The sequence below is a fragment of the Schistocerca nitens genome, chromosome 1, assembly GCF_023898315.1.
Source record: "Schistocerca nitens isolate TAMUIC-IGC-003100 chromosome 1, iqSchNite1.1, whole genome shotgun sequence".
Taxonomy (NCBI): Eukaryota; Metazoa; Arthropoda; class Insecta; order Orthoptera; family Acrididae; genus Schistocerca; species Schistocerca nitens.
Window position 1 is genome coordinate 1,201,330,941 of NC_064614.1, and position 144,179 is coordinate 1,201,475,119.

General features: G+C 39.9%; 1 protein-coding gene across 1 annotated transcript; it reads left to right on the forward strand.

Moving 5' to 3' along the window:
- Positions 1 to 19,785: 19,785 nt before the first annotated feature.
- On the forward strand, positions 19,786 to 88,523 carry LOC126233443 (uncharacterized). Its single transcript, XM_049942865.1, has 4 exons — positions 19,786 to 19,927; positions 43,754 to 43,889; positions 79,567 to 79,754; positions 88,420 to 88,523. Exons 1-4 carry the CDS (start codon positions 19,786 to 19,788, stop codon positions 88,521 to 88,523), a joined length of 570 nt encoding a protein of 189 aa, XP_049798822.1.
- The last annotated feature ends 55,656 nt before the right edge of the window (positions 88,524 to 144,179 follow it).

A 144,179-nucleotide genomic window follows, 5' to 3' on the forward strand; every position in this document is an offset into this window, starting at 1 on the left:
AAAAAAAAAAAAAAAATCCATTCTGCAGTTACTCCATGATCTTGCTTGTGATGGCACAAATTTAAAAAGTTCTTAAAGTTTTTACATTGTGCAGAACTGCCATCACTAAAGTACATAACATGCTGGATGTGTGGTAATTTTTCCAATACATAAGTGAGAGCAGTTTTCTGGAAAACATAGAATGTGTTTGTATCATGCTGTAAATAGTCACTTATCAACACAATGACATTGACTTAATGCAATCATCTGTTTTAAAGTACACCACAAAAGGATGAAGGGTGACTTGAATATTCTGCCAGTGAAATTCTTGTGCAGTATCCTGAAGCAAACAGGTATAGTTCTCTGCAAAATCCACTATGATGATGCATGTAGTATCAGAGAGGGTTTCTATGCTTGATTTGAAGTAGTGACTCTGAGATTTTGATACATAATGATGCTGTGTTAAGTTTTGAAGTTTTTGCGAGATACTCAACACATTCATTGGTCATCTTCATTAATATCTCCAGTGTGGGTCGATCAGTTTGCATCCATTGTTTGAATACAACATTTTCACAATCTTGTAAGGACTACAGCTCCATTTAAAATTGCACAGTTCAAGTTTGTCAGGACACCGAGAACAGCGATGCAGCATGCACTCCTCATTTTCCAGAATGCAAACAAGTTTCTGTAGAAGTTCAGTGTACAGTTCTTTCACATGTGCAGCATGCATTAACAGTTTTATGTTTTGGTCAAATATGCATGCACATATGCTATGCAGTCCATGTTTACAGTAACACATTATTTTGGCCTACATTCACAAAATTTAGAAAAACCAATTTTATCTTCAGGGAATTTTTTCTGAAAGCTAAGTATACATCTTTCAGATTATGTAGAATTAGTCTTTTTGTCTTATACGCTCTTTTGCCATTTTCTGAAGGGACAGACAGACAGTCTTTTCTATTAGCAGAAATGCGGCTTATATCATCTTCACAGTAAAAATTCTGGACACGTTTTTCCACATCCTTACCTATTCTGTTTCCCACTTTCTAACTCCCTTTTGACAAAATACCCTCTTCTTTTAGCAATACCCTCAATTTCTTTACTGTGTATTCGGTATGTTAAAAAACATTTGGATTTTTTTCTTTACTTCATGAAGCTGGTGCTAAGGTAAGCATTTGCAGTTTTTCTTTAACAGAACATCTGCTGAATTTCTCTTTAAGTTTTTGTACTAAAATATTACAGCACTGCCAGTTTCTTCAGACACATTTTTCACTGGAACATGTAGCACTTCTGATGCTGTTTGCTGGAATTTTAAAGCTAAGCAACGAGACTTAGATCAAATGTATTCTGGACGCCTGTCTTGTGCTCTCTTGGTAACCTTTGATGGTGAAGTTTCAAGTAGTTCACAACTTTCATTAAGTTTTTCAAGAGCTGTAGATGGATCTGGTATATATTCTTGATTTTCAACTTCACATTCATCCATCCCTGGAAGGGATCCCCCATAGGAGATAAAATGTCCTTACAGCATGTTATGCACAGCTTGGTACCTGGGATAAGTCCAAGGGTTTTATATTTCCTTGCCATTGTTAAAGAAATAGGTTTCAAAGACTTCTTAGCAGTCTTCTTACCATGCTTCTTAAAAGGATCACAGAAAATTCTTTGTCTGTCTTCAAATGTTCCCAAATAGAGCCTTTTGTGAGAAGAACAAACATGCTCAGTATTTTCACAGGTGCTTCTTAGCTTCAATAATTCAATATCAGCTTGATTCAGGCTTGACATATCTATTAAATCAAGCTCTTCACTCCTACTACTTTTCTTCTGACACACAACTGCTGACACAAAACCTAAAGAACATTTGTTTTTCATTGTGAGATTTAGTCAACTGTGTATGTTGCAGAAAAGAACTGGATGGTTTGAAACTTATTCTTGTTCTCTAATTACCAGGCAGAATGGCTGCTTATGTCAGAAGAACAAAATCAAGACAAAAAAGTTCTTCAGATATATAAAGTGCGCAGACATACAAAAACCTAACACACAGCCTGTGTTGCATGTGAGTGTTGCTGCTAGACTGAATTTATCATTGTTGTTTCATGTATTGTTAATTAGCTATTTGAAGCAATTAATTATTACAGCATTATTCAAAAAGTATAAGATCTAACAGTAGAGGACAAACACCCTTCTGATTTTTTTATGTTGAAAAGTATGGCAGTAGGAATTATTTGAAACAAAAATTCAGATGGTGATACTCGTGATTATGCTGAAAAAAATTCCTGAAATTTGCAAAAAAAAAAAAAAAGGTGAGAAATTAAATTAATTACAAATTTTCAAACATTTATTGCTTAGACATAGCATTTTAATAATTTTTTATTATAGCTCTATTCTTTTACTTTCCAATGACACCAAATTGAATAAAATTGATTCATAAATAATAAAGTTATAGTGGTTACAAATTTACAAGGCACTTCATTTCTCAATGCCAGTTGGTAGAAGGGTCCCACATTTCAAAATGGTCTCCTAATTACAATTTTGGTCAAAACATTCCAGAAAAATATTTTAACCCTAAATCATAATGTAAATTCTTACACCAAATTTTTAGAAAAATCTGTGACATAAGGGCAATGGCCACTGGGTGATTTCACATGAAATTACCCATCTCTGAAATCCAGGAACATTGCGTCTTCACTGTGTGGATACCAGAAAGATATCACACTGATGTTATATGTGCCCAAAAGAAACAACTGTGTTGTTCTGCTTAGCACCATGAGAGTGAAGGCACTGTTGATGAGAATACCAATAAACCACACATTATGACAAAAGGAGGGGTTGACATAGTCGACCAAATATGAAGTAAATATTCTGTTGCACGAGTAACAAGGAGGTAGACGATTGCTGTATGGTTTGCTTTACTAAACATCTCTGGTATCATTGCCCAAATACTGTTTCACTGCAATGCAGAAAACCCAAAAAAACTGAGGATGCTATATTTGAAACAGTTGTCCCAACAACTTCTGAAAGATCATTTATTTACAATATCCCACATTTTGTTGCTTCCAAATGATCTCAAAATATTTTTGGCGCCTTATAAATTGCAAGAACCTCAAGAACCAGAAGAACCTCTAAACAAAAAGAAGAGTTGCTGTTTTATGTGTGGCAGAAAAAACATTATTGTGTCCACAATCCATTATAGTCAGTGAAAGATGTTTGTATGCAAGAAGTATTCCGCAGTTGTGTGTGAAAAGTGTACATGTAGCACTGTGGATGAGGTAGAGGAATGGGATGAGCAAACTCTGTGTTTATGTAGAAACAATATAGCCATGTTCAATAAAGAGAGTATAATGCAATAAATGCTGTATGAGTAACACGTACTGAGAAATAAATGCAGGTCAATTGTGATTTAACTTTATCCTTTGTGTTAGGAATGTATTGTTAAATGAAAAACTCAGATTCTTTAACTAGATTTTGTAACTGTATCTTTAGAAATAAGAAAGGTCAAATATTAAAATTTGTATTTCTATAAATTAAAAAACCAAAATAATTTTTGTTCAGTAGAAAGCATATCTTTAATGAAAACGGTGTCTGGTTGACAGAGTGAACCACGTGACCACTGGTGTTACAAAAACTGATGCGACCGTTCGAGGGTTAAATATTGATAATGGTTATGTGTTTACAATGTCCATATGTTTTCATGTTTGATAAACTTTTAATTGTTTTGATTGATTGGTTGAAACTACTTATCATGGCTTGTTATACAATGAGGCAACAAAAAACATAGAATAGTGATATCCATATATGCTCATGGTGGTAGTATCATGCACAAAAGGTATAAAAGGCCAGTGCATAGGCAGAACTATCACTTGTACTCTGATGATTCTTATGAAAAGCATTCCAATGTGTTTACGTCTACATGACAGAAATTAACAGACTTTGAATGCAGAGTGGTAACTGGAGCCAGATGCATAGGGCATTCCATTTCAGAAACCTTTAGGGAATTCAATATTCCAAGATCCACAGAGTCAAGAGTGTGCTGAGAATACCACATTTCAGGCATTACCTGTCACAATGGACACAAGTGCCTTTGCTAACAGCATAACATTGCTTGCAGACCTCTCCTGGGCTAGTGACGATATTGATTGGACCCTAGATGACTGCAGTACTGTAGCCTGGTCAGATGAGTCCCAGTTTCAGTTGGAAAGAGCTGATGGTAGAGTTCGAGTATGATGCATACTTCATGAAGCCATGGACCAAAGTTATCAACAAGGCACTGTGCAAGCTGGTGGTGGCTCCATAATGGTGTAGGCTGTGTTTACATGGAATGGACTGTGTCTTCTGGTCCAACTGAACTGACCATAGATTGGAGACCATTTGCAGCCATTCGTGTGTGTCATGTTCCCAAACACCAATGGAATTTTTATGGATGACAGTGCACCATGTCACTGGGCCACAACTGTCCGCAATTGCTTTGAAGAACATTCTGGACAATTTGAATAATTTGGCCACTTAGATTGCCCAACAAGAATCTCCTCAAACATTTATAGGAATAATCAAGAGGTCAGTTTGAGCACAAAATCCTGCACCGGCAACACTTTTACAATTATGGATGGCTATAGAGGCAGCATGGCTCAACTTTTTTGCAGGGGACCTCCATGGATTTGTTGAGTCCATGTCATGTCATGTTGCTGCACTATGCCAGGCAAAAGGAGATGTGACATGATATTAGGAGGCATCCCATGAGTTTGCCACCTCAGTGTATTTATATAATAAAACCTGGATTGCTGCTGTAGTAGTCTGATGATGTATTTATTGTGATGGGTCCATTTGGGCTACACTGCCATCTGAAGACCATCTGCAAAAGTTACATAATATTTTTCATTTTAGTATAGTACCGGTTAATCACATTTTTCAGTATACAGATTTGCTAGATTTGTTGCTTTCATCCATATATCATCAGTGCTCACTTAAATCTGTCTTGTATCACAACATGGTGTAGATTTAGGACTCTTATGCTATAAACTGTTTTGCAGTTTGCCCCAGTTGTTAATCACTCCGCACCATATTGTAATACAATGCAATGCAGAATGTCAGTGATCACTGATGATGTACGGATGTAAATACTAAATTTGTATATCCAAAAATATGATTAGCCAACATTATAATAAAATAGAAATTATTGTTTAATTTTTGAGATGGTTTGAAGATGGCAATTCCAGCTGAAATGGATCGATCACAATATATACATCGTCTATATAATATACAATAAATGCTTCATCTATAAGGGAGATCTTCAATGCTATGGGCCCCTTGGATCATAAATGAGTTATATTTGTTAGGAAGTCTTCTCTTCAATACAGTAGCAAATTGGACTCATATAAGCTAACATTTTCCCAGACTGACAGAGCAAAATCATACTGAATGCCTTCTATAAGTCAAAGAACGCCATATCAGCCTCAGAGCTGCTGTATAACAGATCTCATGGGTGAGGAATTGGGTCTTGTAATATTCATACTCATTATCAAAGAAGAGATTTACTGTCCCCAAAAATGTCATAATACCTGAACATAAAACATATCACATAATATAGCAACACATTATTATCAACTATATAGGTCAATAGGTATGTGAATTTCTCCAACTACCCTATTTGAAAATGGAAATGAGTTGCACCTTCTGCTGTTGCTTGAAATACTTCTTCACACCAGCAGCCTACCATAAACTGTCTCAAGAAGGTGAGCAAGTTCTTTCATGTAAGCTGCCTGAGTAAACAGATGTCCTGTCAAGTGCAGGGACCTTTCCTCTCATGATTTATTATTTTTAGTTCTATAATAGGTGACCCCTCTATCTGTCATTTCATCATCTATGTGATGACCAAAAGTATTGCAGTTAGTAGGATGATGTAGATATTGTCACCGTGAAACAAGATTATGAGAGGATTTACCACCAATAAGGTAAACCTCTGAGGTTATATGCTGTGTAATAAATGTTGAAGCATAACCAAAGTTAAGTGTAGCAATATGTTTGCACAATAATTGTCAGTAATAACTTAATTCAGTATGTTTTACATGTTCAAGTATAGTGCTGGTTTCCACAAATAATGGCATATAATGTCCAAGCAGCAATGGATCAACATACACTGAGGCAACAAAAGCCATGGGACAGTGGTATGTGGACATACAGATGGCAGTAGTACTATGTACACACAGTATAAAAGGGCAATGCATTGATGAAACTGTCATTAGTATTCAGGTGATGCAGGTCAGAAAGTTTTCTATGTGATTATGGCTTTACGATGGGCATCAACAGACTGAATGCAGAATGGTAATGGGAGCTAGACACATTGGATTTTCCACTCTGGAAACCATTAGGCAATTCAGTATTCCAAGATCCACAGTCTTACAAAAAGGGCTGATAACATAAACTTTCAGGCATTACATCTCACCATGGGCAATGCAGTGGCCAATGGCTTTCACTTAATGACTGAGTAAAGCAACATATGAGTAAAGTTGTCAATTCTAATAGACAAGCAGTAATGCATGAAATAACAAACAAAATCAATATGGGATGTGCAGTGAATGGATCCATTAGGACAGTGTGCAGAATTTGGCATTAATGGGCTATGGCCACAGACGACTGACATGAGTGCCTTTGCTAACAGCACAACATCGCCTGCAGTGCCTCTCCATGCAGTTGCCATACCGGTTGGATCCTTGATGACACGAAAATTTTGGCCTGGTCAGATGGATCCCAATTTCTACTGTTTGGGTTCAAGTGTGTTGCTGACCCCACAAAGCATTGGACCTAAGTTGTCAACAAGGCACTGTGCAAGCTGGTAATGGCTCAATAATGATGTAGGTTGTGTTTGCAAGGAATGGACTGGAGCATCTGGTCAGACTGAACTAATCATTGACTTGAAATGATTATGTGTAGCTACTTGGAGACAATTTGCAACTGTTCATTGACTTCAAGTTCCCAAACAAGAATGGAATATTTATGGATGACAATGTGCCATGGCACTGGGCAACAATTGTTGCAATTGGTTTGGTGAACATTCTGGACAGTTAGAGCAAATGATGTGATCACTCAAATCACCTGACATGAATCTCATTAAACATTTATAGGAAATAATCAAGAGGTCAATTCATGCACAAAATCCTCCACCAGCAACACTTTCACAATTATCGATGGCTGTAGAGGTAGTATGTCTCAATATTTCTGCAAGGGACTTCCAAAGAGTTCTTGAGTCCATGCCACATTGAGTTGCTGCACTACACCAGGCTAAAGGAGGTCCAATACAATATTAGGAAATATTTCATTACTTTTGTCATCTCAGAGTAATCTTGTCAATAAAGTAAATAAGAGTCCAGCTAACATTCAGATAATTGTGGCTGGGCTAATAATAAACAAGTGAGCTCATCCTAAATATCACTTTATTGTAAGAATGATGCTGATATGAGTTAAATCTGGTGACTATGATTTTTAGCATTTATCCTTCATAGCATGGCAGAGATTGCCCTAGGCTCTCCATTGCTGATCTGCAAACATTACCTTGCCCCTAGTGTTCAAAAACTTATTGACATATTAATTTTGTTGTAATATTTACACAAAAATATGTGTCATAGAAACTTCATTTATTGTAAAACAACATACAGTTCTATAACACATAATTAGTCATTAATTTTAAAAATAACATTAATATTTACAGAAAATGTTCTTTCTTAACTCAAGTGCTTGCAAAATCTTTGGCCGTGTTACTAATTTCAATTTGGATATTGTGTTCAGTAATAATCAAAGATTACTGTTTGATAATGTTTACCAGAGGTAATTTTTTTTATTATTTTTAATTTAGGTACTTTCACTGTGATCTACTGTGACTAGTAATGTTAGTGCTCACAATAAATTCAGAAATATTGAAATTTAATTGTTTGAAAATAAATAATTCAGTAAGTCTAATGTGGTTTTTAAAGGTTCTGTGTTATTTAAGGTATCATTTTGATCAACATGTCTGCCTCCATAGCTGAGTGGTGGCATGGTTGACTGCCATGTGGGAAAGCTGGATTGATTCCTGACACTACCAGGGATTTTTCCTTAGTGGAAGGACTGGAAGGGGGTCTACTCAGCATTGTCATTTCATCCTAAAACAAATGACACATTTCAATGATTACCTTAACTCATGTATTAAACACGAGTGAATTCTAGTGTCTATATAAACACTTGGGTATCAAATGTTAACAATACACTTGTTATATTTACTATTTACAGAAGATTCATATCATATAAAGTATTCCTAACAATTAACAGACTTTTACACATTAGTGTAATTAAGATTCCGTAATTATTTTCTTGATAACATTTTCACAAATACATATTTCCATACACCTCTATGTCAGAAATGACTGTTTATCATTAAAATTTACATGTTTAAATAGGTGTCAATTAGACTGTTATGTTTCAACAACCCCAAAAAGGATTTGTGAAACTGAAAGTTGAACAAAACCTTTTCTGACTGATCTATGTAACAGTATACATTTTGCAATAAACTGAAGGAACAAGCATTTTACTTATGGTATGAGATAAATCCTATGTTTGATTAAAAATTTAAATTAATTATGAAGCATTATGCAAAAATTACAAGGGAAGAACAAGTTATTTCTTAACTATGCACTAATTTCTGTACTTTACATAAATGTAAATAGTCTTGATGTTTGCAGTACGCAGACTGCTCCATAGTGAATCTTGAAGTGTGCAGTACACAGACTGACTGCTTTATAGACAACCTTGAAGTTTGCAGAACACAGACTGCTTCATTGGATGAAATGTCTGACCAATGGCCAATCTTACTATTTTTCATTTGTCAAGACACTTCCTTTACAATCATTCACACATTAATTAACAGAATGATACATAAGAGTGCAGTTACATATAACTCTAAGTGACAATATAAGTGACTAATACATCATATTGGTTGTGTTTTATAAGTAACTGAAACAGCACCAACAGCTATGTGGTTGGGCCTTATATACAGGTACGTGTTCACCACTTGGGTGTGAATACACAATAAATGAATCAGAAATAATTGGTGCATCATGACAAAACATGGTTAGGTATTATACATTGGTAAGTGTTCACCTCTTTGGTGTGAATACACGATAAATGAATCATAATGGTACATCATGACAATTATATGGTTGAATATTATACATTGGTAATTGGTTCATAAGTGATAGATACATCATGAGAATTATGGCTGAGCATTATACATTGGTAAATTGGTAAATAAGTGACACATACATCATGACAATTATATGGTTGAGCATTACACATTGCTAATTGGCTCATAAATGACACATACATCATGACAATAATATGAATAGGTTTTATACATTGGTAAGTTGGTTTGAGCGACTTACCAAACGAGAAAGCCATGGTAGATAGACACAATAAAAAACACACCCACAAATTTCAATCTTTTGCAACCTAAGGTTGCTTCGTCAGGAAAGAGGGGAGGAGAGGGAAAGACGAAAGGATGTGGGTTTTAGGGGAGAGGGTAAGGAGTCTGTAAATGTGCAGATGGATATGTGTCTGTGTGCGAGTGTATACCTGTCCTTTTTCCCCCCTAAGGTAAGTCTTTCCACTCCCGGGATTGGAATGACTCCTTACCCTCTCCCTTAAAACCCACATCCTTTCGTCTTTCCCTCTCCTTCCCTCTTTCCTGACGAGGCAACCTTGGATTGCGAAAGCTTGAAATTTGTGTGTGTGTTTTTTATTGTCTCTCTCAACATAACAATGCTTTCAATTGGTAAGTTACAGCATCTTTGTTTTTATATATATTTTTCCCACGTGGAATGTTTCCCTCTATATATATATATATATATATATATATATATATATATATATATATATATATATATATATATATATATATATATATATATATATATATATATATATAACAAAGATGATGTGACACCAAATGAAAGTGCTGGCAGGTCGACAGAGACACAAACAAACACAAACATACACACAAAATTCAAGCTTTCGCAACAAACTGTTGCCTCATCAGGAAAGAGGGAAGGAGAGGGAAAGACAAAAGGATGTGGGTTTTAAGGGAGAGGGTAAGGAGTCATTCCAATCCCGGGAGCGGAAAGACTTACCTTAGGGGGAAAAAAGGACAGGTATACACTCGCACACACACACATATCCATCCACACATATACAGACACAAGCAGACATATTTAAAGACAAAGAGTTTGGGCAGAGATGTCAGTCGAGGCAGAAGTGCAGAGGCAAAGATGTTGTCGAATGACAGGTATGAGTGGCGGCAACTTGAAATTAGCGGAGATTGAGGCCTGGTGGGTAACGGGAAGAGAGGATATATTGAAGAGCAATTTCCCATCTCCGGAGTTTGGATAGGTTGGTGTTGGTGGGAAGTATCCAGATAACCCGGACGGTGTAACACTGTGCCAAGATGTGCTGGCCGTGCACCAAGGCATGTTTAGCCACAGGGTGATCCTCATTACCAACAAACACTGTCTGCCTGTGTCCATTCATGTGAATGGACAGTTTGTTGCTGGTCATTCCCACATAGAATGCATCACAGTGTAGGCAGGTCAGTTGGTAAATCACGTGGGTGCTTTCACACGTGGCTCTGCCTTAGATCGTGTACACCTTCCGGGTTACAGGACTGGAGTAGGTGGTGGTGGGAGGGTGCATGGGACAGGTTTTACACCGGGGGCAGTTACAAGGATAGGAGCCAGAGGGTAGGGAAGGTGGTTTGGGGATTTCATAGGGATGAACTAACAGGTTACGAAGGTTAGGTGGACGGCGGAAAGACACTCTTGGTGGAGTGGGGAGGATTTCATGAAGGATGGATCTAATTTCAGGGCAGCATTTGAGGAAGTCATATCCCTGCTGGAGAGCCACATTCAGAGTCTGGTCCAGTCCTGGAAAGTATCCTGTCACAAGTGGGGCACTTTTGTGGTTCTTCTGTGGGAGGTTCTGGGTTTGAGGGGATGAGGAAGTGGCTCTGGTTATTTGCTTCTGTACCAGGTCGGGAGGGTAGTTAAGGGATGCAAAAGCTGTTGTCAGGTTGTTGGTGTAATGGTTCAAGGATTCCGTACTGGAGCAGATTCGTTTGCCATGAAGACCTAGGCTGTAGGGAAGGGACCGTTTGATGTGGAATGGGTGGCAGCTGTCATAATGCAGGTACTGTTGCTTGTTGGTGGGTTTGATGTGGACGGATGTGTGAAGCTGGCCATTGGACAGATGGAGGTCAACGTCAAGGAAAGTGGCATGGGATTTGGAGAAGAACCAGGTGAATCTGATGGAACCAAAGGAGTTGAGGTTGGAGAGGAAATTCTGGAGTTCTTCTTCATTGTGAGTCCAGATCATGAAGATGTAATCAATAAATCTGTACCAAACTTTGGTTTGGCAGGCCTGGGTAACCAAGAAGGCTTCCTCTAGGCGACCCATGAATAGGTTGGCATACGAGGGGGCCATCCTGGTACCCATGGCTGTTCCCTTTAATTGTTGGTATGTCTGGCCTTCAAAAGTGAAGAAGTTGTGAGTCAGGATGAAGCTGGCTAAGGTAATGAGGAAAGAGGTTTTAGGTAGGGTGGCAGGTGATCGGCGTGAAAGGAAGTGCTCCATTGCAGCGAGGCCCTGGATGTGCAGAATATTTGTGTATAAGGAAGTGGCATCAATGGTTACAAGGATGGTTTCCGGGGGTAACAGACTGGGTAAGGATTCCAGGTGTTCGAGAAAGTGGTTGGTGTCTTTGATGAAGGATGGGAGACTGCATGTAATGGGTTGAAGGTGTTGATCTACGTAGGCAGAGATACACTCTGTGGGGGCTTGGGAACCAGCTCCAATGGGGCGGCTGGAATGGTTGGGTTTATGAATTTTGGGAAGAAGGTAGAAGGTAGGTGTGTGGGGTGTCGGTGGGGTCAGGAGGTTGATGGAGTCAGGTGAAAGGTTTTGTAGGGGGCCTAAGGTTCTGAGGATTCCTTGAAGCTCCGCCTGGACATCAGGAATGGGATTACCTTGGTAAACATTGTATGTGGTGTTGTCTGAAAGCTGACGCAGTCCCTCAGCCACATACTCCCGACGATCAAGTACCACGGTCGTGGAACCCTTGTCTGCCGGATGAATGACAATGGATCGGTCAGCCTTCATATCACGGATAGCTTGGGCTTCAGCAGTGGTCATTCCTACGTGGAATGTTTCCCTCTCTCTCTCTCTCTCTCTCTCTCTCTCTCTCTATATATATATATATATATATATATATATATATATATATATATATATATATATATATATATATATTCTCCTGGAAATTGAAATAAGAACACCGTGAATTCATTGTCCCAGGAAGGGGAAACTTTATTGACACATTCCTGGGGTCAGATACATCACATGATCACACTGACAGAACCACAGGCACATAGACACAGGCAACAGAGCATGCACAATGTCGGCACTAGTACAGTGTATATCCACCTTTCGCAGCAATGCAGGCTGCTATTCTCCCATGGAGACGATCGTAGAGATGCTGGATGTAGTCCTGTGGAATGGCTTGCCATGCCATTTCCACCTGGCGCCTCAGTTGGACCAGCGTTCGTGCTGGACATGCAGACCGCGTGAGACGACGCTTCATCCAGTCCCAAACATGCTCAATGGGGGACAGATCTGGAGAAGATCTGGCCAGGGTAGTTGACTTACACCTTCTAGAGCACGTTGGGTGGCATGGGATACATGCGAACGTGCATTGTCCTGTTGGAACAGCAAGTTCCCTTGCCGGTCTAGGAATGGTAGAACGATGGGTTCGATGACGGTTTGGATGTACCGTGCACTATTCAGTGTCCCCTCGACGATCACCAGTGGTGTACGGCCAGTGTCGGAGATCGCTCCCCACACCATGATGCCGGGTGTTGGCCCTGTGTGCCTTGGTCGTATGCAGTCCTGATTGTGGCGCTCACCTGCACGGCGCCAAACACGCATACGACCATCATTGGCACCAAGGCAGAAGCGACTCTCATCGCTGAAGATGACACATCTCCATTCGTCCCTCCATTCACGCCTGTCGCGACACCACTGGAGGCGGGCTGCACGATGTTGGGGCGTGAGCGGAAGACGGCCTAACGGTGTGCGGGACCGTAGCCCAGCTTCATGGAGACGGTTGCGAATGGTCCTCGCCGATACCCCAGGAGCAACAGTGTCCCTAATTTGCTGGGAAGTGGCGGTGCGGTCCCCTACGGCACTGCGTAGGACCCTACGGTCTTGGCGTGCATCCGTGCGTTGCTGCGGTCCGGTCCCAGGTCGACGGGCACGTGCACCTTCCGCCGACCACTGGCGACAACATCGATGTACTGTGGAGACCTCACGCCCCACGTGTTGAGCAATTCGGCGGTACGTCCACCCGGCCTCCCGCATGCCCACTATACGCCCTCGCTCAAAGTCCGTCAACTGCACATACGGTTCACGTCCACGCTGTCGCGGCATGCTACCAGTGTTAAAGACTGCGATGGAGCTCCGTATGCCACGGCAAACTGGCTGACACTGACGGCGGCGGTGCACAAATGCTGCGCAGCTAGCGCCATTCGACGGCCAACACCGCGGTTCCTGGTGTGTCCGCTGTGCCGTGCGTGTGATCATTGCTTGTACAGCCCTCTCGCAGTGTCCGGAGCAAGTATGGTGGGTCTGACACACCGGTGTCAATGTGTTCTTTTTTCCATTTCCAGGAGTGTGTGTGTGTATATATATATATATATATATATATATATATATATATATATATATATATATATACACACACAAAGATGATGTGACTTACCAAATGAAAGTGCTGGCAGGTCGACAGACACACAAACAAACACAAACATACACACAGAATTCAAGCTTTCGCAACAAACTGTTGCCTCATCAGGAAAGAGGGAAGGAGAGGGAAAGACGAAAGGATGTGGGTTTTAAGGGAGAGGGTAAGGAGTCATTCCAATTCCGGGAGCGGAAAGACTTACCTTAGGGGGAAAAAAGGACGGGTATACACCGCACACACACACATATCCATCCACACATATACAGACACCAGCCAGCACTTTCATTTGGTAAGTCACATCACCTTTGTTTTTAGATATATTTTTCCTACGCGGAATGTTTCCCTCTATTATAACCATATATATATATATATATATATATATATATATATATATATATATATATATGTTTGCTTGTGTCTGTATATGTGTGGAGTGATATGTGTGAGTGTGCGAGTGTATACCCGCCCTGTTTTCCCCTAAGGTAAGTCTTTCCGCTCCCGGGATTGGAATGACTCCTTACCCTCTCCCTTAAAACCCACATCCTTTTGTCTTTCCCTCTCCTTCCCTCTTTCCTGATGGGGCAACAGTTTGTTGCGAAAGCTTGAATTTTGTGTGTATGTTTGTGTTTGTTTGTGTGTCTATCGACGTGCCAGCGCTTTCGTTTGGTAAGTCACATCATCTCTGTTTTTAGAAACATAGATGATGTGACTTACCAAATGAAAGTGCTGGCAGGTCGACAGACACACAAACAAACACAAACATACACACAGAATTCAAGCTTTCGCAACAAACTGTTGCCTCGTCAGGAAAAATCTTTGACCAGGGCTGTTTGGTTGAATCTGGGAGTGGGGCTGAAGGTGAGGCCTTTGGATAGGACAGAGGTTTCGGATTGGGAGAGAGGTTTGGAGGAAAGGTTAACTACTGAATATATAGACACACACACACTAAAGAAAAATATTTTAAAGGGATAATACAATTGTGTTATTAGAAATGTTCTGTGCTTGTACGAATTTTAGCCTATCAGACTTCTTCTCTTTTTCAATTGTAGTTGCAGTCAGCAGACTTGAAGTACACCAATGCATGCCATAAGTAAGAAAAGCCTCCTTCCGTGATTTCACTTCACTTAAATAAAAAATTCTTAATACTGGTAGCAAATTTTTCCTTATTTCGAAACATGTATGATACAAAACACTTGTAGCCCATTATATTCTGAATGGCACTTCTTAACAGAACTTCTACGTACTAGAGAGTGAGAAACAAAACCATGTATAAAGAAAAATAAATGATGATTCCCCCCCCCCCCCTCCGTTTGTCCATGCCTTACTGCGCATTCATGGTTGTCTTTGCCAATGCTTATGGGTAGCTGATGGTAGTCTTTGATAGTTCACTGAAAACATCTGGCAGGTGTGCAGATAAAATGTCATGCATGAAAACAATAACCAGCTGCAAATTCAAAATATAAAAATGAATGTACTGTCTTGGCTGTACTGTACATGCATTGAAGAAGTTTCTCACTTTTATGCAAGAAAATGAAATTTAAAAATCAGATCATTACAAGAATGCTCATGCAGTTGTTACATTGTTTGAAGTGTATGGCACTGTTAGGTTTTGTAAGAGAGTATTCTCATACCGTCTGTTGTATATAAGGAGGCTATTATTGAAGATTTCACTGACAGGCCTCAATATCTACATTGAAGGATATGCTCCACTAGTTGTAGCAATATTGACCTGGCTCTTGTAATCTCTCCTTGATAGCATCTACTGGTCTCAGTTCAGTGACAAAGTTAATTATTTAAATGTGACACACAACACAGTTCACATTTACATAAGAATGTCACAGTTACAATCAATATTATTTTGAAATAATTTATCAAAGACAAATACAATGCAGTTGTTCCACTAATTCACTCCATAATGTAAATCACCATGACCAAAAATAAGTAATTTTGATGACAATGGCATTCAGAGCTTCCTATCATTCATGACACAGTTCAGTTAAGTTGTTCATTAATTTGAGGTACTGAAATCAATCAAAAGTTTTTGGACATTAATATTAATGTGTCTCATTGTTGTTGGTGAGCATATTTTCATGTACAAAAAGTGTATGCCTGTAACATGAGCCTACAACAAGAGTGTACCTACCCTAGGTCTTGCTCATGGGTTTTTGAGCCACAAACTGCCAATTATGGGTGACATCTGACTGTTTCTACATGAGCTTAAGAAGAGACTGTTTTTTTGTAAACTACACTGGATTTCAAAAAATGGCTAGTCCAGATTTTACTGTTTTTATGAACTACAAGGACTAATGGGATTGTGGTTTATAGAAAATGTTGCTGTTTAGAAATGTAGAAAAATACATGGATACTACTTTTCTTTTGTGATATGAATCCCCTTGTATATGTGCATGGGCACCACACTGCAAATTATAGTAAATTGTATGAAATTATTAAATAGTGAATTATTAATTACTGCTATACATCATTTTATACAAAAAATGGAAGTAACAAAAATATATAGTTAAAAATTGGAATCTGACAATGACTGTAATGAAATCTGCAATGGGAAATGGAACTGCTTATGAACTTGAATGCTAATTATCTCTTCAGTTAATTAGTTCCTGATAATTCAAAGAACTTTACAGGAAAGTCAGGGTGCTAAACATTCTGTTGGAAGGGGTCACCTTTCTCAAATGTGCTAATTAGATCACAGGGTTTTGCATGTTGCAACATAAATTAACTGAGGTGCTGAGAACCACAAGGGCCTAAAGCACACCATCATCAATTTTGAGGTTGTAGCATGTATGCATACTCCTGACATCTGTTGATTTTATGGTGAACCAGTTTTGTCTGTATTGGTAGGCCTACATTGATTAAATGAACATTCAATGATTTCTTGGATATTCATTTCCATAAGGATTGTCACTAGCCTGTATATGGAAATTTTGGGAGTTAACATTAATAATAAATGTAATCCCAAATGTTAATTAATATTTCATAACATAAAGTAGGTAAATTATTTTTTATAGGGAACATAGGATGTTGAGCCTTGGTTAAAAACCAATTCAGACCTATGAGACTCGTGGTATGTCTTCAAGTTTGATTATCACAAACGTCTATTTTTATCAAAACTTTGGTGTCTCAGCTTTGGGCCCTTATATTTCTCGGTGCCTCGATTGTATTTTCTAATTTTGAGTGCCTTACTGAAAGTTAATACACCAGTTAAACAGAACAATCAAAATGATTATCTGGACAATAATTTCAAATGAAATTAAGTCTAAATAAGATCTTGGATAACAGAAGAAATATTGAATTTACTTGAAGAAAGGAGAAAAAATAAAAATGCAGTAAATGAAGCAGGCAAAAAGGAATACAAATGTCTCAAAAATGAGATCTACAGGAAGTGCAAAATGGCTAAGCAGGGATGGCTAGAGGACAAATGTAAGGATGTAGAGGGTTATCTCACTAGGGGTAAGATAGATACTGCCTACAGGAAAATTAAAGAGACCTTTGGAGAAAAGAGAACAACTTGCATGAATATCAAGAGCTCAGATGGAAACCCAGTTCTAAGCAAAGAAGGGAAAGCAGAAAGGTGGAAGGAGTATATAGAGGGTCTATACAAGGGCGATGTACTTGAGAACAATATTATGGAAATGGAAGAGGAAGTAGATGAAGATGAAATGGGAGATATGATACTTCGTGAAGAGTTTGACAGTGCACTGAAAGATCTGAGTCGAAACAAGGCTCAGGGAGTAGACAATATTCGATTAGAACTATTGACAGCCTTGGGAGAACCAATCCTGACAAAACTCTACCATCTGGTGTGCAAGGTGTATGAGACAGGCGAAATACCCTCAGACTTCAAAAAGAATATAATAATTCCAATGCCAAACAAAGCAGGTGTTGACAGATGTGAAAATTACCGAACTATCAGTTTAATAAGTCACGGCTGCAAAATACTAACGTGAATTCGTTACATGAATGGAAAAACTAGTAGAAGCTGACCTCGGGGAAGATCAGTTTGGATTCCATAAAAATATTGGAACACGTGAGGCAATACTGACCCTACTACTTATCTTAGAAGCTAGATTAAGGAAACCTATGTTTCTGGTATCTGTAGACTTAGAGAAAGCTTTTGACGATGTTGACTGGAATACTCTCTTTCAAATTCTAAAGGTGGCAGGGGTAAAATACAGGGAGCAAAAGGCTATTTACAATTTGAACAGAAACCAGATGGCAGTTATAAGAGTCGAGGGATATGAAGGTGAAGCAGTGGTTGGGAAGGGAGTGAGCCAGGGTTGTAGCCTCTCCCCGATGTTATTCAATCTGTACATTGAGCAAGCAGGGAAGGTAACAAAAGCAAAATTTGGAGCAGGTATTAAAATCCATGGAGAAGAAATAAAAACTTTGAGGTTTGCTGATGACATAGTAATTCTGTCAGAGACAGCAAAGGACTTGAAAGAGCAGCTGAACAGAATGGATAGTGTCTTGAAAGGAGGATATAAGATGAACATCAACAAAACCAAAACGAAGATAATGGAATGTTGTTGAATTAAGTCGGGTGATGCTGAGGGAATTAGATTAGGTAATGAGACACTTAAAGTAGTAAACGAGTTGCTATTTGGGGAGAAAAATAACTGATGATATTTGAAGTAGAGAGGATAAAAAAGGTAGACTGGCAATGGCAAGGAAAGCGTTTCTGAAGAAGAGAAATTTATTAACATCGAGTATAGATGTAAGTGTCAGGAAGTCATTTCTGAAAGTATTTGTATGGAGTGTAGCCATGTATGGAAGAGCAACATGGATGATAAATAGTTTGGACAAGAAGAGAATAGAAGCTTTCGAAATGTGGTGCTACTGAAGAATGCTGAAGATTAGATAGGTAGATCACATAACTAATGAGGAGGTATTGAACAGGATTGGGGAGAAGAGGAGTTTGTGGCACAACTTGACAAGAAGAAGGGATTGGTTGGTAGGACACATTCTGAGGCATCAAGGGATCACCAATTTAGTATTGGAGGGCAGCGTGGAGGGTAAAAATTGTAGAGGGAGACCAAGAGATGAATACACTAAGCAGATTCAGAAGGATGTAGCTTGCAGTAAGTACTGGGAGATGAACAAGCTTGCACAGGATAGAGTAGCATGGAGAGCTGCATCAAACCAGTTTTAGGACTGAAGACCACAACAACAACAAGATCTTGAGATTTTAATGTATGTGTTACATGCCAATAGATAAATATATTTAAAAATAGTTATTTTTTGGAGTAGAAAATACATAACAGATGGGAAGAATGCACCTGGTGTGTCGGAAAGTCACCACACAGTGAATGATGGAGAATGTTTTGTACCAGTATGAATTATTATTCTCATTATGTTTATGTACGAAATAGGGAAAAGTAAATGACTGGCACCTCCATTTGGCCATTAATCGCTTATATCTTATTCAGATGCTTTAATCAGCTTTATCATATTTTCATGATCACAGCATGAGGTAAACAATGGAGACAGTAGCCCACCTGCGCAGTGCATCTTAAATACACATACAGCCTGGCATCACGTGTCTGAATTCCTTTGATTTCTGTTGTGGAGAATACTGAATAAGGAAGCAGCCCTTTGATGATGAAGGCAGATGGTAGCACAGTGGGATAGTGTGGAAAACTACCATGGAGGATGAAAGTGTCAACTGTGTAGTGTAGTGGTTGTCATGTCTGAGCAGATACTAAATATAGAATAGGTTGCACTAGACTCTCTTATGATCTGAATGATGCACTACACTTTCCTAGAACCCTCTCTTTGTACTGTAAGCCTACAATATGCCATACCTGCTGTTGATTTCATGAATTCGTTCCATTACACCCTGATCCATATTATGTAATTCATAGTGTGACAGGCTCCAGACATTTATTGTCAGTGTTACAGTTGGCTACCATCAGGTTATTCATGGGTGGTACAAAAATTAATGTTTCTGTGGTGAATAAAATAGGAGACTACCTGTCTCTAGAGTAATGTACAAATTGTTCATAAAATGTGTTGATAATATCAAATTGCACTCTTTATTGCAGATTTATGCAAGTGATGAAAATATGTTTGGATATCACACATACTGGCATGCAGAAATGAGTAGAGAGGTGATGTTGATTGCTCATGGTATGTGTTAATCATTTGTTTTATTTGTAGCATGTATGTTTTAATACCACTTGCAACTGCCTAGTGAGTCACATGAGAATGTGCTATACAAGTTTTAAATTTTAATGCCAGATAAAATATATTTAGTTAACAAGCAATCTATACATATCACCATCACCAATTGTAAGCTGAAGAAGAGGTAACTGAATTAATAAAGATTGAGAATATCCACTTTTTGTACTTTTCATTTATAAATGTTTCTTCTTCTACTGTCATTGGGATTTTGTATTACCAACATTTTGTTAAATAGATCATCTCACAATTACAGAAGAAAAAAGAGAATTTTTTTTCTAGTCCACATTTTCCTGGAATGAAAAATGTCTTTCTGTTGTTTTCCATACTTTTTGCTAGGTAGTTTAACATTTAAATATTAATGCTAATTCTGATCTTCTTAGTTACTTGTGATATAGTAGACAGCAATTTTATAATTTCTCAATTGGATTTCACAATAACTACGTAAGTTATGAACAGTTTTTTTTATCTTCAGACTTTGTTACTATCTTTTGTATGTTCCTTTGTTTGTTTAGCAGTGAAATAAATCCCTCTGTTCTTCTCTCATGTCTAAAACCACATCTGTGAACTGTGTTCTTTGTTACACGTCCCTCTTTCATTTCCTCTATTCATTTTCCATTCATAAATGGTGATTCAGAAAATGTCTCTCAGTAACCCAACATATGAGCTCAAGTTTCTCTGATTTTTGCTAACACAGTTGTTCAACAGGATTTATGTGGGAGGAAATAATGATTCATTTGCAGGGGTGTAGCTATGAAGCTATGATCATCATGACCCCAGGGCAAGTACCCAAAGTGGGGCCCCTACCCCCTCCTCCACACCTTCTCCCTTCATCTCACCCAACTCAGAAAATTGGGCACCATTCTTTGTCTCTCACAACCAGAATGCTCCCCCGTCTCCACACTCAGGTACTGTTTTCTCACCTAAAGAACTCTCCTTGTGTTTTGGTCAAAAATTAGAACAAGAAACATTTTCAAAAGACAATCTTTAATCTTTCATACTTATGTGAAAACAAATAAAACATTGACCATATTTTCTGTCTTACATCAATACTTAACAGCTGTTTGTTCCTAAATTGTTACACATTACAAGCATTGCATAGTACTCAAGGTAAAATTTAGTGAAATGTGGTACAGAAACAAAACGTGTTTAGGAAAATATGTATTTGGCTGATTAAATAACCTTCTCTAGTACAGTGTAAAACTGTAAAAATTAATTAATTTGAACACTGAGTAACAACATGAAAATAAAACAACCCCTGAGAAAGAACTGCAATGAAAAAAAATTAATTTTAAAAAAGTACAAAAATGTGAATATCTAAATTAAAATATAAACTGCTGTTGAAATCTATATGGTTAGTAACATTTTTTCTTTCTTACTTAAATGATTTTTTTCACTGTAAGTGCAAAATGTTCTATTAGCCCAGAAAAATCAATATTTCATGTTATTTCATTTTATATCAATAATATTGCCAATCCAGACAACTGTTCCTGGCTCATTTGAACATAAGGAATATTTTATTATTTGTAGCTTGTAAAAGTAGCACTCAGCATTTCAGCAGCCAAAGACACACATCATTATGGCTGTGTATCTCAGTGCTAGTAGATGACGGGAGAGTACACATATAAAGGTGCAGAAATCTACAAGCTTTCAGAGTCACTGGCTCCAAAAACTTGTAAGTTTCTATATCTTTATATGTGTGTTCTCATGCCACAACTTGATGAGTAGATTTTTTTGTCCATCCAGTACAAGGGCTGTTCAATAAGTAGCAAAATACTTTTTTCCTGGCACAACACTTTTTTTCCTGGCAAGTTTGTTGTGAGACACTGCAATATCTTTGCTTCAGCCCCTAGTGTTTCAAGAAGTTCTGGTAGGTGGCAGAGCTATATGTAGCCCTCAAAATGGTGTCTACACTTTTTTTCCTGGCAAGTTTGTTGTGAGACACTGCTATATCCTTGCTTCAGCCCCTAGTGTTTCAAGAAGTTCTGGTAGGTTGCAGAGCTATATGTAGCCCTCAAAATGGTGTCTATAATGGAGGTGCATTCCATGCAAAGAGCTGTCTTTAAGCTTCTGTAGGTGTAAAACCAGAGCATCTCAGATATTCATAGATGCTTGTAAAATGTCTAGAGAGACCTGGTAGTGCATCCTTGCGAGAAGCTCACGTAAACCTGTCTGATCTCCCACGTGCCAGCCAGTTGCACACAGCTGTGACTCCTGCAGCGTTGGAACTCTCATTCAAGCTGATTGATGGATCACAATCAAACTCCTCAGTGCACAAATAAGACACCTCTGTTGGTAGCAGTTACAAACTTGTCGATCAATTGGGCTACTCAAAGGCATACGCTCATTGGGCTCCTTGCTGCCTAACAAAAGACCATAAAGAACAATAAATGATCTATCTTCATTAGCAGAAAGCAGTATTTGGATACTGGGTATGTTATTGATGCAGCAAGGTGTTGGTTCTGACATTGACCAGTAGAGTGATATTGTATGGGCATAGAGCTCCCCCCCCCCCCCCCCCCAATAATGTTGATTATGTTGGTTTGGTTTTGTAGTCAAAAGGGTGGGGAATAATATGACATATGACATATTGGAATCCTGAATAAAACCAACCTGCTTTCAGAAAAAAAAAAGTAGTAGGTTATATTTTACTAATAATAACCAAACTATGTCTTGTACTTTTGACATTTGTACTTGTCATTGGAAATGTAAATACTTAATTTTTAAGGTTTTCATCAAAAGCAATAGATTCAAACAAAGATCATATTACTCTATATGTGTTTTTCTTCAGTCTGAAACTTTGTCAGTCACTAAGTAAAAAAGAGCAACTCTGAATCTAATTACTAATTCTGTAAGTCTCTCATGCTTGCAAAGGTGTTACTTTTTTCTAAACACTGTTTCACAAACATGGAAAGCTTTGTCAGCAATTAATTGAATAATGCTTGACGCTTATGATTTCAGACAGTGCTGTTCCTAAGAGTTCATATGCAGTCATGAAGTCTGTACTCTGATTCAAGTTTCTTAGATACTACACATATTTTTTCCTGTACTTTGCAGTGATTTCTTGGAAGGGTAAAAATGCACTAAGATTTAATTTTCATTTTAAGACCTGTTGTTGAAGTTCATAATATAAATTTATTACTTGTAACAGTTACATTCGTCAAATCCTTAAGAACATCAATGAATCTTTCTTTAAGTGCATAGATTACTTTTAGCTCAAAACACTGCATTTATTGATTTAAATTTATCGAAGAAGTGCATTCAGAATAAGTTTTTAAATCATGCTACCATGGTGTACTGTGGAAAAAATGGAAAGAAAAAATATAAATGTTCTCATCTATTTTGAACAACCAGTTTGTTTTTTAATTAGCATCTGCAGCAGTTTTAAGGACTAAATTCAAATTGTGACTTGGACAATGAATGAAATAGGCATGAGGTGCTAATCTCCTGATTCCTTTTTCACACACATTGTATATGCCATTTATGACAAATCCTCTGTCATAGACTCTCAACATTTGCTCATACTTAGTGCCTTTCGTTCTTTACATTCGGTTGTATGGTGTTTGAGTTATTATGAAAGCTAACCTTAAACTTAGCTGAAGAAACTAAATGATCAGCACAGCTTTATCCCTGCATTGCACATTGTTTTGATTAAAAGCTGCTTCCAAAAATATGATGAACACATGGTCAGAAAGGTTTCCACATTGGACATTCTGATATAATTTTTCAATCATAATTCATATGTTGCTGTTGTTACTTGCCTCATTGGAAAGGAAGAGAGAGAGAGAGAGAGAGAGAGAGAGAGAGAGAGAGAGAGAGAGAGACAGAGAGAGAGGGAGAGAGAGAGAGAGAGAGAGAGAGAGAGAGAGAATGTGTGTGTGATTCTCTTATTGTCTAAGTGGCATGTTCAATTATGCCCCATCATGTGTGTGTGTGTGTGTGTGTGTGTGTGTGTGTGTGTGTGTGTGTGTGTGTGTGTTTGTGTGTGTCTGTGTTTCTTTTTCATCTAAGTGGCATTTTCAATTATGTCACATCATCATTCACTTACTAAAAGTAAGTGTGTTCTGTAGAAGTGAGATATTGAATCAGATAATTCATTATCAGATTCAGAAAGGAAGCTTCTTCCAGAGGTAACTGATGATGAATATAGGATGTGTTACCATCAGTAGATGGTGCCACATCACAATTTTTTCCACACAAGTTTTAGGAGTCAACTGGTGCAACAGTGAAGATGACAGCAAGAGATGGAACAGAACTGAAGGACAGTAATATGCTGTCACGTCAAAGAAGGACTACTTTGAACATCACCAAGGTGACAGGAGGATCCACTGCATTTGCCTGCCACTGAGTGGGTGACTCTGTCATTAGTTCCTTCCAATTTCTTTTTTGATAAATGGTTGATACAGATAATACAAAACTTATGCAATAAAATTCTTGAAATGAAATAAAAAACACCACTTCGACTATATCATTGGAGGAATTGGAGGCAGTGATTAGTATCATACACACCAGAGGTGCATTTTGTGCTAAACATATTTCCTTAGGTGACACTTTCTCATGTTCTTTGGGGCTTAATTTTATCAAGGATAAAATGATAACCGACAGATTATGTGAATTCATCAGGTTCCTCTGCTTTGATGAGAAGTCATCCTGAACTCAATGAGTTCCTGCTGACAACTTCACTCGTGTTGCTGAAATAGGAGACACGTCCTTTTTTCTGCCCTGGTAAAAATATTAACAGCTGGTTAGCAGTTACTCCCAAACAAGACAATGTGCAGGTTCACTCAGTTTATGTCAAACAAACCTGACAAATACAGGCTCAAATTTGTGATAGCCACAGATGTGGAATTCAATTACATTTGCTGTGACTTCCTGCACCTTGGCAAGGAAAAAGTCTGATCAGACAATCAGCCATTGAGTGAGTATGTCATTCTTTGCCTCATGGAGCAGCTTTTAAACTAAGGAACTAATGTGACAACAGACAACAACCCCTTCACATTCCTTCAGCTTTCCAAAAAGCTTCAAGAAAAGGAAATGCTGTTAGTGGCAACAATAAACAAAATTTTGTTGAAAACTGTCCAACTGTGTGAAGAACAGGAATTCTGACATATATTCCCCATCATTTTGAGGCTGACTGATAAGCCTGACTGCACTATTACAGTGTTCCAAAGGAAGAATGATAAGATTGTCATTATTCTCAGCACACAACATTCTAAACCAGCAGTGAGTGAAGAAGGAAAGAAGACACCAGAAATGCTACAAAGCATGGCATGGACATCATTAATGAAATGATTCATAAATGTTCAACTAACTTTGCTTAGAGGAGATGGCCAATACGTGTCTTTTAGACAATGTCCTAGACATTGGAGCAATAAATGTGTGAATCATCTACAATCACATAACTAAAAATAATCTGAAGGGAAGTAAATTTTTCAGCTAGTAAACGAACTTGTGATTGGAAAACAACAAAGAGTGTGACAGAAGCAGGAAAGCTAATGAAAAGAAGAAGAAATTGTAGTATTGGACAAATCAGTAGAGCAAAATAAGTGTCAACCTGGAATGCACCAATTGAACAATACCAGTGACATCTGTGTGCAGTTTAAAACAGCTGCCTGCAGTAAGCATATATGGACAGTACCAATGCTCAAATTTTAATTTAAATGTTTCAAAACAAACAGGTGAAATATGTGGAGAAATGTTAGGAATTTTGGAAACAAGTCACATTTTTTGAGTGGGTGAATGGAAGAAATTTAGGTCAATCTTTAATTGTGTTGTAGATTTTTAATTCGTATCATCAGTGATCAAGTGACCCATTCCCACTTTTCTAGAGGTACCCATTTTTCGCAGTTGTAATGTTAATATGACAAAGGACTTAACTTAATTCATTGATTTAGTAATTTCTTGCATTGTGTCACATTTGACAGGTAAAAAACTGTGCACTCTCAATGTCTTGAATTATTTCGTGAGGACTTCTCTTTGTAGTAAAGAAATAGTTTACAGAGCCATGTTGCTTCTGCAGTATTTTTTTCAGCAGTGAATCATAACTGACAAGTAGCAGAATGACAGATAAAATTACATTTATTTGAATCTTTAATATTAATTCCTTTCTCACAAAGAAATGACTGCATGTCACTGATGTTGAAGAGACATCAATTACTTTTAAAAATATTATACCAAAAAATTTACACTGTTAATTTGTTTCTTGAGTTAGTTTTTTACACAATTTATCTATTGCTACATATTTTTATTGATGTTAGTTAATGCAGGAATTTGCATGTTAGAGCATTTGAGTCACTGTCCAACAGAGGTGACCATATCTTGGTGCTCCACATATACCAACCCATTGTGTTATATATCTGTGAGCTATTGGTACTGAAATCCATTTAACTCTCATGCAAAGGACTGCTTCCACAATTCAACAAAACATTTTTAAAATGCTATCAACATATCCCAAGTGACATCAATGCCTGTTTTATTTTCTATTTAACCAATTTTACCAGTCCCCCCCCCCTCCCTTTATTGTGCCAACATGGCTGTGGGTCATTTCCTACATCCTTGATAAGTTGACTGACTCTTGGTATATTGACAGAAAATCTCTTCCCATTATGCTCTTATAGTATCTACCATTGGAATTGGGTGAGCATTTCCTTGATGCTTCTGAGCGTAGTAACTGACCTCTGATGAAACACACATTTCCTCTTTAGATCATCTTGATCTCCTCTATTATTTCTACCCATTATTTCTATGCTGGGCAGACAGATGCTGAACAGTATATACACCTACCAGCAGTTGAGAGAGGAGGTGTAGCTGGAGGCTGGAGCTCATAGAACCAGTTGAAGTAACTGGCAAATTGCTCAGTGTTTATATAGGAGCAATGCAATTATTCAACATTGTTGGCAGGAATCATGAACCATGGTTGATCACTGATCACAGCATCAACAAGGGAGTGATTGAACTAGGGATCCACCAGAACATGAGTACCTAGCAACCATCAGAGAGGAACCCAGAGCTCCAGATTCATCTTTATCATTAGTCTCATGTGCTTCTAAAGCTTCAGTGACCACAAAGACCATTGATAGTCAGCTCACAGAAAGGAGGCTGTGCTCACAGTGTCCCTTGTGCTGACTAATATTGACAACTGTCCACAAACGAGCCCTTTTGCAGTGATGTCAGGCACATTAAGCCTGGAAGCTCATTGACTAGAGCAGAATTGTCTTCAGTGATAAGTTCTGCTTTGAATGGAGCCCTGATGACCATTGAAGACATGTCTAAAGATGTTGCAGACAGTGGTGGGGTACTGACCTGACTCTCACCCGCCATATGGCCTGACAAAGAGGAGTTATGGTCTGTGATGCCATTTCATTTCATGACAGGAACCATTTGGCTGTCATCTGTGGTGCACTTGCGGCACAGTGGTACATTGATGATATCCTATGCCTCTTTTTGTTGCCCTTCATGGCATGCTATCCTAGGCTTACAGCCATGTGGGGTAGCGGCGTGGTCTAGGGTGCCTTGTCACAGTATATGTGGCTCCCTCCGTCAGAGATTTGAGTCCTCCCTCAGGCATGGGTGTGTATGTTGTCCTTAGCATAAGTTAGTTTCAGTTAGATTAAGTAGTGGGTAAGCTTAGGGACTGATGACCTCAGCAGTTTGGTCCCATAAGACCTTACCACAAATTTCCAAATTTTCCTAGGCTTACATTTCAGCAACATAATGCCTGCCTGCACATGGTGAGAGCTTCTGCTGCTTGTATTCATGCTCACCAAACCATCAATTTCACTGAATTTGTTCCCACTTGAGAATGTTTGGAGCATTATGGCAGGGCCTTCTCACCACCCCAGGATTTTGACAAACTAACTCACTGGTTAGACAGAATTTGTCACAATATTCTTTAGGTGGATATCCAATAACTCTATCAATCAATGCCAAGCCGAATAACTACTTGCATATGGGCCAAAGGTGGACCAATGTGTTATTGACTTGCTCAATTTGTGAAGCTCTTTCTCTCAAATATATGACCCATTTTTTTCTGAAATCATAACTGTTTGTCTGTACACGTACATCACATCTACTGGTTTCCGGCCCATGCTGATAATTCCTTTGTGGTGCATAGTTTTTTTGTTTTAGAGTGTACTTCTGATGAATCTTGTTCTGGCTTCTGCTGTTCATACTACTAGTTATATATGGTTGTTTCCCTTTAAATCACTCTGCCACATACCTATATATTTAATGTATTTAATGGTTATGACTATTTTCTATGTTTATCACCAATCATGTAACCAAACATTAGTTGAGGGTAGCAAAACAAAATGAGATATATTGAACTCCATTTTCAAGTGTTTCTTTGCAAAGATGATAGAGAATTACTGCCCCAATTTAATTCTTACACACTGCAAAGGTGAGTGGTACAGATATCACTGTCATTGCAACTGAGAAAAGCTGAAATCATAACATTAAACAAGGATCTAAGGTCCAGTGGTATCCCTGTCATATTCTATACATAATTTATATCTGTATTACCTCCCAATTTATAATGTACCATAGATTCCTTGAACAAAATAAGCAAGTGGAAGCAAGCCCCATCTACAGAAAGGGTAGCAGATGTGATATACAAAGCCACTAACCAATCTCATTGAAGTTGATCTGTTGTGACATCCTAGAACATATTCTTAAAACAAACATAGTGAGGTATTTTGATCAGAATGATCTCTTACAAACTCTCAGTTTTCTCACATGACATCCTGAAAGCCTTGGATCAAGGAAATCTGGTGGATGCAGTACTTTATAACTGCAGAAAGATTAATCCAGTACAGGGCAGCTCAAAATGAACATAGCAATTACAGACAGCTTTAGCTGTTTCATGCAAAGTGTTATTTCAGTAAGAGCTACAAACAGTGTTAAAGAAAGTTCAAAATCCAATGATTATGCAATTGGTGAATGAAGGTTTGCATACTTTAAAATCAATATCTTCCAAATCATTGGATTTGTCCTACTGGACATGATGATATTGTATTAATCTCTTGGCCATTAAATCTCTGGACCTGACACTTACAGATTTCTTATTGGGGGTATGTGAAAGATCTAGTGTATGAGCCTCCTTTGTTAAAAACAATTCCAGAACTCAAAATGAGCATTTCTAATGTGTTTGCTAGTTGACTCCACATGTACTTAAGAATATTTGACATGAAATGGATCATCATGAATAATATGTTATCCACCTTGTGACCAGGGTGAGTTATTAAAACAAATATCAAGTATGTAAATGAAAATTCTTTCTTATTTTTTACAACTACAACTAAAACCACGACTGTGAAGTGGATGACAGAAGATAATTCCCATTGTACCACTTATTAGGGCTTCTTACCATTCCATTAACATATGGATTTTTGGTAGAATGACAGTTTAAATGTCTCTATGCACATGTAGTTAATGTAACTTTTTCCTTGCAATCCCCACATTCATCACTGTAACTGGTTCTTTCTTGAGAAACTTTGCATCTATCTTCAAGTATCTGTTAATTTAGTGTCTACAGAATCTCTGTGACACTCTTCCATGGGTCAAACAAACCTATGACTATTTGTGCTGGCCTTTTTTTGTATTAATTCAATATCCCATGTTAATCATACTTGGTGTAGGTCTCACACATTTGAGCCACATTCTAAAATGTGTTGCACAAGGGCTGTGTAAGCAATCTCCTTTCTGGACTAATTGCACTCCCCTAGCAGTCTTCCAATGAAAGCGCTTTACACTAGTCTTCTAATAAACCTGCTTCACATATGTGATTGTCTGTTCATATCCCTACAAATTGTGACACCTAGCTATTTATGTGATTTGGCTTACTCCATTTGTGACTGGTGCATGTTGTAGTTATAGGATACTACAATTTTTCATTTTGTGAAGTGCCAATTTTATGTTTCTGAATATTTAAAGTAAGTTGCTAATCTGTGCACCACTTTGAAATCAGTTCAAAGATCCAATTGTAATTCTGTAATTCTTATCAGTCTATCACTGTGTATCAAACAGCTATAATCATTTGTAATTACTATACTTATTTTGAGTTGCCTTGTATAGCTTGACTTCCAAAAAGTGATTGACTCAATGTGATGCTAATGTTTATTACCAAAAGTACATTCATATGTGATATTGAACAAAATTTGTGATCAGATTGAGAATTTCTTGATAGGCAGGAGAGTCACTGAAAGTAGTGGAATTAATTTCAGTCATGTCTCAGGGAAGTGTTTCTGGGACCCTTGCCTCTCATTTTGTATATTAATGATCTGGCAGACAATATCAATTGTAACTTCAGACTTTTTGGATATAATACAGTTATCTATAATGAAGTAAATAGCTGGGCAAAAATCCAGTCCAAACTTCATAAGATTACAAAGTGACACCAAGATTGGTAACTTGATTGATTGATTCATTCATTCATTCACACATCATGTTCTGTAAATCCCATTATGAAGGAGAGCATTCAGGGATGTGAAATGAGTGAAGTTCAAATTATGAGGCAGAAACATTGCTGCTTCTGAAAAGTATACTAACCACAAATTATGACTAGTGCTAATCTACTTAAATGGATAACTATGGTAATTACTTAATCTTTGTTTGTATGAGAACAGCTACTTAAAAAAAAAAAAAAAAAAAAAAAACCAGATACTGTCATTATCTAGTATTTCAAACAAAGTGTTTACGTAACTTTATAGTAACCAGTATCAGCTGTCCATCTATCTAGTACAAATGTTATGTTATTGGATAGTTTTCAGATGCTCAGAAAGTTTGGATATTTAATTAACCTATATATTTTTTCTCCTAATACCTCATGGCAATTAGAATTTGATCTATCCAGTTATATTTTCAAAAACTTATTACACTGCACTGAATTCTCATTCCTGAGTCCAAGTATTTTGGTAAATTGTAGAAGTGTTGCATAAAGGGTAGTCTCTTACTTTTTTAATATTTGAGGATATTCAGTTTCCTGCCAGATGCCTGCTGGTAACAATTTGTAGATGTTTGCACCTGAATCTAAAACTCCATTGTGAACACTGGAGAGTGATGCATGGTCTTTATAAAAATTATTTCTACTTTTACTATTGTAGCTGTGGATTGCTGAGTTCATCCTAAGTTCACTCTTTTTATTAACTGAAAATACCATTAGGGAGAATATAGAGTGCCATTCTTTAAGCGCACAGACACATAAAATTGTACACTGCCTAAAACACAGAACAGTAGTATTCTGTGACTACAATATGAATGAATGGCAACTGGAATTAGCCAGCTCATACAAATGGAGGATTTGTATCCATATTAAATACAAAGAACATGTAGGGTCTGTAGTGGACTGTTAAGGCAGCCAGTCCACAGTGAAGTAGCCGAAAGGGCACGCGTCAACTCACGCCGTCTGGCGTTAAGTCTGGAACAGGATTCGTAATGAATGTGATAAAGAAAAGAACGTAGCTACTAGAACACTTAACTTTTATATTGTCCTTTGGTATACAGCATTCTGGATGATACAAGTGAGACTCTATCTTGAGGTACATGCAACGTTACAAATGGTTAATGGCGCCTTGCTAGGTCGTAGCCATTAACTTAGCTGAAGGCTATTCTAACTGTCTCTCGGCAAATGATAGAAAGACTTCATCAGTGTAGTCGCTAGCAACGTCGTCGTACAACTGGGGCGAGTGCTAGTCAGTCTCTCGAGACCTGCCTTGTGGTGGCGCTCGGTCTGCGATCCTGACAGTGGCGACACGCGGGTCCGACATGTACTCATGGACCGCGGCCGATTTAAAGCTACCACCTAGCAAGTGTGGTGTCTGGCGGTGACACCACAGGGTCAATTGTGGGTAAAGCAGGCAGAACACTTCAGAGTATTGATAGGATAATGGTTAAATGAAGTCAGTGTATAAAGGAGCACCTGCACAAACATCTTAGAATACTGCTCAAGTGTGTAAGACCCATAAAAATAGGGGATATTGAACATATTCAAAGAAGGGCTGTTTGTTTGAATCACAGGAGAGTGTCGAAGAAATCATGAAATATTTGAATTGGCAGACTCTTGAAGATAGAGGTCGTAACCCATGAAAGCCTTCTTGCACAGTTGCAAGAGCCAGTTTTCAGTGAAGAATGTCAAAATATACTTCAGCCCCATACGTATTGATCCCATAGAGAGCATAATGCATTGCAGTTCAGAAGGAATAATGATGTACATAATTACAATACCAGAAAGAAAATGACATTCATTTCTCCACATCAATGTATTCTATAGCACAAAAAGTGGTGCTCAACACTGCAACAAAAAATTTTGAGAACTTATGCAGGGATATAAAAATGTCTGACAGAGCAAAGTAAAATTTGGAAACAAAGTAAAACTGTTTCTCCTTGGCAACTCTTTCTATTATGTAGAAGAATTTCTATTACTGTACTGTGTAAAAGGTTGTGGCTAAGAATTACTAATTCACAATGGAAGATTAAAAAAAAAAAAAAGAAAGAAAGAAATAACCTTCATAAATGTTCAGTATGTAGCCACATTTAAAAATTAATTTGTGATGCATATTTACAATGATTCATTCCACATCATCATAATTAATCATGTAAATGATCTATGGAAATTGAAACTAACTCGAACTTTGAAACTAACTAAGATTAAACTAATTGCAATGCACACAGTGCATTTAAGCAGTAATCCTTTCTGCACTCCATACAACACTGAAATGGGAAGAAACCCTAAGATAAGGTACAATGGTAAGTATCTTTGGGACTGCACTTCACAGTGGTGTGTACAGTATGTATGTAGATGTAGATTTCTTAGTGTTAAGGGTCAACAGGAATTTAGAATCAGAGTTAGAAGACATACCTTCAGACTACTGGGAAAATATCATCAACACAATCCTGAAGATGACAAGAATAGATAAGTTCAAGAACTGTCACAATTCAGTTTAACAGGTCTTGCATCAAAGTTGCTGCCAGGAATAACATACAGAAGAAGGGAAAAGAAAATGAAGGATTTATTAGATGACAGTCAGTTTGACTTTGTGAAAGTTAATGGCATTGGAGAGGCAGTTCTGCTTCTGCTTTATAATGGAGGCAAGGCTTAATAAAAATCAAGACACTTGTACAGGATTTTTTGACCCAGTAATAACATTCAGTAGTATAAAATGCTGCAAGATGTATGAAATTTTCAGAAAAATATGTAGGTGTAAGCTATAGGGAATGATGGATAATATACAAAATGAACAAGAACCAAGAGGAAAAAGTAAAAATGGAAGATGAAGGCTAGTTTAAAAAGGGTGTTCAATGTATACAATGAAGAAGCAATGGTGGAAATAAAAGAAAGGTTTGGGAGTGGGATTAAAATTCAGAGCAAAAGAATGTTATTGATAAGATTTACGTTATACAGTTAGTGCTCTGCAGCCAATACTAAACTTTGAAACCATTTTTCATTACTAAAATTTCAACAATGCCTGCATAGGATTTATTTTTTTACATTTTATTACGCCAGTATAGTATCTTCACATACGCTCATCTACAGTGACATACAGTAAGTATCATTATAACATGCATCTCTTGATTGTATACTGATCAAACCTGTTTTTGATTGATTTTTCTTTCCAAGTCTACACATTATGTCACAAATAATAATACACATTGTAAACTTTTCTTTTATGGAACATGTGAAGCTTAATTTGAAAACACTATTCTATTTACCCGCAGTCTTTTGATGTCCAGCCTGTCATTGACTTCAGCTGCACTAAAATTATTAACTCATCACCTGGTTCTATAAACTTATTTTTAATTTTATTATTTTCTTTTCAATATGTTGTTCATACATTACGAGGATGGTTTGACAAGTTCTCTGAAGCACCACAAGAGATCAGCACTAGCGCAACGAGTTGTTCATGTGATATTCATTGGACTGTTGCATATAAACAAATGCCACATCAGTGCTCTTGGAAGAGAGCTGTGGTGGTGATGTGGCTCTGTTGTTCCTGTGTAGTGATTTGCAAAGATGGAAAAAAATCAAGATTCGAGCAGTGATTAAGTACTCTGTAAAGAAAGGTATGAAAGTAAAGGAGAGTCATGTTAATTTTCAGAATACACTGGGGGACTCTGCTCCTTCATATTCAACTGTTGCCAAATGGACAAATGAATCTAAATTAGGTCAGGAGAGCTTAGATGATGATCTGTGCAGTGGTCAGCCAAGATGTGTCACTACTCTAGAAATCAGTGCCAAAGTGCACAAAATGGTCACGGAGGATCACTGATTGAAAGTGCTTGAAATTGCTCACACTTGCCAGATGTCATCTGAAAGGGTATATCACATTTTAACTGAAGAATAGAAATGAAAAAAAAAAAACATTTGCAAGATGGGTGCCATGACTCTTGAGCCTGCATCAAAAACGCATGAGAATGGACATATCAGAACAATATTTGGCCTCTTTTAGGAGAAATGCACCAGTTTGTGAGCACAGATGAGTCCTGGGTGCATTACAATACCCCAGAGACAAAACAACAGTCAAAGCAATGGAAACATGCTGATTCTCTGCCACAAAAGACAGCATAAACAATTCTTTTGGCAGGCAAGGTTATGGCATCAGTGTTCTGGGATGTGAAGGGGATTCTGTTTGTAGATTATCTCTTCACTGAGCAAACAATTACTGGAGTATACTGTGCTAACCTCCTGGACAAATTTCAGGTTTAGCAAGGAAGAAAACCATCTTCCATCAAGACAATGTGCACCTGTACACATGTGCCATTGCCATGGCAAAATTACATGAACTAAGGTATGAATTGTTGCCACACCCACCTTATTCACCTGATATGGCTCCGTCAGACTTCCATCTCTTCCCAAAACTGCAAATTTTTCATGGTGGACAAAGATTCACTTCAAATGAAGAATTGATAGCTGGAGTTGACAACTATTTTGTAGGCCAGGAGGAAACTCATTTTCAAGATGGAATCAAGGCACTGGAACATTATTGGAACAAATGCATTAATCTACAAGGAGAGTACATTGAAAAATGAAAAATGTTTCAATGATGTAAGTACTTTTTTTCTATTTCATTCCAAGAACTTTTCAAACCACCTTTGTATTTCAGCCTTCTTATAGTTGATTTGGAGGCCTATTTTCAAGTTTTGTCTTTTAAGTACTTCGAATCAATGTAGAAGTTTATCAACACCAGAAACAAAATGTATAGTGTCATTGGCAAAATGCTGGAGGTTTATATCCATACCACTAACAAGTACACTTTGCCCAAATCTTTTATTTGTCACTAACAAGATGAAGTCTAGTGGAAGCTACAGCATTGGCATATACATCGCTGAGCCAAGACATTATGACCAACTACTTAATAGCCTGTTTGCCTGTCTTTGGAACAAAATACATCACTGATTCTGCATATCAGGGATCTGACAGTTTGTTAATAGATTTGTGGAGGAGGTATGTGGCATTAGAAGTCTATGCACAGGTCCTGTAATTTGCGTAAATAATGGCCCGCTGATTTGCATATGCAGTGATGGGGCCCCATAGTGACCCAGGTGGGTTCCGTACGATTTACATTAGGTGAATTTGATCACAGAGACATCAATCTGAGTTCACTATAATGCTCCTCAGACCACTGAAGCATGGTTCTGGCTCTGAGACATGGACAGTTGTACTGTTGAAAGATGACATCGCTGTCAGGGGACACATCAAGCCTGAAGGGATAAGTAGTTTGCAGCTCCCACAGTGTCACCAGTTACTACCACATGTCCCATGCAAGCGCAAGAGAATGTCTCCCATAGCATAATATTGCTCCCACCATCTTGCATCCATGGCCTGCCACATGTTTCGAGCCACTGTTCACCTTGATGACAGCATTTGTAGAGACGACCATTGACCTAGTATAGCAAAAATGTGATTCACTTGAAGAGCCGACACATTTCCACTGATTGATTGTCAAATCCCAATTGTTCCATTACCACTGCAGTCATATTGATGAAGTTATTGGGTCAACATGTTAACATGAAGCTCTGTGTTCAATAATGTATGATGAGTGGTGAGCTTCGAAACAATTGTGCATGCACCAGCATCTATCCTGCTTTACAAAGCAGAAAAGGCTCCAAACTGCCCGTTCTGTGAAGAGTGGTGGACATCCAGCCATTCGACATCTTGTGGTAGTTTCACTGTCTGTCTATCCATTTTTGTAGATGCTCATGACAGTAGCACATGAACATTTGACCAGCTTCGCCATTTTCGATATACTCATTCACAGGCTGTGCATAATAATAATCTGCCCTCTGTCAGAGTCACCTATCTCAATGGATTTCCCCATTTGCAGCCCGTATCTTCAGTAGGGTGATCCCTCATCCATGTGTGCTTCACATACATACTGTTGTTATCAAATCATGTGCCCGAAATGACGCCAGGCAGCATCCCACGTCATGATGGGCAGTGGTCATAATGTTTTGGCTCATGAGTGTATATTCTTCAGAATACTTAGTTGGACTGAAATAATTCAAATTTCTCAAGGCCTATCTTACATGTTTTGTTGAAATGAAGTCAATGGCTTTCTCAAAATCTATGAATCTCAGAAGAAGTGGTAACCTATATCAAACAGAAAATTCAGTAGAGAAGACTTAAAATTACAAGGAGAGGATATGTCTTGCCAGTACTTACTTTCAGGTTGTAAAAATACTAGCAGTGTTTCTGTCAATACTGAAGTAGAAAATAATAATCATAGCTTTGAAACTAAATATTCCTTTCTCAAAAAGGAAATAGGATTTGTTGAGGGAGGTTGGAAGGGAAAGCATGTCACTCAGAGCAGACCTTGTTCTCACTATGGGTGGGTTCCTCTTAATATAGGGTAGTCCATCCCAATCCCTTTCCAACCTTCCAAAACCAGCCACTCTGAGGAAGAAACATTTAGTTTCAAAATCTGAGACTATTATTTTCCACTTTAAAGTGTTTCCATGGGCAGTACTAGGAAATTTGCCAAACACAATTGTTTTCACTGATTAATTTGCTCTTTAACTTTGTTTTGAAGTTGTGGTTAGCCCATTGTGCTATGTCCACTTCAAAAGCCAGCTCTTTTGTCTGATTAACATCTATAGTTTTTTCTATACATCTTGTGATAATTTTAGTGAATATATTATTCATTGCAGAGAGCAGAGTGGTAGGACTACAATAGGTGTTCACATCTTGTCTGTCTCCTGTTTACATAATCTTCATTTAGTAAGATGCTAAACTTGTTGCTTAATGTAACAAGATTGCTTCCATATTCTTAAATAACATAGTGAAATTTACTTTTCTGACCTCCTGCTTCATGATTCTGTTTCTTTCTAGAATAATATCTATTTTCACTCTGTGTGTTACATGTTTATGATCCCTTGGAATTTGTAAGCAGTTTAGGACCATTAGGTCCGTAGGTTTCTTCATCTATTGACAAAATGTAGCAATTTCATTGCTAATTTCATTTGATCCTTGCCAGATCATTTTCTGTTTGTTTTCTTCTAGAAGGAAGTGTTGAGGAGAAACATATTGTCCTCCTTACCAGTTTCTACTAGCATATGACCTCCGCCAATATTCAGTATTATATCCAAACTTTTCTACAGAAGAATTGTTCTTTAGTTTTGACGTATGTCACATTTTCTAGAGGTCCTTCACTTTGTTACAAGAAAGTTAGTAAGTAGATGTAGAGACTTGAATGATTCTGTTGAATATATTTTGTTCATTTTAAAAGGAGGTGTTGTTATTCCACTGAAAATTCCATAAATACCAGTAATATTGTTTTCAAACAATGGAAAATCCAGGATGGAACGTAACAATATTGTTTTTAAACAATGAAAAGTTCAAATTGGAACAAAAACCATATTTTGGAAAAGGTAGATTGCTGCTCACCACATAGAGGAGGTGTTGAGCTGCAGAAAGGCACAGTGAAAAGTCTGCTAAGTATGTAAGCTTTTAGTCAAAAGGCCTTCTTCAAAAGTGAAAAGCACCCAGGCAGTCACACATGCACAACTCACACACACATATATGGTCAGTGGCCATAAGTGTTTGAGTTGTGCTTGTGTGAATGTGTGTGTGTGTTTTCTGTTTCTGAAGAAGGCGTTTTACAGGAAGCTTAAATGTTTAGTAGTCTTTTCATTGTGCCTGTCTGCTACTCAATGCCTCCTGCCTCAGTGTCGTAAGTAGCAATCTATCTTTTTCAAATATTGTTATATTATTGTTTTTCATTTTCTTGTTTGCAGTAAAGGATATTCTATTATTTCCTCCCTAGCATGTTCATCTGTAGTTCCTGTTTTAATTCTATCAGGGCTTCATTTATTTTGCTGCACTAGAGTTGTGTAATCTTTCATCCTTAAATCATAATCTAGCTGAAGGATTTGGGGTTCTAAGATCCATGTTGTTGCCTATAGATTTATATGTCACTTAGCAAAAAACTGACACTGGGAGGACTGGCTGCTGGATCAGAAACATTCTTCATGTAATAAGGTGTATGTGCAGAAGTTGTTGGGCATGCCCTATGACCTGAGTTCCATCAATCCACTACTTCTAATATTCTTTGACCCAGGCTGGATGCTGATGTCCTAGCAACTTGCACATGGCCACCATCCATTGTATACCATCTTGCCGGGGCCTGAAGACTTGAAAGCCCATATTTCCTGATGAACTTGAATATGCTGTAGTAACAACCATGCATAAAATTGGAGATAAGCAGATACCTATAATATTATAGGTCTATTTGATTTCTTACTGACTTTTCAGCCATGTTTGTAAAAGTGGCCTACAATAGAACACTGTCACATTTAACCAAACAGAATTTGTTAATTGCCTCTCAGTTTGGATTTTGCAAATTATTTTCCACAGAGAAAGCATGATAATACATGACAAATTATGTGCTATCGGGGCTGAGTAACAAAAACTATCCTGTTGGTGAATTTTATTGCCTTTCCAAAGAATTTGATTGTGTGAATTACAAAATTCTTCTCATAAATTGAATTGTTTTGACATTAGTGGTACCACAATTGCCTCAATGGAATCTTTTCTTTGCAATAGAAAACAGAGAGTCTTATCATTGCACTAAACTCAGAGTGATGGAATGTAATGTGTGGGATGCTGCAGAGGTCAGTACTAGTCCCACTCATGTTCTTAACTTACATAAATAATCTTATTTCAGACAACCTGTAGGTACCTGAAGTAGAGATTAATGGTCATGCACTAATTAAAAGATTCTTAACTAAAATTGTTTGGGATACAGTTGGATAACAAGTTACAATGGAGTTAACAATATGGTGAAAAGGAAAGTTGCCACTCACCATATAGCAGAGATGCTGAGTCATCACAATATTACTACATTCCATCCTGGATTTTCCATTGTTTGATTAAAAATAGAGTTAATGCGTTAATAAACTAGTAAAGAGACTCAGTTCAGCATGCCATGTCCTTAGGATTATCTCTCATTGTGTTGGCTTAAAGATAAGAGAGTTGTATTTGTTTCGTATTTTCACTCCCTATTGTCTTATGGATTTATCTAATGGAACAGTGCACCTATCATACTGTAAATAACTGTTTATTTAGAGGAATCAACCAGCACAAATACTGCAGAGGCTTTTTTAAGTACCTTGGAATTATCACACCCACTTTTGAGAAAATTTACTCCTTAATAGTTTTTGTTGCTGATAATAAAAATGTTTTATCTGAGCTGTAATTTACACAGTCTCAATACAAAACACAAAAATAATTTTCATGTAGACTTTGCTTCTTTGTTTAGGGTTCAGAATGTAGTTGTGTATTCTTATGGGAAGATATTCAAGTCCCACCTAACATAATTCTAGTAATTGTGACTCTTTACCAATTCAAAAGAAAATGAAAAACATACATCATCAGCAATCCTTCCTACATATTATTTGGATATCTAGAGTCAGAGACTGAAATGTTCCATTAATTGCATAGCAAGTACCAGTGTTTGTTATGAAGCTACATGACAAGTAGTAATGTACTGTAAATAGAAGTCAGTATTTACAGGTGTAGAAAAATATTTTCCTTGAAAATTGCCATTTTATTTAAGTAAATATGAAGCCACTAAAAGCAGATAAACAGAAGCTGTGTGGTACAACTGAGGAGACAGCTATTTCTTTCAAATCAGCAGCTTTCTTACTCATTTACTCAATTAAATTTAGATGGCTTAAGCATGAGGTGCACTAATCAGTTAGTGATAGTTTATTTTTAGTGCAGTATAAGAATTAAGTTTCTATGTGTTACTTGTCTTTTTTAATGTATACCCTGACTTGTTCCACATCATCAAAGGTTCTACTCCTTGATGAGTTCTACAAAACACGGTGAATGAATGGATTGAATGAAAATTATATGCTCAGAATATCAGTGTAGTACTACTGGAATGAAGGCACACACATTAGATAATACAGTTGTTCCAATACACTATAACTGCTACAGTTCACTGTCAGATACTGGACTAATCAATTATATTCTTCATACATTACTCTTAGTAACTCTTAAGTTCCTGTTCGTGGTTAACATAGACAGTTATTTGCTTTTGATTTATTGTGGTTACCATTTATTTATTTTTTATTTATTTACATTTTCTTTGCGTGGAGCCATCATAATGATGGCTTTTGCAAACATCAGACTTAATACTATGGTTATATTTACACTTATAAAATACTTACACTTATAAAATACACTTTATTCTATAGCTGTTGCTTCTTATGTCTATTTTTTACATTTATCACATTACAACTGATGTGCTAATGCCTCATGTTACAATCACTGTCTTAAAATTCATTGAAAGAATATAAACATTTTTCTATTAGAAAAGATTTTAATTTTGTTTTAAAAACATTTCCCGTGTATATTTTTAGAGAGTTTGGTAGCTTGTTATACCAAATCAAACCACTGATATATGGACTTCTATCAGTCATTTTTAATGTTGTTCTGTTACAGAAATAGTTACACTTTGTTCTAGTGTTGTGATCATGTACATCACTGCCCTTGATAGCTTCTGTTGGTTGACTTAAAAAGAATTCAACTATTTTGAAGATGTACAGGGAATATATTGTCAGATATTTGTGCTGCACAAACACTTCACAACATGAATCTCTATGTCCCATCCCATGTATATGTCTTATTGCTCTTTTCTGTAGTAGTAGTATTCTTTTTAAATGTACATCCGCTGCACAGCCCCACAGTTCTATTACGTAATTGAGAAAGGGGTAAAAACTGTTCCATAATATACTAATTTCAGTGCTTGGCTAGGAACTATTTTTGCGAGCCGACTGAGGAGATATATGGAACTACTGACTTTTCCGCATACGAAATTAATGTGGTATGTCCACCGCAAATTTTCATCAACATACACACCCAGGAATTTACAGTTACCATTTTCTGTTGCAGAGATATTACACACACTATTCGTATTGTTGTGGTGAGAAGTGCCTGTTTTAAATGTCAGTAGTTGAGATATGGTGACATTCACCTTGAGTCCCTGATCGTTGAAGTATTTTGTTACTTCTGTTACACCACTAGTAGCAAGAGATTCTAGCTCATTAGATTCACTCCCATAGAATAAGACTGACGTGTCGTCTGTATAGCTTACAATATGGGAGTTAATGGGTTGTTCAATGTCGTTAATATAAATAAGGAACAGGAAGGGTCCATGGATTGAGCCCTGTGGTACGCCTTGTAATACAGGTTCACTGGTGGACTGGGAGTTCATGATTTTATTATCTAGTTTGTATGACAATATAGTGCTTTGGTTACAATTCAGCAGGTATGTGGTTAAAAGATTCATGGCTTCATCCCCAATACTATAAGATTTTTAGCTTTTTAAGAAGTACCCTATGGTTTACCGTATCAAATGCTCTTGTCAGTTCCAAAAATATACCTGCAGTCTGCATCTTCTGATCCAACAGACAGTAAACTTCATGGATGAACTGTGTAACTGCTGTGGTTGTACTTAGCTCTTTTCTGAAGCTATGCTGTGAATCTACAAGCAGTTTATGTTTCGTGAAAAAGGCACTTAGTTGAGAAAGGATAATGCTTTCAAATATCTAACTAAAAGTGGGAATTAATGATATTGGTCTATAGTTGGAGACATTTTCCTTACTTCCCTTTTTATACACTCGTTTCACTACACTCATTTTTAGAACCGTTGAATACATGTTTTCTCTAATGCTGCAATTAATCAGGTGAGTAAGAGGTTTAGAGATTTCTTTTAAGCACACCTTAGTAATAACACTGGATACACCATCCCATCCAGATGAAAATTTTTTCTTTAGCATTTATATTGCCTTGTGAACTTCCTGATCATTCACTTCCACAAATTCAAATTCGGTACACTGGTGAGAAGGCATCGGGTCTCTACCTGTGAATCTGTAATATGGGTTGATTGTTCACCAGAAATGTAGTAGTTATTAAAAATATTACATATAGTAAATAGGTCTTATATAATGTTACCATCATGTCTTATGCTGAGTGGTTTCATGTTCATCTTGTTGGGACCTTTTCGGTATTTGTCAATCAGTTTCCAAGATGCTTTGCTTATGTTGTCAGACTGTTCTATTGTTTTGCTGTTAATCTGTTTCCTTAGGTTAACAATTTCAGTTTTTAAAGTTTGCTTAGGCCTATTGTATTTTTCCTTGAAAACCTGCATAGTAGTAGCTTTATAAAGCTGGTTTAGATCATGTACTCGCTGCCTGAGCATAATCAGATTTGTTGGGAGTTTTAGTCTAGAATTACTTCCATTTTGACAGTGTTTAACTACCTTCTGGATTTCTCTGATGGAACAACTATATTCATAATGATGCAATAAGGTTGAGTAGAATTCATTCCATTTCTCATCCGACCCTTTTACCTGGTACACAGAATCCCATTTCTCATTTGCTAGTTTGTCTTTAAGAGCATTAATATTAGAGGTATTCAGCATTCGTTTATGTAGCACAATTTTTGTTACTTTAGGCACAACTGAATGTTGCATTCTATCACCTGACAGAATCTACATGTTTAAATACTGTGGTTATACCTGGAACATAACATGTTAACAAAGGTAGAAAATGAGAGAGAGAGAGAGAGAGAGGGAGAGAGAGAGAGAGAGAGAGAGAGAGAGAGAGTGAGTGATAGGAAGAGAGAGAAAACAGGGAGTAGTTAATAGTTAAGCCAAGGGCTTCAAAAGATCCTGGTAAGTTAGAAATGGATATCAAGACTGAATAAAATGCATCTGGCATCAGAATATTTTGGAAAAAAATGAGGTAAAATTAAATCCTCCATAATATTGTTTGATGAGGTTTGTGGAGCACCTTCTTGTAACTACTCAATATTTTATTTTCCTAAAAATTACAGTTAGCAGAATTACAATTCCAACATTATTTTCTGACTTCTTGTGCTTCCACCAAAACATCTTTCATTTCTGTTGTCAATTCCTTTCCCAAATTTTCATTTCAGAATTTTTTCTCTGTTGATAAAAGTGTTTCTCTGTTTTCAATTTTATGACAATTTTTTGTCTTTAATGTTTGCAGAGTGTGGCCACGATTACAGATTCTGTCCAATGGCCATCAAGAATTGTACTAAGAAAACAAGCAAGTGACATAATTGAATTTAAATGTGGTTTGAAAATGCATGTTCCTAAAATTTTAGTTATTAGTTACTTTTATTGTTTGAAGTTAACATATTTCATTAAGAAAAGGTGAACACCTGCCAAATTACTGAAATTCTACCAAAACATTGTACCAGTCATACTGCCACACACCTCATTACCTTTTTGTAATTGTTTATTTGTTTCACAGGTTCAGGGGAAGTGGGTATCTTCGATCAGAGAGAAGGGAAGTTATCTTACATGTACAAATGTCATTATGGGACAGTGAGAACAGTACAATGCCACCCAACAGTTGAATATTATTTTGCCACGGGATCAGGACATGGGTGAGTATTTTGTATCATTAGAATAAAAGTAGCATTGCATTTTATATGGAGATGAAAGAAGAAAGTAATATGGGAAAAATTTAAGCAATATTTTGTCAAAGACAGTACTTGCAACATTTCCTTATGATGGTTTGATGGCTTTAATATGTCATTGCAAAGCATTTTTTTTTCACACATTTTCTAAAGTTCGTAACATTATACAGATTATTTTATGTTGTGTAAAGATGTTTCTCACTATCTTGGTCAACTCTTGCCAAGCTCATTCCATTTTGATTCTTCATTCTCTTAGGAGTTTATTACTGTATGTGCAAAAACAGTTAAATGCTTTCTTCATTTGATCCATCTATTTATTGAACAATATAATATAACAGGACAGATAAATATGATGTACAAAAGATAAATGGCAATGAACAATTTACAAAAGAAACACAAAATTTAAAACCACAAAATTGGTAACAACTGCAAGCAGGACTTTTAAATGCAGCTGAAACTGTAGCACTGCAAACAAGAACACGTAAACACCCATGGTGGACAGATGAGTGTGACCAACTGATAAATCACAGACAACAGGCGTGGCAAAATTGGTTGTGCAACAAAAATCAAAAAACCCTGGAAGATCTCAAAGATACCAGGAAAACAGTCACAAAAGCAATATGAACAGTCCGTAAACAACACGGAGACAAAAAATTGCAAGGCATAGAAAATGATTTCAAGAAAAACAATTCCCGAAATTTCTACAGAGTATTCAAACAAAAATTAACAAAGTACTCTCCTCCATCACTACAGTTCAAAAATGACTATGGGGAAATTGCTCATACCAACACCAAAAACTGTGAAATTCTTGCAAAATACTTTTCTAAATTACTGAATTGTGAAAAGCCTGCAGAAAAATTTGAGTTCCATCGTTCACAACGAAACCCAGACTCAAAGCCACCAAAAAAATAACAAAGCATCAGGAGAAGACCAAATCATCGCAGAATTATGGAAAAATGCAGGAGAAAATCTTATTGCAAAACTCAAAAATTATACATGAAATCTGGAAAACTGAAAAAATCCCCACAGATTGGAAGACTGCAATCATACATCCTCTGTACAAAAAAGGAAGTAAAACAGACCCCAACAACTATTGTGGAATCTCTTTGCTGTCAATAATGTACAAAATTCTGTCTAAAGCCCTACTAAACCACGCAGAACCTCAGCTGGATTCAAAACTAGGCGAATACCAAGGTGGGTTCAGAAAAGGTCGATCTTGCATAGAACAAATCCTTAACTTGAAAAACTCAATGAAATATTTACATAGTACTTCAAACAAAAGTTATGTCATCACGTTTGTCGACTTTAAAAAAGCATATGACAGTATAGACCGAGAATCCCTTTTTGAAGTATTAGCAGAATTTGGACTAGATCAAAAGACAACAAACATCATAAAAGAAACACTCACGGAGACCAAATCCAAAGTAAAATTTATGGGAGAATTGAGCACAGAATTTGAAATAGACACAGAAGTACGACAAGGGGATGTACTGTCCCCAGTGCTCTTCAATTATGCTCTTGAAAAAGTTGTTAGTGAATGGAAAAATGCAGGTGCACCAGCACACAGACTGGGACCAAGACATAAAGGCATAGAATTACACTGTTTAGCATTTGCAGATGACATGGCACTGATCGCACAAGACATTACCGATGCACAGAAACAGCTAGAATTATTACAAGAACAGGCAGCTAAAATAGGATTACAAATTTCATTTGAAAAAACAAAATTTATGACTGACGTCAAAGATGCACCTTCTGATCTCAAAATTGGTAATAACTACATCTCTCGAGTAAAAGAATTTAAATATTTAGGTGAAGGATTGCAGAAAATTGTAATGAAAAGAAATCTGTCAGATCAAGAGTCCAGAAAATGGAGATGGCGTTTCAGTTAACAAAAAACATTTACAACAAAAAGAGTCTCTTGTGGAACTGCAAAATACGACACTACACAACAGTAATTAGACCCAAAGCTCTCTACACATCTGAGACACTAAACCTTCAACACATAACACTAAAAGAGGAATTAGAAGTGAAATAACGTAAGATAATGAGGAAAATCCTAGGACCAAGAACTAAAGATGGGGTACATTATCCAAAACCCAATGCAGAAATATATAAAAATATCTCCAAAATAACAGACACAATGTGCATGAGAAGAATCCAATTCATGGGGCACTTAGAAAGAATGGATTCAAACAGGTTAACGCACAAAATCCATACATTTTTAAAGAACAAAACTACAAGACCGAACTGATACAAACAGATGGAAAAAGACCTGAGAGAATTATGGTCTCCAAATCTACATGATAGAAATGAAATTAGAAAAATCACAAACGCACGGGATTTTGAGGAAGAAAAGAGAAAAACTAACCAACATACATGGTCTACACAACGAAAGCTAGCCCATTCGTTGTTTATGAAGAAATACTGGGCGAAAAGGAAGGCCAACAAATGTTGATTACACATGGTCCTAAGTGATCCGTCTGTGAAGAAGAAGAAGAAGGACAGATAAAATATCAACTCACCATGCAAAGTCATAGCTTAAGTAAATGTGCAAGCTTTCAGAGCCAGTGACTCCTTCTTCTTTCCACAGAAGGGCTGAAGGTGAAGGGAAAGGGATGAAGGAAAAGGCTGATGACATTTAGGAAATGGGAAGAGTTCAGAAAAGTCATCCAAAATGCTGGGTCAGGGGATACTTACTGGGACAAGAAGAAAAGACTGATTATTGGGGACTGCACAAGATGAGATTTGAAAACCTGAGAGCTTAAAGGTGGAAGATACGGTAGACTGGCAAACCATCATGCAAGAGTTAATAAGAGCAAAAAGCTAACTGCGTTGTATGTGGCAGAGGTGGAGGGCTGTGAAAAATAGACATGTCAGAAAATAAGATATATAGAAAACCACCTGTGGTGTTCTGAGAAACTGGTGTCTGGCAGAAGAATTCAAATGATATGTGTGGTGAAACAGGCACCACGGGCATGGCAGTCATGTTTTAAAGTGTTCTCTGCAATAGAATATTGTGTGTTGCCAGTATACATCCTCTGTCTATGTCCATTCATCCTAACTGATAATGTGGTGGTAGTCATACCAATGCAAAAAGCTGAAAAGTGTTACAGAACAGCTGGTACACAACATTTCACACATGGTGGTGAAACAATGCCTATCATTATCGGTTGTTGTGTAAATACTGTTTGACCTTTTACACTGATGTGACTACCACCAAGTTATCAGTTAGTCTGAAGGGGTACAGACAGAGACTATATACTTGCAACACACAATATCCATTGCAGAGCATGACACTCATGACTTCAGTGGCTGTTTCACCACATGTGCAATATAGAGTCTACCCCCAGACACCAGTTTCTCAGAACACTGCAAGTGGGAACTACCATTACAACTTGTCCTTGGTACTCACCTCCCATCTGGCCCTAATTTATGTTAATTTCTTAGGTCTCAACATTTTTCCATAGTAACTATTTTTTTCTTCACTCCATTTGAGTTTTTTATATCTTTTATTTTTTGACATGTCTATTTTCCTTGCCATCCAACTTTACCACATACAATCCTCTTAGCTTTCTGCTCTTATTAACTCTTACACTATGTTTTGTCAGTCTACCCTATCTTCCACCTTTAAACTCTTAGGTTTTCAAATATCATTCAGTGTAGTACCCACCACACAATGTTACCTTCTTATCCTGTCCAGTAAGTCTCCCTGACCCAGGATTGTGGATGACTTTTCCAAATTCTCTCCATTTCGTAAAGCTCTCCAGTCCTTTCTTTTCACCCCTTTTCCTTTCCTTTCCACCCTTCTGGCAGAAGGGTGGTTCAAATGGTTCAAATGGCTCTGAGTGCTATGGGACTTAACATCTGTGGTCATCAGTCCCCTAGAACTTAGAACTACTTAAACCTAACTAACCTAAGGACATCACACACATCCATGCCCGAGGCAGGATTCGAACCTGTGACCATAGCAGTCACGCAGTTCCGACTGAGCGCCTAGAACGCAGAAGGGTGGAAAGGAATTTGGGAATTTTGTATATTTACTTAACCTTTAATAGGAACATGGCACTGAGTAAAAGTGTAGGAAATACAGATATAGGAGTTCAAATGAAAATATATCACAGTGTTTGTAAAATCTGCTCAAAAAAAGTTTTAAGAGGTTTTCTATGTTTCAACTGCAAATACTTGTATCATGACAAATGCATCAGAGTAAACCTGAAACACATAAATGCTGACAACAGTGGACTTACAATAAGTATGTTATACATGCTATGAAATTCAAAGTGGGCAGTATGCTACAAATGCAGAAAAGCAAAAGGGCATCTCTGAAACAAGAAATAGTGGAACACAACATCAAATATGATAAACTGTTGGTGAAATATCAAGAACTAGAAGTAAAGTATAAGGTGCTAGAATGGGAAATAAACAGTAAACACCCAGAGAATGATCTTGTTACTTAAGTTCAAAATATAAATTTCTGCGACAAGAAGTGCTGTTCATCAGAAGAGAATTAAGAAAAGAAATGTAGATGTAAATTGTGCTCTAAATCAAGTGTTGACTGCAGATGCTAAACATGTGCAGTCACAAGTTGTGTGTGATCCAAGTCTGATACTGTTATGATCCGTGCATAAACAAACCACTGCAACACACACAGAAAATGCATTAGGACATGAAGCATAGCCTGCTATAGTGTTTGAGGGTCCCAAATGAAGAAATAGTGATACAAAACCCACTTAGTGCTGAATACAACTACTGATCATAGCAAGGAGAGTGTTGAAACAAATCAAAAGGAAAGTGCCCAAATGTAATACACTGCTGTGGCAGCTATCAAAATAAACATTTCAAACTGTGTTCACACAGAAGAGAGCTCCATCTTCACAGGAGAACCCACAGAAATGTCAGACAAAGAAGAAAAGAGTTCTTGTGCTAACAGATAGTCATGGAAGGTATTTACGAAATTTGTTTAACTCTGAACTAGATGATATGATTGAGGGGGTAACCCACCCCCCTCAAAAAAAACCTGGAATTATTTTTAAAAACTATATATTTTCAAACTGTTTACAAAACAACATTATCCCTTTCAAAATACTCTCCATTACAATGAATACATTTGTCCCACCAGAGCTTCCACTGTGCGAAATAGTTTTTGTAGTCATCTTTAGAAATGACTGACAGCTCCTCTCTTGATTTTCCCTTGACTTCTTCATTTTGCTGTCAATTATGTGTCCTCTAATGCCCCTTTTCATACATGGGAATAAGAAAAAGGTATATGGAGCAAGACCAGACGAGTAAGGGGTGTGGGGCAGTGCTCTACCAACTGAGCTACCCAAGCATGACTCATGCCCCACCCTCACAGCTTCACTTCTGCCAGTACCTCGTCTCCTACCTTCCAAACTTTACAGAAGCTCTCCTGCACTCTCTCAGAGCACTTGCCCGTGAAAGGCAAAGGTCCCGAGTTCGAGTCTTGGTCCGGCACACAGTTTTAATCTGCCAGGAAGTTTCATATCAGTGCACACTCCGCTGTAGAGTGAAAATCTCATTCTGGAAACATCCCCTAGGCTGTAGCTAAGCCATGTCTCCGCAATATCCTTTCTTTCAGGAGTGCTAGTGCTGCAAGTTTTGCAGGAGAGCTTCTGTAAAGTTTGGAAGGTAGGAGATGAGGTACTGGCAGAAGTGAAGCTGTGAGGGCGGGGCATGAGTCGTGCTCGGGTAGCTCAGTTGGTAGAGCACTTGCCTGCGAAAGGCAAAGGTCCCGAGTTCGAGTCTCGGTCCGGCACACAGTTTTAATCTGCCAGGAAGTTTCATATCAGCTCACACTCCACTGCAGAGTGAAAATCTCATTCTGAAAGCTAGCACTTGTAAAGAAAACAATAAAGTTGTACTTTGTGGTGACTTCAGCATTGATTACACAGGAAGTAAGGTATCAAAACTTAAAGATGATCTCTGCTGACTCCTGATCTCATACAATTTGCATAACATAGTCTATTACTATGGCAGAATTACTACAAACAGTACTTCTACCATAGATTATATGGTCACAATAATATAGGCTGATAATTATAAAGTGAAAGTAACTGAAAACTGTCTGATAACAAAGGACGAATAATCTCAGTAGAACAAAGTTTGAAGCACAGGAATCTCTACATTAAATACCAAGACAAGCATGACAACACCATAAGTACCTTCAGTCACAATCTAGCTAAAGAAACTTGGAATGAAATTCCCAGGCAGAGCGGTCTATGGCGCTGCAGTCATGGGCTATGCGGCTGGTCCTGGTGGAGGTTTGAGTCCTCCCTTGAGCATGGGTGTGTGTGTTTGTCCCTAGGATAATTTAGGTTAAGTAGTGTGTAAGCTTAGGGACTGATGACCTTAGCAATTACGTCACTTAAGATTACACACATTTTTTGAATTTCCCAGTGACAAAGGAAATGAATAAGGTTTTAGCTTCTTCATAACCAAATATTGCAAATGTATTAACCAAGCATTCCCTGTCAAAAATAGATGCATAGCAAATAAAGGAAGACAGAATAAATAGATTCCAAAGGACATCATTGTTTCAAGCAAAAAGTTCAAAGAACTGCAGAGAACAATTGAATATAAAAATAACTGCTTGCATTTAAAATGGTACTATAAGCAATATAATAGAATCTACACCAATGTAATAAAATATATGAAGAAAATGGATATTTAACAGGACATTATAAACTCGCACAATGAGGCAAAAACAGTATGGATGATCATAAATTCAGAAACAGATAGCCCCAAAGAAATCAGCCGGGAAAATTCACTATAGAGAAACTCAGAAATTATAGCCAAAGCTTTTAATGAATACTACATAAATGAGTGCAAAAATCTAGCAAAGGATATGTCAACTCCAAAAACAAGTTCTATGAATGCCTTAATGGAGAAAAGATATCCACTACAAATTTCTGTATACCTACATCCAACAAGTGAAGAAGAAGTAACAAAAATCAAAAACAAGATATGAAAAGCATTGTTGTTATTCGCCATATAGCAGAGATCCTGAGTTGTGGGAAGGCACAAAAAAAAAAAACTGTTGGAAAGTTAGCTTTCAGCTAACAAGGCCTTTGTCAAAAGTAGACAACATACACACACACACACACACACACACACACACACACTCAAACGCAATTAACACACACATGACCACAGTCTTTGGTGGCTAGAGTCAGTCTGCGAGCAGAAGGGCATTACGGGAGAGGTAACCGGGTGGGGGTAAGGAGGAGGCTGGGAGTGCATGCTCAGCAACAGGGTGGTGCAGTTGTTTCTTGGCCACAGTTTGTCAGTGGCCGTTCATGCAGACAGAGAGCTTGTTGCTTGTCATGACCACATTAAATGCAGTACAGTGGTTGCAGCTTAGGTTGTATATCACATGGCTGGTTTCATAGGTAACCCTGCCTTTGATGGGATAGATGATGTTTGTGACCAGACTTGAGTAAGTGGTGGTGGGAGGATGTATGGGACAGGTCTTGCATCTAGGTCTATTACAGGGATATGAGCCCTGAGGCAATGGGTTGGGATCATGAGTTGTGTAGTGAAGAATAAGGGTATTGTGTAGGTTCAGTGTGCAGCAGAGGAGAGGGAAGGATAGTGGATAGGACATTTCTTATTTCAGGGCCCAACAAGAGGTAGTCAAAACCCTCGTAGAGAATGTATTTCAGTTTCTCCAGTCTTGGGTGGTACTGAGAGGAATGCTCCTCTGTGGCCAGACATGTTGACTTTGGGAGGAGTATAATGCCTTTTTATTTTTTCTTGCAACATGTTTTCTTTCCCACATTAGTAATAAGAAATTGGTACTTTGCCACAGATGACAGCACAGATAAGCTTTTAAAACTATCATTGCAACAAAAGAACAATGCCCAGGGAGAGACCTGAGTTTCTCCTGGCGTATACAACTTTCAAATAACTTCCGGGAATTCAGCCAGGTAACACTTTCAGCGACCGCCGATATTTCGGCGGGAGAACACCCCGCCATTTTCAAGGCAAACTGCAACGGACAGGCGGCGTGCATGCAAATTTAATACCTCGGTTCTGCGACAGAAGCAGGAAAGATAACACACACACTGAACACTAGTGCCACCAAAGATGACCAAAGTCAGAGCTATCGATAGTGAGACTATGAATTCACAGGTGAGGCAGCATTGACTCTGTTCCTCTGTTTTTTGACAAGGGAGAGAGCCGGATTCCAAACAGAGTTTAAACAGAAACCTCCATCCCTGTTAACGAGGTTGCTCGCTAGTTTAATCTCAACTGCCTCCTTAATGACACTGTCCCAATAGCTGGACGTGCATGCCAATATCTCGGTGTTATTATATAACATGGGGTGACCAGTCTCCAAGCAATGTTCGGCAATAGCAGATCTATTTGGCTGCTGTAATCGTGTGTGCCGTTTATGCTCAGTACATCTGTCCTCCACGGTCCTGATAGTTTGACCAATATATGCCATACCGCAGCTACAGGGAATACGATACACGCCTGCCTTACGCAATCCAAGATCATCCTTAACGGAACTCAAAAGTGCTCTAATTTTAGATGGAGGTCGGAAAACACATTTCACATCGTATTTCCGTAAAATACGACCGATCTTATTGGACGTGTTTCCTACGTAAGGCAAAAAGGCAGTAGACTTAGGTGTTGACTCAGAATTATCATCAATCACCCGATGTACAGTTGGTCGATAGCGCAACGCACGTTCAATCTGTCTATCACTATAGCCATTTTGACGAAATGTAACTTCAAGATGGGACAGCTCAGCTGGCAAAGTCTCAGCGTCAGAAACGACATGTGCCCTGTGTACCAAGGTACGAAGTACCCCTTCACGCTGAGTCGAATGGTGACAACTATTAGCTTGTAAGTACAAATCGGTGTGAGTACGTTTCCTGTAGACTGCATGTCCCAATGATCCATCATCCTTCCTCCTAACCAACACGTCGAGAAAGGGAAGGCAACCATCCTCTTCCACCTCCATCGTAAAACGAATGTTCGGGTGGATCGAGTTCAGATGTTCTAGAAAGACATTCAAATTTTCCCTACCGTGAGGCCAAACAACGAAGGTATCGTCAACGTATCTAAAGAAACAGGCGGGTTTTAAAGGCGCCGACTCCAATGCACGTTCCTCGAAGTCTTCCATAAATAAATTTGCGATCACAGGAGACAACGGACTACCCATCGCAACTCCATCTGTCTGCTCGTAATACTGGTCATTAAATAAAAAGTAAGTGGATGTCAACACATGCCTAAAGAGATTAGTTAAATCAGCACCAAACCTGGCTTCAATTAACCGCAACGAATCAGACAGAGGAACACGAGTGAAGAGAGAGACCACATCGAAACTCACTAAAATATCAGAGTCATTCAGCCTCAGTCCCTCCAAACGACGTAAAAAATCAGCTGAGTTCCTGATATGATGTTCACACTGTCCTACTTGTGGACTCAACAGAGAAGCAAGATGCTTGGATACACGATATGTTGGAGCGCCGATGTTACTCACTATAGGACGGAAAGGAACCCCTTCCTTATGAACCTTTGGAAGGCCATATAACCTAGGGGGAACGGCACTATAGGTGTTAAGCCTCTTGATTGTGTCCTGCGAAAAACCACTTTTCTTCAGGAGGCTGTTGGTCTTTCTCTCAACACTTTTCGTGGGGTCAGCATCGATTCTGCGATACGCTGAATCAGATAGTAAACGTTGCATCTTTTGTACATAATCAGGTTTATTTAAAACAACGGTGGCATTGCCCTTGTCAGCAGGTAAAATAACAATACTGGGATCAACTTTGAGAGAGCGTAAAGCAGCCCTCTCTGCTGCTGTTACATTACTCTTGGGTGGACGAGCCCTAGTCAAAACACGGCATGCCTCCCTCCTAACTTCCTCTGCAGCGTCAGGAGGTAGTTTGCAAACTGCCTGTTCAATTGAACTAATAAAATCAACTACCGGCAAATTCTTCGGAGTGGGTGCAAAATTTAAACCCTTCCCTAGCACGGATAAGGTTGCGTCGTCAAAAGATTTCTCTGTGAGATTTATCACAGAACGTCGAGATATAACATCCGACTCCGCGCGATGAAAACGTTCAAACTTTGCCAAATGCCGGGCAGTAACGGAGTTGTACTCCCAGTCAGCTTGGGTCCATGAGGCACCGTCCAACCAATCCCAAGTGAAATCAGACACTTCAGATGCAACCATTAAATGAAAACGATACAATTCTTTGGAAACAGAATCCAAACGTCGACGAGTAAAACGAATCCTTTCGCGAACAAGAGCCAAGCCAGCACGTTGCTTGATACGATTGGCGGCAGGTGAATTAATATGGTGCACAACCTTAGCAAATGTTGGGACGTGATTTTCATCACGACACGTCAATAAAAACGACAAAGCACATTGCAGTCTAACTCGACAGCTACGAAGTTTATCCAACTTACGTAAACACCGATACATTTCCTCCCCGTAGAGGTAAACAATGTGAGACCTGAGTTTCTCCTGGCGTATACAACTTTCAAATAACTTCCGGGAATTCAGCCAGGTAACACTTTCAGCGACCGCCGATATTTCGGCGGGAGAACACCCCGCCATTTTCAAGGCAAACTGCAACGGACAGGCGGCGTGCATGCAAATTTAATACCTCGGTTCTGCGACAGAAGCAGGAAAGATAACACACACACTGAACACTAGTGCCACCAAAGATGACCAAAGTCAGAGCTATCGATAGTGAGACTATGAATTCACAGGTGAGGCAGCATTGACTCTGTTCCTCTGTTTTTTGACAAGGGAGAGAGCCGGATTCCAAACAGAGTTTAAACAGAAACCTCCATCCCTGTTAACGAGGTTGCTCGCAGTTGAGGCAGTTGCAGGCAGTTGAGATTAAACTAGCGAGCAACCTCGTTAACAGGGATGGAGGTTTCTGTTTAAACTCTGTTTGGAATCCGGCTCTCTCCCTTGTCAAAAAAAAAAAAAAAACAGAGGAACAGAGTCAATGCTGCCTCACCTGTGAATTCATAGTCTCACTATCGATAGCTCTGACTTTGGTCATCTTTGGTGGCACTAGTGTTCAGTGTGTGTGTTATCTTTCCTGCTTCTGTCGCAGAACCGAGGTATTAAATTTGCATGCACGCCGCCTGTCCGTTGCAGTTTGCCTTGAAAATGGCGGGGTGTTCTCCCGCCGAAATATCGGCGGTCGCTGAAAGTGTTACCTGGCTGAATTCCCGGAAGTTATTTGAAAGTTGTATACGCCAGGAGAAACTCAGGTCTCACATTGTTTACCTCTACGGGGAGGAAATGTATCGGTGTTTACGTAAGTTGGATAAACTTCGTAGCTGTCGAGTTAGACTGCAATGTGCTTTGTCGTTTTTATTGAGGTGTCGTGATGAAAATCACGTCCCAACATTTGCTAAGGTTGTGCACCATATTAATTCACCTGCCGCCAATCGTATCAAGCAACGTGCTGGCTTGGCTCTTGTTTGCGAAAGGATTCGTTTTACTCGTCGACGTTTGGATTCTGTTTCCAAAGAATTGTATCGTTTTCATTTAATGGTTGCATCTGAAGTGTCTGATTTCACTTGGGATTGGTTGGACGGTGCCTCATGGACCCAAGCTGACTGGGAGTACAACTCCGTTACTGCCCGGCATTTGGCAAAGTTTGAACGTTTTCATCGCGCGGAGTCGGATGTTATATCTCGACGTTCTGTGATAAATCTCACAGAGAAATCTTTTGACGACGCAACCTTATCCGTGCTAGGGAAGGGTTTAAATTTTGCACCCACTCCGAAGAATTTGCCGGTAGTTGATTTTATTAGTTCAATTGAACAGGCAGTTTGCAAACTACCTCCTGACGCTGCAGAGGAAGTTAGGAGGGAGGCATGCCGTGTTTTGACTAGGGCTCGTCCACCCAAGAGTAATGTAACAGCAGCAGAGAGGGCTGCTTTACGCTCTCTCAAAGTTGATCCCAGTATTGTTATTTTACCTGCTGACAAGGGCAATGCCACCGTTGTTTTAAATAAACCTGATTATGTACAAAAGATGCAACGTTTACTATCTGATTCAGCGTATCGCAGAATCGATGCTGACCCCACGAAAAGTGTTGAGAGAAAGACCAACAGCCTCCTGAAGAAAAGTGGTTTTTCGCAGGACACAATCAAGAGGCTTAACACCTATAGTGCCGTTCCCCCTAGGTTATATGGCCTTCCAAAGGTTCATAAGGAAGGGGTTCCTTTCCGTCCTATAGTGAGTAACATCGGCGCTCCGACATATCGTGTATCCAAGCATCTTGCTTCTCTGTTGAGTCCACAAGTAGGACAGTGTGAACATCATATCAGGAACTCAGCTGATTTTTTACGTCGTTTGGAGGGACTGAGGCTGAATGACTCTGATATTTTAGTGAGTTTCGATGTGGTCTCTCTCTTCACTCGTGTTCCTCTGTCTGATTCGTTGCGGTTAATTGAAGCCAGGTTTGGTGCTGATTTAACTAATCTCTTTAGGCATGTGTTGACATCCACTTACTTTTTATTTAATGACCAGTATTACGAGCAGACAGATGGAGTTGCGATGGGTAGTCCGTTGTCTCCTGTGATCGCAAATTTATTTATGGAAGACTTCGAGGAACGTGCATTGGAGTCGGCGCCTTTAAAACCCGCCTGTTTCTTTAGATACGTTGACGATACCTTCGTTGTTTGGCCTCACGGTAGGGAAAATTTGAATGTCTTTCTAGAACATCTGAACTCGATCCACCCGAACATTCGTTTTACGATGGAGGTGGAAGAGGATGGTTGCCTTCCCTTTCTCGACGTGTTGGTTAGGAGGAAGGATGATGGATCATTGGGACATGCAGTCTACAGGAAACGTACTCACACCGATTTGTACTTACAAGCTAATAGTTGTCACCATTCGGCTCAGCGTGAAGGGGTACTTCGTACCTTGGTACACAGGGCACATGTCGTTTCTGACGCTGAGACTTTGCCAGCTGAGCTGTCCCATCTTGAAGTTACATTTCGTCAAAATGGCTATAGTGATAGACAGATTGAACGTGCGTTGCGCTATCGACCGACTGTACATCGGGTGATTGATGATAATTCTGAGTCAACACCTAAGTCTACTGCCTTTTTGCCTTACGTAGGAAACACGTCCAATAAGATCGGTCGTATTTTACGGAAATACGATGTGAAATGTGTTTTCCGACCTCCATCTAAAATTAGAGCACTTTTGAGTTCCGTTAAGGATGATCTTGGATTGCGTAAGGCAGGTGTGTATCGTATTCCCTGTAGCTGCGGTATGGCATATATTGGTCAAACTATCAGGACCGTGGAGGACAGATGTACTGAGCATAAACGGCACACACGATTACAGCAGCCAAATAGATCTGCTATTGCCGAACATTGCTTGGATACTGGTCACCCCATGTTATATAATAACACCGAGATATTGGCATGCACGTCCAGCTATTGGGACAGTGTCATTAAGGAGGCAGTTGAGATTAAACTAGCGAGCAACCTCGTTAACAGGGATGGAGGTTTCTGTTTAAACTCTGTTTGGAATCCGGCTCTCTCCCTTGTCAAAAAACAGAGGAACAGAGTCAATGCTGCCTCACCTGTGAATTCATAGTCTCACTATCGATAGCTCTGACTTTGGTCATCTTTGGTGGCACTAGTGTTCAGTGTGTGTGTTATCTTTCCTGCTTCTGTCGCAGAACCGAGGTATTAAATTTGCATGCACGCCGCCTGTCCGTTGCAGTTTGCCTTGAAAATGGCGGGGTGTTCTCCCGCCGAAATATCGGCGGTCGCTGAAAGTGTTACCTGGCTGAATTCCCGGAAGTTATTTGAATGCCCAGGGAATATTCAATTTTTTCAACAACTTTTGTTTCAATTTTGCTTGAGAGAACTTATGTTTTAGATATCACAAAAAAGGACATGTAATTTTTACCTGTGCATCAACAATGTAGTAGTAAATGATATGTGTGACAAAAAATGCAAGAAAATACATATATTAAGAGTTATCATAGATGGAAAAAATATTTTTATTTTTGTAACAACTTTTGTTTCAATATTGCTTGAGATTACTTACGTTTTAGGTATCACAAAAAAAGGACGTGCAATTTTTACTTGTCCATCAACAACGTAATAGTAAATGATATATGTGACAAAAAATGCAAGAAAATACATACATTAAGAGTTATCATAGATGGAAGGAATATTTTAATTATTATGCCATTATTTGTTCATAAGCATGACTTTCACTTGCAATAATAAGAAGAGGCAGTGATTTCTTCCATCCTGCAAGACATCCTAAAATATATATGTCCTCATCATCAAAATTTAGTGGATGAACTTTATGATCAGCAACCACAGAAAATTAGAGGTAAATTAATGATGTCAGCGTAACTTAATAGGGATTTCTATTAAATATGTGTATGTGTAATAGTCGAACAATTGAATTTTTGATAAACATGAAGTTTGTTGCAAAATACGGTTTGTGTGACTTCAATATTGGTATGCTGCATTGTATTTTTCTTATGCTATGAGGGAGACTGTCCATGGCACCAATTTCGTTACAACAAGAATTCATGCTTTAATTCCAGTACTGCAATAATATTTATATCTCATCATGTAAATTTCATGCCGTTTCTTACCCTTTGTGTTAGCTGTTGGTCTGCCTCCCAGCATGGTTATTCCAACATCAATCAACAGAACTAACGTGACTGTCAACCGATTTTCCAGGACAAAGTCATAGCTAAACATGAACCGACTTTCTCCACCAAATGTTACATGAACATACGAAAAAATTTTATCGTTATTGTGTAAAACAAAAACTTATTTTATTTTCTTATTGCATGAATACAAATGCAACAAAGCCATATTGTATGAAAATGAGGACATAATATAAAAAATGAGGAGCAGAGAATTAAGAGTACCAATTTACCCACCAATAGAAGATGTAAGTGAGCTGCTTGCCTATGCAGAGAAGATAGGAAATTTGTGTAATAGCTTGCATGATTACGATTAGTAGTGCTTCTCTTGTTGTGTTTAGCTTTCTTTCCTTTTAACTCATCATTTCCCTAGTAGAAAATTAATTAATTGAAAGGACTTAAAAATCAAACCAAACTTTGACTCATCAGTGTAGTGTAAATTATTACGAAAATTTCAATCATTTGTGTCATAACACTTTTCGACAAATTGACAGGAATTTATTGAAATGTGATTTCACAGGAAATTTCAGGTTTCAGATGTAAGATTTATTTTTTGGTAACTGCTAGCACAATCAATATGGCTAATCAAAAATCACCCATTGTTGATCATAATACAGAAGGTGCAGCCGGCCATAAATCAGAGATAGGTATCACAGATGTAACAAATTACAGCACAGATATACAGACAAACTATGACATAACTTTTTATATAAGCACAAAACTGTAGAAGTAAGCAAATTTCGTGTCAATCAGCACTTTGAAGTTTGTGCATGTGAATTACAGCTAGATAACGTAGTGTAATTATTAGGAACAGTGTACAGGTCCCCATTAGGAGATTTTGAGCTATTCATAAAAAAGTTTGACTCCCTATTATGCTGTCTGTCAGACAAAAAGAAGAAATTATTAATCTATGATTATTTCAATGTAAACTTTCTAAGCAATTCTGATAGGAAAAGTGAACTAGAAATGTTATTAATGACATATAACTTAGAATCAGTGATCAACTTTCCTACAGATACAGCTCAAGACAGTAACACTCTAATAGATAATGTATTTGTACAACAAGAGGATGTAAAACTAACACATGATTTCCATGTGATAAATGGATTATCAGATCATGATGCACAATTGATTAGCTCACAAAACCTAGCAGGGTATATAGTTCAGAGACCATTAAGTAAAAGGGCAAATCTGGTCAACCGAGTATCTATAGAGCACTTCAGAGAAAGTTTAAGAAATGTTGATTGGGGAGATGTGTATAATGAGCCAAATGCTAATGATAAGTGCAACAAATTTCTTGATAAATTTATATCCCTTTTTGAACATTATTGCCCCAAAAAATTACTAAAAGTAACACAAAACAGTTTACAAAGAAATCTTGGATTACCACAGGTATTAAAGTGTCTTCAGAAAAAAAATCTGTATGTGACAGGAAGAATTAGGAAAGACCCCAGAAGTAATTTTACACTATAAAAACAATTGTAACATACTGAAAAAAGTTGTCAGAAAATAAAAAGATATGTATATTAGAGTTGAAATTAACAACTCAGACAGTAAAATCAAATCAGTATGGAATGTTGTTAGAAGAGAGACAGGAAAAGGAACCATGGGCTAGGTAGTATTACTATTAAAGAGAATGAGACCATCTCAACCAACAGTACACAAGTGGATAGTGTATTTAACAACCATTTCTTAAGTGTAGGTGAAAAAATTGGTGATAATAGTTCAAAAGAAAAAGCCAAGCAGTACATGGAAGAGTCTGTTTTGAGATATCCTTGTCAGATTAATTTTGTACCTCTTGTGAAATAAAGAAAATAAATTAAATCTTTGAAAAATAAATGTTCTGTTTGAGTAGATGACATCTCTAACAAGATATTAAAACAGTGTGAGTAATTACAGCTAATATTCTAAGTCTTCTCTGTAATGCATCACTAACTCAAGGTATTTTCCCAGACAGATTAAAGTATGCCATTTTCAAGACTCTCTACAAAAAATGGGACATCACAGATGTCAATAATTACAGTCCAGTATCCTTGCTTATAACATTTTCAAAAATCATCAAGAAAGTAATGTAATCAAGAGCATTTAGCCATCTCAACAGTAATAGGATACTTAGTAAATCACAGTTTGGATTTCAAAAATGCTGTTCCACAGAAACAGCAATATACAGTTTCACAGCCCACATAATAGAATCTTTAAATAGTAAAATGTCATCAATAGGAATTTTCTGTGACTTATCCAAAGCATTTGATTGTGTGAACCATGACATTATGTTACAGAAATTACAATTCTATGATAGAAATGGAACAGCATATGATTGGTTTAACTCATATCTACAGAAAAGGAAGCAAAAAGTTCCTTTACATGGTTTAATTGATTTAAGGCAGTTTCCCACTTCATTTAACTGGGGTGAAATTACATTAGGTGTTCCACAGAGTTTGATCATGGGTCCTCTCCTGTTCTTGATATATGTGAATGACCTCCCTTTTTATCTGAAACAAGAAGCCAAACTGCCACTGTTTGCTAATGATGCAAGCATAATTATTAATCTAGTAAAAGAAACTCCAACAGAAAATGAAACAAATAACGTCTTTGGAAAAGTTATTGACGTGTTTTCTGCGAATGGGCTTCCTCTGAACTTTGAAAACACACAGTACATCCAATTTTCTATGGCAAGGAGTACAGTTCCTTCAATAAACATAACACATCAACAGAAGTCAGTAGCCATAGTAGAGCATGCCAAGTTTTTGAGTGTACATGTAGATGAGAATGTCAATTGGAAAATTCATATTTTGGATCTCCTAAAGCGACTAGGTTCAGTAGATTTTGCAATTGGAATAACTGTTAATTTTGAGAATATAGAAATGGGAAAGCTAACATACTTTGCATACTTTCACTCTTTGATGTCATGATGATGATCATGAGGTCCCGTACTCCAAGGAGCGTGGGGGACAATGCGGGAAACCCGCACCGCCATACTAGGCAAGGTCCTAGCAGAGGTAGCTTGATGTCATACGGAATAATATTTTGGGGTAACTCAACACTGAGGCAAAAAGTATTCACTGCTCAAAAGAAAATGGTTAGAATAGTGCGTGGGGCTCATAGTCACACATCTTGTAGGCTCTCTTTAAAAGGTGAGAAATTATTACAACAGCCTCACAGTATATTTACTCAGTAATCGACCTATTTAAAAACGACAGTGACATTCATGATTATAATACCAGAAGAAAGAAAGACTTACACTATCCTCTACTTAAACTATCTTTGGCCAGAAAGGGGTAAAATATGCTGCAGTAAAACTTTTTTATAAATTACCAGATGAAATACAATGTCTGACAGACAGCAGTAATTTTTTCAAAAATAAATTGAAATATTATCTCCTTGACAACTCCTTCTGTACCACAGATGCATTCTTGAACAGGTGTAAATAAATGTATAGGTACAATATATGCATTTTGTGCCATTTACAAACTATACTTATATGACTATTTATGAAGTAAGTGTGAGTGGAATGTAAGCAATAATATGTAATATATGAATGTATTAAAATTGTAACTATATAAATAACAGTTTGTTTATAGAGTAACAGCATACGAAAGCAGACACTTTACGCAAAATAAGTGATTGATATAATTGGACAGCAATTTGGCAAGCAACCTGTGTAAAAGTTACTTTTTTTTTTTTTTTTTCAAAAATGAAGTGTGTTGACACTTGGTATGGGTGTGCAAAGCTACAAAATGTTTACTAAACTACTCTAAGTAGATAGAGAAATGTTTCATAAGGAATTTATCTTATTGGCAGGTGCTGATCGATGGATTTCCTCTCTGCTGAATAAGTGCATTACAATGGGTAAACAATGGGCCCTGGGCCATAAAATTGGAAGTCTTCTGTCACAGCATCAAAATTACCACAAGCATGCACACCGTTTCTGAGAAATGAACAAATATTTGTGGAGGAATCCATGGGGCAATACACGATGACTTTGCTGTTTCACTCAATGTGAAATGGACATGCATGAGTTAAAAGCATTTGACGAGGACACAACCATTAAAAGTCCCATTGCCAGGCTGCCAACTACTTGCCACGCACGGGTGGGCACAATAATGAAAGAGACATAACTAAACCACATGTTGTTGAATATACACACTACTTTATATTTGAACTGTGTAGTAACACGGTTCACGTTTTCCGTCGCACTTCACATAGCGTAGACCAGGAACTGTCTCCTAGGCATGCCCGATGTGAACTGACTAGGCACGGCCCGTGCTGCCTGAGTTGTTGTTGTTGTTTCACCAGCAGAGGTTGCGGCCGAATTCTCGGGCGCCCTCTGGTGGGCGGGACTCTACTTGCAGCAACTACCGTCTGTAACAAGCCAGTCTGATGTGCGCCTCCCGCAATCTTTCTGGTGGCTACTGCACTCTCCCTCCTTTGGGAGGTGAAGCCACTGTGATCCACTGCGTCGGAAGGTGGAGCGTCGTGCAGGAGCGATGACCTCCACGTCCATCGGAAGGCTGGAGTCGAGGGGATCTGCCAATCCTCGAGCTGGAACCTTCGAATATGGCTGGAAGTGACCCACATGAAGAGGACCCCATTGTCCCACCACCAGAGCTCGGGACAGAACGGGAGACAAGCCGTCTAACTCCGGATCCCGGTCCACCATGGGAGGGGCAAGACCCAGTAGCAGGGATGATGGGGAGGGGATGACCACAGGTGAGCCAGCCTCCTGAGAAACTGGGCCTGCGAGGGGGGCCGGCTCTCGCTGGGGCATCTCTAACGATGGCGATGCCGGTGCTGGAGCTACTGGAGGCTGCCAAGGCTGAGAACCATCGCAGTAGGGTGGGGTCACAGGGGGGAGGGGTGGTAGTGTCCCCTGGGAAACCAACACGGGTGCCGGCAATGGGGAAGCCGATGCCCGAGGGGTCGGAGGGTGGGTGACTAAACGTGGACGTACCTGATTTTGGTGATGACGTAACTCCCAGTCCCCCACCCGCAAGGTATAGAGCAGGTGGCCATTGCGGCACAGGACCACCGCCGGTATCCAACGTGGATTGCGACCAAACCCACGTGCCCAGACCAACATACCCGGTGGAAAGCCGGGTACTCCATTTTGTGAAGACTGGCGAGGACCAGGCCAGAGGAGGTGCAGCAGAGTCCTAGGTTGGCGCCTGTGGAGGAGCTCTGTGGGGCTGCATTCTCCCATAGGTGTGGTCCGGTATGCCATCAGGAAAAATGTCAATGCCTCCTCTGCATGAAATTCATGCACATACTTTTTCATCTGTATCTTAAATGTTCACACCATGTGCTCGGCTTCCCCATTCGATTGTGGATGTAAGGGGGGAGAGCAAATGTGCCAAATACCGAAGTGCCTACAAAAATCCTGGAAGGTCTGCGAAATAAACTGAGGTCCATTGTCCGAGACCAGGGTGACTGGCAGACCTTCCACAGAAAAGATTTTTGCTAGTGCCTGGATTGCAACTTCTGAAGTGGTTGAGGAGCAGTGAACCACATATGGGAATCAGGAATAAGCATCAATGACAATGAGCCAAAAGCCATTGAGAACCGGGCCCGCAAAATCGATGTGAACATGTTCCCATGCCTGGGTTACAGGCGGCCATGAAGAGAACGCTGACCTGGGAGATGCCTGTTGGCTCACACACTGGGAACAGGCGGCCACCAAGTGCTCAATTTCTCTGTCAATACCGGGCCAGTACACATGTCTGCGAGCCAAGGTTTTAGTAGGGGAAACACCCCAGTGCCCCTCATATAATAACGTGAGGACTTCCCTTCACAAACTTGAAGAAACAACCACATGAGCAGCTGTATCATCGGTAGCCAGAAGGAGAACTCCTTCCAAGATGGAGAGGCGGAGTCGTAGAACAAAATAATTATGAAGAGGGTCCGAGGCCCGGCCTGGAGGTTGGTATGACCACCCCTGTTGAATGAGGCGAACTACTTGCCGGAGAACTGGGTCAGCTGCCGTTTCCCTGGCGACTCTGGAGCTAGTGATCAGGAAGCCATCAGCCACTTGGCGGGACACCACATCCAAATGAAAACACATAATCTCCTCTTGATTGAACTTAGGATCCGGGCCCACCGGAAGACGGGAAAGAGCGTCTGCATTGGCATGCTGTCCAGTAGGGCGAAAATGAATGTCATAATGGTACTTAGAGAGGAACAAGGCCCAGCGCTGTGGTCTGTGGGCCACCCTATCCGGAATCTGAGAGGCGGGACCAAATAATGATATTAACGTCTTATGGTCAGTGATTAACTGAAACTTCATGCCATACAAGAAAGGGTGAAACTTGGTAACAACATAGACAATGGCCAAAGCCTCTTTTTACACCTGGGAGTAATGGGCCTGCCCGTGACTAAGAGTTTTAGACGTAAACGCCAGTGGCTGCTCGGAACCATCTGCGTTGCGATGGGCCAGGACCGCCCCCACCCCATACTGCGATGCATCTGTAGCCAGGATCAACAGCTTATGGGGGTCAAAAGTAGCCAAATAAGACGCTGACATGAGGAGGCCCTTCAACAAGGTGAATGCTTGTTCGCATGCAGGCGACCAATCAAAAGGAACACCCTTGCGCAGAAGGCAGTACAGGGGGCGGGCTATGGTGGAAGCCCTGGGAATGAACCGGTGGTAATAGGCAATCTTGCCTAAAAAAGCTTGTAACTCCTTGAGCGAAGTGGGCCACAGGAGGTCGACGATACCTTGGACCAAACTTCCTAGTGGCTGGATGCTGTGCCGAGAGATGGTGTAGCCCACATACTCAATGGATGGCTGGAAGAAGTTTGACTTATGCAGGTTGCAACGCAAGCCCATGGACCTGAATTTGAGAAAGAGGGTGCGAAGGTTGTGCAAGTGTTCCTTCATGCTGCGGCCTGTGACAATTATGTCGTCCAGGTAATTAATACAATGAGGGATTGACGATGTGACGTGCTCAAGATAACGCTGAAATATCACCGGGGCACTGGATATTCCGAAGGCCAACAGCTAGTATTGGTAAAGGCAAAATGGGGTGTTTATGACCGCCAGCCTTTTGGAGTCCTCATCAAGTGGTATCTGATGATAAGTCTCCGAAAGATCGATTTTCGAAAAATATTGGCCTTCCGCCATGGCGGAGAACAATTCATCAGCACGAGGCAAAGGATAGATGTCCACCACCAATTGGGAATTAATGGTGGCCTTGAAATCGCCACAAAGACGTAATTTTCCCGAGGGATTCCTGACAATAACGAGGGGTGAAGCCCACTCACTAGAAGAAATGGGAAGAACGACCCGAAGGCTGTCAGCTGGTCTAGCTCTTCTTTTACCTGAGAGCGGAGAGCCAAGGGATCTGCCTCACACGTAGAAAACGCGGGCGAGCCGACAACTTCAACATTAAGTGAGCTTAGAACTCTGAAACACACCCCAGGCCCTCCTCAAAGATATCTGGAAAGTCAGAGATCAAAGATTCCAATGATTCATAGGGAACGTCTTTGGAGACCAACTGTATGGTGTCAGCAATAGAAAAACCGAAAGCTTGAAAGGCATCCAAGCCAAATAGGTTAGCGGAGCTCACATCACTGACAACAATAAAAGTAATAGGCCGAGTGACTGATTTGTAAGTCATGTCGGTAGTGAATTGACCCACAGGGGAATGAACTGTTTACCATAACCGCGTAGATGCCAGTAAACTGGCGCCAATGAGGGCGACCCAAGGTCGGAGTAAGTTTGTGCATTCAACAAAGAAACTGCCGCACCCGTATCTACTTGCAGTTGTAATCGACGTGACCGAACCGACACCTCGATAAAGAGTTTGTGTGCCGATGCGTCAGGAGCCTGGCCCAATGAAACTTCCTGAATGTCAACGTCCATGTCCTCTGTACCTGCTTCCTTCGATTCTTTTGAGGCTGAGTGGCAAACTTTAGCAATGTGTCCTTTTTTATTACATTTGCGACAAGCAGCCCAACGCTGGGGGCACTCTGACTGATCATGATGTATATAGCACAGCGCACAGGACGGTAACAGGGGCCAGTGGCCGGAACTCTGTTTATGCGCCATGCGGAAGCAGCTGTAACGGCCAGATTGTACCGCTCGCACGTCGTCCACCCCGGACGCAGTGGATGCGGCCACGCCGCCCTGAACCGCCTCAACGTCGCACCACACTTCCAACTGTTAACCTGCGGCGTGAGAGACTTCATACGATTGAGCAATGGACAGGACTTCCTCATGGGGAGGGTCTTCTGACTGCAGGGCCCATTGCTGGACCTCCATATCAGGGACCGAACGAACAATGACATTGTGCACCATAACATGGGCATACGACTCTCGTGACTGCTCCGTGACAAAATGACACTTGCGACTAGAACCGTGCAGGGTAGCGGCCCACGCCCGGTAAGACTGATGGGGCTGTTTCTTGCATTGATAGAACTCGACCCTAGCCGCCACAACATGCATGCAGCGGCGTTAATATGAAGACAGCAATGAACACAATGCATCAAAAGACAAGGACGAGGGTTCCTGCAATGGTGCTAGCTGCAGCGAAACTTGATACAACACGGGAGATATCCGAGACAAGAAAAGAGCATGACATACCTCCGTATTGGCAACATGAAACGCCTGGAAATGCTGCCAAAGGCGATGTTCATATGCATCACAATCCTCCGCCGTCTCGTCATACGGGGGAAAGGGAGGAGGGAACGGCGCTGGAGCAGACTGCATGGAGAGCAACGCCGGAAGCACTTGTTTCATGGTTGCCATGAGCTCCGTCTGCTGCTCAACCAAAACCCGCACTAAATCCTCCATGCCATGGATAAGCTGCGAAACCAGAACAATGACACAACACATGAAAGAACGACTCTACTCGTCACCAATTGTGTAGTAACACAGTTCCCTTTTTCCATTGCACTTCACATAGCATAGACCGGGAACTGTCTCCTAGGCATGCCTGATGTGAACTGACTGGGCACGGTCCGTGCTGCAAACTGCTTCTTTTATAACTTCTTTTCCTTTTAATTATTTGTATTAGTATATGTAATTATAATAAGGTAAAGCTGACATCTCCACTTAACATGACATAAGTCTATCTAAAAGACTGAGAAATAAAGGGCTTTGACCCTCCTCCCCCCACACATCGATGATAGATTGCTACCAATTAATCATATTATACTGCCCAAGACTGTACACGTCCATGCAATATCAGTGTACAGTTGGGGGCAATTGTTGTTTTTCCTCACAATATCATACCTTTTTATTTTTTCACATTATTAATTTTTATGAATGTTTTCTTTACCTCATTAGTAATAAGAAATTGGTACATTGCTGCAGAAGATAGCAAAGACAGGCTATTAAAATTATCTTTGTAACAAAAGAACAATGTCCAGAGAATATTCAATTTTTTAAAAACTTTTGTTTGTTGAGAGTACTTTTTTTTTCAATTTGTTTCAGCTTACTAGGGTCCATGAGGCTTGTCTTAACTCTCACCTAGGGTTTTCTGCTTTTTCTCAGCCCACTATGCCTTCATCTTCTGTCTGTGAGCCTGATTCCTCTCATCCATCCACTTAGTCTGGTGGTGCCTGTACACTTCTTGCTTGTGAGAGACAGTGGGAAGACTCCATGCAGGATGGTCTGTTGGTATTGAGTTCAGTTCTTAACAATAGGATCTGCAGTTCCTCTAAGTCTGATTTAACAGAGTTGATGCACTTGACTTTGGATGGCTTTCCCCTACTTGTCACTGTAAGGATCCTGTTGGTGAGCGTGGAGTGATTCAGGCAGGTCATATATCCATAGAAGGTCAGTTGCCTTTTCCTCTACATGTTTGTAGAGCTCATTATTGTGCCTAATTCTGTAGGTACCATCTTCCTCTCTCATGGGTCCTTGTATTCTCCTCAGGATCTTCCTCTCTTTAAGTTCTAGTCTCCCAAGTGGGCTCTTTCGATTCATCAAGAGGCACTCGGAGGCATAGAGTGCAGAGGGTTTCACTACCAAGTTGAAGTGCTTCAGCTTTATGTTCTTTGATAGGTATTTGGAGATATACATGTTCTTACAGGAATGATAGGCCCTTTTTAACTTGGTGCACATGGCACCTATGGTCAAGGTTTCACTCTCAATTGCTAAAATCTGTTCTCCCAAATACTTGACTGCAGGAACTTTACAGACATTATCATTTCCTAGTGGGATTGTAGAAGAAGCCTGTTGATATTGGTGATGAACTTAATGTTCTGTATGTTGACCCTCAAGCCAGTTTTTGCTGCAATACTGTGGAGGCTCTGTAGTTGGTGAGTAGCCTCTTCCATGCTGTTGGCCAATACGGTGAGATCATCAGCAAAGGCTAGACAGGGTACATTGAGGTGGTCTTTCTTGTACCCAAGCTTCAGTCCTGCTTCTGGTGACAATATGGAAGTCCATTCTCTGATGATTTTCTCCAGAACACAATTGAAGAGGATGCAAGAGAGGCCATCTCCCTGCCTGACACCTGTCTGGATGGGAAAGCTTGCAGAGAGTTCACCCCTGAACTTGACTTTGGAGATGGTGTTCTTGAGGATAGCTTGGACCAGTCTTGTAGTCTTCCCATCTAGGCCTAGTTCCCACAGGGTAGAGAAGAGGGTCTGTCGACCTATTGTGGGTCTGTCGACCTATTGAGTCATATAGTTTTTGGAAGTCTACTATAATGACTACTCAGGGGTGTCCTCCTTGGCTCCTATATGAGAGGATGGTCTTGATGTTTTGAATCTGTTCTGTGCAGGACCTACTTGCATGGAAACCAGCCTGGTATTCGCCTAGTTGGGAGTCTAGCTCTTTGGTGACTCTATTTTGCAGGGCTTTAGAGAAGATCTTGGTGGCTATAGGCAACAAGGAGATGCCTCTTTTAGCTATTATGGTCAGTCATACTTCCTTTCTTGTGTAGTGCATGGATCATGGCTGAGATCCATCCCTCTGGCAAAACCTCTGTTCTCCAAACTCCAAATATCCTGAATGATCTGGGTGATACTCTTCAGGGACTGGTCATCTACATGCTTCCACATTTATGCAACTATACCATCATCACCTGGGGCCTTGGTGTTTTCTTAAGGTCTTTGATGATCTTCTCTATTTCTTCCCTGTTGGGTGGTATAGAGACCTAGTTCCTGACAGTGGGCTTGGCAAAAGCAAGTCTCTCTTTCAGTTGTTCTGCATTGAGGAGTTTCTGGAAGTATTCTGCAAAGGTTTTTGTGCAGTTCCTGCTATTCATTTGGAGTTTCCCATTTGGCCCTCGGAGATGTAGGGTTGGGGCCATGTATGAAGTAGTCTGTTTTTTGAGTTGCTTGTTGAGATCTCTTCTTCTGCCTGTAGTATTTGAGACCTATTGTAGTTCCTCTTGGTTTTGCGGATGATGCTCATTGTTGTTTTTCTTTGCACCATGAAAGCCTGATGGGTGGGCTTGTCTTTGCACTGATTCCACTTTATCCAGACTCTATGCCTCTCCTCTATAGCTTGATAACATCCTGTCATCCATCAGCGGTGCTTGCCTTTGTTTATTGAAGCAGGTATAGTTTTTTTAGTGGCATCCAGTAGAGCCTTTTGAAGAGCAGGCCACTCTTGTTATGTGCTTTCTCAAGGGTGGTCTGGAAGTTGCAGTCCTTATCGCTCAGCCAATGGGTGTTAAACGTTGGTATTCTCGAAACCTTTGGGGTATTGTGAGCTCTTCTCAAAGGTTGTATGATGGGCTTAAATAGGGAGAGATAGTGGTCTGAGTTGAGGTTTGCTCCCCTCAATACTTTGACTTTTTGTATTTCCTTGTGGCATCTCCTGTCAATAGCCACATGGTCTATCTGAAATTCACCCAGCATGTGATTTCAGTTCCTCCAGGTCATGGCCTTCCTTGATAGTTGCTTGAATCCAGTTGATTTTAGAGTAAGGTTGTAGTTGTAACAAAGGTCTATGAAGTGCTCGCCATTTCTGTTGGTCCTCTTGTGGGCTGGGTAACCTCCTACTATCCTGCAGTACTTCTTTTCCTTGCCAACTTGTGTGTTGAATTCAACTGGGGTGTTATTTCTGTTGGTATTTCTCTTCATGTTGAGTTCAACGAGTGTGTATGGGGTCACCCTAGTGGGTAATGAAGTTAATTCTGAAGGTTGTTAGTCCTGAGGTATATTTAATCAGATGCCACTAACATGTGGAACAGACACTGTTGGGGTACCGCCACTGACATGTGGCCATGCCCTTGGTACTAGTTTTGGTCCACCCCGGGTATTTTATTTCCCCAGTACCCAACATATCTGGTGAGCATCCCCCTATCCACCACCTGGAGAGGCACTCAGTAGGAGACTAGCAACTCCCCTGAGACTTGACAGTTCTTATGTTTTAGATCTCACACAAAAAGGATGTGTAATTTTTACTTGTGAATCAACAATGTAATAGTAAATAATATGTGTGATAAAAATGCAAGAAAGTACATATATTAAGAGTTATCATAGATGCAAGAATATTTTTATTTATTATGAAAATATTTGTTCACAAGCATGGCTTTTGCCGGCAGTCATAAGGAGAGGCAGTAATTTCTTCCATCCTGAAAGACATCTTAAAATATATATGTGCTAATCATTAAGACTGTATGATCAAAAATGGCTCTGAGCACTATGGGACTTAACTGCTGAGGTCATCAGTCCCCTAGAACTTAGAACTACTTAAACCTAACTAACCTAAGGACATCACACACATCCGTACCCGAGGCAGGATTCGAACCTGCGACCGTAGCGGTAGCGCGGTTCCAGACTGTAGCGCCTAGAACCCCTCGGCCTCTCCAGCCTGCAATGTATGATTGGCAACCACAGAAAATTTGAGGTAAATTAATGATGTCAGCATAACTTAATAGCAGTTTCTATTAAATATTTATGTGTGTAATAATCGAACAATTGACTTTTAGAAAAGCATGAAGTTTGTTGCAAAATACAGTTTGTGTGACTTCAGTATTGGTATGCTGCATTGCATTTTTCTGCATTGCATTTTTCTTACACTGTGGGGAAGGCTGTTCACAGATGTTGGCTGTCTGAAAAGATAAGGCACAGGAGATGAGGTTTTGTATAAGATCGGGAGGGTAATTATGATCTGTTAAGGCCTCAGTGAGACCCTCATATTTCAAGAGGCGCCGTACATGTGACGGCCTTGGGTGGCTAGGCTGTATGGTATGGACTTCTTAGTATGAAATGGTTGGCAGTTGTCGAAGTGGAGGTATTGCTAGTAGTTGGTAGGTTTGATATAGACAGAGGTGCTGATATAGCCATTGTTGATGTGGAGATCAACGTTGAGGAAGGTGGCTTGATGGGTTGAGTAAGACTAGGTGGAGCAAATGGGTGAGAAGATGTTAAGGTTCTGGACGAATGTGGGGAGGACGTTCTCACCCTCAATCCAGATCACGAAGATGTCATCAATAAATCTGAACTGGGTGAGGGGCTTGGGATTTTGGGTGTTTAGGAAGGATTCCTCTAGATGGCCCATGAATAGGTTAGTATAGGATGATGCCATGTTTGTTCCCATAGCCTTCAAAAAGGAAGTAATGGTAGCTGAGGTTATAGTTGGTCATGGCGACCAGGAAAGAGGCTGCTGGTTTGGAATGCAATGAGCACTGGGAAAAATTAATAGCGATAAGGCCATGGGCATTAGGGATGTTAGTGTAAAGAGAGGTGGCATCAATAGTGACATGCAGGGCACCATGTGGTAAAGGAGAGTAGGTGGAGAAAATGGTTGGTGCCTTTTATGTAGGGGGTAGGTTGCTGGTAATGGCTGAAGGTGTTGGTCTATGAGAGCTGAGATTCTCCCAGTGGGTGCACAGTAACTGGTGACAATGGGATATCCTGGGAGGTAGGGTTTATGGAGTTTACGAATCATGTAGGGAATGGTAGGGATGAGGAGAGAGATAGACTCTGGGGAGAGGTTCTGGGATAGGCCTAATGATTTGAAGAGAGAGCGGAGATCCTGCTGCATTTCTGGAATGGGGTCACTGTGGCAGCGTTTGTAGGTGGATGACTCTGATAGTTGGCAGAGTCCTTCTGCCGGGTAATCCTTGCAGTTCAAGCAATAGTGGTGCTGCCTTTGTCAGCAGGTTGGATTTTAAGGTCTGAATCAGTTTTTAGGTGATGGATTGCTGATCTTTCTGTAGATGTAAGGTTAGTTTGCATGTTGAGGGATTTGGGGAATGATGATGAGGCAAGGAGTGTGGTTGAGAAATTGTGGAAAGTTAACAGGGGGTGATATGGGGCGCAGTGGGGTTGGAACACATTTGGTTGGAGGAGTGAACTGAGTCAGGCAGCGTTCAACATTGGTCTTTAGTTAAGTCTGATTGCTAGGGTTGGTGGCAAAAGAGTGTTTCCAGTGTAAGGATTTGGAGAGGAAAGCTGTTTAACAAGTAATGCATGACTGAATTTGATGGTGGGGCAAAAAGTGAGGCTTTTGGAAAGGATTGATACTTCTACTGGGCTAAGGATTTTGGAGGAAAAGTTCATGACTACTGCATTCTACATTGGCATGACAACCAACAAGTTGTATGGCCTCATGAAAGGCCACTGACAAACTAAGGCCAAGAGACAACTGGACCACTCTGTTGCTGAGCACACCACTCAACATTGCTGAGCACACCACCCAACACAGTCTCCTTGATTTCAATGACTGCTTCACAGCTTGTGCCATCTGGGTCCCTCCCACCGACACCACCTTTTCTGAACTGCACAGGTGGTGGCTCTCCCTGGAAAATATCTTACATTTCTATAACCCTCCTGATCTCAACTTCATTAGTCATTGTCCTTATCCATCCAGCCCCTTCCCTGTTCCCATCCCAGCACTAAATATCCCTCTATTCCACCAATGCCCCCAGTCGTTTTGCTTCTCTCCTTTCCCTCTAACCTCCCTCCCCTCCACCCCCTCTCACTGCCTAACCTTCTGACTGCACCTAGCTGCCCCACTCTCCACCTTATCTCTCTACGCTCCCAACAGCAATTTACCATCCTCGACCCCTACACTGCTATCCCTCTCCATGCCCCAGCTTCCTCATTACCCCCACCTTGTTGCCTCTCCCATAATGCCCTGCTGCTCACGGTCTGGATCTATCTGCCAGAGACTGTGGTAATGTGCGTGTTAGTTAACTTTGTGTGAGGATGTGTATGTCGTCTACTTTTGTCACAGGCATTGTTGACCAGAAGCTAACTTTCCGACAGTCTTTTTTTGAGACTTTCTGTGACACCATATCTGCTATATGATGAGCAGCAACTATCCTTTTCATATGTTGCTACATTCCATCCTGGATTTTCCATTGTTTGATTTTGCCTTTCTTCCATCGTAAATCAGTGCTGTTTCCCTTTGTTACCATTTTCTAATGCATTACTATACTCAATGTCTGCCCTTCTGTCTCTTCTTTGCTGTGTTTCTTTTGTTGCTTACAAACCTAATGGCATGCTCTGCTTACGAGCCACCCTGTATCAACTGTCTCAGCTGTGCAAAACAGATGGCTACAAGACCACACCGATGGTTGGTGTAGCATGTTACGTCCCACATTACACCTTCTGATATCATTAATCCTATACCTTCATATTGATCATGCTCCCTGTGTTACCCTTGCGTATTTTTGCATGTTCTTTCCTGCACCTTTCCTGTGCCACCTAAACTTGTATCTCATCCTACCAACTCCACCCCATGCCCCATTCCTTCCTCTCTCTATTCCAGTTCACACATATTAAATTCTCCTAATCTAGTCACTTCTGGCGTCCCCCGTTTGACACTTATCCACCCACTGCAGCCAGTGCAACCCACTGTACAAATACTTATTTTTCATTCAATCTCATTGTGACTTCATGCCAGTTTCCGTTGGTTTTCACCCTCCACTACTGGACTGTTCCCTCATATTTAATCTTGTGTCCCTTTATTTCATCTGTTTCTTCCTTTCTGTAATTTTTCCCATGTGTTTGAGTTTATTGTTGTGAATTTTTTCATATGTAATTCTACATTATTTACACTGAAACTCTTGCCCTCCAAGAACTAGTGTAACATGCACAATGCCACCTCAAAATACTACAGTGCAACCTCAAAAAACTTTCCAACCTGCTCACTTCCTGCTCCCACCTTGGACTACCACTGTCCACCAACTCTAAAACAACCTCCAGATCTCCCATAAGCCCCCTCATAGCTGACAAACTCTGTCTCACAGTCCTGCAACACTTACCTCACCCTCCAAAACTCACTCTCACCACCACACAGAATCCAGAACATAAACAGACCCCAAACACAGTCATTAAACTTTCCTCCAAAACCCTTAGACTCCCAGATGTGTCAGTCCATTCCAAAGGCCTTACCTTTTGCCCCATCCCAATTGACTCATCCAGGACTTGTTAAATACCTTCTCTCCTTTTCCCGGTACCTACTGTGGAAATACTTTTTTGCCACCAACCCTACCAATCAGACTCAACCGAAGACCAATGTTGAACCCTGCCTGACTCAGTTCACTTCTCCATCCAACCATGATCCACCCCCACTGTCCCCAAATCACTCCCTGCTAACTTTCCACAATTTCTCAACCACAAACCTTGCCCCACCATCATTCCCCAAATCCCTCAACATGCAAACCAACCTTAAATCTGCAGAAAATCAGCAATCCACACCTGAAAACCAATTCTGACCTTATAATCCTATCTGCTGAGAAAGGCACCACCACTGTTGTTTTGAACCACAAGGACCACCTGGCAGAAGGGCTCCATCAGCTGGCAGACTCATCCACCTACATACCCTATGACAGTGACCCCATTTCAGAAATCCAGCAGGATCTCCAGTCTCTCCTCAAATCCTTAGGCCCATCCCAGGACCTTTCCCTGGAGTCCATCTCTCTCCTCACCCCTACCATTCCCTACACTCCTACCTCTACATGACTCCTGAAGTCCCTAAACCCAACCACGCAGGACATCCCACTGTGGTCGGTTACTGTGCCAACTCTGCTCTTGTAGACCAACACCTTCAGCCCATTACCCACAATCTACTCTCATATATAAAAGACGCCAGCCATTTTCTTCACCGACTCTTCACAGTTCCTCTCCCTTTACCACACAGTGCCCTGCTCGTCATAACTGATGCCACATCACTTTGTACTAACAACCCTAATGCCCATGGCCTTACCGCTATTGAACACTAACTTTCCCAACACTTGCCAGATTCCAAACCAACCACCTCCTTCCCAGTCACCATGACCAACTATATCTTCAACTACAATTTCTTCTTATTTGAAGGCATTACCTACAAACAAATCTGGGGTATGGCTATGGGCACCTGCAAGGCTTTATACCATGCCAACTTATTCATGTGACATCTAGAGGAGTCCTTCCTAAACACCCAGAATCCCAAACCCCTCACCTGGTTCAGATTTATTGATGATCTGGATTGAGGATCGAGGGTGAGGACACCCATCCATATTCCTCCAGAACATTAACATCTTCTTCACCATTTTCTTCACCTGGTCCTACTCAACCCATCAATCCACGTTCCTCAATGTTGGCCTCCATCTCAAAGATGGCTGTATCAGCACCTCTGTCCATATCAAACCTACCAACAAGCAGCAGTACCTCCATGTTGACAGCTGCCACCCATTCCATGCCAAGAAGTCCTTCCATATGGCCTAGCCACCCATGGCCGTCACATCTGTAATGATAAGCGGTCCCTCTCGAAATATACTGAGGGTCTTACTGATGCCTTTACAGTTCATAGTTATCCTTCCAACCTTGTACAAAAACAGATCTCCCATGCCTTATCTTTCCAGTCACCCAACACCTCCCAAAGTCCCCCCCCCCCCCCCCCCCATCTGATTATAGAGGAACGTTCCCCTTGTCACTCAGTATCACCCAGGACTAGAGCAACTGAGTTACATTCTCCACCATGGCTTTGACTACCTCTTGTCATGCCCTGAATGTCCTACCCACTATCCTTCACATTCCTCCTGCAGTGGTATTCCACTGCACACTGAACCAACACAATATTCCCATCCATCCCCACACAAACCCCAATCTCAGCCCCTTGCCTCATGGGTGATATCCCTGTAACAGACCGAGATGCAAGACCTGTTACATACATCTTCCCACCACTCATGATCCCAGTCGTGTCACAAACATTACTTATCCCATCAAAGGCAGGGCTACCTGTGAAACCAGTCATGATCTGCAAGCTAAGCCACAACCACTGTGCCGCATTATACATTGGCATGACAACCAACAAGCTGTCTGTCTGCATGAATGGCCACTGAAAAATTGTGGCCAAGAAACAACTGGACCACCCTGTTGCGTAGCATGCCACCCAACACTACATCCTTTAGTTCAATGACTGCTTCACAGCCTGTGCCATCTGGATCCTTCCAACCACCACCAGCTTTTTTGAACTGCACAGCTGGGGGCTCTCCCTGCAATATATCCTATGTTCCTATAACCCTCCTGGCATCAACCTTCGTCGGTCATTGTCCTCGCCCATCCAGCCTCTTCCCTGTTCCCATTCCATCACTACACAGCCCTCTGTTCCACCAACACAACCAGCCTTTTTAATTCTCACCTTTTCTGCTAACCACCCCCCCCCCCTCTCTCTCTCCCTCCCTCAGGCTAACCTCCTGACTGCACCTAGCTGCCCCACTCTCCACCTCATCTCTCTATGCTCCCAGCAGCAATTTACCATCCTCGACCCGTACCCTGCTGTCCTCCTCCCTGCCCCAGCCTCCTCATTACCCCCATCTTGTTGCCTCTCCCATAATGCCCTGCTGCTCGTGGTCTGGATCTATCTGCCAGAGACTGTGGTAATGTGTGTGTTAGTTAACTTTGTGTTAGGATGTGTATGTCATCTACTTTTGCCACAGGCCTTGTTTGCCAGAAGCTAACTTTCTGACAGTCTTTTTGTTGAGCCTTTCCGTGACTCGACATCTCCACTATGTGGTGATTAGGAACTACCCTTTTTATGTACTCCAACATTCCATCCTGGATTTTCAATTTTTTAAGAATCACAAATAGTTTGAGAAACACAAAGACCCAGACATCTGCAATATCTCTAATAAGATTATTAAGCTTTCACCTAGATACGTGGTTAATCCCTTGACCAAAATTATTAATCAAGCAATTACAAGAGGTCTGTATCTAGAGAGTTTAAAATTGCTAGGATGCTACCTCTGTATAAATAAAGGTGCCACTACAGATCTTGGAATGCACAATCCTGTTAGTATTATGCCAATAATATTTAAAATCATTGAACGCATTCTGTATAACAGACTAATAAGCTTCTTTACATCACAGAATATCATAGCCTGAAGCCAACATGGGTTAGAAAAAGGATTTTGACTTAATTAATCACAATAATCACAATATTCTCCTAGAAAAACTTAAATTGTATGGGGTGAGGTGGAATTCATTCAATCTTATAAAATTCTACTTAATGAACAGATACCAAAAAATAAAAATGATAGATAGGGAGAGAAATAAATACCATTTAGAAACAGGGATGATCCAGAATGGTGTGGCATAAGGAAGTGTCTTAGGGCCACTGTTGTTCTTGATAAATGTTAATCACCTACTGCAAGGGATATTCAGCAAAAATCAATACTATTTGCAGATGACAAAAACATTTTAATTAAGGCAAAGGGTCTAGAAGAACCTACACATGAAGCAGGAAGTGTATTGTACAAAGTAGAAAACTGATTTAGAAATAATAAACTGATAATTAATTACAAGAAACAAACTTAATGAGCCTTAAAAACAATTGATCAAAAGATAACAGTGAAAAATATTTATATACGAGGTCTGTTTAAAAAAAATCCAGAACTTTGCCACAAAATTTTTCTATGCTTACGTTTACTTATTGTGCATGGTCTCCAATGCTGTTTCCGCTTCTGCAAGCTGTCTTGGTATGCCTCTTGCTGAATAGCATGAAATGCTGTCTGAAAATTTTCTTTTATCTTGTCTACTGCTGCAGATCTTCATTCTGGCCACACCTGGAGAGTGCAGAGGGTGAGGCAGCTCAGTGGTTTTGGTTTTTGTGCAAAAGTCACACACCAGCAGGAATGCATATATGGATGAATTATCGTGGTGCAAGAGCCATGAATTGTCTTGCCACATTTCAGGTCATTTCCTTCTCACAGGATTTCATGACGTGATCCAACTGAAATGTTACATTCTTCTGCAATTATTGGGCAATCCGTCTTCGACTGCCATGCACAATTTTGTTGAAGTTCCTTACATGGGCGTTGTTGGTAGGCATCAAAGGCATCCTGAAAAGGGTTTTCCTTAACTTCTGCCTGGCCATTTTCAAACCATGTCAGCCATTTGTAACATCAAGTGCAGCTTAGGCACTCATCACCGTAGGCTTCCTGCATAATTTGGTGTGTCTGTGTAAAGATTTCTTGAGTTTTGCACAAAATTTAATGCAGATACCTTGCTCCTCTAATTCTGCTCTCTGGAAATTTGCAAATTGTATGACACAACATTCTACTCAATACAGCACTGCACAATAACTAACAGACATACAACAATCAAACTTCTGGCAGTTACACATTAAACGCAGGCATGTGCAGGGATGTGAACTGCATTTTCCTCCAAATCTGATTTTTTTTCTCTTTAACATCTTTGCATGTCATTGAACTGTTCAAAATAAATAAATAAATTTTGGGTTGTTTTCCTTCTGACTTCACTTGAAAATTATATGTATAGTCCAACTTTAAGTGTGTCAAACTGTGAATGTGTCAACTGTGATTTTGTACAGACAGTTAAGCAGGTAAGATGAGGCAGCTAAACAGAGATCAAAGCATAGTTAGTCAAATCATATTAATAGTGTCAGGTCTTAAGGCTTATAGAGAATGCAAAATGTATAAGACACATGCAGTACCACTGAAGTTTCTTAGAATATTCTAAATAATTAATTAGTTGAAGAATTTATTCTAAGTTTTAATATTTAATGCTCACTTAATGTTACTTTCTGGAATTGCTTGTAGGGAAGCACGAATATGGGACATAAGAGATAGTAAGAAATTGACACCTGAGCCAGTTGTTGATCTGAGGCATCCAAAAATTTTGACAGGATGCTTTTTCTCTCCAGCTGGAAATTACTTGATAACTACATGTACCAATGGCAGGCTTACAGTGTATGACACAAGGAGTTTCAGATCTCAGATCCCAAAAGGTAAATATTATATCGATTTTGCTTCTTTATATGTTTTGAATAGTAATTCAAAAGATCATGCCCATTGTTAATAAGAATGATTGTGAGAATAATATAAATGGATGTAGCCTTAACTACACTACTGGCAAATGAAAAAAGAACACCAAGAATTTGTCGACCCAGAAGAAGCAAATTTTACTGAGACACTGTTCAGGGCATGTACAACAAAGTCCCAAACCTGCTCTATGGGCCACAGATATGGGGATCGTGCTGACCAGAGCAGTTGACATACACCTTGGAGAGCATATTGGGTGGCACGGGATACGTGTAGAAGTGCACTGTCTTGTTGGAGAAGCACATCTCCTTCTTGGTGCGGACAGTAGTACAACAGTCTGAATGATATTTTGGATGTATTGTGCACTGTTCAATGTTCCCTTGGCATTCACCAGAGGAGAATGGCCATTGCAAGATATGGCTCCCTACACCATGATGTTGGGTGTTGACCCTGCATGCCTCCGTCATATACACACCAGAGTTGGTGCTTACCTCCACAATGCCACACACACAGATGACCATTGTTGGCATCAAGGCAGAGGTGAGTCTCATCACTGAAGACAAAATGTCTGCATTCATCCTTTCCACAAGGGCCTGCAGTGACACCACTGGAGGTGTGCTGCATGATGGGGAATGGGAGGAAGCTACCCTAAGGGCATGTGTGATCATAGCTTCACAGAGACAGTTGCAAGTGGTCCTCACTGATATTCCTGGAGCAAGAGAGTCTCTAATTAGTTGTGAACTCACAGTGCAGTCCAATATGGCAATTTGTAAGGTGCAGCAGTCTTGGCATTCATCTGTGTGTCACTTCTGAAAGGACCCAGGCTGACAAGCATTTGCACCTCTGGCAACAACATTGATGCACTGTGGAGACTTCTCAAGTGTAACACAATACTGCAGTATGACCACCCAGTCTCCCACTGACCCACTATACACCCTCAATAAAATTCCACCAGTCGCACAAACAATTCGCATGCATCCTGTTGTGGCATGATAACAATGTTGCAGGCATAGACAGAGCTCCATATACCATACCAAACTGACTGCTAATGGCTCTGGAGGTGAACAAATGCTGAAGCTTGCAAAATTACACAGCTGATAGTTCCTTGTTTGCTTGCAGTGCTGAACATTTCACCATTGAATTAACTGCCCTCTCATGGCATCCCGTGCAAACATGAAACACCTTAATCATTTTAGTGAAAGTATTCCTTTTCCATTTTCCAGTAGTTTATGTCTATTTTTGTCCAGAAAATCACTGAAGGAAATGTTTCTGGCTGTAAATGAAAGATGAAGCTATATTTAAAATAAGCTACATGTACAAGAATGAACTGACATTAATGCAAAATTGCTTATCTGAGCAGTCACCGTGAAAGATTAACAAGCCATTTGCCATTCCTGTGATCAAATGTTCACCATTCTTGAAGGATGAATTGCAGTGGACACCTACAAGTATCCAGTGTCACAGATGTAATTCATTTATTCACTCACTAATTCATAGGTTGTGTTCTGTAATGCATGAGAGCCTTCATAAATGTGAATTGATGGAAACTATAAATTATAGACAGAAGCAACCACTTCAAATGGTTCTGCAGAGTATACTACCAACAAAATAGTGCTTATCTCCTCACACTAACAAATGTAGGTATTACTTCTAGTATATGTGAATTTTAGAAAAAGAACAATGGAAGTTGCTACTCACCGTATAGCAAAGATGCTGAGTCGCAGATAGGCACAACGGCCGAAAGCTTTAACTGTGAAAATTCTTTTTGTTGTGGCTACCTGTGACTCAGCATCTCTGCAATATTGTTAGAAAAAGAAGAGCTACTTTGAAAAAGGTTGTTACTCATCCTCTTAAGCTACACAGCTGCTATTTTTATCTACTCTACAAATAAAACATTTGCAGTGTTTTACACAAAAAAACTGTTAGCTATGTATATACCAAGAAAGTGAAGATCATGAATCATTAGAATTATACAGAATTTACATCTATAGCATTGTGGGTGCAGTAGCTAATAAGGAAATCTTTTGCATTATTTCCTAATATCTGGTGATATTTAGTTTCATGCCTGATGTCTACTGGCAACCCTTCTTCAATGAATTTTGAAGATTTGAAAAAAATGCAAAAATGCATTAGATTTCACTATTACGTAGGTGCACAAATGTATAGATGTAGATATATATCAACAACACAGTAAAAAAACAATAATGAAAATTCCTGGATTGATCAATGTGTGAAATAAGGGAAAGGCAACCACCCATTTACAGTGGATCAGTGCATGGAGTGCAGAAACACATAACAGAGGGCAACATTCACACTAGCTTTCAAGAACTAGCTCTTCTTCTTGTAAATGCACACAATCACACACACAACCACACAGACACACAAATGAACACTTTTACCACGGCCACAGGTGTGTGCATTTGGGTGCCTGTGTAGTTGCGTGTATGAATGTGTGCTTCCACTAGAAAAAGAGCTAGAGCTTGAAAAGGTTGTGTGAATGCTGTTTTCTATTATGTATCCCTGTGCTCTATGCATTGATCCACTATAAGTGAGTCATTGCCTTTCCCTTATTCATTACAATGACACAAATTTTTAAGTGTGAAGTATGCAGAACTGAGTTCCTTGGTTAATTTATCCAAGGTGCCATTTCAGTTTATTATCCCTCTGGAAGCTCACGCAATTCACACATGTAGCCTTATTCAGTTCATGTACTTTGATCTCTACTTCTTGTACATGTAATAACAGTGGAAATTCGTAGATGGAATAGTACATAAAATAAAGGAAAGGCAGTCACTCACTACAGCTGACTGACATGTGGCACATAGAAACATGCAACAGAAAACTGAATTAGTTTTTAATATTTTGCTCTTTGTCTAGTGGAAGTAAACATGTTCACAAACACATGATCACACAGACACCCAAATGCACTTGGCTGTGGCCATTGCCAGAGTGACTGTTGATTATCAATGCTAATTGTATGGGCAGATGGAGTTGGGGAGGGGGTAGCAAAGGATGTACAAGGTGAGGAAGGGGTAGTGGAATAGTGCAAGACAGGTCTTCCCACAGATGACTCAGTGACTGCACGACAAGACAAAAGGACTTCAGAGGGTAGATCATATATGATAGAGTGTGAGGAAGGGGGGGGGGGGCTGGAGAGGGAAGAGGGAAAAGGAGAGGAAGATGGAGTTGAGGAAGGAGAAAGGGAGAGGAGTGAAGAAGGGGGGAGAGGGGAAGGAGAGAGGGAGGTAGAACAGTGGGGAGAGGAGAAAGGAAGGGGGGAAGGAAGGGAGATGGAATGCCCACACTGGAGGATGGGGTGGAAGAAGAATGCTGGGCAAAGGCAGTACATGATCTAGATGGGGAAGGAGTGCTGTGGGCAGAAGATAGAAAGGAAAAGGTGAGGTGAGGCAGTGGGAATATGTTAGAGGAGATTTAGGCCAGGGGAATTGTGAGAAGGCAGGATATGCTGGAGAGACAACACCCACCTGCAAAGTTCAGAGAAGACTTTGCTGGAAGAGACTATCTTGATGTACTGTGTAGCGCAGCAGCTATTCAAGTCATTTGTGTTGTGGTGTGCAACATGTTTGGCAACTAGATGGTCAAGTCTGTGATTTTCCACAGATTGGTGGTGGCCATTCGGATGGTTATATGTCATGCCCACACAGAAGCTGTCCAGTAATTGCACAACAGCTGATGTATAACATGACTGCTTTCATACATGGTCCCACCTTTTATAGGGTAGAAAATGCCTGTGACTGGACTGCAATAGGAGGTGATGAGTGGATGTACAGGACAGGTCTTCCACATGGGTTGACCACAAGGGAATGACCCAGAGGTGCAGGACTGGGAGCAGGATTGGAATAGGGATGAGCAAGGATATTCTGTAGGTTTGGTTGACAGTGGAACACAATCTTTTGGGATGTGTGTAGGATTTTGAGTGGAATATTCCTCATCTCAAGGCATGACAAGAGGTAGTCGAAGCTCTGGTGAAAGGTGTGGTTGAGCTTTTCAAGGCCAGGGTAATATTGAGTGATCAGAGGAGTGGTGGTCAGTGGTTGGTTTACAGATTTACTGATGTCAAGGAGGATACGGCACAGGAGATCTATTTATGGATGATCTGCCTAGGATACTGTCTATCATTTCTAAGGTTATCACTACATTTTGACAACTCCTCCTTTCCACTGCATGTGCAGAATCCATAGGGGGTGAGGCTGTAAGGAAGAGGCTTTTTGACATGGAATGGGTGACAGCAATAAAAGTGGAGGTACTGCAGGTAGTTGCTGCATTCGATATGAACAGATGTATTTATGGAGCTACCTAAGAGGAGGAGATCAATATCTTGGAAGGTGGCTCATTGAGTTGAGAGGGACCAGATGAAGCAGATTTGGGAGTAGGTCTTGAGGACATGGAGGAAACAACAAAGGTTGTTCCTGCCATGACTCCAAATCATGAAAATGTCATCAGTGAATCTGAACCAGACAAAGGGTTTAAGGTTGAGATGCGGCAATGCATTTCTATAACACTGCACACACTCAAGCTGATAATTAACAGTTCAAACAATTAAGAAGAATAATTCAGAAATGTATTAACCAGAAAACCTGGGAAATGATGCAGGGTTTTATTACAATAAGAAGGGTAAAACTAGTTTAATAATCAGAGTGTGCAGAGTGGAGCTATTTAAGTTTTAATTAAGAGAGCTTATCAGAATTGCACTTTGGTTCCTGTGGGCAAGCCCATCAGTGACCCTAGCTAGAAGAAAAAATAGTTCACCATACATTTTATTGTGGTCAGCAGGAGAGAAGTCACAATGTTTATAAGAGCATTGTTTAGAGTTTGGCCCAATGTACGTAAATCAGAAAGAATGATGTAATTGCAAACAGAGGCAATATTTGACAAACTGAGGTGTCTGACATCATTGTCACCAAGAATCTTGAGCAATGAGAAACACGCCATTGTTAGATTAAATGTGGCTTAGCAGTTGAATGGTAAGCACATGCAACATGTGATACTTTGTCTTTATGACACAATAAGCTTTCTTACTGTGCTAGTAATGTCACCTAAGTAAAATCGTGCAAGTAGTGAGCTTTAATAATGTACCTGAATATGTTTCTACCAGTGACAAACTGCTGAGGCTTAGGTGTAAGTAGTTCATTAACAAAGCTTATGATGTATGTGACACAGTACCCCTACATGTGAAGGCAAGTAAGTGCGGCATACTGGTAAACTATTGTCTCCTCAAGTGTTGTTGTATTGCCAGTGCTGACGACCTGTAATTTGTGAAATTTGTTGACTTGGAGAATACCAGATTATTTATTTACACCTTTCCTGACCATCCTAGTGAGGATGAGAAGTCTCACGTGGCAAAGAACATTAATGGTATCTTCCCAGCACAGAGAAGCTGGGTTGTAGTATTAATAAAACATAAACTTTTACAGAAGTGAAGTTTTTTGTGTGTCCTTCATACCACCAGTAAAGGCACACTCAGTTTCCCTTTATTGGTAGTTCTTTTAATAATCATCAAATATGTATATTTCCCCTTTATTGATAGTTGTATTGAAAATCCCCAAGTGTGATTGTGTTGAAAGATTCATTAGTCAAAATTCACATGTTGGAGTGCAGTGTACAGATAACTGCACTAAAGGTAGGGTTAGGTGAGATTCATGATTTGGAGCAGTGTGGCTGGCACTAAGGAGGTAGCACTGGTAAGTATATCAGTACTGACCTAGTGTCACATAACACTGTAAACTGCTACCTAGTGCAACAGTATGTCGTCATGTAGGATTTGTCATACCATATTGAGAGTCAGATAATTTGGAGCAGTGTGGCTGGCAGTAAGGAGGTAGCACTGGTAAGTATATCAGTACTGACCTAGTGCCATATAACACTGTAAAGTGCTACCTAGTGCAACAGTATGTCGTCATATAGGATTTGTCATTCCATATTGAGAGTCAGATGATGTAGTTTTATACTGCTCAGCACCAACACAATTGACAGATTCACATTGTAAATTAGTATGACCGTGAGAGGGTATCGGAAGTGTTACAAGGTGTTGATTGGAGAAGAAAGATTCTTCCAGTTGGCACATAAATTAAGTTGGCATGGGATGGTGCTATGCAAGCACCCATGACAGTACCATGGACTTGTTTATAAATTTCTCCTCCAAAAGTGAAATAAATTTTTGTCAGGACGTGGACGGCTAGGAGGATTAGGGGAGAAGTGGTGGGTTTGGTATCATGAGAACATTGGGAAAGATACTGTTCCATGCTGCAAGGCTTTGGGCATGTGGGATATTGGTGTACATGACTGTCACATCTATTAAATGACAAGTAATATGGTGGTAATGGGACAAGAATTGTGGAAAGGCAGTGAAGAAAGTGAGCATTGTCTTGAATGCAGGCTGGGATGTTGCGGACTATAGTTTGGAGGTGTTGGTCAACAAAGGCAGAGCATCATTTTGTGGGACCATTGTACCCAGCACAGTAGGACAACCACTAGGAAGATCTGTGGAGTTGGGTTTGTGGAGTTTGGGGAGTAGGTAAAGGCTATGAATGGAGAGTTTGCTAATGTGAGGAGAGAGATGGAGCCAATGTCAGGTTTTGAGTTGTACCTAAGGCCTTTAGGAACTACTGGAGGTCCAGTTGTGACGTCCATATGCACAGTTGTCAGAAGGTTGGGGGAGGCCCTCAGCCACATAGTCACTATGATTCATGACCAATGTGATGGAACCTTTGTCTGTGGGAAGAACAACAAGATGTGGATTGGTTTACAAGCTACAGATAGATGTATGCTATACAGGAGTGATGTAAGACTCAGTGGAAATGGGTTTATGAAAGTAAGGCTAGGCCAGGCAAGAAATGAGGAATTTCTCAAAGGTTACCAGGTTGATGACAAGGTGGAAGGGGAGGAAGATCATGGATGGAGGGAGGTGGGGCTGTTTTACATAAGGTTCTTGTGGGGGTCTGGTTGGATATTGTCAGTGGGGTGTGTGCTTAAGAAATGTTTCCACTGTAGAGAATGAGTTAAGAAGAGGATGTGCTTTACAAGTCCAGCATGCCTGAACATAGGTTTAGGGTTAAAGGTGAGGCCTTTAGAAATTACTGAGACTTCTGCAGGGCTTAGAGTTTTGGCAGAAAGGTTGACAACAATGCTACTGGATTGCTGTTCAGGAGCAGTGTGTTTTATGAAGGGTGAGGAAGAGTTTGGGGATGTGGAAGGTGGAATAAGTCAGCAAGGCATGATCAGGAAGCTATGAGAGGATGGCAGGAGGGGGAGGTGGGGGCTGGATCACAGTGGTAGAATATTTCTTGGATAGAGGTAATCTCATGCAGGCATAGGGCAGTAATAGCTGTGACAGCTTCCTCAGATGATGCTAGGAATGCTGACTAAGTGTTTAAGAACGAGTTTCTATTGCAGAAATAGCATTCAGTAAGTTATGGTCACAGAGTAAAGGGATTTTGCGAAAGGAGTAGGGGCTGTCAAGTAACGTTTGAGCTTTTATTGTTTGATAATAAAGAAGCAAACTGGTGAGGGTGAGGGATTGATGGAATTGGAAAAAGTGAAGCTTCCTGTGGTAGGATGGCTGAAAGCCCAAGATGCCAGTTTTAAAAGCCCATTGATTAGGATACCGTGTGCCAGACAAGATTTAAGAAAGAACGACACACATTACTTCAATAGCTGCTTCACTATGCAAGCTAGTTAGATGGTCCCTTCCAGCACAAGTGTCTCTCAACTGGGCAGGTGGGAACTGTCTTCCCAGCATATCCTACACTCTTGTAATCCCCTGGCATAAACCTCTGCTGACCTGTTTCTCAGTGACTCGTCTTGCTTTTCCCCTGATCTCTCTTCTGTCCACAGCACTCCTTCCACATCCAGATCACATACTACCTTCTCCCAGCACTCCTCCTACCTCCCCTTTGTGAGCAGTCTCTCTCTCTCTGTCTCTATCTCTCCCTCCCCCTTCTCTCTCCACACCTTCCCCCCCACTCTCTCCCCTTCCCTTTTCTCCCCCCTTTTCTGTCCCTCTCCACTTCTGTCTTCCCTCCTTGCCTCACTTCTCATCTCCACATTCCTCTCTTTCCCCACCCCCTCCCTTTGCCCCTTATCACTTGTATGCTCTACCCTCTGACGTCTGTTTGTCTTGTTGTGCAGCTGCTGAGTCACCTGTGGAAAGAACTGCCTCACATTATCCCAATACCTCCCCCCCCCCCCCCCCGCCCTCCCTTGTAGGTCCTTTCCTACATCCTCCCACCTCCATCTGCCCAAGCAACTGCTCTTGATAATCAACAGCCACTCTTGCTGTGGCCATAGGTGTGCGCACTTGGGTAGGAAAAGAGGATTAGCTCAAAAGATAGTGTAAATGGTTTTCTGTTGCATTTTTCTATGTGCACACATCAGTCAGCTGTAGGTGGGTGGTTGCCTTTCTTTTATTTCATGTAATGTACCTGTAAGTTATTTTCATTTGTTCGTAATTGCATAATATAATATAAGTCTTTGTAAAACTGACGTTTAAGCTGTTTGCTGTTATCCTGTTGACAACTTGTTTTTTACTCTCCTATATGTGTGTGGTATTGATATATTTAGTCCATTCATGAGCAAATTACATTGTTTTTGAGGAGTTTGCTAATGTTATAGATTGTGACTCGAAAGTTCTTGGCCCACCAATAAAAGTTGCCAGTAGTTCAAATGTTTATGACTATTTCTCAATAGAGTCCCTTTTTAGGGCCACACACTTTTGACACCAATGCTTCTGGCACATTATACCCTCCTTGTAAAATATTTCTTCCTGCATGGCAAAAAAGGCCTCCACTGCAGCCACGATGTCATCTTCTGTTCGACAATAGGTTCCAACTAGATTTTTCTTGAACTTATGGAAGAGATAACAGTCATAGGGCGCCAAATTGGGTGAATAAGGTGGGTACCAAAGCAAGATTCCATGGCAGACATAGCAGTGACAGAAATGTGCATATGGGCATTGTCCTGTTGAAAGAGCACTCATTTTGTTAACATCCTGACATGTTTCGCTTTGATTTTTCCCCCCTCAAATTCATTGGTTGACCAGCCTAATATGTTCTGTTCACAGTTTCACCTTTTTTGAGGTATTTAGCCATTATAACACCCCTAAAATCCCCCCCCCCCAAAAAAAAAACAGAGACAATCACCTTACCAGCTAATGTGACTGACTTGGAGGTTGGTGAGGAGGCATGTTTCCACTGTTTTGATTTAACATTGGATTCAGGTTGATAGTGATGAACCCATGATTCATCCATTGTCATAAAACGTTTGAGAAATGTTACAGGATCTGCCTCAAAAAGGGCCAAGTTTTCAGCAGGCATTATGTGTCTCTGGCATTTATCTGCTTGACATGAGCCCTTGTGCATGTCATCAACAACTCTTATATGTCCAACACATTTCCGAGATATACCCACTGTCTTAGCAGAACAGTGGTCTGTCACATTCTGGTCTGCCAAGATGATAGTCTAGATTGCAGTGTCATGTTCCTCCATATTCACTGTTATCAGTCTTCCATTGCAAGGTGCTACTTAAACAGAGATGTTGTCCCACTTAAATTCCACATCCCACTTTTAAAACAATGGAATAAAAGAGGTACCCTTTCATAATGTTTCCACCATGTAATTATGGATCTCCTGTGCACTGATGCCCTTTATTAACAGGTACTGGATAACTGCACACTTGCTCTCCTTATCCATTTTTCAAAATATGTACACCTTGGACTCTTCATATTCTGATATCTGAAACAGATAAAAGATATTAATGAAACATTTGGTATGTAATGTAGCAAAGGAATGTACTATTAGTTGCTAAACTGACATTTGTCTACGACAAATATTTTGTGGGTTGCCTGAGAAATTTTTAGCCACCTCTCATCATAGATCAAGAACAGAGATGAATAAAGAAACCATATTTTACATTCATCCATACCAAATTTAATTTTAATTCTCTCATATCATTTGTTAATATTATCCAGTGTTTCCTGTTTTTATGTTAAGACTCCAACAGTGTAAGGAGGATGTCATTGGTACCCTAAAATTTTAGTTTCCTAGTCAAATGTAATGACCTATTCAGCCAAAGATTTGACAAGATCACAGCAATGCCAATTGGTCAGTTTTTCTTGTTAAGCAATGTCAGTTGTTCAAGAGATAATACTGTATTACTTCTTCAGTAGAGATGCCTTTAGGTAACCTCAAATGATCTGTTACAGGTTCTATATTTTGGTGTGCATTATCTTCTCAAAAAATTTATAAACACTGGAGGAAGGATGTGCCTATGAGAGGTCACTTTATTATCTCTATTTTTATAAATGGATGTTATGACCAGATACTTCAGTCCGTTGATTAATTTAAAAAATTTTAGTTTCCAGTTTGTACCTCTTTTACCATGCAACCAACCCCCCCCCCCCCCCCCACACACACACACACACTGCCCTAAAAATCATAATCTCAAGTTTTGATTTTTAAAAACTTTTGATAGACTAAACTTGCAATGAGAAATCATTTTTTACAAAATACTGTACTGAAACTCAGGTTTTTAAAACATAACTTCTTATAATCAAAATGATAAAACTACAAGATGTAATATGAACAACAGCCACTATGGTCTGTCCCAGTAGTAGTATTACTTTGTTCTCTAGTCCTGCTTGATACATATGGGCAAAAGTCTGTATGTAGTCTTTATGACTGTGACATCATGTTTTCAACTTCTGCCAGCCGCAAACTGCAGATAGTTGCATTGTAGTTGCTTTGTGAATGTGTGTCCAGTATTAAGTAATAAAGTATTTAGTTATGAATTATGATGAAGACATTCCTGGCCTTTTGGCATTGTACTGTTCCAGCTTTCTGAAGAGCTATGAAAAACGAAACATGATATGGCTTGAGACACAGAGTGAGATGTTTAACAAATCACTCAGTATTCAATTCAACTGATTCTGAGATAGGTCAACAGCATTTTAATAGCTGAACTGCAAAGCACACCACAAATCAGCAGAGCGAAGAGTTTCTTAGAGTTCCAAAACGGTGCTTGGAGCAGTATAATGTGTTTTTGCAGCTAACTAAAACAAAAATATTTAAATAGTAATGGTTTAATGTACAGACCAAAGTTTTATGGCTACATAGGCTATGTTAATGGAAATGAAAGAATAATTTTGACAGCTATGATCGAATGCAAGAAGCTTTGATATGTGTAAGATATTCACCAAAGATGGATTTTTGTTATAAATGAGACATTGATATAAATAGGTGACTTCCTTTGAAGCTGATTTTATTTTAAGTGCATGTATACTTTTGTAATAACTCTCTGTAATGCAAATATGTTGATTGCATTTCTCATTGGATATATTCTATGTTTTAAATGTTTTTGGTCAGATTGCCATAAATGTGTTTGTATTTCTGATAATTGACCATTTCTTACTGTCTTGTGGTGTAATGAATTAATATTCAGTTTGCAGCAGCATCAAATTGATCACTCACTGTCAAGTTCATTGGCACTGACACAGCAGCAAATTATAGTCGCGCTGCAATTTTATACTCATGTACAATTTTAAGTATGAAGAATGGCATCCTGGCTCATTTCAGTAGGAATTAAGCCTTGCTTTAGTCTTTCAAGAAACATAACTTGACGCAACAACAGGGGGGGGGGGGGGAGAAGCACTATCAAATCAGCATGAGATTTTAGTAATTTGGTTAAAGTGCCATCATACCTAGATGAACCAAGTCTCTGGAGTGATCTAACTATTTCTTCAATCTCTGGATTGTGAAAACATTGATATCTGGTGGTGAAGTATGGCTGAGTATATCTAATAGATCAGCCTTTGATGGGCTATTTTTGTCCCATTTTTTTCAGCTGCAATTAGGAAGAATTCATTGGATTTAGTGGCCAACTGATTGTATTTAATATTGCCAGTATCACTTGAATTGTTATCAGTGAGTTGAATATCATTTCTCATGTCAAGTTGTGGCGGCAGCACCTTCCAACGCACGAAGGGCTGAACTACGGCACTGCCGACACAAGTAGGGGCAGCTGTACCGTTACGCGGAATTTCGGCAACGGTGCTTCGCACACCGGACCGCACGGGAACAAAGCTGCCACCAGTGCGAGCTAGTCGACGGGACGCGACACACGTCTCCCCAGTTCTTCCGCCGCGGACCACGTGCGTCGAGTCAACGTGACTCCGCCGTAAATGCGTACGCGCGGTCGTAAACGCAGTCGCCGTTAAATTGCCTTCCGTTTCTTCGCGGACGTTACGGCGCCTCCGGTCGCGCCAGGAGCAGAACATTCGGTGACGCGGCCTTTTGTCTTGCTCGGTCCACGCGGTCGCGCCACGGCTCGTCACTGGAGTGTACACCCTCCGGGATCGGTGACCGAGCCGTGCCGCCAGTGCAACGCACCCGTATAGACGAACATCAGCGAAGATTGTTATGTGACATTTATTGTAGCGGTAGGAAAAATAAATGTGTCCTGTCCAAAAACCGCTTTAGTCGTTTATTGCCACAAAGCCTCTCCCATGAGCATAGTGCGTGGGCGCGGCGATAAATGCCGGTTCACTGCACATGAGCGACTGTAAGCAGAGATACTTCACATTCCCGCTTCACTGGTGACCCCGATGTGATCTGAGGCTAAAAAAACACGTGTTGACGAACGTTCGTTGGTACGAGAGACGTGGAACCGCGAGTAGGCTTGCGCGTATACGCCCGCGCCGAACAGTGCTCCGTAGTAAAATTTTTTTTAACTAACTTTTTTTTGTATTGTTTTTTGTGCGCGTTTGTTTTGATGGCAGACTGCTTAGTGTTATTTTTTTTCGTGTGTTTCCCTTGTGTTATTTTCACTGTGTACTTTCCTCTTGTATGAGTATTCGACTCTAAACTAAGATGGCGACACTAGAGGAGTTGCAAAAGACCATCGAAGAACTGCTCGCACGCAACACGAGGCTAGAGAGTGAGCTCAGTGTAGTCCCAGCTCAGGTGCAGGCAGCGATAGCTGCAGAGACGGAGATGCAGCTGGACGCCGTCGCTAACTTGGCCGACAGGGTGCACGACGCGCTGACAACGGCGCCTAGCACCGCGGCTGCGGCAGCTTACGACTCCGTCCCCCCACCTCCGTGGCGGCAAGCGCCTCCTGCACCCGCATCGGATGCCGACCTGCACCAGCTAGTGCAAAACTTGACCGCACAGGTGGCAGCTCTCTCGACGCAAGTCGACCGGTTGGCGCGCTCGCAGCAAGAGGGCAGCACGCGCTGCAGCGGCAGCAGACCGGGCGACAGGCTGCGCGGCTCGCGCAGCCGGCAACGCAGCAACAGCCGCTCCAACGGTAACCCGCAGACGTCACAGCACGCACAAAGCGGCTACTGCTGGTACCACGCCCGCTTCGGCAACGAAGCAACCAGGTGCTGCGCTCCTTGCTCGCACCCAAACGCCAGCTGCGACCGGACCTAGGTGCACCCGGCTGCAGTATGATATCGAAGCGTCTGTTTATTGCGTAACGGGGGGCAGGCGTGAGGTACCTCGTCGACACAGGCTCGGACCTCTCGATATTCCCCCGTTCTATGTTACGAGACCGCAGGCGGGCCGAGGCACTCTGCCTTACAGCGGCGAACAATTCCGCTATTAAAACCTACGGCACACACAGCCGCAATATAGATCTAGGGCTACGGCGCACGTTCTCGTGGACTTTTACCGTGGCTGACGTCAATGAGCCGATCCTGGGCGCAGACTTTCTCGGCCACTACGGGCTACTAGCCGACATCGCAAACGGCCAGCTCATCGACGCCACGACTAATTTAAAGATAGCGGGACAGCGCCGGCAGGCTGCATACTACAGCGTTAAACCCGTGAAGTGCCCCGGACCGTACGCTGACATTCTGGAACACTTCCCCGACCTCACCCGCCCAGCCGGTGCACCGAGAGACATCAAACATTCGACGGTGCACCACATTATAACCACACCCGGACCCCCCACATCGTGTCGCCCACGTCGACTCGCGCCGGACAGACTCGCAGCAGCAAAGGCAGAGTTCGAAGCCATGCTGCGGCAAGGCATCGTGCGACCATCGAGCAGCCCATGGTCATCGGCGTTGCACTTAGTGCCCAAAAAAGACCATTCGTGGCGCCCGTGTGGGGACTATCGTGCCCTTAATTCGCGAACGGTGCCGGACCGATACCCAGTCCCACACCTTCAAGACTTCAGCTACACCTTGGCGGGCTGCGCGGTGTTCAGCAAGATCGACTGCACAAAGGCGTACACCCAAATTCCGGTGGCGCCCGAAGACATCGAAAAAACAGCCATTGTAACGCCCTTTGGGCTTTTCGAAAGCCTGTTTATGACTTTCGGTCTTCGGAATGCTGCCCAGACTTGGCAGCGGTTCCTGGACGGCGTCTTGCGAGGCTTGCCATTTTGCTTCGCGTACCTCGACGACATCTTGGTGTATTCCAAGTCGCCTGAACTCCACCGCCGCCACTTAACTACCATCTTTCAGCGCCTGAGTGAAGCCGACATCGTCATTAACCCCGCTAAATGCGAGTTCAGCGTGACGGAAATTGAGTTCCTCAGCCATTTAATTACGCCCACCGGATCGACACCGCTACAGGAGAAAGTGAAGGCAATACAGAACATGCCACGTCCGCAGACGCACAAAGAATTACGACGTTACCTCGGCATGTTGAACTTTTATCGACGACACCTGCCCAACGCCGCAGCCGTGCAAGAGCCGCTGACTAAGGCGTTACAAGGTCCTACCTCAAAAGGAAAGACCCTCGTGAATTGGACAGACGCAATGGAGCAGAGCTTCACGGCCTCAAAAAGGAATCTCGTGGAAGCGACGCTGCTCGCGCACCCTGTACATGACGCGGACTTAGCTGTAGTCATGGATGCCAGCCAGGCCGCCATCGGCGCGGCGTTACAACAGCGCGTCGGCGGGAGTTGGCAGCCTCTCGGTTTTTTCTCCAAAAAGCTTTCCGATTCGCAGCGTGCTTGGAGCGCTTATGACCGAGAGTTGCTTGCGGTGTACGCGGCGGTGAAATACTTCCGACCGTCCATAGAAGCCCGACAGTTCATCATTTTCACCGATCACAAACCCATTACACATGCGTTCGCGAACAACCACACTAAGTGTTCACCGCGCCAACTCCAGCAGTTAGAGTACGTGTCGCAATTCACGACTGACATTCGACACATTTCGGGGATAGACAATATCGTCGCCGATTGTTTGTCCCGAGCGTGTGCCGTTATTTCACCCCCTGTGAACTTTGAGGACGTGGCCCAAGTACAGGAGAGTGACGAAGAACTGCACCGCTTCTGTCACGACACTTCCAGCGGCCTGCAACTGGAGCTGGTGCCTGTCCCCGGCTCCGCACGGAAGATTTGGTGTGACACCTCAACCGGCACGCACCGACCGTTCCTCCCGGAGAAATTCCGGCGCAGTGCTTTCGACCGTGTCCACGGACTGTCACACCCCGGCACCAACACCACTGCGACGCTCGTGGCTGCGCGTTTCGTCTGGCCCGGGCTTCGGAAGGACTGTCGTGAATGGGCGCGCACTTGCACTGCATGTCAACGCGCCAAAGTCGGGAGGCACACCCACGCACCCGTGGGCACCTTCCCGGACGCGACACGCCGATTTGCGCACGTCCACGTGGACCTCGTCTGCCCGCTTCCTCTCTCACAAGGCAAGCGGTACCTCCTAATGATGGTGGACCGCTTCACTCGCTGGCCGGAAGCAACGCCCGTCGCGGACGTCACAGCTGAGACCGTCGCCACAGCATTCGTCGACACCTGGGTGGCTCGCTTCGGATGTCCCAGTCACGTGACAACTGATCGCGGCCGACAGTTTGACTGCGCGTTGTTCACGCACGTCGCCAGACTGTGTGGCACCAGGTTACACAGGACAACCAGCTACCATCCAGCGTCGAATGGCATGGTCGAACGGTTCCACAGGACTCTCAAAGCCGCTCTAACCTGCCACGACACCTCATGGCCAGAGGCGCTTCCACTGGTGCTGCTCGGCCTGCGAGTCACGCTGAAGGAGGAGATCGGCGCGTCACCTGCCGACCTCGTTTACGGGCAATCTCTGACAATCCCGGGCGATTTTGTCGAAGATATAAGACTCCCACGCGACGCCGTGGCACCCACTCTGGCGGAACGTCTGCGCAGTCACATGGACGGCCTCCGAGCGCACGCACCGACGCGGCACAGCACCGGGAAGATATTCGTCCATGCCAACCTGCAGCGCTGCACGCACGTCATGTTGCGTACCGACGCAGTACGGCCACCTCTTCGACCGCCCTACAGTGGACCGCACCGCGTGATCGCCCGAGGAGACAAAACGCTGGTCCTCGAGTGCAACAGAAAGCCGTCGACAGTGTCAGTCGACCATGTCAAACCAGCCTACGTCTTGCCCGCTCCGTCAGCCACGCATTTCTTCGACCCGGCAGAAGATCTGATCACGGACGACACTCCCTCTGCCAGCGGTCAGACGGAACCCGCACCCGGAGCCGCCGGTGACGCACAGCTGCAGCCTGCTGTCATCGCGCCGCCACGTGCGCCTCCCACCACCACGCCCAGGCAGCTGGTACGGCCGCCCGGACCGCGCCCACCACAGGCGCACCGGTCGCCCCCACCACAGCCGCCAGCGGACTACGTCACGCGCGCCGGCCGCCGCGTCCGATTCAAACGGCCGTGCTGCGTCGCCAGCGCGCCACGACACCCAAACCGGCAATCACGCGCCCGAGCCGCCGAACGCCGTCAGAATTCGGCGCCCACGAGCCGCCGTCCGCTGTAGAGACCCGACCTCCAGCTGCAAGAGCCTTCGGCCGGTAACTCCAGTCGAGCCCCGGACACTGTCACCTGCGTTCGTCACAGCTCCCTGAGGACATCGCGCTCCACACCGCCCGGCTTGTCCGTAGTAGCTCCCGGACCCGCGTTCGAGTTCCGACGGCAACGCACTCGCGCAAGCGCCTTAGAGACGTCACCACCAATGACCTGCAACGCGCGCCTTCACGCGCATCGCTATGGACAGTCGCAGCCAGTGCCTGCTGCCGCTGTCACACTAGCCGCCAGCGCGAGGACACGCCCACCGCACGCTCGCCGCTCCGGCGCGCTGACGTCACGGGCCGCCGCCCTTCCGAAGCCGACCGACCCCCACCTAAGCTGCTGCACTGCCATCACACAGCGCGCGAACTTCAAACACACGCGCGCCACCGAACGACCGCCGCGTTTTCGCAGCTACGGAGCCTCCGCTCTCCAAGGGGGGATCTGTGTGGTGGCAGCACCTTCCAACGCACGAAGGGCTGAACTACGGCACTGCTGACACAAGTAGGGGCAGCTGTACTGTTACGCGGAATTTCGGCAATGGTGCGTCGCACACCGGACCGCACGGGAACAAAGCTGCCACCAGTGCGAGCTAGTCGACGGGACGCGACACACGTCTCCCCAGTTCTTCCGCCGTGGACCACGTGCGTCGAGTCAACGTGACTCCGCCGTAAATGCGTACGCGCGGTCGTAAACGCAGTCGCCGTTAAATTGCCTTCCGTTTCTTCGCGGACGTTACGGCGCCTCCGGTCGCGCCAGGAGCAGAACATTCGGTGACGCGGCCTTTTGTCTCGCTCGGTCCACGCAGTCGCGCCACGGCTCGTCACTGGAGTGTACACCCTCTGGGATTGGTGACCGAGCCGTGCCGCCAGTGCAACGCACCCGTATAGACGAACATCAGCGAAGATTGTTATGTGACATTTATTGTAGCGGTAGGAAAAATAAATGTGTCCTGTCCAGAAACCGCTTTAGTCGTTTATTGCCACAAAGCCTCTCCCATGAGCATAGTGCGTGGGCGTGGCGATAAATGCCGGTTCACTGCACATGAGCGACTGTAAGCGGAGATACTTCACGTTCCCGCTTCAAAGTTATTCATTTCATGCTTATTATTGCTCCAAAGTAGTTTTTATTTGTTTTTGGAATTTTGAATTTTTTGTACGTAATATAGGTACATGGTTTTTGCCTTTTAGATGACATGATGAGCAATTTTGCAATACCACTTTGAATGTACCTTGAAGTCTTGATTAGGGCTAGCCTTCTTCATTAAATAAAGCTCTCTCTCACTAACATAAGAGCTTTTGATTGCTGATGTTAACCACTCTTTCTCTCAGCAATATTTGTCTCTAACATGTAAATGGAACACAAAGGAAACCTACTGTGTGGAACAATGGGATGTACACTCTGCCATGTACTATACAGTGATTTTCATAGTATAGATGTAAATATAGATTTATAAAAATAAGAGGCAATCAAAAAGTTTCCATGTGAAGACCATACAGTCCAGAATCAGTATGTCAATTGGGGATAATAATGTGGGGAACAAACCAAAGCTGAACATCAGTAATTCTAAGGGCTTTGGTCAGAACTATGGGGTGTTCAAAAAGTCTCTTCTCAGTGCCATATGATTGTTAGCCATGAATGCCGTATGATTGTTCACCTGCCTGGGTTACTTCCCTTCAAGTGTACTCTCCCAACATTCCACAGTTTTGTTTATCTTGGCCAGGGTCAGTAGTATCGTTGGTGTGTGTCGTTAGGTGTTGACGTGAACGTTTAAGTTTAGTTCCTCTGTTCATTTGTTTAGTTTTTGTCACTGTTAAAATGCTATCCATTGAAGAACGTATGTTTTCAGTCAAACAAGTGTTCCAAGCTGGTGGTAAATACACAGTTTCAGTTCGTTAAACATTTATTTCAGTTTTCCTGGAGACAACACTCCCACATTACGATACTGTGCAAGATTTCACTAACAATTTTCAAAGTATGGGTTCAGTGACAGATGCACCAAGAAGTGGTCATCCTAGTGTTTTGTCTGAAGATAAACTACTCAATATTTCCAATAAAATGTCCATGTGTCCTAACAAGTCAGTAAGAAAACTCGTCCAGGAAACCAATGTTAGTGTCAGAATGGCCCACACAGCTGTAACGAAAAAATTAGACCTATTTCCATACAAAGTGACAGTCGTGCAATAACTGAAAAATACTGATCATGGCAAGAGACTGCATTATTGTCAATATTTCAAAAATTTCGTTCCTCAAAATGGAAGGGATATTTTTAACTAAATATTTTTCACTGATGAGGTGTGGTTTCATTTATCTGGGTACATGAACTCGCAAAATTCTTGTATGTGGAGTACTGTAAATCCATTGTGTTTTCTTGAGGAACCACTTCATTCTGTGATAATAGGAGTTTGGATTGCAATTTCTAGATGTCAGATTGTGGGTCCCATATTTTTCAACAAAACAATCAATGCACAATGATACTGCAGTGATATTCTGTACCCATTCATAGGATAACTTGTGTTAAGTGAAATACTGAATGGTTATTTTCAACAAAATGGTGCAACCATTGTGTATTCAACAACAGGGGTGCACTGTCAACATTTAATGTGAAAATTTGTAAGTAAAAATGAATATTCAATAAATTAATAATTTGTATTTCACTGAGTTTCATTTCGGTATATTCACTGTGCCATATGGCATGTGCAGCTAACAATCATACGGCACTGTGGAGAGACTTTTTGAACACCCCGTATATGAGTTGAAATCAATATTGAAAGATCCACATCCAATCACTTTTCAATTACTCCTACAAAGCCTCAGTAGTACCATCTCTACTTACTTTATGAAGTTTGTAATATTAGCTGCCAAGCGCCTGTACACTATCATGTAATTTTCTAGTGTGTTACTGAAATAGAGGACTCAGAGAGCTATCAGACATAGAACTTGCTGAGGTCTATGGACCATGATAATTTTGCACATTTTATGCATATTGCCAATTCCACTTTCCTTAGATATGATTCTAACTTGAATCCATCTACATCTGTTTGATTTATGAGACTTACTTCCAAATGATGTCCAGTTAGGCATAGCATATCTAATTTCTTATTTTTTTAATACCACACAGTTGAGTTGCTGCTGTGGTAGACACTAAGTGCTGTAATGTGTCTCATAGATACTCAACTGAGTTGTAATCATACAGTTTCATTGACTCTTATTAGGAACCATTTGTGTCTGAATGGCACCATATGAACCAAAGAGTTTTGACATTGAATGCAGCAATGGTGATTACTGCCTGGTGTTGTTTGATGGGTATTAATATTTGCAGTGAAACTACATGGTGGTCTAAGTCCAAACTACAAAATAGACTTATCACAATAACTCTTCTGCCACATATTTTGTTGGGAACAATGAACTCCCATGGTAATCTCCAAGGTGATTCATGTCCATAAGACTATTATGGCTATCAAGTGATTTCTCAACTCACAAATCTCTTCCCTCAGTATAGTACTAATTTGCAATAAGTAATGTCACATTTAATTATTTTTTTAACAGTTGCCCATAGAATCAGTGTGCAGACATGTCAGAAAAGTGTGTGTTTGTGCTCTCACAATTTTCTGTGGCCTAAGGTTCTAATAAAGCCTACCAGTTTGATTTCAGAAGGATTAGACGTGCTCACTTGTCCATTTCTTCAACTTCCTTTGTTGAGGTTGGGACTTATAGTTTAATGGCATTTCTTTTTCACTTACCAATGCGATGCCTGAAATTTGTTCAGTAACTAATGATTAAAATTACATGAGAAGAGAACTCCAGTAAAAGGGCCAGTTTCATCCAAAATCACTTTTCCTTTACCCATTTTCACTGCCGCAGTTAGTTAAATTATACATCAAGTGCACAGTGGGACTAGTCTGTTTTAACTTCAGGAGGCAAAACATACTGGTCTCAATCAATTTAGAATAACCAAGAAATGAATACCTTCTATCATGCTCTTAACAGTGGTTTGTAGAAAATGTACATAGATATAAATGAGAATATGTTTCCAGAAGAATACATCTGCGGAGTTGTGGAACAGGGTAAATGTAATTACAAGATATCTCACATACAACGGCATCCAAAATATGTCTTTAGAAAAGTAATGGAACTGGCAGTACATAATCTGTTTCTCAACAATAAAGCAATTACATGGGATTTGTTTATCCCTAATTGTCACACATGTTTGTCAGTGATGAGTCATCCCTCTGTTGTAAGATTTTATTTAATTGTGTCTGAGCTACATCTGTAATTAATTAATACGCTATATATATTAGGTTACAAATACAAGTAAATGATAGTTATTCATTCATATATACATTCATGATCTTCACATATTGTAAGTCATCATTATTGTCTAAAGCAAGGCTCATATCTCTCTCCAGTGTTCTGCACACTTCACTGCACTGTTGTTGGCCAACCACTGGTCTTGGAAAGTGCATGGGGCCAGCAAAGATGTACAGGTCAGCAGGTGTGTCATGGTTTGTTTTCCTCCACATTGGCAGGGCTCTTCTTTGGCATATCCCCACTTGATCAGGTTATCCTGTGATCTTCCCATTTGACATCTAAGTCTATTTAGGCTCTTCCAGACTCTCCATTCCAATTGTGATCCAGCAGGAAGTTTTTCTTTAATGTTCCAACTTTTCAGACTGCCTTTATCCAATTTCTGTTTCCACATTGATTCTCTAGTTGTAGACTGACTTTCGGTTAGTGGACGTTCAACTTTTATGAAGTCTTTCCTAGATTTAAGTCTTGCCTCTGCTGGCTGATGTGCGTACACGAGATGTCTTCTATCTTCGCACTTCCTGCTTCATTCGGCCATCACCAACGTTTGCCATCTGATCTGTGGGGGGGGGGGGGCTATTCCAGAACACATATAAAGGAGATCACGGTTTGTAGGCTTCAGGCATCCCGTGATTAATCAACATGAGGCATTCAGTGCTGCGTCTAGCTTCTGAGCATGTGTCGAGCTTCTCCAGACGGGGCATGCATATTCAGCTGGAGCAAAGCACAATGCCAGGGATGATGCACATAGAATTTCAGGGTTTGCTCCCCAGTGTGAGTTGGTAAGTTTACGGATTATGCCGTTCCGTGTGTTGACTTTCGCTCTAGTTTTCTCTACGTGTTTCTTGTAAGACAATGTTCGATCTAACGTGACTCCAAGATAAACTGGGTTTGGGCAGTGTTGAAGTTTAACTGAGTTCCATTCCAATTGTAATTCCCTGTTTGCTTCCTTGTTGTTTAGATGAAATAAACAAGTTTGCGTCTTTGCTGGATTAGGTCGAAGCTGGTTCCCGTTGTAATATTCAGTCAGTTCTTCTAAGGCATCTGTTAGGTTTCTCTCAATCTGTTTGATTAATCTAGATTGGCATGCAATGGCTACATCATCAGCATAGATAAAGCTTCTTGTCGTCGGTCCAACTGGTTGGTCATTTGTATACAGATTAAAAAGTAGGGGGGACAAAACACTACCTTGTGGGAGCCCGTTCTTCTGGTTCCTCCAGCGACTTCTTTGTTCTTGAAATTCCACATAGTATCTTCTGTTGGAGATCAGTGATCTCACAACTTCAGTAAGGTGGTAGTTTCCCGTCATTTTGAAAATTTTTCCCAGGAGGATTTTGTGGTTTATCATGTCGTAAGCTGCTGATAAGTCGACAAACACCACGCCAGTTTTTTCTCCCTTCTCAAAACCGTCCTCTATGTATTGTGTTAGGCAGAGGACCTGGCCAGTGCAAGATTTACCTGGTCTGAATCCTGCTTGTTGTGAAATGATTTGCCTTTCTAGTTGTGGTGCTATTTTATTCAAGATAAGACGTTCATAAAGCTTGAAAGGGCAGCACAGCAGCGATATTGGACGATAGTTCTTAGCATCATCTCTTGGTGTACCTGGCTTTGGGATAGCTACTACCTTGGCCTTCAACCATAGCTTAGGTATCATCTTGTTTGACCAGCAGAGATTATAGAGTTCTAAAAGCCATTCCTTAACTATGGGCCCTAGGTTCTGTATAAATTCATTAATGACATCGTCGGGACCCGCGGCCTTCCTGGGTTTCAAGGAACTGATAGCAGCTTCCAGTTCTATTGAAGTGAAGTATGGCTCAGCTGGTATTTCAGTCACTTGTGGCCTCTTACATGAGGTGGCAGTCTTACTGTTCCTGGTTGGTTTACCATTCAAAAGGAGCTGATGTGCGATTTGGTTAGCTGTTACGGAAACCTGATCCTTGGGGGCTGCCGGGTCGCTGGACAATCGCTTTATGAGGTTCCAAGCTCTTCTGCTACTGTGCTTCATGTGAAGACTCTCCAATGTATATTTCCAGGACTCTTGTCTGCCTTTGCTTATAGTTTCAATTAGCTGATCCCCAAGTTTTATGGTTTCTTCACTGAAAGGGTCCATGCTGTACTGCTCCAGGTATTCATTATATATTTGTTTCATGTCGTTGGAAACTTCAGGAATGTAGAGTGTTCTGCAGCCTCTAGGTATGCTGAGTCTTGCTGATCTTTTAACAGCTTGGACGAACTTTCCGTAGTTTTCAGGGTTTGATGGTAAATTTACGATTTCCATGTCTAAGGTGTCCGCAAATTTTTTCCAGTTGGCCCTTTTGAAGTTAAAACGTCTTTTAAAGGGTACTTTTTGTGGCAATATTACTGGTATAAACTTTAGCATGATTGGTCTGTGTTGGGTCTTTGGGATAGGGTTGAGAACGAATTTGTTGCATGACCCGGACAAGGTTTTGGAAACAAATATGAGGTCTGGGTTATACCCTCTCTTCCATCTTGCACTGTTGAATGACACAGGCTGTTTCTGATCATGGATGAGATTCAGCTCGTGTTCTTCTGCCCAGCTTTCCAGTAGTTCTCCATCCTCATTTGTGTCTTGATAGCCCCACACGCTATTGTGGCAGTTTATATATTGATGACACTGTAATGCTTCCGATAGTAACAGAAATGATTTCCGTGTTGTTAACGGTGTAAACTTGAATGTTGGATACTTTGATTCCGGGCCGAATAAACAGAGCACTTCCATATTGGTCGTGAGGGCACTCCTTCACCAAGGTCATCCCACGAATATTTGGACGGCGTTGTGATGGCCCTCTATGTGTCTCCTGGAGGCACAGGACGTCGCAGGAATGAGGTTTACACGTGTTGGATATAAGTTCTTCTTTTTCAGATGATATGCCCTCAATGTTAAGAGATATGACTGTCAAACAAGGCTCTGAAAAGGGCCTTTCCTTCGTTTTAGATTCTGAATACATGTCGTTTTAGACATAGCTCAGTGTGTGGAAGGATCTGCTGGTATTTACCGTTGCCCAGGGGACGCCCGACTGTACTTGTACAATCTTCTGGGAGGCTCCTTCCTTGTCCCTTGTTGTAAGATGATGTTGGCAGTCAATCTCTTTCTTGAGAAAAAGCTGCTCAAAGGTTCTCATCAGTAGCTGATTGTCTACAGCTAATCTCACATGTTCATCCCCAACATGCTGTGTATGACTGAGAGAAGAAAACCTTGACGGCTACTCCATACAGTGGATTTGTTCGGTTGAAAGAAAATCATCTGCTAGAAATGTGGAGAGTGGAAATGTGGAGAGTGTTATTGTCCATAATGAGGACTGTCCACAATGAGGAAGTCTATATCAACTGCACCTCTAAAAATACACATATCTGCCTGCAATACAGTATTTCATCACTGTATCCCTGGCCACTAACAGTATTTCTCTGATCACAAACAAGTATGTAATGCTCTAAATATATATCTTCTATGATGCCTCATACTGCTGGCACCCACTGTAATGTGATGGAATGGGAAGACATATTCTGAATACATTGATAGTCTATCAACACAAGTATACAATACCAATACTGTATATTCTGAAAAATTACTAGTAGAAAATTTTCAACATTATTTGTGTATGTATCTGTTACAATACTAATGATAATGTTTATAAAACATCATGTTTAAGTAATTTCAGATCAGACAACTGATGTAATTATGAAATCAGTTGATGATGAAAACATGTGGACATTGTAAGCATATAAATGTTGCATTTATATTTAATCCTGTAATGTTTTCTCAGTGAAAAGTAATTGCTCAGTAAAATGTATCATGTATGAATATTATGAAATGCCGTTTAACTCCGCCATAGACGGTCCCAAGCCCGGTTGAAAAAGGAGGAGGGGCAGGAGTAACACCTCGTAAAAACACCTTGGTTCACCTGGCCCAGTCAATAGTACCTCATGAGGGCCCCTTGCCAGGGATGAAGACCTCAATGGCAGTGAAGGTGGAGATGAAAACATCGGTACGGTGGAGCTGGTGGAAGAGGCAACCTTGCTTTTTGGGAGACTATAAAAGCTATCGTCCAAAGTTATTTGGACAAAGGGCATGATGGTTCCACAGGTTAGTGGCGGTAACCCTACAGCATCTGTTCCACATGTTAGTGGCAGCTGATCTATAAAACTCAGAAGTGGAACTCTGAGCTTAACCAGACTGAAATCTCAATTTCAGTCACAAACCCAGTTCAAATAAATCAACATGGATACAGCACCTTCAAAGACAAATTACCCCAGTGGGTCAAATCCCACACTTGAAAAACCGCAAGTGGTCTATTCGGATTCTGGGGAGACCACAGAAGTGTGCATGGAGGTAAATTGGAGTACCTCAAAACCCCGTAATAACAAAATCAAACCAAAATCTAGAATTTGGCTAATGACATTTAATGTAAATTCTCTCTTAAAAATGGGCAAACTAAAAAACATCCTGGACAAATCCAGAGAACATAAAATCAAAATTATTCCATTTCAGGAATCACGATATACAGATGAAAATCCTTTTGATTCAGAAGGATACAGGATATACAAAGGAAAACCTGGAAAATGAGCCATGGCAAACTGTCCACAATTTAGAACTGGATTTATAGTAGATACATCAATACTTGATTCGGTCATGACTTTCAAATTTTACTCGGGTCGGCTCTCCACGATGACAATAAAATCAGCTAAGATATACACCCTAATCAATGGACATGCACCAACTAACATCACTAACAAAAACAAATTAGAAGAATTCTGGAACCAATTAGATAATATTCTCCAAAAAATCCCAAATAACCATGTCAAAATCCTTATGGGCGATTTCAATGCACAAATCGGTAAAGAAAAGATATATCGATATTGGGTAGGTAAATGGTCAGGGCATACACAGACCAACTGGAATGGTATGCGACTCATTGAAATCTGCAAAAACCACGATCTATTTTTCAAATCAACATTTTTCAAGAAAAGAGCCTCTAAAATGAAAACTTGGATCTCACCTAATCCATTACTAGGTGAATATCAGTTGGATCATGTAATGATCTCCCACATAAATACAGTAGAAATCATGAAACTTAAAGTCCTTAATGGACTAGACCTAGATTCCGAACATTACCCAACAAAATTCTCCCTAGATGTCTTTACAGAAAAAAGAAAATTCACTGAGAAATCTCTACAACGTAAATATGATGTACAAAAGATAAATGGTAATGAACAATTTACAAAAGAAACACAAAATTTAAAACCACAAAATTGGCAACAACTGCAAGCAGGACTTTTAAAAGCAGCTGAAACTGTAGCACTGCAAACAAAAACACGTAAACACTCATGGTGGACAGATGTGTGTGACCAACTGATAATTCTCAGACAACAGGCGTGGAAAAATTGGTTGCAACAAAAATCAAAAGGCCCTGGAAGATCTCAAGGATACCAGGAAAACAGTCACAAAAGCAATATGAACAGTCCGTAAACAACACGAAGACTAAAAATTGCAATACGTAGAAAATGATTTCAAGAAAAACATTTCTCGAAATTTCTACAGAGTATTCAAACAAAAATTAACAAAGTAATCTCCTCCATCACTCCAATTCAAAAATGATCATGGGTAAATTGCCCATACCAACACTGAAAACTATGAAATTCTTGCAAAATACTTTTTTAAATCACTGAATTGTGAAAAGCCTGCAGAAAAATTTGAGTTCTATCACACACAATGAAACCCAGACTCAAATCCACTGAGTTTACAGGAGATTAAAGAGATAATTCAGTCACTGAAAAATAACAAAGCATCAGGAGAAGACCAAATCATCGCAGAATTATGGAAAAATGCAGGAGAAAATCTTATTGCAAAACTCAAAGAAATTATACATGAAATCTCGAAAACTGAAAAAATCCCCACTGATTGGAAGACAGCAATCATACATCCTCTGTACAAAAAGGGAAGTAAAACAGACCCCAACAACTATTGTGGAATTTCTTTATTGTCAATAACATACAAAATTCTGTCTAAAGCCCTACTAAACCGTACAGAACCTCAGCAGGATTCAAAACTAGGCGAATACCAAGGTGGATTCAGAAAAGCTTGATCATGCGTAGAACAAACCCTTAACTTGAAAAACTAAATGAAATATTTACATAGTACTTCAAACAAAAGTTATGTCATCATGTTTGTTGACTTTAAAAAAGCATATGACAATATAGACCGAGAATCCCTTTTTGAAGTATTAGTAGTATTTGGACTAAATCAAAAGATAACAAACATCATAAAAGAAACACTCATGGAGACCAAATCCAAAGTAAAATTTATGGGAGAATTGAGCACCGAATTTGAAATAGACACAGGAGTATGACAAGGGGATGTACTGTCCCCAGTGCTCTTCAATTGTGCTCGTGAAAAAGTTGTTAGAGAATGGAGAAAAGCAGGTGCACCAGCACACAGACTGGGACCAAGACGTAAGGGCATAGAATTAGACTGTTTAGCATTTGCTGATGACATGGCAGTGATCGCACAAGACATTACCGATGCAGCTAGAATTATTACAAGAGCAGGCAGCAAAAATAGGATTGCAAATTTCATTTGAAAAAACAAAATTTATAACTGACATCAAAGATGCACCTTCTGATCTCAAAATTGGTAATAACCACATCTCTCAAGTAAAAGAATTTAAATATTTGGGTGAATGGATTGCAGAAAATTGTAATGAAAAGAAATCTGTCAGATCAAGAACCCAGAAAATGGAGTTGGCGTTTCAGTTCACAAAAAACATTTACAACAAAAAGAGTCTCTCGTGGACTGCAAAATATGACACTACACAACAGTATTTAAACCCGAAGATCTCCACACATCTGAGACACTAAATCTTCAACACATAACACTAAAAGAGGAATTAGAAGTGAAAGAACGTAAAATAATGAGGAAAATCCTAGAACCAAGAACTAAAGATGGTATGCATTATCCAAAACCCAATGCAGAAATATATAAAAATATCTCCAAAATAACCAACACAATGCGCATGAGGAGAATCCAATTCATGAGGCACTTAGAAAGAATGGACTCAAACAGGTTAACACACAAAATCCATACATTTTTAAAAAACAAAACTTCAAGACCAAACTGGTACAAACAGACGGGAAAAGACCTGAGAGAATTAGGGTCTGCAAATCTACATGATAGAAATGAAATCAGAAAAATCACAAACACACGGGGTTTTGAGGAAGAAGAGAGAAAAACTAACTGACATATGTGGTCTACACAACGAAAGCTAGCCCATTTGTTGTTTGTGAAGGAATACTGGGTGAAAAGGAAGGCCAACAAATGTTGATTACTCATGGTCCTAAGTGATCCATCTGCGAAGAAGAAGAAGAAGAAAGAAATGCCGTTTGCATTTATTTTAGACATTGCAAATTAGTAGTATTTTTAAATATCAAACATTATTGACAAATGAAGTTTCATGTAATTTTATGTACTTTATTTATTCTTATTAGCACAAAAAATCTAGATTTGTACCTCTGTTACAGGTAATTAATTTTCGTTTGATTTTGATGAACTCATGAACTCAGAAACTATGATTTTAAATTCATAAAAGATATATCTCTAATAATGAAATGTTATGTATTGTATTGTTAAAAGTGTTATTTAAGGGATGTGGCTGAAGCCATGTCAGGATCAACGTTTCATCAGTTTTTGTGGTGGTCAGTGTTGCACTGGTTTTTGAAGGCTATTCCTGTACATGTCACACCTCTTCGCATATTTTAAGTGAATATATGAACAAGTTTTACCAAATTACTGTGTTAAGTTAGAATGTTTATAACTTGTCTCAAAATTGCTAGTAATGACCTCAGACAAGTTTTATTGAAAATTCAATTTAAATTCTGAATTACATCACCCACAACAAACATATCAGCAAAATGTACCTGTTAATTGAGATATGCTTATGCTGGCCACACTTCACTACATGCTTCACCACTACCAATTTGTCTCATTCCATAATATTCCTGTAACAGTAACAGAAACACCTTTCCTCCTGAGGAGTGCACAGTTATAATAATTCTGAAAACTTAAGACAGACTCTTTCATTCAGCCATAGTCCAGTATTAATATTTCTGACTGCACAACAAGTGGCCCATCTCTGCACAGTTCTAAATTTGACCTACCCTGCTGGACACCTAACATACACACCACAACTCTAAACCTCTAAATGCAGATTGAAGGCTACTGACAGAGAGATGTTATAGTTTTCAAAATACTCTAGCACACGTGTTTTGAAATGGATTCTAATTTTTATTTGTTCCCAAGATTACATGTATAATGACACTTAAATGTATGGAACACTATCAAAAGTAATGTAATTCAGGTTTGAAAAATGATGTTACCCTTGCAGCAACTCATCTTGTCCAGATGAGCAGAAAAAATGCCCCAACACCTTTCAAGCACAGTACAAGGTATTGTACCAATCTCTCAAGTTATAGTTTCTTGAAAAGTTTCAGTAGTCTGTGATTTTTTAATATAAACTTGAGCATTCAAGTATCCCACAATAAATACCTAATCATAGGGTGAAAGATAGAGGTGTGCAGGGAAAAATCCTCTAAAAAACCAGAAAGCTCTTGAAGCATAGCAAGTATCCCCATATAGCTGAAGTCAAATCTACTGAGGACAATTTGATGTCTTCTGAATTCAAACATTAAAAAAAAATTCTTGCAGTAACATAAGTTAATGTTGTTAGTCTGTCGCAGTACATCAGCTGTTTTGGTTAAAGTAAGAGCCATTTATTCCAGACTAGCCTATTGTGCATCACATAGTTTTTGTTTTACCATGTGAGGCATTTCTGTAGACTTCCTGTGGTTTATTTGCTGATGAGAATCAGCCAGTATGTTTGTTCCCAACTTCTAATTAATGAAAGTGATTTCATCACTTGTTTTTCAAAATACGGCTTTTTCCAAACTTCTGGCACTATTTCTGCAACCACAAACTTCTGTGGATTGTACTTTTCCTTCAGTCCTTGCAGCACTGTGATATTTTATATCTTTAAGTAGTGGTTCAGTTGCAAATTGTGGAATACTGACTTGTCTAACAAGTTCAAAGCATGAACATATCATGCCACTGAATGATGAGTACAAGCCTCCATGGTCTGTAAAACTATTTTGATGTTTTCTGATATTGTCATGTTTTGATCATCTCTCTAAGCTGTCTCACATTTCACTGCTAATCTTATTCTGAAGTAATTAAACCACTTTAGCATTCTTAGGTAAGATATTGCAGCACCATATTGACCACCACTGAAGTGAGTCAGAATCTGCATTGGTTTTCCACTGGCAAATAACAGGTTGTAACAAAAGTGTGGTGAGAAAATCATGTTTGTCAGCCACCATGGCTTCTGCATATACATCAAACCATGAGTGTATAATGAACCATTCTAAAAACATTAGTCACCTTCCCACAAAGTTTTCCCATCTCAAAATTTTCGTTCCTTTCTGTTGAACTCTATAACTACTGAGGCTGTAACATAACAAGTTTGGATCACTATACTTGTTGTTTCACACCTAACATCAGTATTTTTTTTTTTTTTTCATTTTAACTTGATCTTGGTTTTTTTTTTTAAATCATATATGAGTGCTATAAAAAACAAATAATATATTATTCACATTTTGTTTCATTAAAAGTTACTGTTAACTGCACAGTTTCTCAAATACTGATGATAATGTTATAGTGGGATCAATTGGAAATATTTTTTCAAGAAGTCGTCCTAATTTCTGATTCACAAAAAACATATGGAGGTGAAATTTTCAGTGATAAAATAACTGTTGTTTTGGACTGTTTTAACTAATTTAAAAGCCCTCATTCTCTAATTTTCAACAAAAAATATACTTTTTTGAAACAATTCCTATTTAAAAAGTTAATAGTATTCAAAATGTTCAAAACTTAAATAGTGATTATTTTCAAATTTCAGAATCATAGTTTTGTAGCCTGGATTTTTCTCTTTCAAAAATTCTCTCTTTCACAGAATAACTTATCAGTTTAATTATTCAGTTTGGAGATCCTTTCAGCAGGATGTGGGAACAGTTCATAGTTAAATAAGCTTTGTCTCCTTTAATTTTGCCATTTTTGTATCAATGTTAAAAATATATTAACCAGTTATGATTTTTAATCTTATGTGCATCTATAAGTTGATGTATAGTACATTGATTCAGGTCAGTCATAAGCTACCAATCAGCCAGTCCGTCTATCTACTGCATCTATTAACTAAAAAATATGTTAACTACATTGCGACTTGGTCATCAAAATGTACAGCTTGTACCTGAGCTATGTAAACTGGCTGCTATCAGGAAACTGTGTGATACACTGTCTATGAATGCAGTTTGCCTAGCTGTCACTTATGTGTAGGATATAATTTGTGACAAAGCTGATTATCAGTGACATTGGTTATATCTTTATAAGTAAACAAGATGAAATCAAAAATTAATTATTGTAGTGTGATGTAACTTATTTGACGTATGTTCATAAGATACTTTCATAACACTCACACAATGGAAACTCTAGGTAGGAATATCAACAATGTAGGAAAGGTAGATTGTTTCTTACCGCAAAGAAGACATGTCTAGCTGCACACAGGCATGATTAAAAGACACTCATGTATAGCCTTCATCAGTAAAGACACACACACACACACACACACACACACACACACACACACAAGCAAGCACATCTCATGCACTCACGACTGCAACCTCCAGCATCACGGGCTGGAATGCAACATCACATGGGATGCAAGCAGCAATCTGGAGAGTGTGAGGAAGGGGAAAGTCAAGGGATAGTAGCGCATGAGTGAGGAGAGACACGAATGCCATCTGGTGGAGGGTGGAGGGACTAGACTGCCAACAGGCAAAGCATCGGAGACTAGACTGCCAACAGGCAAAGCATCAGGAGGTTGTGGGGAAGAAAGGTGAGGAAAAGAGGAAACAAAAGAAGAGGAGATGGTAAATATGGGCGGATGCATTGGTAGAGGGCGGGAGACGGGAATGGGGAGGAGATGATAGGACAGAGGAGGTGAAAACTGTTGGGTGGAAGATGTGGGGACCGTATGGTACTGTAGATTGAGACCAGGATAATTATGGTAGCAGATAATGTGCTGTAAGGGTAACTCCCATCTTTTCATTGCAGAGAAGCTGCTGGTGGAGGGCAGGATCCAGATTGCTTGGGTAGTGAAGCAGCCATTGAAATCAGGTGTGTTATGTTCAGCTGCATGTTGCACCACAGGATGATCTACTTTGCTCTTGGCCACAGTTTGGCAGTGGCCATTCATCCTAGTGGACTGCTGGTAGGTAGTCATACCAATATAAAATGCTGTGTAATGAATGCGGCAGAACTGGTAAATGACATGGCTGCTATCACAGGTGGCCCAGCCCGTGATGGGGTAGGATAAACCTGTGACAGGACTGGAATAGGAAGTGCTGGGTGGGTGGATTGGGCAGGTTTTGCACCTGGGTCTTCCAAAAGGATATGATCCTTGTGGCAAGGGGTTGGGATTGTGGAGGTTTGGTGGGTGACAGAAGACCACTTTAGTAGGAGTGGGAAATATCTTGGGTAGGATGTCCCTCATTTCAGGGCACAGCGATAGGTAATCATAGGTAATCTAAGTCCTTGTGAAGGATGCGGTTCAGTTATTCCAGTCTGGGGTGATACTGGGTGACCAAGAGAACACACGTTTGGGACTGTTTTTTGGGGTTGGTTGGAGGACTGGGGTTGTAAGGGGAAATGGTGCAGGAGATCTGTTTTTGAACTAGGTCTGAGGGATACCGCCTGTCTGTGAAGGCCTTGGTGAGACCCTCAGCATACTGAGAAAGGGAGTTTTTGTCACTGCAGATATGTGGCACAGCCAGGGGCACATACATGGCACCCTCCTGTGCCAACCTTTTTACTGGCCATCTAGAGGAGATGTTCCAAGCCTTCCAAAACACCAAACCCTTAGCCTGGTTCAGGTTCATATAAGATATCTTCATGACCTGGACCCAGGGCCTAGACACCCTATATTCATTCCTTCACAACCTCAACAGCTTCTCTCCCATCTGCTTCACATGGTCCTCTTCAACCCAGTGTGACACCTTCCTAGATGTTGATCTCCTTCTCTCTGATGGTTCCATCCACACATCTGTACACATTAAACCAACCAATCACCAACATTACCTGCATTTTGACAGCTGTCATCCCTTTCACATGAATAAGCCCTTCCACATAGCAAGGCTGCCTGGGCACGGCATATCTGCAGTGACAAAAACTCCCTTGCTCAGTATGCTGAGGATCTCACCAAGGCATTCACAAAGAGGAACTATCCCTCAGACCTAGTCTGCAAACAGATCTCCCTTGCCAATTCCCCTAACAACCTCAATTCTCCCACCTCCCCAAAAACCAGCCACAAAGGAGTGTCCCCTTCATCATCCAGTACCACCCCAGACAGGAACATCTGAATTACATCCTTCACCAGGGCTTTTGATTACGTATATCATGCCCTGAAATGAGGGCCATTCTAACTGAGATACTTCCCACCCCTCCTAAAGTGATGTACTGTCACCTACCAAACCTCCAGAACATACTAGTTCATCCCTTTGCCACTCCCAGTTCCAAGCCCTTGCCCCAAGGATCATATTCCTGTGGAAGACCCAGGTGCAAAACCTGCCCAGTCCACCCACCCAGTCCATTCCTGCCACCTGTGATAGCAGCCATATCATTTACCAGCTCTGCCACAATCATTACACAGCATTTTATATTTGTCTGACTACCAACCAGCAGTCCACTAGGATGAATGGCCACTGCCAAACTGTGGCCAAGAGCAAAGTAGATCATCCTGTGGTGTGATATGCAGCTGAACATAACACACTTGATTTCAATGGCTGCTTCACTACCCAAGCAATCTGGATCCTTCCCTCCACTAGCAGCTTTTCTGCACTGAAAAGATGGGAGTTACCCTTACAGCACATTATCTGCTACCATAATTATCCTGGTCTCAATCTACAGTACCATACTGTCCCCAAATCTTCCACCCAACAGTTTTCACCTCCTCTGTCCTATCATCTCCTCCCCATTCCTGTCTCCCGTCCTGTTTATTTGCAGCTCTCTACCAATGCATCCACCCATCTTTACCATCTCCTCCTCTTTATGCTCCTGTTTTCCTCACCTCCCTGCCCCACAACCTCCTGATGCTGTGCCTATTGGCAGTCTAGTCCCTGCACACTCCACCAGACGGCATTCGTCTCTCTCCCCGTCCACACATTACTATCCCTTCCCCTTCTCCTTCTTCACCCTTCCCGATTGCTGCTTGCAGCCCCTGTGTTCTTCCATTCTGGTATAAGATGTTGGATTTGGCACTCATGTGTGCAGGAGGTGTGCTTGCTTGTGTATGTTTGTATGCATGAATGTTGTGTGTTCATTTCTTTTTACTGACTAAGGGTGTGGCTGAGACTATATGTGAGTGCCTTTTAATCATGATTGTCTTCAACTTGATGTGGCGACTTTATGGTAAGTAGGAATCTATCTTTTCCTGCATTGTTGATATTTTCATAACAGGAAGATCATTAACATGTAGCAATAGTTCAGTTACTGATTGCAGAGTACCAGGAAACCAAACTTACAACCCCTCTATAAGTAAATTTATTTATTCATTTATTTCTTTTATTTATTTGTTAAACATCCATCCATCAAATATTTGATACAGGATTTAGCTTACTTTGTACATTAGTACACAACTTTAAGTACATGTTACATAGCAGTAACATTGATTCAGTGACATAAATAATTTAAGCACATGATACATTACAGTAAATCACTGAAATACTATACATTAATAATATAGTATAACCTAATACATAGTACATCTAAAAACATGTGACTTACCAAATGAGAGTGCTGGCAGGTAGACAGACACTCAAACAAACACAAACATACACACAAAATTCAAGCTTTCGCAACAAACTGTTGCCTCATCAGGAAAGAGGGAAGGAGAGGGAAAGTCGAAAGGATGTGGGTTTTAAGGGAGAGGGTAAGGAGTCATTCCAATCCCAGGAGCGGAAAGACTTACCTTAGGGGGAAAAAAGGATGGGTATACACTTGCACACACACACATATCCATCCACACATATACAGACACAAGCAGACATATTTAAAGACAAAGAGTTTGGGCAGAGATGTCAGTCGAGGCGGAAGTGCAGAGGCAAAGCTGTTGTTGAATGACAGGTATGAGTGGCGGCAACTTGAAATTAGCGGAGATTGAGGCCTGGTGGGTAACGGGAAGAGAGGATATATTGAAGAGCAAGTTCCCATCTCCGGAGTTCGGATAGGTTGGTGTTGGTGGGAAGTATCCAGATAACCCGGACAGTGTAACACTGTGCCAAGATGTCCTGGCCATGCACCAAGGCATGTTTAGCCACAGGGTGATCCTCATTACCAACAAACACTGTCTGCCTGTGTCCATTCATGTGAATGGACAGTTTGTTGCTGGTCATTCCCACATAGAATGCATCACAGTGTAGGCAGGTCAGTTGGTAAATCACATGGGTGCTTTCACACATGGCTCTGCCTTTGATCGTGTTCACCTTCCGGGTTACAGGACTGGAGTAGGTGGTGGTGGGAGGGTGCATGGGACAGGTTTTACACCGGGGGCGGTTATAAGGATAGGAGCCAGAGGGTAGGGAAGGTGGTTTGGGGATTTCATAAGGATGAACTAACAGGTTACGAAGGTTAGGTGGACGGCGGAAAGACACTCTTGGTGGAGTGGGGAGGATTTCATAAAGGATGGATCTCATTTCAGGGCAGGATTTGAGGAAGTCATATCCCTGCTGGAGAGCCACATTCAGAGTCTGGTCCAGTCCCGGAAAGTATCCTGTCACAAGTGGGGCACTTTTGTGGTTCTTCTGTGGGAGGTTCTGGGTTTGAGGGGATGAGGAAGTGGCTCTGGTTATTTGCTTCTGTACCAGGTTGGGAGGGTAGTTACGGGATGCGAAAGCTGTTGTCAGGTTGTTGGTGTAATGGTTCAGGGATTCCGTGCTGGAGCAGATTCGTTTGCCACGAAGACCTAGGCTGTAGGGAAGGGACTGTTTGATGTGTAATGGGTGGCAGCTGTCATAATGCAGGTACTGTTGCTTGTTGGTGGGTTTGATGTGGACGGACATGTGAAGCTGGCCATTGGACAGATGGAGGTCAACGTCAAGGAAAGTGGCGTGGGATTTGGAGTAGGACCAGGTGAATCTGATGGAACCAAAGGAGTTGAGGTTGGAGAGGAAATTCTGGAGTTCTTCTTCACTGTGAGTCCAGATCATGAAGATGTCATGAATAAATCTGTACCAAACTTTGGGTTGGCAGGCCTGGGTAACCAAGAAGGCTTCCTCTAGGCGACCCATGAATAGGTTGGCGTACAAGGGGGCCATCCTGGTACCCATGGCTGTTCCCTTTAATTGTTGGTATGTCTGGCCTTCAAAAGTGAAGAAGTTGTGGGTCAGGATGAAGCTGGCTAAGGTAATGAGAAAAGAGGTTTTAGGTAGGGTGGCAGGTGATCGGCGTGAAAGGAAGTGCTCCATCGCAGCGAGGCCCTGGACGTGCAGAATATTTGTGTATAAGGAAGTGGCATCAATGGTTACAAGGATGGTTTCCGGGGGTAACAGATTGGGTAAGGATTCCAGGTGTTCGAGAAAGTGGTTGGTGTCTTTGATGAAGGATGGGAGACTGCATGTAATGGGTTGAAGGTGTTGATCTACGTAGGCAGAGATACGCTCTGTGGGGGCTTGGTAACCAGCTACAATGGGGCAGCCAGGATGGTTGGGTTTATGAATTTTGGGAAGAAGGTAGAAGGTAGGGGTGCGGGGTGTCGGTGGGGTCAGGAGGTTGATGGAGTCAGGTGAAAGGTTTTGTAGGGGGCCTAAGGTTCTGAGGATTCCTTGAAGCTCCGCCTGGACATCAGGAATGGGATTACCTTGGTAAACTTTGTATGTGGTGTTGTCTGAAAGCTGACGCAGTCCCTCAGCCACATACTCCCGACGATCAAGTACCACGGTCGTGGAACTCTTGTCCGCCGGAAGAATGACGATGGATCGGTCAGCCTTCAGATCACGGATAGCCTGGGCTTCAGCAGTGGTGATGTTGGGAGTAGGATTAAGGTTTTTTAAGAAGGATTGAGAGGCAAGGCTGGAAGTCAGAAATTCCTGGAAGGTTTGGAGAGGGTGATTTTGAGGAAGAGGAGGTGGGTCCCGCTGTGACGGAGGACGGAACTGTTCCAAGCAGGGTTCAATTTGGATAGTGTCTTGGGGAGTTGGATCATTAGGAGTAGGATTAGGATCATTTTTCTTCATGGCAAAGTGATACTTCCAGCAGAGAGTACGAGTGTAGGACAGTAGTTTTTAGATATATTTTTCCTACGTGGAATGTTTCCCTCTATTCTAATACATAGTACAGTAGATAAGAAATGCAGTTTAAGACATACAATACAATAAAGGAAGCAAGTTAAATTTATGTTAACAGATATTCACTTCACAGTATAACAGCACTTGTCTTGTAAATATATTTTCAAAGCCACTTTGAATTTTTGTGTTTCTTTTATTTCCTTGATGTGGTGGGGAAGTTATTTGTAAAGTTTTCTGCCAGTTTGCAGTGCTCCATTTTGTCTGAGAGTAATGCTTGCATGTATGCTGTGGAAGTCTGACTTTTCCCTGGTGTCATGTGCATGGACTGCTTGATTTCTACATGTTGAGTGGTTTTTAGTTTCTTAAATTTTCTTTATGTGTGTAATTATCTCAAGAATGTACAGGCATGTTAGTGCTTTCAAAATGGGTTTGCAAGAATTTCTGGGTGTGAAATTTTCAATTGCTCTAATGATTCTCTTAGGTGCTATGAAACAGCTTTTGCTTATAGGTGAATTTCCCCCAAAAATTATCCCATGTCGCAGCAGTGATTCTACTTGGGAATAATGCACATTTTTTCGCACATCTTTTGTTGTATACCTAGCAAGTATTATTATGCCATAGCATACTGCACTTTTTGCTGATGTATTTGATGTGTGTGTCCCACTTCATGTTGTCCTGAATGAATAATCCTAGAAATTTTGTTGAGTTTACTGTTTCAAATTTCTTTATTAAATAGATATATTGTAAGTGTTTATTGATGTTTATTGTGTGTGGGATGAAGGTGCATTGCAACAGTTTTCTGTGTGTTAACAATAAGGTTATTTGTGGTGAGCCATTTTGCAATGTGCATGGTAAAACTTTGTACTTCGTATTGTAGTTCTGAAGCAGTTTTGCATTTTATCAATACATTTGTTTCATCTCCAAATTTTATATATGTTTGGGAATCAGTAGGTGATTCTAGATCATTGATAAATGTTAAGAACAACACTAGGCCCAAGACAGAACCCTGAGGCACACCATACTTAATTTCTTTGCTTTTAGATTGGTAGGTATACATAATGCTTTCTTCTTGATGCATGACTTGAACTATCTGCTCTCTGGTTTTCAGGTTTGATGTAACCCACTCATGTGCTAGGCCCCTAATTCCTACATATTCCAATTTTTGAAGTTGTAAGTTATGATCTATCACATGAAAAACTTTCGGGAGGTAGATCTGTTGCTGCCAAGGCTTCGTTAACAAAGTAAACGATGGAAGTTTCTGTTGATTGGAGTTTTCTGAACCTATGTTGAGTATTTGATACAAATTTTTTTCCGTGAGTGATATCAGTCTTTTGTAAGAAACTTTTTCCAGTGTTTTAGGAAAAACAGACAGCAGAGATATTGGCCTGTAGTTCTTTTCATTTGTCTTGTCTCCCTTCATGAAAAGTGGTCCTACCTTGGTCATTTTTAGTTTTTCTGTGAAAATACCACTACCAAATGAAGATTTGCAAAGATGAGTTAGGGAATCAGTCAACATTGCTGCACATTTTTTTAATATGAAATCAGGGACATTGTCTATACCTGAAGAAAATTTTGGTTTTAATTCCATTATAGTATTCAGTATTTCCTTTTTATATGTTGGATATAAATAAATTGCTCTTTATTTTAGTAAATTTTTGCTCATTTCTATTTCCAGGAGCTGTTTTTTGCTGTTTTTCCATCAGTTTGTTTGCTATTTCTGTGAAACAGACATTAAATACATCATCCACTCTATGTTCTGTGCCAGCTGCCTTGGTTTATGTATTGGGCTGTGATGAATAACACCTGTGTCCTGGAGACCCTGTCTACAACCTTGACACAACACTGTTCAGATGGCAGTCTGCATTTGACCAACTGTGTGGCATCCAAAACATATTGTATCCTGAAACACAAGCGACCAAATAGCATCTTTGTGATTTTGTGTTGTATACATCACTAAAAACTACAATATACTCCAAATGAAAGTGCAGTCACAACAGTATGTTGTGGACCTATTGCACTGGTAATCATTATCTTTAATTTTTATCCATCTGAAGCAGTAACTAGAGTTCTTTCTGTCAATTGCTAATCTTTCCTTTTTCTATTTTCTCCTTTTATGACTGTTTGTAGCTACAAATATTAATATGACAAATAGTGCTTATAATGCTGTAGGCAGGGTATCGTTCAATTTATTATGTTGTTGTTGTGGTCTTCAGTCCTGAGACTGGTTTGATGCAGCTCTCCATGCTACTCTATCCTGTGCAAGCTTCTTCATCTCCCAGTACCTACTGCAACCTACATCCTTCTGAATCTGCTTAGTGTATTCATCTCTTGGTCTCCCTCTACGATTTTTACCCTCCATGCCGCCCTCCAATACTAAATTCGTGACCCCTTGATGCCTCAGAACATGTCCTGCAAACCGTTCCCTTCTTCTGGTCAAGTTGTGCCACAAACTTCTCTTCTCCCCAATCCTATTCAATACTTCCTCATTAGTTATGTGATCTACCCATCCAATCTTCAGCATTCTTCTGTAGCACCACATTTCGAAAGCTTCTATTCTCTTCTTGTCCAAACTATTTATCGTCCATGTTTCACTTCCATACATGGCTACACTCCATACACATACTTTCAGAAATGACTTCCTGACACTTAAATCTATATTCGATGTTAACAAATTTCTCTTCTTCAGAAACGATTTCCTTGCCATTTCCAGTCTACATTTTATATCATCTCTACTTCGACCATCATCAGTTATTTTGCTCCCCAAATAGCAAAACTCCTTTACTACTTTAAGTGTCTCATTTCCTAATCTAATTCTCTCAGCATCACCTGACTTAATTCGACTACATTCCATTATCCTCGTTTTGCTTTTGTTGACGTTCATCTTATATCCTCCTTTCACGACGCTATCCATTCCATTCAACTGCTCTTCCAAGTCCTTTGCTGTCTCTGAGAGAATTATAATGTCATCGGCGAACCTCAAAGTTTTTATTTCTTCTCCATGGATTTTAATACCTACTCTGAATTTTTCTTTTGTTTCCTTTACTGCTTGCTCAATATACAGATTGAATAACATCGGGGAGAGGCTACAACCCTGTCTTACTCCCTTCCCAACAACTACTTCCCTTTCGTGTCCCTTGACTCTTATAACTGCCATCTGGTTTCTATACAAATTGTAAATAGCCTTTCGCTCCCTGTATTTTACCCCTGCCACCTTTAGAATTTGAAAGAGAGTATTCCAGTCAACATTGTCAAAAGCTTTCTCTAAGTCTACAAATGCTAGAAACGTAGGTTTGCCTTTCCTTAATCTTTCTTCTAAGATAAGTCATAAGGTCAGTATTGCCTCACATGTTCCAGTATTTCTACGGAATCGAAACTGATCTTCCCCGAGGTCGGCTTCTACTAGTTTTTCCATTCGTCTGTAAAGAATTCGTGTTAGTATTTTGCAGCTGTGGCTTATTAAACTGATTGTTCGGTAATTTTCACATCTGTCAACACCTGCTTTCTTTGGGATTGCAATTATTATATTCTTAATCTGGTGAATTATCAATCACTGAATCACGAGTCATTCCATGTCAAATCAACACACTTTAAATAAAAATTTTACCTCACCCTCTTCGATTTTGCTGAAAGTTGGTATACTTGTAGTGGGTGCTGAAACTAAGAAAAATACCAAATTTCAATTTTTTACCTCAAACCATTCCTGAAATATGGTCATGTAAACTTTTCAAAAACTGGCCAAAAATGCGTGAACGGACTTTTTTTAAATTGCCCTAGGAGCTGCCCTAATTGAGCTAGAGAACTGTGAAAGGTGTCATTTTGCAGCATTTTTCGTGCTCTTTCCACTGATAGACAAAAAAGCTTCTAAATAATTACCTTTTTCAAAATGGCAATTAATATTTTGATTTAATTTTTTTACAAAAAGTACATAATTGAAAATTTTCAAAATATTTCCATAACTACTTCATACTGTTGTAAATCACATGGCAAAATATAAATGTGGGATGATGATGGGTTCATTGTTAAAAAAAAATTAATCCGGACTCTTGTTTTTCACTAACGGCCCTAGTTTGACCAAACTGACCTTTAAGGTAGTATGTCAGTAGAGGACTGTACAAATAGAGCTTGATGCCTGTACAATAATTCAGAGACTGGAGCCATTGTTGAGATGATGTAGTCTGCATTGTTACCTTATAAGACTTTGTGTGCCTACAGCATTATTGTGCACTGTGGTTTTAGTGTAAATCAATTGTTACCTGTGTTGACCAGTCTGTATCTATTATATTTAATAGTTCATTTTCAAGTAAATCCATACATTGAAGGACAGTTTATAAGTGGTTTTTGTATAAATATGGAATCAAGTAAAAAGTGCAGTGCTGTAAGAGTGCAGTGTTGTAATCCATTTAAGAAGTCAAATCATTTTATTAGAGACAGAAAAAAACTGAGAAATGTTACAACATGGATGCCCAAATTATTTCCTCAAATACCAAGTGATGCCAAGATTTCTGATAAATGTAGGAAAGATGTAACCAAATTGAAAAATACACCAGAGCCCATCAGTGATGAAAGTGTTGAAGAAGAATCTTCTGGATCAGAGATAGTCATCCGAGACCAAGACCCTAACTTCAGTAGCTGTTAAAACATTTAACACAACACTTCAAGAACTAGGTGAGTCCCCAATTGACAAGAGAAAACTAACATCTGGGCATTACGCCAAATCAAAAGTGAAGAAAATCTCATCAATGACACATAAACTTTTTGTTGTTCCTGAAACTTCTTCGTCAGATACTGATACTGATGAATCCGTTCTTGAAAATCTTAAAAGAAACTTTAAAAATTCTATAAGTAGAGCAAAAAAACTAATGATTCTTACAAGTTTACCTGAAAAGTGGAGTGTCAGGAAAATAATGAGGGAATTTAATACTCCTAATTACATTGTTCGGCAGTCCAAAAAAATTGTGAAAGAGAAAGGGATGTGTTTACCAACAGAAACTCTCAAAACGGTACATTCATTTTATGAAAATTATGAAGTTAGCAGGGCAATGCCAGGTATCAAAGATTGCGTGACAATTACAGAAACAAGTGGAAATAAAACAAAAATATCAAAAAGGCTTATTTTGTGTAACCTTAAAGAAGCTTACATGCATTTTAAAGACAAGTTTCCTAACATAAAAATAGGTTTCTCTAAATTTGCTGAGTTGAGACCAAAACATTGCGTATTAGCTGGCCGGAGTGGCACACACACTGTCTGTGTGTGCACAACTCACCAAAACATAAAATTAATGATAGAAAATGCCAAACTAAGTACAGTAACAAACAGCAGCTTAAACAATTATAAGCAGTGCATTGCAATAATGCTTTGCAACCCATCATCAGTTGATTGCAACATGGGAAACTGTGAATACTGCCCAGGAGAAACTGTCATACGTAAAATTTTAAAAGACTCTTTTCATGAAAACTTAATTGAACAAGTTCAGTTCCGACAGTGGATGTCAGTTGACCAATGTAATCTGGAAATTGTTCAGAAAACTTCTGAAGAATTCATAGATTTATTTTGTAGTGAGATGTCGACTTTGATTCGGCATGACTTCTTTGCCAAGCAACAATGAACATTCCTTAATTCCACAAGAGAAAACCTTATGGAATCTGAATTTGTTGTCATGTGTGATTTATCAGAAAATTGTAGTATAGTTCTACAGGATGAAGCTCAGAGTTTCCACTGGACAAGACAACAGATTACCATTTATCCTTTTGTTATATATTACAAACAGGAAGACAAAATTGAGAATATGAGCTTTGTCATTGTTTCTGATTGCCTGGAGCACAACACAACTGCAGCTTACACCTTTCAAAAGAAGCTAATTTCATATCTAACAAATAAATTTCAAAAGATTCAAAAAAAGATATACTATTATTCTGACGGTTCTGCCGCTCAATATTAAAATAAGAAAAACTTCCTGAACCTTTGCCTTCATGAGGAAGACTTCAACATAAAAGCTGAGTGGCACTTTTCAGCCACAGCACATGGGAAAGGGCCTTGTGATGGAGTACGGGGTTCAGAAAAGAGACTGGCAGCTAGTGCAAGTTTGCAAAGGCCATACCAAAATCAGATTCAAACCGCACGAGATCTATTTGAGTGGGCAGTAGATAATACCACAAATGTTGATTTTGCATATTCCACTCAAGAAGACTATGCTGCTTCAGAAATATTCTTAAAAAGCCAACTTGAAGAGGCATTGACACTCAAAGGAACATGGCAATTTCACGCTTTCATTCCCAACACTACATCAAAATTAATAGACAAATACTTCTCAGGTGATATGCAGAGTTGGGAGGGGGAAGTAACTACATCACTAGACAAACTGAAGTAACAAGATGTATCAGGCTATGTCACCACTGTATATGGCAGAAACTGGTGGCTTGGGTACATTTTAGAAAAAAACGAAGAACTTGATGAAGTGAAAATAACTTTTCTTCATCCATGTGGACCAGCTAAGTCATTCTCTTATCCTGCACATGCAGATGTCCTGTGGGTGTCAGTTGTGGATGTTCTCACAAAAGTGAATCCATTTACTCCGACAGGTAGAACATACATTCTTAATGAAAGTGATGTAAACCAAACCCAGTCAGCATTATTAAAATGTAATATGTGAAGTTCCAAGACAATTTATTGGGAAACTGCTTTCAACTCAAAACTTAATTTTTGTCTCAGTTTAGTGTTAATGTATATTGTATAGAAAGTTGTTTCAAAATTATTGTTAGTACCTATTGTGTTAAATTTTGCTGTGTACAGATACCTGTTACTCAAAAACAAGCATTACGTATTTAATTTGTTTAATAGTTCCATTTCAAACATCATGGACCAGCACTATTATGTAAATACATGTACTTATTCATACTTTATTTCAGTTTGTAGTTAAATGTTCAATTTCTTGTTTTTGTTATATCGGCTAATATACTGTTAGTGAAGTTGTATGAAATTAAAATAAGCAATCAACTTAATTATAAAATGTGCTGATTAGTTTTGGTTTTTAAGGTGACATTTTGATATTTCTAATACTTACCTTTCAGTATATTTTTAAAAAATTCCTGTTTGTTAAAGGTCAATTTGGTCAAACTAGGGCTGTTAGTGAAAAACAAGATCCCGGAATAATTTTTTTTAACAATGAACCCATCATCATCCCACATTTATATTTTGCCATGTGATTTACAATAGTATGAAGTAGTTATGGAAATATTTTGAAAATTTTCAATTATCTACTTTTTGTAAAAAAATTAAAATTAAATCAAAATATTAATTAGTATTTTGAAAAAGTTTATTAATTAGAAGCTATATTTTTTTGTATATCCCATGAAAGAGCATGCAAAATGCTGCAAAATGACACCTTTCCCAGTTCTCTAGCTCAATTAGGGCAGCTCCTAGGACAATTTTAAAAAATCCGTTCACACATTTTTGGCTGGTTTTTGAAAAGTTTACATAGCCATATTTCAGGAATGATTTGGGATAAAAAATTGAAATTTGGTATTTTTCTTAGTCTCAGTACCCACTATAGGTATACCAACTTTCAGCAAAATCTAAGAGGGTGAGGTAAAATAGGTGTGTTGATTTGACACGGAATGACTCTCACATGTTCTGGTACTGGATTCTTCAGTTGTAGTCTCCACACTCTGTTTCTGCAAATAATGCTCATAATTCAAATAAAAATTTATATTCTTATGGTTAGCAGTGTTCTCTGACAAACCATAATTACAAGTTTGTTTGAAATTTGCAGTTAATCAGAACCAATAAATTTCAAAGTAATTTAAATAACAATAGCATTCAATCTAGTTTGATAATTAGTGCATTGTTTGTAAGACGCTGAAGAGCCATCTGATAATAACAAAACACAAATTAATGAAATACTTATTACAGAAACCAATTATCTTCTTAAGAATTTATAGTCTATCTGGAAACTTAGGAACAGAGTGTCAGGAAAGTTGTGCTCACGTCACGTGATGCGTGATAGCAACCAAGGATGACATCTGAGATCTGAAGGTGACATTTCATGTTTGGACAGACATACACTTACTAAAGACTGTGTATGTCTGGACTTTGGGATGTAGAATCTGGTTGTCTAAATTCTAAGTAGAAAAGAGAATAGATATAAAAGTGCTAAAAAGCTCTGACAAAGTGGTTAGGTTACTCAGGGACCTTTCTCAATATATATATATATATATATATATATATATATATATATATATATATATATATATATATATATATATATATATATAAAGAAAGATGATGAGACTTATCAAACAAAAGCGCTGGCAGGTCGATAGACACACAAACAAACACAAATATACACACAAAATTCAAGCTTTCGCAACAAACTGTTGCCTCATCAGGAAAGAGGGAAGGAGAGGGAAAGACGAAAGGATGTGGGATTTAAGGGAGAGGGTAAGGAGTCATTCCAATCCCGGGAGCGGAAAGACTTACCTTAGGGGGAAAAAAGGACAGGTATACACTCGCACACACACACATATCCATCCACACATACAGACACAAGCAGACATATATGTCTGCTTGTGTCTGTATTTTTTCCACGTGGAATGTTTCCCTCTGATATATATAAAAAATAGAGGGAAACATTTCTCGTGCGAAAAATATATCTAAAAACAAAGATGATGTGACTTACCAAACGAAAGTGCTGGCAGGTCGATAGACACACAAACAAACACAAACATACACACAAAATTCAAGCTTTCGCAACCAACGGTTGCTTCATCAGGAAAGAGGGAAGGAGAGGGAAAGATGAAAGGATGTGGGTTTTAAGCGAGAGGGTAAGGAGTCATTCCAATCCCGGGAGCGGATACACGGATACACTTACCTTAGGGGGAAAAACGGACAGGTATACACTCGAACACACACACATATCCATCCGCACATACACAGACACAAGCAGACATTTCTTCATCTTCTGATTTGTCATTCTACCTATTAATATATGATACAGCAAATATATACAGTACTCTGTTTGCTAGTACATTGTGAATGAATTTGTTAATATCATCATGGATTTTATACCAACTGGATGTATTGTTTCTTAACATTTTACAATATTCACACACACACACACACACACACACACACATATATATATATATATATATATATATATATATATATATATATATATATATATATATATATACAAAGATGATATGACTTACCAAATGAAAGTGCTGGCAGGTCGACAGATATATATATATATATATATATATATATATATATATATATATATATATAAGATGATGTGACTTACCAAATGAAAGTGCTGGCAGGTCGACAGACACACAAACAAACACAAACATACACACAGAATTCAAGCTTTCGCAACAAACTGTTGCCTCATCAGAAAAGAGGGAAGGAGAGGGAAAGACGAAAGGATGTGGGTTTTAAGGGAGAGGGTAAGGAGTCATTCCAATCCCGGGAGCGGAAAGACTTACCTTAGGGGGAAAAAAGGACGGGTATACACTCGCACACACACACATGTCCATCCACACATATACAGACACAAGCAGACATATTTAAAGACCTAAATTCCTGTACCTAGTGTTATTCTATGGAGAAGAAGTCAAGAGGGTTTCCAGCAGCTAGCTAGCCAGTAAAGAAGAGTGGCTGCAAGTTTCAAGTAAGTCACCTCGTAAAGAAGTGGAAGGTGGTTTGAAAATGTCTTACCCACAGGAAGGTTATGTCAAGAGCTTTCAAGAGTTCTTTTCCGACAGGTACTTGTTGGTACTGTTTATCCGCTGCATCTACTTTCTTCCCACAACTGATTTTAAGAGTAGATTAGATTAGATTATTCGTTCCATAGACCCACAAGAAAGGGGATCCTCCTGGGTGTGGATCATGTCACACGCAAACATGTCACACACAGTAGGTAGGATTTTACCATCCCACACTCATATCCAGAATATCGTGTGTTCAAGGCAGTAGAAGGCTGAGTGGTTCTAGGATTTACACAAAAATTCTCGAATCACTACAAATCTCCCCCCTCAGATCGAACACACGATATTTTACACATAATCATTATGCAAATAATATCACTCATAATAACATTTCATACCTTTTTGTTATTAAGACATGAGCATCTACTCTTGGATTTAGTCAGTTTTATTAATATTTAGGAATTGTGTGGAATCTTTTTCTTCTCTTTTCTTTTTTTTTTTTTAATCCTAAACTTCAGGTGTTTAGGAGACATGAGTAATCTTTTTCTATTTTTATCTTTAGTACTACCTTTCTCCTAGTATGTACTATTTTCATTATTTGTAGCTTGGAGGAACTCTGGATGAAATGAAAGTGTTCTTTAGACACTCATTTATTTTGACAATACACAATAATGCTCATTGTTCATAGAATTCACTCTTCCCAGAATAATACCCATAAAATTTGTGACTTTTGTCACGATACTGTCCCCTTCTCCTAGGATCAGCACCTATTTCTTGCTTGTGAGTCGACCTTATGAGAGCACTTCCTCTTTCCATTCTGGTGGGTGCGCCCCTTCCAAAACATCCCTATTTTTTAGGCCACAGATTGTCCTATCTCCACATAGGTATGCCTGCCCTTTATACTTAGTGAATGCCAGGTACATCCCCCTTAACCTTTCTGAGTAGGCCTCATGGTTCATTACCCTAGTATACATTTCTATGTATATCATAATTAAGTATCTTCTGGTAAAGATATAAATCTATTTTAAACTTTGCATTCATTCTTTAGTATATCATTTACTCCCTCAACTTTTATATTTTCAGTACATACTATGTGTACATATACTATTTACACCCCACTATTCTTCAATTCATCATAGTAATTATTACATTGATGTTTCTTAATGATCAACTTGACTAATTGCTTTCTTACTTTGGTTTTCTATCTTTGCTCATGCCACTTTCTTATTTAGCCATTACTCATTACTACTTTAGCTTTTGTCTCTCCTTGTGCATGAGTTCATTTTCCCTACTCTAATCTCTGTTTAGAACTGCCACTGTTCTTTGTTTATGTGCACCTCTTCTTATGTACATTTGATGTAGAACTGTTATAACTTCCTCTATATAGGTGCATATCTCCATATGTACACACATTTTCCCCTACAACACCTGGCAGTTCTCACATCGTGACAGGCTTTGCCTTACGTAATTTAATGTTTGAGTAGAAGTGTATATTTGTGTATATGTGGATGTGAGTTCATGTAGTCTGACATTTCGGCCTTCTTATCTAAAGATAAGATTTAGGTTTCTGGTAAACATGGAAATAGGGAAGGACTTCAGCGAGAGAAGTTTGTGAATATGAAAAAAGGTAAAAAAATAGACAGGCCCTCAAATGAAAAGTAAGAAAAGAAAAACTAGATGTGGATGTTAGGATTGAAGAAGAAAAAGAATATAGCCCCAAAGACAGCAAACCCTTCCAACCCCCCTTCCCTAGGATCCCTTCCCCTTGGGTACTTGAGTGAGATGCCAGAGGAGGTCTAGTGTTAAATCGTCCCCTACAGAACAGACTTGTCCCATTTTCACCCTTTGAGGTACCCAAAGGAAATACCTATGGAAATGGCAAATGATGAAAAATAAGGCACACTTGTTTGTGAGGGTTGTTTGAAAGGTGTTATGTGTGTTTTGTGTTAGTCATGATTTATCTGTTCTTGTAAATCATGCTTTTAGCTACAATACCCACCCATTTCAAAATTTATCCAAGCGCTCCCATGTATATCACATCTCATAAAAGGTATAAAATACTCTATACAAAATAGAAAATCTATACACTATGGTATAACAGTTGTTCAGCTAGTCACATCATGTTATATTTTCCACAAATGTAATACTCTATTCAGTTTATTTTGTCTAGATATCACTTTTTTGTGATTCTCTTAAGTTGTTCTCTATTTTACAGTCATATCCAGTTTTCTAAGCAAAAATATTACGGAATAGTTCTGGATTCTAAAGGAATTTGGTGCAAGAAAACTATTTTGGAACAAACACCGAAAACAACTCTGGATCTGACAGTTGTTACTCCACCCGTTAACATCCCTGGGGGATAGACAATTTTACATCCTTTGCATTGTATTTCCCCTTCTCTAATCCAGTTGTGAGATCTACTAAAAATAACGTCTTAGGATGGACCACCATTTGTACCCAGTATGGTCCCTCATATTTTAGGAAAAACTTATGAGTCTCTTTCTTCAGAGCCACACTTTGAAGATATTGTTTTATAAGAACCAGGTCATCGACTTGGTACTGAGGTTCCATAGCCCATTCATTATGTTTACTTACTCTTTGTAGCGCCTTTTCAATTAATTTCTTAGAAACTATTTCCTCATTTACTTTGTAATTGACACTAGGTTGTTCAGGCCAATTAAAACACTTAATTAGAGGTTTTCCTGTAAAACTTCTAAAGGTGTCAACCCAGTCAATAAATGGGGTAATTCATTTAGGATAAGTTCAAAGTCCTTCATTTTTGTTGCCCACGAAGTATGTTTTTCATGGCAGTAAGTACAACATAATTTTCCAATTTCCTTCATACTTGTTCACACAGATTTGATGATGGGTTATAATTGGATATTAACACTTGTCGAATATTTTCCCATGCTAGGAACTCTCTAAATTCGTTACTCACAAATTGTGGTCTGTTTTCCATAATAAACCATTTTGGTTTACCTTCTTCTAGAAAGTATTGTTGCAAACGGTGTATCACCATCTGCATATTTGCTCCTTTAATAGGATATAGTTTACCATATTTTGACCAGAATTCTATGATAACCAAAATATATGATACTCCTCTCCTTCTTGTGGAACTGGTCCAAAAAAGTCCACCACTGTGCAGTCATGTAATGGCTGAGGAATTCACGTGAGTATTATTCTCTTTTACTTTCTGGCAGGTTTCACAGGTTCTAATCAAAGATGCTATTTTGTGACCTAGTTTCTTGAAATAATAAAATTAATTCATGTGGGATATACATTTTTTGATTCTGAAGTGTACATATCCTATGTGAACATACCATACAAGTTCGTCTTCCATTACTTTCAGCATACATAAGTGCATAGATTACTGAATTCTTTGCTTTGAGAGTTGACTTTGGCATTCAACAAACCTAAATTTGTCGTTTGAATATTTAGAGTTTCACTCTGAGCATTTAACTGAGAATTTACTAAGTCTGAGCTTTGTTTATTTTCCGTACTTTTAAATGCCTTAGCTCGTGTAAGCATTTAAACTAACTTTAAATATGATAATTACACAATAAAAGTTCACTCAACAGTATCTTGTATAGCTTCGGACTAAAGTAACCAAGTTTTCTTTCACGCTCCCCGGCGTAGAATTCGCGTTGTGCAGGTGAGCCGATGTGGAGGCAGGTCAGCACCAGTGAACTGCAGCTGGTGTCAGCGGCATCAGGTGTATGTTGGTTCCTGCTTCTGCATCCCCATGATGTGTGTAAGAGCTGTATACTCCCCACACTGGATCTTTATGGTTGAAGTTTTCTATGCGTATCTCTTCTTAGACCAATATATCAAAATCTTCTTTGTTGTTTTATCATTGAGAATTTTTCATTTCTTCACCATTTTTCCATTTAAATTTTGATCCATTGGATACTTAACATATTCCAATTTCTTGGAGTCATTCTCTTGTCTTATTATATTTGGTTGCTATGGCAAAATGTAACAGCTTCTTCTTTCATTTTTGACTTAAAATTCCTGTTTTCTCGGTCCTTTCACACAGCTCACCACATTCTAACAACTTAAAGTGTGAGTGTGGATTTGGGTTATATCGGTTTATTACCCCAGACCACCTTCCACTTCTTTACGAGGTGACTTACTTGGAACTTGCAGCCACTCTTCTTTACTGCATAGCTGGCTGCTGGAAGCCCTTTTGACTTCTTCTCCATAGAATAACGCTAGGTACAGGAATTTTTAGACTCTTTCTACTTATGAAATAAGTAGACATACAAACTTTACTCTTCATCAATTAACACTGTATTTGACCTCCATACACAATAAAACTCTCACTTTCCAAATAAATATGTAACCTCTTGTAAGTCTCTCATGCAACCAAATGTCAGAAACAAATTGAGTTACAGTTAAAAGAAAGTTGGGTTAAATGCCATTACTTTTCTTAACATGAATCAGAAAATAAGTCTTGCCTATAGCAAGGTTGCGTCAAGAGTTTTCAGGAGTTCTTTTTAATTGTATTTGTTGTAATAACAATAGTCAATGACACAATAAGCACAGAGCCTCATATAAACTCCATGGTTCTTCCTTACACACTCACTAAAACATCTATGGCTTGCCTGACAGGTACTTTATGGTGCCATTCGGCCACTTCATCTACTTTCTTTCTGTGACTGCTTTTAAACCTGCATGCACAAACATGTGATGCACAGTAGGTAGGATTGTACCACCCCACACTTGTATCCAGAATGTCAGGTGTTCGAGGCTGTAGAAGGCTGACTGGTTCTAGAATTTACACAGAAATTCTTGAATCACTTGTGTCATTGACTATTGTTATTAAAACAAAGGCTTTTGAAATAGAACTCTTGAAAACTCTTGACATAATCTTGCTACAGGCAAGACTTATTTTCTGATTCATGTTAAGAAAAATTATAGTATTTAAGCCAACTTTCTTTTAGCTGGAACTCAATTTGTTTCTGACGTTTGGCTGTGCAAGAGACTTACAGGAAGTTACATATTTATGTGGAAAGTGAGAGTTTTATGAAGTATGGAGGTCAAATACATCATTAATTGACAAAAAGTCTGCTTATTTCATAAGTGGAAAGAATCTAAAAATTCCTGTACCTAGTATATTCCATGGAGAAGAAGTCAAGAGGGTTTCCAGTAGCCAGCTAGCCAGCAAAGAAGAGTGGCTGCATGTTCTAAGTAAGTCACCTCATAAAGAAGTAGAAGGTGGTTTGGGGGAATAAATCGATATAACCTAGAGCCACACTCACACTTTAAGTTGTTAGAACATTAGAACTCTAGATCGTGACTGTTTTATCCACTGGCACACTCATTTGATTGTAGGGGTTTTTAAAGCTCCTTTCGGCATGAATTTATGTTGGGTTTCATCCATCACCCATTTGTTCCATTCCTCTCTGATATACACTTTAAATGGTTACTTTTCAAGACATAAAGAGGTTACAGTTGTGAAGTAAGTCCTCCTGGAAAAACAGCCAGCTCTGTTTTTCTCTGTCTCAGTTTCTCTTTCACAGAATTTTTCAAATGACTACTAAACAGATAAAGCACAAGAAGAGAACTCTTCTTTGCTAAAGCACCTTTCCTTCTGGAACACTCTGTTAATCCATAACTTCATATGAACCTCATCCATCTAACCCTTGTCATGTACTTGAAAGTTAATACCTGGCAGTATTCCAGAAGGTTTTGGCATTCTTTTGTGCTTGAAAATGGTCATTGGGCTAAGTTTAGAACCATCTGAACAACATGAAAAGAAAATTTTCGTCCACATGCACTACTTCCTTAGTTCCACACTGTTTCTCTTTTGATGTTGGATAATAAAATGGTGAAAAGATAAAATTTTCTCTTCATACTCATGTGGCATTTTCTGAGATATTTTGTTTTGGTTTGCAGGGCTAAGTCCATGACAATTCATAAACCCTTAGCATCAATTAAAGTCCACCCTTAAAGTCTGTTACGTTCCATTGTAATGGTAGCTTTCTCGTATGTATATGAATCATTTTTGTATTAATGCCAATGCCATTTAGATGGTGTCCTTGAATCCATTTTGATGGTGTCCTTGAATGCTAGTTTTGGCCATTTTGGATTCAGTCCTTTATTTGCACATTTAGTCTTCCTCATTTTTTCAGTTTGTCTTTTCTAGGGTGCCAATTGTGAATGGTTTTTTCTGTTGGTGGAAGGCCAAAATGCTGCTCAGATGCTCTGTTTTCATGTTCTTCTGCATATGCTATTACTTTCAATTTATATCCCGCATCATATGAATACCTTTTTTTTTTTTTTTTTTTTTTTTTTTTTTTTTTTTCATTATGAGTCTTGGTACTAATAGAAATATTTTACTGTTACCAATAACAAAAAGTACTTTCAATTCAAGTTCACCGCATCATAGACTGCAATGATGCATCATAAGCTAGACAGTGTTCTGGGCTTGTGATGGCGGGCTCAGGGGGAGACAGTAATAGCAAGATTGTGAATCCCCACAACTCATGTTTGCAGCCAGATGAATCTAATGTCACCAGATAGAGATAGATTTTCCACATCATCAAATATATGACCATTTTCAAGACTGTTGGAAATTTTAAATCAAACACTGGACATTTCTATATTAATTTTGAGTATAAGATGCACCTGAATTTTGGAGGCAATTTTTCAAAGAAATAAGTGCATCTTGTAGTTCATAAAATACAGTAAATCATTTTCAACAAAAGAATCAAACCAGAACTAATAAAAATTTCACGTTTCCCTATCAAAAATTAAAACTCCATGCCTACGTGGCTTTGTTAATTTATAACATATTAAAATAGAAGAACTTTAACACTATGAAACTAAACAATGTACAATTCAGGATGAAATAACAGTATGAATTAGTATAGATTTCTACTCACCACAAAGAGACAACACTGAGCAACAGACAGGCACATTTAGTAATAGACTAAACTATCAAGCAAAGTTCTTTATCAGATTTAGAAAAACACACACATATTCATACATGCACAACTATCACACACATGGCCTCCGTCATCTATAGGCACTGAGACCTGACTGCAATGAATAGTGATCACAACTAGGGTGGGTAGTGGCAGTACAGAAGAGGTGAGGTGCATTGAGGGTGCTGGTATGGCAGGGTATGGATGGAGGAAGATGTTGCAGTGCTGCCTGCTAGACTCACTCTTTGACCTGTGTCAAATTTCCCAACTGCTGGATTTTCTCACTTCGACTACTATTTGCTAATAATGCAACTTCAATACATCTCAAAAAGAATTGTTAAACCAAATACTCAAAACTTAAATATTAAAATTCATATAATATTGTGGGGTGTACTCATCCATTCCTTTTTGTTGATCCACTGCTGCAACAGTCACTGAGCTTCTGTATGTCCACTGTAACTTGGTGTTTTATGCCAAGAATGACTAAAGCGAACATTATGTTTCTGAACTTCTTTTCATTATATCACCTAGTTTTTAACCTTTTTATGTACACTGGTGTAATGGTAGATCAGTCTTCTTGCATATTCCATACAATTTGCCAATGACATGCTTACTTCATAAATTTATATAAAGTACTCACATAAGCTTCTTGCACAAAATCTCATAAGACACTGATGTACACCTTATTCCATGGAATGCTCATAAAGTAATGACCTCTTTGTGCCAACATGGCTGCCCCTTTCATATACAATTCCGAGCAATCCTCGGTACTGTTATAAACGCTTTTTTAATAAAATTACAATTAAAACTGTTACCTCAAAATTAATGACTCATTTCAACAGTTGCACTAGCTCTTATAGAGCAAATACATTGATTAATTTTCAAGCATATAACATTTTAAGATTGTACGAATTCTCAAAATATGAAGTATTAACAATATTTTTACTATTTTTATTAAATACAAAAGATACGTGGTTTGGAAAATGTTCCTACCAATGTATACATTTCCAAGTCTCCCATTGAATGTGGCAAAATAGGTTTTTTATTTATTAAGGATAAAACACCTAAAGAACTGCCTATGTTTACACACCACTTATAATATTTTTGCTAATTACATTTTAATTTTCTAATCAATTTTGACTCTCTCAGTTTTTCCTTTAAATACCACAGACTTTAATTTAGATACTGTTTTAACATAAATCCATTTCAGTTTCAAAGAAATGACTTTGACCATTTTACTCGATCATTTGTTCCAGATTTCACCTAATTACGTTAATCCTAAATATTCCTACCACTTACAGGACCTATATACTTCAATACAATTATAATTTAGTAACCAGTTTCATTGTAATAACTTTATAAGTATAGGTTTACCCACACCACTACTTTTTGTTTACATCAGTGATTCCTGTTTACTTCAAATTGGATCAAAAAATGTGTCTTATAAATGGGTTTCAATGGACTGTTACATCTCCCCTGCCTTCCTAATAAAGTGACTTGAACTCCTGTTTTAATGTTTACTAATGCTGTTGATATTATACTACATGGGAAATATTCTCCCCACTATCATACCTATGTACATCAGAAGAAATGATTCAGTGGAAAAGGCCTTAACACTATGGAAGATCGGAGGCATAAGGAGAAAAGGCAGCAAAGTGTGAAGCAGACTGATGGCATCACAGAAGTAATGGACTCCAACTTGGAAAGTCTTGGGGAGATCATGCAAGACAGAATAAATTGGCATGCATAAGTTCATGAGGTCACATAGTCATAATTGACCACATGACTAGAGAGAGAGAGAGAGAGAGAGAGAGAGAGAGAGAGATCCTATCCATCACTCCCACAGTGGTATTTTTCTGTCCCAATGTTTGCAGTATTCTTGATCATGCCTCACCACCCTGCTCCTAATCACTTGTCCCATGGCTCATACCCTTGTAACATACCAACACCATCCATCCAAAAAGTGCTGAGACTGATTTTGTTTCTGGCATTTAACTGATGTCATGCAGTGACTACATTGGCAGCTTCAGGTAACAACTGACCCAAAAGATCTGAGCAGGCTGTGTTAAGTCATGGGCATGCATCCATAGAGTGGCAACATTGTTATGTCACAAATCACAATGGAGCAATATCTCTGTTTTCAAGACATTCTCCAGAGTGTTTTGAAGAAGAGAAAAGTGTGTGCAAATTTTGTCCCACATACCTGGATTCCCAAACAAAAACAACACATGGACACCTGCTGTGACTTGATTAAAATTAAAATTATGGGCAATTCTTTTCTGGAAAAAATCATCAACACTACTACAACTACCACTTCCAAAAAACATAGAGGCAAATTCCCACACATTCCCCATTTTTTGCTCCCCAATACCATGAAGGCCTCAAATTCATCAATACTTTAATCAACCAAGACTATGAAATTCTCAAGTGAAAATGTGAAATCAGGATTCCTTTCCGTGTTATTCTCACCACACCACCCACAGTAGCCTTCTGTCACCTTGCTAGCCATCACAACGACCTTGTAAAACCAAATGAAATTTACATGCCATTATCCTTACCCCATGGTTTCTATCCCTGAAACTGTTCCTGCTGTCTCACCTACTGACGCTTACTCCACTCCCACCATGATAAATATTCTATGGTGTAGATCTTGTGCAAGATAAGGTGGCCAACATGTAGTGACCAATTTTTGTCCAAAGCACTGGATAAGTTCATTTATTTGTTCAGATGGGGAGGCTGACAGTGTTTGCCACCTTCCAGCTGGTTGACAATGGCAGAATCAAGGTACATGCCTAGCAATCTTTTGCAGACAATTTTACAGAAACTATACAGTAATAAAACTTAGGTTTTGTTTTACTTGCAGCTTTATATGTCAGGTCCAATTGTGTGCCCATCATTTTCTTAATGGTCATAGTTACTGTGATATTTTGTGGAAGTAAGACACTGCACAAAATTGGAAATAGTTTTCAATGAAAAATAGCAGTCGCTATGATTTTGCGTTTGGTGCATATTAAATAATATGTTGCTGCATACTTGGGTGGAGGTCTGTATCTGTTGCCACTCTCGAGAAAATTGATCTGACCTAGCACAACATTTGCAATTGCAGCGTGCCACTGATAAAGCCACATTGAAATATCCACAACATTCCTCATATTTCGTAAACTCTTTGCGATACCGAAATGAGATTTTGGTTAATGATAACAAGCAAAGAGGAGAGTATTTTGCCATATAGTTATTATGCAAAACTTCATTATCTACCATGTAACTCCATTAACTACAAACTTTTATGATGAAAGAATGTAATTTTTAAGTGCCATCATCAGCCAGTGTTGCGATAAATGCTAAGGGTTATGGAGCAACATGAGTGAATACATTACACATTTGTTTTTTACCAATGATCTGCTGTTTCATAAGATACTACCTTACTTTCTTTCAGTTCCTCACTTAATAAACTACTGTTTTCAGAATTCTCTTACAGCTCCTTCTGCAAAACATGTTAGTGAGGTGATACTGTGTGCACTCCACTGTCTTTTGACAAAAGGAGAAAATTTTAACATGGAAAAATGTGTGGATTTTACTTGAAATTCGCCACTCATGACACTTCTCTGAAAGTTACAAATGGTTAACAAACCCAGCAAAAATAAATTGCTGTATTTTCAGTGGAAATCTTTTTAGACACTGACCAAAGCAGAGGCAATAGATCTTTTTAAATGGTCACCATGCAAGTGTGGGTGTGGAGGGGACCCATTTAATATCCACAATAAATGTGAATGCAGACTTCAGTTTAGGACACTTCCCTACTTTGAAAGACATTTTCCCTACAGCATCTTCCCACATCCCCCACCACTAATGCACTCCCCATGCGTACCCTGACATCTGCACATCTACTGGCCATGGTATTCTGTGTGGACTCTAAAAGGCAGAGCAACATTTGAAACTGTGCATGTTAGGGATAATCACCACCAAACAGACAAATTGCATGAATGGGCATAGAAGAACTGCCCATATTGGGGACAACCAGTACCCCATCACTGTACCCCATCGCTAAGCATATACTACAGAATGTCTCAAGAGATATAAGTTCTTGCCATGCCACATGGGTTGTTTGGATCTTCTCACTCAATACTTGTTTCTCTGAACTTCAAAGACTGGAACTTGCTCTTGAACAGATCTGCACATCCTGCCAACCTCCTGGACTTAATCTCTATTATTGTACAATTCCCCCACTTCTCTTACTATTATCATTACTATTATTATTTCTTTCTTTTCTCAGACGTTATGTCTGGTCAAAAATGGAAAGTGACGCGGACCTTAATCAAGCGTGACTTCCTTTTAACTGTACGGTATATGTTACATTGCATTTAGGAACTTTCGGGTAATTGAACATGTATCAATAATTATGGATTTCTGTAGTTGTATATATAAGTTTGGATGTAGCTGTATTGCATTGATGTACTGGTGGATATTGTGTGGTATGACTCCTGTAGTTGATAGTATAATTGGTATAATGTCAACTTTATCCTGATGCCACATGTCCTTGACTTCCTCAGCCAGTTGGATGTATTTTTCAATTTTCTCTCCTGTTTTCTTTTGTATATTTGTTGTATTGGGTATGGATATTTCGATTAGTTGTGTTAATTTCTTCTTTTTATTGGTGAGTATGATGTCAGGTTTGTTATGTGGTGTTGTTTTATCTGTTATAATGGTTCTGTTCCAGTATAATTTGTATTCATCATTCTCCAGTACATTTTGTGGTGCATACTTGTACGTGGGAACGTGTTGTTTTATAAGTTTATGTTGTAAGGCAAGCTGTTGATGTATTATTTTTGCTACATTGTCATGTCTTCTGGGGTATTCTGTATTTGCTAGTATTGTACATCCGCTTGTGATGTGATCTACTGTTTCTATTTGTTGTTTGCAAAGTCTGCATTTATCTGTTGTGATATTGGGATCTTTAATAATATGCTTGCTGTAATATCTGGTGTTTATTGTTCGATCCTGTATTGCAATCATGAATCCTTCCGTCTCACTGTATATATTGCCTTTTCTTAGCCATGTGTTGGATGCATCTTGATCAATGTGTGGCTGTGTTAGATGATATGGGTGCTTGCCATGTAGTGTTTTCTTTTTCCAATTTACTTTCTTCGTATCTGTTGATATTATGTGATCCAAAGGGTTGTAGAGGTGGTTATGAAATTGTAGTGGTGTAGCCAATGTATTTATATGAGTGATTGCTTTGATATTATTATTATTATTATTATTATTATTATTATTATTATTTACTTATTTATTTATCTACTCAAAAGTTTTTTCATTCATTTTAATCTACATCCCCCCCTCCCTCTCTCTCTGTCATCCTTGGTGTTTGACTTGCCTCCTTTTCGGTTATTAATTTCACTATTTATTTATTCTTCCTCTCTCTACCTCTTTCCATCTTTAATTTTCACTTTGTTCTCATCTGTGGGCTAAATCTGGCACAGTGTTTACCAGTATACCATCTTTGATTACTCAATGTCACTGACAACTCCCTCTTCTTGTTCATACTTGTCCTCATAGCAGATGGATCCCCTCATCTTGCCATCTGAGTGACATGTACCCCTTTCTAACTTTCTCCAACCCATCCTGAGGAAGAAAGTAGTACTTTTGAAAACTAGAATTAGTTTTTACAATTTTGTTTCTATCTATCAGAAATTTATTAATATCACCTCATGAAGGTCATCACTAGGTAGCCATTCTGTCTTTTAGTGACTGTTAGCTTCACTGCATAGTATACAACATATATTAATTTTCTGTTTTCAGCTGTACTGAATGCTCATCACAGAAAAGGGCTTACAAAAGCGAAATGGTATCCCTTGCGCGAAGATGTATTTGTTGTTGGCAAACCATCTCCTTATAGACGAGTAAGTAAATTGGCATCAAATCAACTGCTTTCTGCTATTGCACCTAACAGTATATTGCTAAGAAAACTGTTTCTTGTAGTTACATTTAACATCCTGATATGGTCATGGTTGCTTTCCATACATCTCCTGATGTCCAATACTGCAAAGAATCTTACAAATTTTTGAGAAAACTGTAGGGAGTGCATCAGGAAGGAGAGCCTTCAGTTGCATGGAATAACTTAAGATACACACAAACAAAATAGAAGCAACTCTAAAAAATTAAACTGTAAAAAATTAAACTGTGTGAAGCAGGGTGTCACTGCTGTCTGCACACTGGACCCTCATTTGGGAAGACACTGGTTTAAATTCCCATTCCAACCATGGACATCGATGTTTCCCAATGTTTACCTCAAGTGATTAAGCAAAATTCCCGGATGAGCTTTAGAAAGGATACAGCCTATTCCTTTCCCCACAATAAGCTTGAGCTTTTCTCTAATTATCTCGTTACTGACCGGATATTAAACCCTGATCTTCACACCTATTTGGATATTGGGTTGCAAATAAACTATCACTGTGCTATATATATGTGTGTGGTGTCTGTTCTGTTGGACATGTACAGCAGAACAGACACCACGCTGTTGTTTGGTACAGCAGCCATAAATATCAAATTTCGATGAAGTGACTGATGCCAGCCACAATCAGGTCTCGGAACAATTTAACAGTGAAAGTTGAAAATTTGTACTGGACTGGGACTCAAAGCCAAATCCATTTAACATGAGTGGTTGCCTTAAGCACCTCAACCATCAAGACATTCTTTCCATCTGAACCAGATTCTCAACTTGTCATACGTTAGTGTCCACTGTCCATTCACCTACTTGCTTGCAGTAGACCTGTATTCCCACAAGAGGCATTGACCCTGTTGTGCAACCACACTGAAGTTATCATGGCAGTCACACCTACAGATATACTATTTATATGTGTTGTGTCTACTCTGATGGACACGTCCACAAGAGGCACAGTGTCAGATATGCATCCGCTCTGGGGTTATCAAGGCAGTCATGCCTACTTATACACTAAATATATGCTTCGTGCCTGTTCTGTCTGACAGACACCACACACACACACACACACACACACACATACACACACAGGCACAGGTATAGGCATGATTGCCTTAACTTCAATGCCGATGCACAACGGGGTTAGCGTCTTTTGCAGGAATATAGGACTTGCTGTGAACAAGTAGGAGAATGGTCAGTGCATGCTACTAGCATGTGACAAGTTGAGAATCTGGGTCAGATGGGAAGACTGTCCAGACAGTCGAGGTGGTTAAGGCAACCACTGCCCAATTGTGTGAGTCAGTCTCTCCTTCAAAATATCACTGTACTGCTTAATACTGTTAGTGTTGACACGGGCATAATTTTACCTAGTAAATTAAAAGTATGCCCTCTACTTTAGAAAAAATAAAATGAAATAAATACTCCTAAAGATAACCCTTTATTTTTACACAGTTAAAACATAACCCCGTGATATTTCTTTTTCAAATGATTTACAGCAGCAACATGTTTGGCTGCATGTTAAGAATAATTCTGAGCCAGAAGAGAATAATAGTTCATCACTGACTGAATTAATTACTGCTTTCACAACTTCTGTTTATATGTTTCTACAGCCACTGGAAATGTTTTGGGGAAGTCATTGTCCTGTATAGGCTGTTTTTATTTTTGAAATAAACACTTTATTTCATGATTTTTTTATTAGCCAATTTTGTCCACTAGGGAATTCTCAAGCTACCTGTTGGTGAAACAAAAGACAAAAGTTAACAATAGCTTTGAAAATAGAAAAATAAAGTCAGAAATAGACACATAAATTTTTTACACATATCTGTCATAGTGAAAAGCTATAATCACATATCTTATCTTCCACACATTAGCCTGGAGGAAGGTTCATTCAACACTAACCCTAATAAATGTTGCTTATGAAGATAGTGGCCATGGACACAACTTGTGTTTACATCACTGGTTAGCATTGGTCACATAAAACCATAACAATATGAATAACATTTGGTATTATCATCAAATGATTTTACACCTTATTTACACAGATGTGAATTCTGCCTGTCAAATGATAAAATGCAACCCTTATGCAGATCTTTGTTGCTGTGCCAGCATCAGCCACACTAAATCAGTTTTTCACATTAAAATAAAAATGCACATGACATGGTCATGATTTAAAAATCAAATAGCATACATGTCAGTGAGTTTAACTGTACAGCAAGAAATCTTGTAAGTGAAATGGGCTTATATCAACAACATGTGGAGCTTCAAACATTCTGAGGGAAGGTGGGGAGTGTTCAAGCCTTTTATTATGTGTGTGATGGAGCAAACAGCCAGCCAAAATGTAAGAAAAAACAAAAACATTGCTGTCACAAAACTGCTATGGTGCATGTATGAAACTAAGGACTGTATTCTTCAAGTCTTCTAGTGGCTCTATGAGCAATTGCATGCAATACTTCCACAGCCAGTGAGACCATTTCATATAGCCACTGCATGCGATGTTGCAAAATGGGGTCTTTTAAAATGGTAATACAGATAAAAAATTTTAAAATGGATACAGTATAACAAAACAGAAATACTTCAGACAGCTGTGAGTGGGGTTTCTTTCCCACAAACTTGGGGCAGTTTTGTTTCCTTGTATCAGTTTTAATATTTCCTCTGTTATCTGTACTTTGGTTTTAAAAGTTCCCATTTTGCAAGACAGCATGCAGTGACCATAACAAAAAGTCTCACCGGCTGTGGAAGTACTGCATCCAATTGCTCATTGAGATTAGGAGGATACAGCTCTTAGTTTTATACATATACTGTAGCAGTTTTAAAAGACCACCATAAGGGTTGAATTTTGTCATTTATAGACAGAATTCACATCTGTTGAAGTAAGTTTTAATGTCATTTGATGGTAATACAAAATATAATTCATATTATTACTTTTTTGTGTGAACTGTGCTAACTAGTGATGCACTGGTATATGCAGGTTGTTCTCATTACCACCACATTTGATGGAGTTTCATCCACACTAATATGTGGAAAATAAGATATGTGTTTATAGTTTTTCACTGTGACAGAGGTGTGTAAAATGTTTTTATGTATATTTCTGACTTTGTTTTTCTAATCTTGAAAGTGTTGTAACTTTTGTCATCTGTTTCACTACCAAGGAGCTTGAAATGCCCAAGGAGGCAAAATTAACTAATAGTGAAAATGATGAAACAAAGTGTTTATTTAAAAAATAAAAACAGCTGATGCAGATCAGTGACTTCCCTGAAGATGATTTAGCAACCACTTACTTGAATTAGTTGACATTCCATAACAACTCACTTCCTACTCAAGACTAGTATACAAATAATACTGACTCTTTCAGAAAAGGGAAGTTTTGACTCAGTTTCTTGTATTTAGCAGACATATTTCTTCAAGATATATATATCAATTTCTGATCGACAAATATTCAACCTCCCATCGATCTCATGACATTCTAACCACACTGAATAAAACATTAATTTATCCCAGAAGGCATCAAGCGAACAAGCAAGAGAGCTCACAAGTTTCTTCAGATGTACCATATCAGGCTGAAGCCACCCATTGATGATAGGACCCAACAGAGCTACAAATCATAGGGTGGTGGATTTTTTGTTATTAGCTAAGAGAAGCTGATAACTGCTCAAGATAGAGATCCTTGGTTCATGAGGTCACAACACTGAACAATGAGTGCAACAATTTGTGATGATGATGATGATGATGATGATGAACTCACCTCCAGGAATTGAAATATGTAATACTGCTGATAGACAAATATAAAGATAAAACTGACTCACTGTCTAGCTACTGGAACTAATAGGTCCTTTCTCCTCCTTCATCTTTGTCTACCGTCATCTCACTACGGGTGGGTCCCTTTCTTGCCTTCCTGAAAAGGAACTATTTGTTCCAAAAGCTGGGTAGTGTGTTGCTTTTACTTTTGTATATGTGTTTCAGCAATACCATACATTTCACCTCTTGAAGGTAAGCACTGGGCAGCAGTTCTGTCTCAAATTTGACAATATTTGACTCTCTCTCTTTGCTATGGTCTTGAATAGCACTGTCTTCTTTAAATACTCCAAACACTGGGTGGCTCCTATATGAGCTGAATTTAATTTGAAGTAGTCAATTAGTACAGAAATTCACTCTTCTGATCACATGTTTTCCAATCCAGTGTCTCTCCATGTCTTCTATAAAATACTACTTAGAAAATCAAGTTTTCTGTCTTCCTTAACATAATGAGATTTCACTAATTTCGAACATTCAGCATCAGCTTAGTAATATGGCAA

Coding starts and splice junctions, on each gene's coding strand:
- LOC126233443 (XM_049942865.1), top strand. CDS start 19,786: ATGTACAAATTGTTCATAAAATGTGTTGATAATATCAAATTGCACTCT. Junction 43,890..79,566: donor GCCACGGGATCAGGACATGG/GTGAGTATTTTG, acceptor AATTGCTTGTAG/GGAAGCACGAATATGGGACA. Junction 79,755..88,419: donor CAGATCTCAGATCCCAAAAG/GTAAATATTATA, acceptor CTAATGTTATAG/ATTGTGACTCGAAAGTTCTT.